Below are 117,500 nucleotides of genomic sequence, written 5' to 3' on the forward strand. Positions count from 1 at the left end.
TCCATGTTCGGCCCACAGACAACCGCCCTGTTGCAGCAGGCGCGTGACAGCCGCCGCTGTACAGAAGAAGTGTCTCATGGTGTCTCATGGCAGACATGCCAGTGGCGCTAGGTGCCCTAGGGCATTCGCGCCTCAGCCAACAACTACCGTGGGGCATCCAGCTTGAGAGCCGACTGATCTCAGGCAGTGGCTTCAGACGTCCCAGGGACGGGGTAACGTGCTAGTAGCTGTGGCCCCTCCAGATGCCATCATCGTTCCTGACAATCTCCGAGCCAGCCAGCCTTGGCTCTCAGCCTGATGCAGGAAGGCTTGGCTGGCCTTAGGAGCGGACCCATGGGTGCTCTCCACCATGACCCATGGGTACCGCCTGCAGTTCAGGACCAGACCCCGTGGTACGAGGGTACCTGCATTTACCATGGCCGCCTTCCTGGGTATGGTCCTGGACTCAAGGCCACTGTACCTCTCTCACCGGAGACAGCAGTCTCTCGCCACATGTCTGTCGCTTCACGTTGCATGCCCAGGTGGAGTGGAGACTCTGCCTTTGCCTCTTGGCGGCAATGGTGCATGTAGTCCCCCTTGCCCTCCTTCACATGCGCCCGGTCCAGAGGTGCCTGTTGAGCCTAGGCCTGTGCCCCCAGGGCCCCTCCCAGGCCAAAGTGACTGTGTCCTGCAGGCTTCACAGAGCCCTATGCTGGTGGAAAGATCCAGCCAACACAAAGAGGGGGAGTGCCATGGGATTCATTGAAGGATTCATTGCCGGGTCGTATTTACCGACGCATCCCCAGTAGGCTGGGGTGCTGTTCTCGAAGGTCAGAGCATCAATGGTCTCTGGACAGACCCTTGGCTATCCCAGCACATCAATGTCCTGGAGCTGAGAGCCGCTCTCCTTGCCATCGGCAGAAAGATTTTTGTTTGTTTGTCTCAAGTCCTGTTGGTGTATTGCGTGTGCAACCCACGGCTCATGCACCGAGTGTGACTCCCCGCCGACCGGCGCAAGCACCGGTCGGCCGAGGTGGGTGACCTCCATTTCAGCTAGATAACTCATCTCATCTCTCAGATTGCCCAGCTTCGTGCCGGTGACTGGGAATTGCAACTGGCTCCCAACGTTGCGGTACTCTCGTGGTCACGGCTGATTAGTTCCAGTGTGACGCGCAGGGGCGCAACTACCCATTTTTGAGGGGTATGCAACAACAATATTGGTGCCCCCCCCCCCAAAAAAAAAAAAACACAAACAACTAAAGCAAAACAAAAGGCCAATTAATTTACACTATTACTGTGCATTAGTGTCTATTGAATATGTTTTTAAAGAAATGCTGCCAATTTGATGTTTAACTTGATGTTACACTTGATAAGTATTGATAAATGGTGCATTGCCACTCTAAGAGAGTCTAAACGGTTCTCATAACGTCCTTTTGCCAGCTATTGCTCACAATGGATAAGGCTGATAGGCACTCTAGCCTTGTTTGTTTGCACCACATTGACAACACAATATTAAGTTATTACAAGGAGCCTTCATTGTTAGGATATAGAAACATGTAATGAGTTGCTGCTAGCATGACATTTCTGTTTGCAGTTGGCCATTAAAAGTGCAGTATGAGCATGGTAGCCACCTAGCTATCTGAATGGAATAGGCTATGTTTCAATCGGCATTATGCTTAACAAACGCTAGTTAGTCTGTTAACATTCATATTTGCAAGCCTCCAAGTAGACGTCATCACTTTAAATCCTACCTGTTGCCTTTCACCGTCCACTTATTTAACTGCTGTTGCATCCCTTGACATGCCATCTCCTTTTCCCTCTTTCTTTTTCTATTTTTAGTCGTCAACAGCTTCTTTTGCTGTATCCATCTTTTTCCATAGACGGCAACTCACTACTCGTAGGCCTATCTGCTCGCCCAGCGCTCACGGCGCCCCCACTCCATCTTCTATGTCAAAATTCTATGATGGAATCTTATGAGATAGGCTAGAGTAGGCGCCCTGTTAGTCCTCTAAAATGTTATAGAACATTGAGAAAATGTTGAAATGATTCAGAAACGGACAGCAGTAGCTACATATAGAAAATACCAAATATATTATTTAATTTTTTTTACCATCGCTTTGGAGCTGCGCGCCTGGTGACGCGTGTCTATGGACAAGGGGGCTTTTGCAGCCTGGCGATGGACCTGTGGCTATGGGCTCACCCCCTGTTCAGCTCTCTCAGAGCAGTTCATGTGTCAGGGGCCTTGAATGCTGCAGCCGACATCTTGTCAAGAGGGGGCCCACATCCCGGGACCCCACTACGCGTTCATTGAATGATTCATATTTTGGGCAAACGTGAACTGAACAGACTGTATTACTGCCTGATGAACGTTACTGTGAACTCGTTCTTTCTGGTGTCTGTGAACGGCACGCTCTCTCAGTTTAACTTCGTTCAATAGGGTGCCAGATTTCTATAAAGCCTAATTTGATGGGGGGTGGGAGGGGGGTTCATCTAGGTGGGCCCTATGACCCCAAAGTATGCCTTGACTGGGTCTCAGGTCAAAGAAGTTTGAGAAAGGCTAATGTAGGCGACAACGCAGCAAGGAGGCGTCGTATGATCATTTAAACGAGTGTTATGACAAGGTCAGTGAGGATCGGAAAGATCTTACACTTCTGTGCAAACTTTGCCCGCCGGCTTTCAAAAACAAAATCCACACTTCCACAGCAAACCTGAAACAGCACATTGAACTGAAGCACCAAGGTATGTGCAATACAATAAAAAAAAATCAAGACAGTCAAGACAGATCCTCGACCCAAATCCCATTAACTGCGTTCTAAATGGGCTGTGGCAATAATGAATGAATTTAGTTCAAAATTTTAAATTATGAACTATTACTTCTGCACTTTATATCCACTCCATGTGTTCTTAAGAATGATTGATTAAATTTCAGCGTGTTGCGAACTTGTGTCTCAGCAAAACAGGAGACTCCAACTTGATCCTGACCTCACACTGGCCAAGGCTATACAAAGTGCAAGACAAAATGAAACAGTAAAAAAAACATCAGACTGGGCTACATGCAGAGGCGGACAGAGTACACAGCTTCGTTACTTGAGTAAAAGTACAGATACCCTTTGCTAAATTTTACTCAAGTACAAGTAAAAGTACAACAGCCAGATGTCTACTTAAGTAAAAGTACTGAAGTACTTCTTTTTAAAAGTACTTGAGTATCAAGAGTACAAGAGTAGCCTACATTTTCTAAATATTGCATTACTACTGCCACAGTGCTTACATTTATGTACAGAAACGTCCTACATGGAGTTATGAAAGAGTCATTTTCATATTTTTACCATGTTGCCAGGGATGGGCAGTATTTCTAATACATGTATTAAATACTATTTTGTAATTGAAACACTTGAAGCGAAAACTATAATTAACTATAATTGTTCAGAAAATTGAAATAGTCTGGCGAGGTGGGGCCATAGGTTGGCACATTCCCGGGATGGACCTGCTGCGTCTTCATCCATTGCTTCGTCCATAGTTTCGTCTCTTATCTAAATCTGACCATGGAGTTGACTTTGGCGGAAAGCTGAAGGTGATTGCTGATTGGCTGTCCCAATCAGTGGCGCCTGCACAATCCAATCACGTTTGAGAGGGAAACAACAAATTGAGGGTTTCCGAGATTTTTCTTTTTTCCTTTTTTTTAGAAGTAGTAATGGGTACTCACGGTTATGGATAGAAATGTAGTGAAGTAAAAAGTACAATATTTGCCTATCAAATGTACTTGAGTAAAGTCATGAGTACTCCCCAAAAATGATACTCGAGTAAAGTACAGATCCCTCAAAATTGTACTCAAGTACTGTACTCAAGTAACTGTACTCCGTTACTGTCCGGCTCTGGCTACACGGAGGAATAGAAAATAAGCAGATAATGTTGATACTGTAGTATAAGATCAAAAACCACACAAAATAGAGAAAAAAAGAACTGCCAAAAAGGGTGATAAAACAACTAGAGCATCAACAGAACTTAAGGAGTATGGCATATGTGGTGCAAGAAAGTGAAACTAATGGAAAGAGTGTCCAGCCAGGAGTGCAGAATGTTGGCGTTACCACAAAAAAGGTAATTTTGCAACAGCCTGCCACAGTGCACCAACTATTGATAATGTCATGCAGTTTACCATTATACTGGTAATCGTTACATCCCTACCTAAATGGTACGAAACTTCTACAGAAGTACAACTATGACCTTTAGTCCAATAACGAGGCATTAGAAAGTTGGTAAGTGCACCAAAAGTTTTAAGGAGTTTATTTAAATAACACTTGCCTCTGCATCTGCTGCTATACCGCTGCGTCGACGTTTCTTCCGTGATTTGGGAAAAGCCCGTAAAAGTCCTGGCAGGAAGTGATTACAGTACTACTGTAGAAGTTTCGTACCATTCAGGGCATTATTAGTGGGGTAATTTACGAGATAAAAGTTGGTTCCATTACGACTGCAGAACGTTAATAGTTTCTGACAGTGCTACTTGACCAGGGTTCGACCAAGGGAAAAAAGGTTCTGGGAGGGTGTTTGGCTCAGGGTCATGGTGCAAGTCTTGCCAGTCAAGACGTGAGTTGTCTAAAACCTTTCTTTTTATATAATCACAAAATGACCAAACCTAAATATATACAGTTTATCAGCTTAACTCTCAAAAAGAATTTCAAGTTTTTGCCTGAAATTGCACTGTGCCTATTTACAAGGGCATTGTACCCACCTCTTCTGGGGCCTACAATCACATGTTGGACCTCTATAGAAAGCTGAGAACCTCTAGCTTTCGTAGGAAACAGTCAAAATAAATATGTGATGTACTCACAAAGAGCTACAGAGGCTAGAATATAGTTTTTTCTTTCTGCCGGATTACAAGCATCTCTGAACTGACCACATTTCAGCCCGCTAGGTCTCTTGATATCCCTTAGAAACACAACTGAGCCCTAGCACCATGTCTTGTGAAGTTGTGTGCAAAAGTAGATCAATATAGAATGAAAATATGAGTGCTTTAGACTATTATTTGCCAAGGTATGCCCATGCGTTTTGTAATATGCCTATGGATACTCCCCATAGGACTTTTTGTTATCCAAAATGCATACTGACAATAAAAGGCTTACTGTGTGTCAACCGCTTGTGTAGAAGCATAATCCTGGTCTCAAATGAAAGGTAACACTCTGAGGTTTCTTGTAGACTAATTTGATTGTATGTCAGGGGTTCTGATATAGAATGACTACACAAAATATGGAATAATCACACAAAAGTCTCTTTTTTTGCATTTTCTTTGTTGCTTCAATGGGTGTGTATAAGATGGACCATACATCTGCACAACTAATACCGGATAAAACAACATGAATATTCCATTTCTTGGGATTCCTTCGAATATGTCAAGACCCAATATGTGGCATCTACTGATTGCACTGCAGCTAGAAAGTATAGGAAGCACCAAAAGCAGAGGAGGGCAGCATTTTTTTAAATCAAATTTAAGTGAGACATAGTTTGATTAATCTGACAATGTAAAGCACCATACAAATTGTACATGAAAAAGTTTGTCATATATGTATTCCCAAAAGTCCAATCTTTCAAATGGTATATAATATTACTATGCTACATAACAATATGGTGCATAAAATTGATTTAGAATGTTGGGGGGAGGTGGGGAGTTGTGCCGTGGAAGGCACACTGTTCCATAACTGGAAGCATAGTCTCATTAGACCTAGCTTCACACCTTGTTTAGTTAGTGCAGCAGTTTTGTAGTACAAATTCTTGCTCTCAGCAGAGGGATAGCAACAGAAAGACGAATGTTGGAATTTACCTGTATTTTGAGTGAGTAACCTGGGAAATCTCCCTTATTTTCAATGCTCAATGTTGACAGCTTTGGTCAGAAAACGAGAAGAGAATGAGACTGAGGATAGACAGCACAGGAGAGTCTGTGGGCTCAAGTTAAAGCGTACTACATACTCGACGTTCCCGACCGGTAGCGCGACAATGTGACGTCAAAATTATGTAGATCTCTCTGGTGCGCCAGGATTTTGGCCGGGTAGCGCACAGTAGCGCTGTCAGTACACGATCCGTACCGCCTGCCAGATCCGTTCTGCGCATGCGCATAATTACATAGAAGAAGACGTAACGATTCCTCTGTAATATCTGTACCACGCATGTCTTGAAACAGTTGACGGCCAAGAAGCGGCACATTTGACGAGACCAACTTCCTATGCCAACTTCGCAGAAAAATATATTTTGACTACGCCCGACGAATTATGTCCACAGATTGTGCAGGTAAGAGTACAGCGTTCAGATGTTCAATGTATCTTTGTCTTTAAAAATGTTGCTATTGTTGGTTAAACGTCGTAGGCAAGATGTTTGGACTTAATTTCTGGCCCGAGTCTGAAAATCTGCCACGACACATGTCATGCTTTTCTTCCAAAAGGGTAATGAAATGTTTAGGTCAACTTTACAGTTGAATATAGGGAATTGCCCAAAGGATATCTCCAGGCACCCAGCCTATTCTTAAAACCAGATTCACCAAGATTCTGGCTTTTGGCTTTATGATAAGCATTGCCTATTGTCATGGTTATAGCGGGTAGTATATTTAATTGAGTGATTGCATTTTGGCTTATTTGAGAAGTATTTAAGTAGTTGAAATACTCAAATACAATCCCTCAAAGTATTTTGTTACAAACTACGTTTGAGTTTTTCCAATCCTGCAAAATACAAATTACAAAATACGCTAAAGTAATTAAATACGTATTTTAAATGCATATAATTGAAATACTGCCCATGTCTGCCTATACATCTGTATTCAACATTACCTTTCTCACCTTCCCTCCTTCTCTTTGTTTGCTGAACTTCTGCTGGCTTTCCAAACGTTAACTTTGTTGCAGCCTTTGTTCAAGTCAGGCATGGCCGCTGTCACCAGTATTGCCTGGCAATACTAGTTTTCATACATGAGGTTACACTAATAAACGTCACAAACTGCTGCTGAGCTGCGCTTATCATCTAAGTGTTTTTCACGATGCATTGCTACATAACTGTCAGTGTCTGACGCGAGAGAAGTGGGTTCTGTGTTGCGTTCATTTCAGTGACTGACGCGAGAGGGGTCTGTGTTGTTGTGTTGTGGTAATTTATGGTCATTGGGTGTGCCCTGCCGTGCCGTCCACATCTCTTCAGCACAGCAGCAGCAATGGCAACTCATCTTCGTTGAAGTTTGAGGTGTTCAATGGTGTTGAAGTGAGTAATAGGCCTAAATCAACATTGAATTAGTTATTGGATGATATTAAAAAGAAGCGGAATTATTTGTGGTTGACCTGGAAATGTCAACTTGGTGATCAAAAAGTTATGAATTTCATGTTGGCTGCGAATTCAGAGCATTAAGTTACGTTGTGTCAGTGTAACGTTAGCTAGCCTAGTCTATTTGTCTATAACGTTGTTGCCATACAAATCTAAACCGCAGTAGGCTCATGTTAATCTAATGGGCTTTGAGACATCTTTTTTGTCTTGTGACAAAGTCTCCTGGTTCAGTTGTTTCCAGTTTCATTTATTGTTTATAATGCTAAAGACGAAAAATAAAACATCTGGTTTGCAGGGACCACAAACTAGTTATGTCATGAATATCTAACATATTAAAGACTGTTACAAAAAAAATCTCAAAACAATTCAACTGATCCTAAAAATAAGGTATGACCACTAGAAGCAATAGAGGGTCTCCGCGGATCCTTAAAAAGTATTAAAACGTCTTAAATAAAATATACATTTTTTAAGGTCTTAAAATGTATTAAATTTAGCTAATTTTCTCATCTGGGTGGAATGTAAGAAATATGTCTGGAGAGACTATTTTCCATGCTAACGTTATTTCACCAGTGCACGTCCCTGTCTAACAAGACAGTGCCAGGAGTGATTTCAGTGAAGCAGAGAAAAGCTGTGAGTTGATAAAATAGGCTGTATGTGCTCTGAGCAAAAGCTCACTTGTAGTCGGCAAACCAGTTTCCTGTTCTTTGACATGGCTGTCAACAAGCACCTGAAAATGAGTGCTTTAGTTCTACTAAAACGTAAAAATTAGAATGTACCGCCTAGAACAAGGTAGCGATGGAGTTTCTCAGACATTCGTCGTGACAGATTTACGGAGTGTCGTAAATCATATACTCTGAGGCTGTAGGGGGAGCTCTGTAGAGAAACCTGCCAGCAAAAAGTGAGAAAACAGCAAAGAAATGGCCAAAACTGCATAGTTTCTCTTTAATCACAGATGCATCAGAGTATTTATTGGATTATGACCTAAAGATTCTTAGCGTTTGCCCTTTTGTTTTTCTAATCAGTATTACAGTGTATGAATGATGATGATTATGATACTCTGTTTTAATGCTGTAGTAATATTATTCTAATAAATTATTTTGTCTGTCCTATTTCTCTCTCACACACACTCTCATTTAACAGTTCACACCACCAGAAGGTGCAGTGCAACCAAGTCCACCAAGACCCCCCAGTACACGTAAATCCCCCAAGCCCCCCCAGGACACATAAATCACTCAACAACATAGAATGACAAAATGTCACCCCAAATTGTCTGATGGCACAGTTCATGTTGTAAGTTCACCGTATGTTTTTTATGTATAATGTAACCCTTAGCTGAAAAAGTCCTTATAGGGTGACTTATTTCTCCTATTTTAGTCAGTGTCAAACCACTGCATAAAAACTTATAATACATTGGTGTAAATAAAGTGCATTAAAAATGGTCAACTCCAGGTGATTCTCTTTCACAGAAAAGCCCAAGGACTCGGAACATGAAGCCAAAGAAGTAGATGATGACTCGGCCCAGTGACACCAAATGGAAAAGCCCATCGCAGTAGTCAACCCTACTGGAGATGAATGCATCAATAAGTTATCTAAATCATGTTTTGACATTAGACATCTAAGTTTGGCCATGTTTTTGAGGCTTATGACTCTGCCACTGCACATGGTTTGTAGAGAGAGGCATGCACACTCTATTCTGTGAGATGAAAATGTTTGCATGGCTCTGATTGGAAATTGCCAGAAGGGATAGGTCAAGCAGGAGCAGTGTGAAAGGCGTCCTAATTGCTTGAGTGGGAGGGGAAATGTCTAATGGCCACCTTACACCAAACAAGTTTGACAAGATTTGGGAAAGATTCTTAAAAGATTGTAGTATTTTAACTAATGCCCCCATTCAAGCTTTACTCAAAAGACTCCAATCTTTGAAGAATCTTTCCCAAATCTTGTCAAAGTTGTTTGGTGTAAGGAGGCCATTAGTGTAATAGCCTTGCACCAAACCACCAAAGTACTCATGACTGTCAGGTAGGGGTGTGACGGTATTTTAACACTATTTCAAAAAATGTCCAGTGATGACATATTACAGCAAAAACCTTTTATAGACTTTTTCTTTGTACAGTGTACTCATACAATGGGCAGCAATGCTTAATGTTATAGTTGTGAAAACATTAGAAAATGTTATGGGCTTGAAATTGCATACAATACCTGATGTATTTTTTCATGTTACATGAATTAAAATGAAGTGTTATTTATATAAGATTGTGTAGTTAAAAAAAAATATTGAAAGGTGAATAGTCTCTTGTAGCCTATTAGTGTGTTAAGTCAGAAGTTGCAGAGCATCTTCAAAAGGTCATCTCATATGCTCTATGGCCTTGAAGGATTTGTTATTTATGCATGCAATAAAATGATATTGATAAACGGTCATTGAGTCCATGTTCTTGTCTCAACACAGCAAGTTAGTTTACTTGTTGCCCTCCCCCCCCCTCTCCTCCTATAGGGCTCATTCTCTCAATGCATTTATTCATGGTTGTAATAGCATACATCTAAATGTAGGTGACCATACTCATCTTTGCAATTCTGTCTTTGATTCAGTCGAGTTATTTACACAGGCAAATACGTAGGCTAGCAAGTTCACAGTAAAGGAATGACTGATTTGATGATCATTCCATGTGTGAATTTTAATGTGTGCTCTCGTTTTGATGCAGTGTTGCCTCCTGAAACGATTACGCAGGTGTCGTGCGTGCATGCATGCAAACGTTATGGGCCACTAAATGAAAGTATCCAGTTCCCAGATCAGTTCATATTTCATTATTAAAGTATAACAATGTTATATGTGAAAACAAAGACTTAACAGTTAGCGTGAGGAGATGGCATGTAGGCTAATGAGAGCTGTCAATTGTGTAACCTAGCTTAAGTGTAAACTAGAAAGCTGTTTCGTACATCTCATCCAGGGTTTTGGTCTGTAGAAGTTACAAATATTTTTTTTTACGTTCTTCACGTTTTCATGCCGTTGATTCATCGTTGAATTTCGGTCGTCTGACAAACCGTTTCCCTAATAGTTGCTAACCTGTTAGTTGGTTGGCAATGCGGAAATTACATTGCAACCAGCTAAGTTGCTAACTTAGTTAGCAGCTAGGAAACGCAACCCTGACCAATCAACGTTGATTCGACCTTCTTTGCTATCTGGGTAGCCTCCATACATTTCCGTTGGTTCCTTAAAACATGTACATTTAACTATTAGAACTTTATTACTGCTACAAACAATGTTAACTTGACTTATACATTCTCGTTCTCTGGATAGGTAATACTGACAATCGCGCAATCGTAGAACCGATCATGTAGTGTCGTAAACCATCGTAAAAGACGTTGAACTTCTGCGCATGCGCAAGATTATGCACATGCGCAGAACGGATCTGGCAGGCGGTACGGATCGTGTACTGACCATAGACAGTAAAAGAAATGGACGAACAGACTCCGTCGTTTTCAATGGGAGGGCACTGAGTCAAATAGAACGATTTTTCAGTTGGTCCCCCCAGTACTGCGCAGACTCACACATAACTTCGTGACGTTAGCCATCGAACTGAATCTTGTAACTCATATGATAGATACACAGAAATTTCTTCTCACACTTCCTTCGCCTTCAAAGTCATCAAAGTTAAACATTTATTTATGTATTATCATCCTCACCAAGTCGAGTTAATGTTGAAGCTACCACACATGATCATCTTCAAAAACAGTCATGCTAAAACAAAACAAAGTTATAGCCTTGAAGCTAATCTTCTTTCCACTTTTCCGACCTACGGTCAATCCATCGAAAACCTCTGAAATGATTAGTGCCCTTTTTAAAAAAAATTAGGTTTACTTTTTTTATTATTATTAGGTTCCCTCTGTGTAATGCTTTACCTTAACATACGGTCGTGTATGCTAGGTTTTGCTTTTGAGTTACCGTCAGACAGTAAGGTGGACTGAGCTTCTTATCCAAACAATATGGTTATCTCCCTACGGCGCGAAAGAGATATTACGTCAAAGCTAGCTTCCCTCCAACCGAACAAGCTAACCGTTCTTCTTACGGGTAACCAACGTTACGGACGAGGTAGTGGAGTCTGTTTTGCCTTTGTAGTGTTTATGTGGATTACACAGAAGCTACAATACCGGCACAGGATATATGTTATATGAAGTTATGGTATTTCAAAAAAATCCTACAATGAATGGACTTCTATGGGAATTAGCAGAGAGGTGGTCCCTCCAGCCTACGTCGATTCTTCTACTTCCGGGAATTCGCCTGCCCCCTTGGTACTGACAAGCGCACCACTCTATTTTTTTCAGCTGAGCGCATCAAACCGGAAACCGGAAGATGGACTAGTTCGAGGGCAAGCGAGAGTTGCAGTTCGGATGACCGTTTTGTTACAGTCGTGAATTTTTTATTTAGTTTGCTGGATAAGTTAACAAAGTTACCAGTGAGAGTCGCAACACATGGAATTAAGAGGAAAGAATAGAAAATATGTATTTTCAACCAAAGGATATCTACTAAGAACAAAATCTCTTTCCACTTTAGGAAATTACACAAACTCAGCTGGCTGCTAGCTAGCTAGCCAGCTAACTAAAATGTTTAAAGTATTAAAATGTCCCTCGGGATGACTAAAGTATCTATCTATATATCCATCTATCTATTTATCCATCTATCTGCACACACCTTGGAAACTAGATGGTAATGATGATGGTAGTTGTGAATAGCAGCAACCAAAGTCTGAAGTACCATCACAGAGGCTACAGTAGCTAGTGTTTTTTACTGCCTTGATGCCAATGCTTCTGACAGTTTCTTCTACTGTGTATTGTAGGTAGCATAAGTCTTTTCACAACAGCGACACCTCTGTTCAGGAGAATATTGCAACTAGTGTCGCGACCACCACGTGCGAGTATAAATGGTTACGACGCTCCCGTGACATCACATTGTCGCGCTACAGGTCGGGAATGGCGAATATGTAGAAGCCTTAGGGCTCTATCTTCCGTCCCGGCGCAATTGACTTTGTATACTCGCGCGTTTGTCTTTCCTATTTTGCAGTCAGCGCATATTGGAATTTTCCCTCCACAGGTACATGCCTGTAAATTAGGGAATTCGATTGCGCCCACGGGGGCGGTTCAGCGAAAAGACGGGGCGTGTTCCGGCGCAAACGTTCACTGTTGATATTTTGCAGTTTCAGAAAACAATTCCGCCACAGACCAGGAACTCCCTGGTCTAAAGTCTGTGGCGAAAATGCAGATGCTATTTTAAGGGCGCATGCATGACCACAGGCCTGCATGAATGAATGCGTTGCACACCAATCTACAGACACCCCCGTGCACAGACGGAAACATTCAAAGCCTTGATAATATTTGTCCATTTCCCGGTTTTGTTCGTGCATTGGTGACCTAAATATTTAGTAGCCTATAAAGTACAACATCTACATGCAATATCTTTACAACAACGCCTAATTACGACCTATTAATCTGGACAACTTTATACAGTAGGCTACAGCCCTATAAAGGCTAAAAGTTACTTTTAGTTTTGTTCCAATTTAGCGTTGTGTAAGGTTTTAAGCACCATAATTTTGCCTACCTTGTTGTAGCCCATCTGAAATAACTCCAAGCTTTGCTATATTCCCTCCATCCTTTCGTTATTTTCAAAAAACGTTTTATATCCATGATGGCCTTGAAGTCTTGAGTTAGTGAATTAGCTTAAATCAGCTTTTCATGTGCTGTTAACCAGCAACAGATAGTACAAGAAAGCAGCAAGTATGGTTACAATTTCTGTACAATTTCTGTAGTTGCTGCATCCATTCATTGTTATTCTCTCTCCTGCTCAAATAAATGTTGTGCGTGAATTAAGTTGATGATAATGTGTTTACAAACTCTGCTTTACAGAAAATATTGTAAATAGTCTACTGTCACGCAGTTAATGGGATACTGTGCAGAGTTGAAAGTTAGGTCAACTTAAACGAAGCCCTTGCTTGGCCGCCTGTGCTGCGCAACGCACACTTAGCTCCTCTCATCTATACAATGTAGTTCCCATTTCTGTAAACCATACATAATTTCAAAGAAAAATATTACCACTCGAGGGAAATCAGTGTGGTGTCCATGTGAAAAAATAGGCATAAATCTAGCGTACACATTTTCAAGAATCACTGATGTGTTGATGACATAAATTAGGAAATGTTAAAGGACTTAAGGAGACGTGATGTTGAACTGCATGCCGATGCCATTTAACCCAAATGCCCCAGCGGCAGCACGGGAGAGAAGAGATTAACTGACGGAAGATATGCATTGTCTAGAGAGGTAATGTTAGATTACATTGTACATTGCAAATATATCACCATGCATTCATAACCTCGTGATTCAGTGAGAATGATCCCAAAACATCGGAAAGTATGTCTTTGTGACAATTCTGTATTACATTTTGTCAAGATGAAAAATCAATAGCTAACTGTTCCCAACTGAACAGTGATTATAGCGCTGTGAACGCTCCTGGCTGCGCCTGGCAAATACGCCACCATAATAGCAATCAGCTATGGAACAAGCGTGCCTGTTGTTAAAGGGAATGTGAGATGACGCTCTGATTGGTTTATTGCACGTTACGCCCAAACCACACCCATGATTAATGTAGCTACTTCAGACCACCCCATTTTAGATTTGCGTCGGGCGCAACAGTCAATATCCCGCCGGTAAAATAGCATCAGCGCCCAAGATCCGCCCACAAAGTCACTTGCGTTTTGCGCGAAGACACTTCCGTTTCAGACCATTAAAATAGGGCCCTTAAAGTGTAAGTTCAAGCTCACATGCAGCCCATAGGAAAAAGAATGAGTCATTTTGGGACAACATAGGCCAAGTTATGGACAGGCAGCTTAAAGGAGAATTCCGGTGTGATATTGACCTAAAGTGTGTTGAAACATGATACCCAGTGTGACCGTATGTCTCATAGCTCATCTTGGCTTGTCCCCTGCACCCAGAAATCTGGCGCTAGTTAGCCAATGCTACCAACAGTTTTTCGATGGCGGTGCCTCAGGCATCGGCATAGCCATGCAAATAAATCACTGTTTTATGCATGGATTCCATGGATTATGCATGGATTCCAGTTGCTGCTACTGGAAGCAACCGGAATCGATGCATTTCCACAGAATTATGTTTGGAATCTGATCCCTTATCACAGTGTTTCCCAAAGTCTGGGTCGCGACCCACGGGTGGGTCGCAGGAGAATTTATTTGGGTCGCCAGCCCAGCACAATTTATGTTGTGTTATAGGTCTAACTGATACCATATGTCATTTGATACCAGGAAAGTTAACAGTTTTCTATTAGGATGTAGTTTGTTAACTACCACAGTTGCGGTTTTGTCATAAAAGCTCATGAAACTGGCGCATGAAACTGGGGGACGAACGCATCGCAGAGGGGAAACCAGAGCATGGATATCTACCTCTCAAAATGAAACCGTTCTGTGGGGCGCCTGCCATGACCTGTACCTCGCAGTTGCAAACTGCAAGGGACATGAATCCGCCTATTTGCACGAACATTAACAGATACAGTTCCTCAACTTTACTGATTAAAATCTAGTGACCGTGCTGTCAACTAAAGCAGACATCCATAGACCGGATAAGGATATTCAATTGCATGCAGATAGTTTCGATTGTAGAGGCAATCTTTAAAGTTAATAGCAACCTCCTCACATTCTTATTTCTGATTTAAAATGCACAACAGTGCATTATATTAGGCTACAATTTAAATAGACATTTTAAACACTATTTCTCTCGTTTTCTATCTCGCGAACTCCAAAGTAAAGGCGCATTATTCCGGCTATTGCCCAAAAGCCTCTTGTTCTGATATAACGACTATATAATATAATACAACAATACAATATAACGACTTGAGTTATTTGCTGTTTACATCGGAAATGACGTCCACGGTGTTATGGACCCATTTGTCTGCAACGCAACGTAGCCTACAACATGTTTTTTTAGAAATACAGAAACAGCTTTACTATGCTGACGAATGCGCAACATGCAAGAATTTCCCCAAACTCGGTTGCGCATTAAAACGTATCTTTTCAGTAGTCATTTCCAACTTTTCACGCTGATGGTGCTCAAAATGCAACACTACCGTGTTCAAAGCAGGATCTATTTATTTAGATCCTATAGCAATGTATGGTTGGGGGAGGCATAGAAAAGTTGGAGAACCTGTGACCTAAAACAATGTTGGTGGTTGCAGGGTAGATTTGAAGTGAAATGGGTCGCGATGGTCTGTCATTTTTAAAAAGTGGGTCGCCAGAAAAAAAGTTTGGGAAACACTGCCTTATCATACCTGTTCATTCGTACTCGTCGCTCGACTTTTATCGTGACTAAATTCAAGATGGCGGTGAACGGTAAACTTCATGAAGGTACTGTCTGTATAAATCGTCTTGTAAATAAACTACCAGTGCTTTTTCAAAGTTCTCAATGTCTCGTTTTAAATGTCAAGGCCCTCGGAAGTCTAGCAATGAAGTATGGAGCTACTTTGAGCCTCGTAAATGGTGTAAAACAGTGATTTATTTGCTTGGCTAGGCCGATGCCCGAGGCACCCCCATCGAAAACCTGTTGGTAGCATCGGCTAACTAGCGCCAGATTTCTAAGTGCAGGGGCCAAGCCGAGATGAGCTATGAGACATACGCAGTAGTCTGATGTAGTAGCCTACCATAGATTACCTTTGGACATTTTGTATTTGCATAGATAGCATTGCTAGGTAGGCAACGTTAGGTTTTACAGTAGCCTAGGTTAATATATTTATTGGTGGTGTGCCCTTCTCAGCTCGTTTTAGGCTATGCACGGCAAGTGGCAAATAGTAGGAACAAACTCTGCCTCAGATCCAGACCAAAGTTGCAGTTCCTCCTGTAGAAGTTATCAGACAGGAATGATCACTGGCTAACCCACTTTAAACTACTTAAGCAAAGTCCTTGGCTGCAGGTTGTGAGCAACAGGCAAACGCAAGATACAGTTGCGGTCCAATGATATGCTGCTTTATTCTCAAAGATCATGGCAATGTTAGACGATGTCATTGGTGGAACAAATATAAGAAGTTCGCCGATTAACTCAAGCAACTTGAACTTCAGCTCCTGCGACGTGTGCCGATGTATGAACAAAGCAGTTAGGCTATAAATAGGCTATAAATATCGGGGTAAGTTACAGCTGACAATAATGACGGATCTTTACTTAATGCTATTGAGATATGGGTCCACAACGATTAAATTAATCTTCTTTTGATATTGACAAGATGGAGCTGTTACTGTGGCTACTGTGCTCTGCTCAGCTCAAATCTACGCGCTGCAGGCGACTGTCACATAGACTGTAGCCTATAGAACTGGAATGTCATATCAACAATATGGTTGTGGTGTTTGCGGACAAGCCCAATTGAAAACATTTTGAAAAAATGAAAAGCTATAGCAACCTGGTCCATTACAAGACCTACGTTAGATATGTCACTACTGGATTGTTTGGGATGGTTGAGCCCACTGGAATCTTAAAATTCAAATTTCTGATTGAGTTTATAATAATGGCCATTCATCTTAGAGAATGTCTGTAGAGAAACACATACAATTAGAATCAACAATGAAAACTGGATTTGACAATGGCCAAATAGCACACAGAAAAGAGGAAAAACCCATACTAATTTGTAAATGGAATAGGGGACTGCTTTTATGTACAACATTACAATGTGGCAAAGTGGTGTCTGAGTTCAAAGCACTAAATGCAGTATGGCTACTTCAGTTTGAACTGGACATACATTACATTAAACAACTTTATATCTGCTTTGACTAAGGGCAAACAGTATGGGAGATACAGAATTGAGGATGTTTGCGAGTACAAAGTCCAGACATTTTATACCTCACTAGTTGACCATTAATACTTGAAATAAGCAACATTTCAAACCGTTATTTCAACATCATATTTACTCATAATAAACAAATGAGAAGTCATAAAACGTTCCTGGTGGCTCCTGGTGGTTGTGGGAAGAGCTTCTGTCATTAACATATTTGACAAACTTCAGAGTATCTGTGTCCCTGTAGACCAATGCCAGAGAGTTGTCCTCCGGAATCACTGTCAAGAGCTAAAGATACAAACACACATTAATAATGGTTATGGTTATGGTAATAGTATATCTGCAAGGAGCGATGAGAGGCCAAGCAGCTCATCAGAACAGAGTTGATGCTATTACATCAGACACATCGCTACAAGCACCCACAGCATCTTGTACAGTACCCTACAGAATTATTGGCACCTTTGGTAAAGTTGACTAAAAACAGGTATTTAAAATAATCTTTTGGTGATTTATTGTTCTCTCACAATGAAAACAATGAGGAATGATTAGCACACAGAAGGGAAGCAAATTTATTCTGAGAAAAAGGGACATGTCATAAAGAAATAAATATGTTTAATGAAAACACGTTGCTCACAATTATTGGCACCCCTAGAAAAATCTTATATACAAAACCCAACAGAAGCATTTTCCTATCTGTCAACTTATTTAAGTTAAACAGAGTTTCTGTGAACTTTCAGAAGTAGTTCATGACTTTCTTTTTTACTAAGGTATGAAAATAAAGGGGGACTATACTGAAAAGAACCCCATGCCTAATGAGAATTATGGTGGAGGGGCTGTGCTATTGTGAGACTGTTTTTATTCCCAAAGGCCTTGGGAACCTAATTAAGGTGCATGATATCATGAACACAAAGAAAAACTTCAAAGGAAATCTGTCACTCTCTACCAAGACACTAAAAGTGGGTCATGATTGGATCATTCATCAGGTCAATATACCAAAACAAATGCCCAGATCAAAACAAATATGGTTTACTGAACACAAAATCGAGCTTCGGCCATTGCCATCTGGGTCCCCTGATCTAAACACCATAGAAAAACAGTGGGGTGAGTCAAAGAGGATAATGCACAAGTGTGGACCTAGGAGTCTGGACGATCTGGGGAAATTTTGTAAAGATGAATGGTCTTAAATCCCTTGTAATCTCAGACTTTATGAGGTGTCATAGGAGAATATTACAAGCTGTTTTATTGGCAAAGGGAGGCTTACGAAGGTATTACAAGTAGGGGTGCCAATAATAGTGAGCGACGTGTTTTTATTTTAAATATTTATTTCCTTATACAATTTTCCTTTTTCTCAAAATTATTTTTGCTTCCCTTCAAAAAGATGGATTTTTACTCATGTAAAGGTAAAAATCTGTTTCTGTTTTCACTGTTTTCATTGTGAGATTACAATAAATCACCAACAAATTATTTTTATACTGGTTTTTAGTCAACTTTAATAATAATTAAATTAAACCAATACTTCTGGGGGGTACTGTATTCCCTACTGATGCAGAGTAATTGAAAATGAATATCAGGCAAGCTCTTCAGTAGTCTAATGGCCAAAACTGAGACACTCAGTTCCTCCAGGCCTTTAGGCTCTTCAATATGGACATGCCTGCCACAATAATGCTTTAGGCAGGGTGTGATTTGTGAAAAAGAATGATTTTGAATAAGTTAGTATATAGTTAGTATAAAGCCTAGTAATTCATGGCTCATAATAGCCTACATTAATTTGAACATTTGCCACCTTTGAACATTTACCTTTAGTTTAGTTTTAGTTTACTGTTGACTTTAAACAGCGAGTTATCTTGTTATCTTGTTCTTGCCTGAAATGACTCCTCTACCTTTGCTGCCTGCAGTTTTTGTTGTGTAATAAAACGTTGTATATGATGGAATTGATGTCTTGAGTTAGTGAATTGGCTACCATTCTTTGTTGGTAACCAAATAGCCTACACATTTTGTAATCGCTGCGTAAGCTATGTACTGTACTACGTGCATTCTCTCTCCTGCAGATTTGCGTTCCGTAGCCAAGTGTGTAATATTGCAAAAGTTGAAAAAATAAATCTGTTTATTGTACAGAAAATAAATAGCCTACTGTAATGCTGTCAATTAATTGCCTACAGTACAGTGAAGAGTTTGGAGAGTAAAGTTATGATGGGGGAACTTGGAGTTTTATGAAAATAATTTACGAACCATGGGCCATGACCATGAAGCCTCTATTTCTTGCAGCTCTTAAAACACCCGCTAGATAGTTTAAATAGCCACCAACATTCGTTTTGGCAGTACAGATTATTTTTGAAAGTTATTTGTCTACTAGGCCTATCTATCAAACGTGGTTTCTTGTTCGTCCTCCACAAACTACAGGTTGTTCGTTAGAGAGCCATTAAATAAGCGATGCCAAGCCATTTCTAATATGTAACACTTTTTGTGACATTCAGCAAATATCTCCTCACATGTAAGTTGCTTCGGACAATATGTTCTACTCTATGTAGAGTTGTCCTCCATCTCAGTTGCATTCAGTTATCTGATTTTGAAGGTTCTAAAATATGACGATATGCTGCTCTGAATCCTTCTCGTTTTCTTTCATTTGTCCAGCTAACGTTTTCATTGAAATTAGCCATTTATGATTGGTTACACAGTCGACATTCTGAAATGTCCTGCACGATCAAGGCCAAATTAACCAGTCATCACGCAGCTACTGTGTCAGCAGCACGAGCGCTGACAGTGACAGTGTGTTTCTGATGTCAGATTATTATGTACTAGAGCCTCTCACATTGCAGCGCTTTAAATATGAAGTAGCATTAATCAATATGAGGGGCAGAGGGAGATAAATGTCCCCCCCAATGATTATAATAATTAAGGAGAGGGGAGGATATCAAGACCCCCCCCCCCCAAACAAATCGCACCCTGGCTTTAGGTCATAAATGATGCATTTGTTCCAATTTGTTATTCTTAGTATGCCTATTATTAATATTATCTGTACAATTTATACTTCTGAATATAGATATCTGGATTTCAGTACATATTGTCAGTATTATTCATGTTACTTTATAATTTTTAATTTGAGCCTTTTCTTTCTTTCTATTTTATTATGCATTTTGTAGTTATGGAGTCGACAAAGTTTACATTTCACTGTGTAAAGGACCACTTTGGAGTTTTAATGTATGCTGTTGATTTAATGAAATAAGTATAGGTTGGGTTATTGGTAACATATGTGTAAATGTTTGTAATTTATTTGAAATGAATTCTATATTTTGTATGTGCTTTAATGTTATTTGTATGTGATTGACTGGAAATTCTGAGCACCTGTAATGTTTGTCCCTTTGGTGGCACCGTAGTTTGCACATGGGAAGATGAGCTTTTAAAAGGTATCTGACGGCCGTGAGTGGTACACAGCTGTGTTTGGGCCTACAGGATTTTATCTGAGGTTTTGTGTTTCATTCATGAACTTAAAGAATTGACGCCCGTTTCATGACGGAAGAAAGGACTATCGTATATTGTTTTGCATTCCTTGGTGAGCGCAGCGAGGTATGATACGTTTTCATTCATAGTTGTTCAGAAATTGTTTGCACATATGTATGGTGTGTTTTGCTGTGTAATTAATGTTTGTCACCCTAAATGTTTGTTCACGTATTGATGTTTGTATCCATGAAAACAAGTGTGTGAAATGTTAGTATGTATGTTTTCAATACAGTTTTCACGGTGCTAAGGTGATGATGGATTAAAAAGTTGAACGTCATGCTGGTTTGGCGAACTGAAAAAAGGACACCTTATGCATCAGTCGAGACTCTCTCTTTTTGGATCCAAGGGCTGCTACACACTGCTAGTTGTATACAGTGTAGTGTAATAACAAGAAATGCGACAAATAAATCTCTGGAATCTTGAAAATGCATTTCTAGCTTTATATTGCCTTAAATTATTATTTTATATGTCAATAGATTTATGGCGGGGAAAAGGTTTAAAAGTTCAACAACATCAATACAAATATTATGTTTGTAGCATTAAGTATTGAAATGTTGATAAACTAACAAATAATTAAATAATGAGGATATACTGCTATAGTGACATGTTTATGAACTGCATTTTAAGACAATAGTAGCATGAGGCATGTGATATCTGCACATGTGCACTCTACAGCCAGAACTGTTAAGGGCAAGAACACTTACCTCCTCATCTTCTCCATGAGCAATGTAGGAAGTGAAACCCCCCGAATCCTGCTGCCAGCCTAAGCACATGTGCAAGTCAACACTGTCAAAGATACATATGCAGACAAATCAAAATCCTGTAATAATATTCAGAAAATATACAAAGTGCAATGTTACCAAAGCATCCAAGGGTGAGAAGCAGGTCCAGCCCAAACTCCCTGCTACTCTCAGAGTCATGAAGTAGGGTGTATGATCCATGTCTCCATCTCCTTACTTCACCTACACAGGCTGCCGAGGTTCCATCTGTTATACAGGTGCACACACACACACACACATATATATGTGTAAACAGGCTGGGAATTTTACCATTTTAGGGGCAAGGCCAGTTGGCCTTCAGTTGGGCATATTTGGTGGGGGGCACAAAGGCCACATATCAGGGTATCAAGGCCAAAGTTAACTATACAGTAGTAGGCTATAGAAATGATCAAAGTTGTATTTAGCCTATTCACAGCAGTAGACCTGCATCACTGTATGAAACATTACAAAAACAGGAGGTGCAGTCATTAGTGTAGAGGGAGAAGAGCAGAGGGGAAAGGACACAACCCTGTGGGGCGCCTGTACTGATGGACCGGGTTTTGGATGAGATGCTCCCCAGTCTGACCTGCTGCTGCCTGTCAGTCAGAAAGCTGATGATCCACTGACAGGTAGAGGCAGGCACTGAGAACTGGGTGAGCTTCTGATATAGGAGTTCAGGCATAATGGTGTTGAACGCCAAGCTGAAGTCCACAAACAGGATTCTGGCATACATCCCTGGGGAATCAAGGTGTTGCAGGATGAATTGCAGTCCCATATTGACGCCATCATCCGCCGACCTGTTTGCCCTGTAGGCAAACTGCAGGGGGTCCAGCAGGGGTCCTGTTATGTCCATCAGATGGCTCAACACCAGTCTTTCAAAGGATTTCATGACCACAGACGTCAGGGCAACGGGTGTGTAGTCATTTAATCCTGTGATGGAGGTTTTTTTGGGGACTGGGATGATGGTGAAGCGTTTGAAGCAGGAGGGCACTTCACACAGCTCCAGGGACTGGTTAAAGATCTGCATGAAGATTGGCGCCAGCTGTTCAGGTACTTTTCAAACCTGCAATAAAAGTCATGCAGGTCATCAGCCAGTCTGGGATTTTCTGCAGGATGGGGGCATGGTCTGTTGTAACCTGTTGCAAGCCAAACTTTTGCCGGGTCATTAGCAGAGAGGCAGTTTTTTAGCTTCTCACTGTAGCTTCTTTTGGCTACCCTAATCTCCTTAGCTTGTTCCTGGCCTGCTTATATAGGTCCTGGTCCCCACTCCTGTAGGTCTCCTCTTTGGCTTGGCGTAGCTTCCTAAGATTAGGAGTGAACCAAGGTTTGCTGTTATTATTTGTGTAGAAGGTATTGGTTTGCACACAGATGTTCTCGCAAAAACTGATACAAGATGTTACAGTATCAGTGAGGTCATTGAGGTCTGTAACTGCAGCTTCAAAAATGCTCCAGTTGGTGCAGTCAAATCAAGCCTCCAGCTTTGATTCTCTTGTCCATTTTTTAGACTTTTCCACAGGTTTACCAGTTTTTAGTTTCTGCCTGTACGTTGGGATGAGGTGAAGCAAGCAGTGGTCTGAGAGTCCTATAGCTGCCTGGGAAACGGCGCGATAGGCATCTTTTAAAACTGTGTAACAGTGGTCCAATGTGTTTTTGTCCCTGGTGGGAATCTTGATATGCTGTCTGTATTTAGGGAGTTCCTGATTGAGGTTGGTGCTGTTAAAATCCCCAACAATAATGGCGAGAGAGTCCGGGTGTTTTTTCTCAATGTCTGTTATCTGGTCAGCTAGCTGTTGTAGCGCGTCTACTACGCAGACCTGTGGCGGAATGTAGACACTGGCCATAACAAACGAAGAGAATTCCCACAGAGAATAGAAGGGCTAACAGTTCATGAAGAGAGTCTATAAGTGTGGGCTGCACGTCTTTTCCAGCACTGTAACATCTGTACACCAACCTTCATTTACGTAGAAGCAGATTCCTCCACCTTTTGTTTTCCCTGAACTGTGTTGCGGTCCGCTTGGATGAGTTGGAAACTAGGCAGCTGAAAAGCGTTGTCCGGAATGCTTTCACTGAGCCATGTTTTAGTGAAACACAGGGCGGCTGATCTGTAAAAGTCCGAGTTGGTTTGGTTTAGAAGCAGCAGCTCATCCATCTTGTTTGCTAGTGACCGGACGTTTGCAAGGTGAATAGCTGGAAGCGAGGTGCGTAGTCCTCGCTTCCTTAATTTTTACCAGCGCTCCTGCCCGTTTCCCACGTCTGGGTCTCCGGAAGATTGCATGGAGAACTGCAGCGCCTCCAACAAGGATTTCGGCAAAGGTTGCTGGATCAGTAAAAACTGGAGAAAAAATTCCTAAAGAGGTTTGCCTGATGTGAGTTCTTCCCTTGTAAAAGTTGCTGGTGAAATATTGCAGAAAATGTAATAAACACACAAAAACAAACGGTAACACTTTATTTTAATGTGTCGCTGTTACAGTGTACCTACCTAATTAGGTACTGTGCTACAACCTGTGTAACAACATGTACTATCAGGTACTATCATTTTACTTGCATTATGTATTTGTGGGTACCTACATATAGTTGTTACATTGTAATACTGAGTGCTTTTACAAAACTTTGCTAATTTGTCTAAATTTTCATCAGAGGCAAAGAGCCGACCTGAGACCTGCTGGATGGGGTAAATCTGGTCATGATAGATTTGATATACAAACCATTCTTAGCTCCAGTCAAGGCCTCAATGTCTTCAGTGTACATGTAACAGCTGTGCTGCTACAACCTTGTTACTCTTTGATACAGTGGAATAAACCTATTAAGTGTACCAGTTAATTACTTACATGTACATATGACATGTATGTTGTGTCTTCAATGTCTTGGAACAGGTCTACTAATTCACATGTACTGTGTGGTGTAATTTATTTTGTCAGAAATTATGCCCCAAATGGATAGGTTATGAGTGTAAATCCCCCAATAGTGTGTTTGAGGGCAGCCGTGGTCTATTGGTTAGCACTTCGGACTTGTAACCGGAGGGTTGCCGGTTCGAAGCCCAACCAGTAGGCACGGCTGAAGTGCCCTTGAGCAAGGCACCTAACCCCTCACTGCTCCCCGAGCGCCGCTGTTGTTGCAGGCAGCTCACTGTGCTGGGATTAGTGTGTGCTTCACCTCACTGTGTGTTCACTGTGTGCTGAGTGTGTTTCACTAATTCACGGATTGGGATAAATGCAGAGACCAAATTTCCTTCACGGGATCAAAAGAGTATAGTTAAACTATTTACCACCAGAATTGAAAGATTTGTTCGCCCATGCCGACTCTTATCCGCATGTGTCTTTGGCTAAGACAAAGGGTGAATGGAGTGATATTGGGCCGTGGGTGAAAGAGTGTGTGAATGAGAATAATTGGGCACGGTGCATCACACCCCACACTTATTTCATTCAGCTACACAAAACATATACTTCTTACAAAAACATGGCTCCTTAACAGTGAAGCCAGCATAAAGACCTATTTTTGTACAACCTGAGCCAATACAACAAAGGAAGATGGTAACTCTGTCTCCTCAGGAAAGGGAAAGTATTTACTCAGCTGTTCCGGTGGGAATGGTCAGCTACTGCAGAGCCTGGATCCTAAACTACGCGGAGAGAGCCAAGCCGTTACAGGCTTGCGCAAATGCATGCAAAAATCTGACTGACAAACTGACATTGACTGACAAATGCAAAAATGCTTTTGTGGATTTGAAAAACGAATTGGCATCAGCCTCTGCGATGGGACTGCCAAATTATGATTTGGCATTCCATTTATTTGTATGCGAGAAATCGGGCTACATCTCCGTAGTGTTACAGTACTGTGGCATACGTATCAAAGCAATTGGATCCAGTGGCAAGAGGGTTTATCCCAAGTCAAGTCAAGTGAACTTTATTTCTATAGCACATTTAAAAACAACTGAGTTGAACCAAAGTGCTTACAAACAAACATAAAACAATGACAATGGCACAACAACAATAATAATATAACATGGGGGGAAAATAAGAAAATAAATAATTAAAATAATAAACAAATTAGTCAAAAATAACATAAAGAGTGTGTGTGTGTGTGTGTGTGTGGGGGGTATTAAGGTAGATTAAAAGCTTGGGAGAAAATGAAAGTCTTTAAGTTCGACTTAAAGCAGTCAATGGTTGGAGAGGCTATTCCAGAGTTGGGGGGCAACAACAGAGAAGGCTCTATCACCCTTGGTTTTAAGGTGTGAATTAACTCTGTGTTCCACAGGTAACCAGGAGTTTCTTAGAGGCACTTAATAATCTAGCTGCTGCATTTTGAACTAGCTGAAGTCTGTTGAGAGTGGAGTGGGTCAGGCCTGCATATAATGAATTACAATAATCTAGTCTAGATGTTATGAAAGCATGTATAAGAGTTTCAAGATCGGAGAAGGACAGAAAGGGCTTCAGTTTTGCAATGGTTCTTAACTGGAAAAAGCTGCCTTTGACCACACTATTTACTTGCTTATTAAAATTAGGAAAGAGGAGTCAAAGAAAACCCAGAGATTCTTGACTTCACTGTGGCAGTTTGCAGAGAGAGGTCCTAGTGCATTTTTCAAGATAGAAACATCACTTGGAGGGCCAAAAATAATTATATCAGTTTTACTTTCGTTCAGTTGAAGAAAATGTCTTGCCAACCAGCGTTTGACGTCACTGAAACCGTTAAAAATATTCTCCAATGAACAAATGCCATCAGTGTTAACAGGCAGGTAAAACTGAGTGTCATCTGCATGGCAGTGATACTGAATGTTATACTTATTAAAAATTGAGCCAGGGGGTAGCATATAAAGAGAAAATAAAAGAGGGCCCAAAATGGAACCCTGAGGAACACCACACTTTATAGGGGCAGAGGAAGAAGAGAAATTGCCTAAACTAACTGAAAATGATCTATCACTAAGATAAGAAGAGAACCATTGCAAAACAGAACCCTGTCTCCTGTCCTATCAGCATGTTCTTTTGACTTTATCTCATGTTAATCTTGTACGGTGCACTACGCTCAACCCGGCAACAATGTTGCCAACGGCTAAGGATGGTGACAGTCATGAACTGACATTTCTGAAACACCTCTAACTAACCCAGATCTAATATTGTATTTTTATGGTTCGTCAATGTGTGCTGGGAATGGAGAGGTGTGGAGCGGTTACGCTGTGGTGAATTCAATATGACACAATTGAACTAATCCTAGCCTGGGAAACGCTAGAGCTGACGCGGCTGCTAAGATGGCCGCGGAGAGTGCGGAGATCAATACCAGCAGAGTTCCTAGAACTTTCCCATACGCTGCACAGCTTTCCAAATTTGCAGATACCCGAAGAAGTAACATCCGAAAACGCTTTAAAAGAATCCCAATTGGCAACAGATAACAAAGAAAGAAGAAGGTGGAAAGATTGCAAACCAAATGCAGATAGCTTATGGGTGCAAAATCCAACGGGAAAGCCAGTGCTCCCAAAATCTTGTTTCCACATTATTGCAAAATTGTCACACGGTGTAGATCACGCAAACGCGAACGCTATGATTCAGACAGTAGGCAAGCTTTATTTTGCACCAAGCTAGAACAACGCTACAAGTTTGTTATTTTCTGTTTTTGTTTTATTTTAGCAGTTTCCTGGGGCGGATTCATTCCGTAACAGAAGCGCTGCCGAAGACTAAGGACTAGGTTTTTATTTTGGTTTTCTATAACTGAGCAACAATGCTGACACTCGCCATAGTGATTTTGTGCTCTACAAATGCATCATCTGCCCCGGGCGAAGAAATCTGTGGAACAAACAGAAAGTACCAGATAGCGTTCTGCGCTGGAGCAGCGCTCACGGGAAACAACGAGACATGCTGGGTGTGCCAGGAGAAATCTTTTCAACTGTGTGTGTTCCCATGCAAGACCGCAAAGTACTCTGTGCATAGCATCAGGACTGTGTACCACTAGCAAATGTTTTGCGGACATTCATGTCGGAAATCTACAGAAGTTTCTATATGGTTCATCTTTGCATGTTATGTTGACTGTGATGGATTCTGTTTGATCAAACGAAACAGATGATTTATTACTATTTTTTTTCTTATCGTTATGCCTCATGTAACCTGTGTTTGATTTTTGTCAAGTTTGTGAAAGTGGTGTATGGGAGGTGATGTAGTGAGAAATTCCAGAATGTATATATTTTAACATTTATTTCAATCACCACCCAAAGCCTTCGATTAACCTTTAGTCATCATTTATTTTATTCACCACCCAAAGCCTTTGATTGACCTTTAGTCAATCATGTGCATGCGCGTCCTTTTGTCATGCCACATGATGGCGGTGATCAATCATTGTTGACAAGTTCTTCTCGACACAATCATTGATGAGAGCTACTTGCTTTCAAATAATGCCGGCGCCTCACGAGACAAGATACGGCCGGAGAGAGGGCTCACGTAAGGCGATGAAAGGAGGATCACTAGAAATGTATTTAAGCAAGACAATTTGTATTTTGTCTTTGAGTTTGTACGGCGGTGGTGCTAGTGTATGCACTGCATCAACTCCCGGATTCGTTACAATAAACCTCGAGTTTTTGTCTTTGCTACTGCTCGGTTTGGATTGTCTCCACTTTGTTGTGTAGTCTTTATTTTTTAAACTACAACACAAAGCGTATTCCTATCGTACACTCTGATTTTTCGCCATGCGCGTCGCTTTTATTGAAAAATGCGCTCGGATGTGGCAATTAACGACCTAAGGTGTGATCTTGGCCCATTATCTAAAAATCGCTGTCTTACACTATCTAAAAAGCATAGCATTTTACTCAACTTCACAGCTGAAGACGCACTGTCACGAGATGTAAGCAGCAACTCCTCTGCAGGATAAAAGTCCTTAGGTTTTATACTCTTTTTTTTATATTATTGCTGTGTGTTGCTTTTTTCATGCTATGTTTTCGATGGTAACACATTGTCAGTCAATAGTGAAAGTAATTAACTGTGTATAACTGTTTTGTCGTTGACTATGACACCACGGAGAAGTTAGTTTCACTTTGCCAATGACTTCAAATAATAGACGAGTGCAGATGCGTGTAGGCTATACTCTGCTAGGTTTAAGTAAAGCATGGTTTAGTGCAGGGGTTTTCAACTGGTTCTGTGCCAGGGACAACCATCCTGACTAACAAGTAATCCACGGACCACTATTGTGTGTGTGTGTGGGGGGGTATTTTATACAGTCTATGTTCCAGCCTTGCCCTTAAATTTAGATATGCCAGTGTGGAAAAACTGCTCTCACAGAGGTATAGTTGGAAAGGGTAAAACACACCTCACAGCACTCTTTCTCATTTTCTCATGAGCGGCTGTCTGTGACATCACGCAAAATCTGTATAGGCTACTCAAGAAACTGTAATGTGTGTCTCCATATGACACGAGTTTCGGCGGTTTCATGGCCTCAACGTTAAACATACGAAACAGTGATACCTCCTCTCCAGTTTTGTCAATCGTTACTTTAAATCCATATTTAACATTTAATCGTCACTGTATTTTCTTTCTCGTTTCCACTATGTTTCCTCCAAAGTTGTAGCTTTGTCTGAAGAGCATGAAGAATCCTGTCCATCTGTCCTGACATCTGTTACTTTCCTTAGGCTACTAAAATAGCGATCCATGCTGGTACTGACTAGCTAACTTCACCTTAGTTAGAAACGTTAGTTAACAGCTCCACTCTCCAAATTTCACGAAACTATTAAGCTTCTTTTCAACGAAACATAACGTGAACTCCGTCCGAGCTGGTCTATATTGCGCAGACTGTAGCCTACCTTATGAATGTGCGTGTGTGACGTTGGGGACGCAAAACACAGCATTAGCAAAGCACAGGATAGACTGTTACGTAGGCCTACAAAGCTAACATATCCTGTGTCAGTTTGAATCTCATCTCCTCTATAGTATTTTAGATATTTTCAATAAGTTCAGTATTCACACCAATGCGCAACAATTCTGGAAATGGTTTGGAAAAATTAATGATGGAAAAAAGTTATTAATTGTGAAACTAGAAATGCAATTCCAAGGAATTACCAGTGCATGAAAATGCTAAAGTTGTGATGTAAAATATCATGTATAGTTAAAATACATAATACAGAGATGGTTACTACGGTGATGCTAGGATAGACATGGTGGTTGCATAGCTTAATAAAAGTTGATAGTTTAAAAGTAGACTGTTTAAAAGCTCAATGTAGATAGTTTAAAAGTTGTTGATAGACAGTAGATAGTTTAAAAGTTGTTGATAGACAGCTAGTTTAATAGATAGTTTAATGATAGTTTAAAAGTAGACCGTTTAAAAGTTGAAGGTAAATAGTTTAAAAGTTTTTGACAGACTGGAAGTTTAATGAATGTTGATATTCAAATAGTTTAATGGTGTATAGGTATATATTTGACGATAACTGAAAGTTGGAATGGCTCTAATGTTTGCTAGCAGTTATGCTAAAAAACTATGCTAACCATGCTACTTAGCTAACTTAGATAATGTTTTCTAACAGTTTTGCTAAACATGCTAACTATGTTAGCAATTTTAACTATGCTAACCATGCTACTTAGCTAACTTAACTAATGTTTTCTAGCAGTTTTGCTAAACATGCTATGCTAGCAATGCTAACATGCTAACTATATTAACCATGTGACTTAGCTAACCTAGCTTATCATTTTTAATAGTTATGCTAACTATGCTACCTAGCTTGATAACTATGCTAAAAAACATGCTAACTATGCTAACCATGTGACTTAGCTAACCTAGCTAATCATTTTTAACAGTTTTGTTAAAAATGCTAACAATAGCATTAGTGCTAGCTATAGTGGGTAGGATTCATAGTTGATGACAAGTATTGACAAAGTTGATGACAAGTTAACAGTTGTTGATAGACAGCTAGTTTAATAGATAGTTTAATAATAGTTTAAAAGTAGACTGTTTAAAAGTTGAATGTAAATAGTTTAAAAGTTTAAAAGTTGAATGTAGATAGTTTAAAAGTTGTTGATAGACAGCTAGTTTAACCCTCTATACCCCAGTGGAATTCTACAACAATGCCCCAGATTCCTGGGAATTCTAAGAAAAAAGGGCAATTTGAGAAACATTTCAAATAACCAAGAATAACTAAAAATCTAATGAAAAGTGTCAATTGTAAGTTTCTTTCAGTTTAAAGATTAGAAATTGCTCTTTCAAATGATATATGATCCATTAAGAATTATATATTCATGTGTCCCATAGACGGCCATAGGCCTACTCACTTACAGTCTCAAAGTCTTTCACTAACAAAAAGTTATAAATATGGTTCACATATTTCTGTATTAGAAGCTGGGAAACAAGATACTATATGAGTACTGATTTCATTGAAATAGACTGGCATATCTTGCACTTATTTGGGATTTAGCTGGACAGTAAGCCTTAGGCTACAGCTAAAAAATGATGAGGATATGAACTAACGTAGGCCAGAAGCATAGCGCATGAAATCGTGACTCATTTGATAAGCATGTCACCAAGAACAGGGACTGTTAAACCTGACATGGATTTACGTTTTGTTTTACATGCACATCATGTTATATAATTTATCTAAACTTGATCAGTTGATGATAATGAACCTGTTGCACTCGTTCACTAACCTTCAACCTATCCTGTGCTAACGTTAACATTACGAGTCTCAGACTAACGTTACATCAGTGACGGTAGCCAATTAGCAGGCTTTTTTGTAATCACAAAGATGACGAGACATTGTATACAAATACATTTTCCTAACATCCATAAGCAGAAAACACAACGGTGGTTCCCGCTTTGGTTATTAGTCAACATAAAAACTCATTGAGAGAGACATACATAATAGTAGCCTAGTTTGCAATAACTATCTGTAAGTGGGATTTGATAATGTTATCTTTACTGAACATGCCAGAAAGGGGTAATGTTAATGTTATGTGTTAAGATATAACTGCAAATAAACCTGGCATGGGTTTATCATAAACTTTATTGTTAATTAGGCCATGACCCATCACTGAATTATGCCTATATTTTGCTGGTGCTAGCTAAACTCAAACTCAAACTTTCACAGTGACAGCCATACGATTTTTTTTTATGCCAGAGGCAGCTAAGTCAGTCATGACAAACGGGAGGATGGTAACGTTAAATATATTACACTTTCATGTTTTTATTTTGTCATTTTCTTACATCAATATGATCGTCACTTACATCAAAACATGGTGGATGCACATCAATACTATCTCATCTAATGAGAAAAAAGACGCGGACGCTTGTTAGAAGCCATAACTCCAGAGGCACCGTAAGTCCTCAGCCGGTCAGTCAACAGGCTAAACTCAAAAATACTGGAGAAATGTCAATAGCGACCTAGCCATTTAAGTGTGTCAAAATAAAAGTCTGGTGTTTATGTACCAACTAACGCTGTATTATTTCATGTATGAAGGTTCTACTGTAGCAGATGTCTCTTTAAGAATTGCGGCCGGCCGCGGCCGTTACAGGAGAATACAGAACGGCCGTCGACGGCCGTTACGGGGTATAGAGGGTTAATAGATAGATAGTTTAATGACAGTTTAAAAGTAGACCGTTTAACCCTTTGCAGACCGCGCCGAACATTCAATTTTTTCATACTCGATGGCCTTATGGCACAAAAAGGCTTATTGTGTGATTATGCTACATGACAGAGATATAATTTACCCAGCTTTATAATCAGGAGAAATAGCCCTTTCAAATGGTATAAAATATAATTAATAATTTTGAGGAGAACACACATATTATTTTAAAAATATCTTTAAAATTCAACCCCAAAAAACACAAAACTATCAGTTTGTCAAGATTAATCTCATTTTTCCCCCAATTTCTGTTGTAGATAGAGAAAAACTTAGAGTGTGTTTGAGATTCACAATTTTGTCCTCTACTCAGTGATGAAAACAGAATTAATGTATCACCTTTTGTTCAAAAGTTATGATAAATTTATTAGACCTTTGCAGATGGCATGAAACATTCCGTTTTTTCATACTTGATGCCCTTGTGAGACAAAAAGGCTTATTGTGTGGCCATGCTACATGGCAGAGATAAGATATACCCACCATTGTAATCAGGAGAACTAGCCCTTTAAAATGGCACATATCATAGTTAATAAGTTTGAGGGTAACACACATTGTTTTTAAACAATACCTTCAAAATTCAACATCAAAAAACACGAAAATATAAATTTGTCAAGATGAATCTTACTTTTCACATAATGTCTATTGTAGATATAGTGTGTGAAAGATAGACAGTGTTGTGTTCTCCTCAGTGAAAGAAACAGAATCAATTTATCACCTTTGGTTCAGAAGTTATGATTAATTTACTCATAACTGCAAGTCGCAGTAACAAGTAGAATTTTTAAAGAGTAGGATGTTTTCCTTTCCTGGTTTGACATCTGACCAAAAATACACAGATATAATGGTCATGTAACAAATATAAGATGTTTTACCATAAAAACAAGATGCATAGCTAAATATAGGATGTCTTACTGTACTCTGAAGAGGCAAAATCAATTGTGGGGAGGAAAGATAAAGGCTGAAATAAAGACTAGGCAGATGGTAACTGCTTCTCCGTGTGCTTCATTCTACTATGAAAACAAGAATAAGAGACACTGGCACATGTGTTAGGTTTACGAAAGAGGAAATAAATCATTTTATTTAGATAAGTCTTTAACAATTTCATTAAATAATCAGGAACAACAACTTCAGGTAAATAACATAAACATATGTTTACAAACAAGCAGTAACTATTAGAACTACAAGAATGACAAGACAACAGTATAACTAACATGATGAACAAAGCATCAATTCATATTATAGCATAACAAAGCATCAATTTACATTCACACATATAAACAATTAAAACATTAAAGGAGAAATTCAATACATTTAACAACCATACAGCATATAATTCGATACAATATATAATTATCGATATAATTTGCCCTACACATAAGGTGATACACTAACGCCGCATTCACACCAGATCCGTGGTGTGTGTGTTGTCACAGCTGTGGCGTGTGTGTGTGTGTGTGTGTGTGTGTCCATCTAAGCCTAGCAGACGATGAGGTGTAAATGCTACTGGAGTTGGTGTCCCTGTCTGTGTTAGAAGGATAGGCAAAGTGTATGCTTTCTACCTGACATGGGACTTGACCAAGCTCAAAATAAAGAAATTGTCAGATAAGAAAATTATAAATTGAATTACAAATCTAAGCAAACTTCCTGAATTTCCCCTTGGGGATCAATAAAGTATCTATCTATCTATCTATCTATCTATCTATCTATCTAAACTATTATCACTATAATCCCTGTCATTATTGTTATAAGCAACACTCTTATCACAACCAGAAATGTGCATACGCCCAGTTGGGCGAACACACACACACATACAAACATGCTTACCCAGCTGAGGATGACGGGAGATTACTCTCCTCCTCTAGCAAATCATTGTCTTCCTCTTCATCCAGAAACTACCCATCCATGTCCCATGTCCATGCCATCGTGGTCCTTGGGGTCATGTTTGCCATCAGCAGTCGGCTGCTTTCACCTCAGTTGCACGTACTTCTCTCACTCCATCTAAAATAACAAAAAATCACAGGTCTGATAGTGAATAGGTTGTTTAGTTTTATTTTACATTACTTCCACATAATCTTAATCACCACCAACCATGACTCTTTTCACTAAAAGTATTTTTGTCACTGGAGGACTCCAATATTGCTTGGAGAGGTAACATTAGTCTCAGAGCTCACTATAAGTGTTATTGCCTTGGCTAAACCATACATAGCATACCAGCTTACAAGCAAACATTGATTCATGAACATGAGTCAGGAGATATGACAGAAAACATCTAAACAGCGTATGCATACACATACACACCGTGCATAGGCTACTGCAGTTGCGTAAAGACAAAACACCCCCAGAAAATTATGTGTCGACGAGTAGGCTTGGGTGTATGAGCTCCCATCATAGTTAGCCACCCAAAAACCTCATAATCGTAGCAGCCAACCTTACAGCCTAAAAGTTAAACAATACTAAGACACATTTCTAACAAATTTTCAGTCATGTATTGATGAAAACAGCAGTCAATGAATAAAATCCTTACACCATCGGTGATCAACACAGTCTTCACGTCGGTAACATAACATTAACGTTGTCCTTCATGTCAGATGTTTCTATCTAAGTAAGCTAAGCAACTTGGCTACAAACAACTGTAAATTGTGTTATACATATTACGAAGCAATGAAAGGTTTATTTGACAATAAAATACCGATTAGGTGTACTTGACATAAAGTTGCCAGTCATGAAGCACGGGAGTGAACTTTATCGCGACTACGCGTCAGGACATGTTGCAGCCTCTCCTGATGCTAACGTTACCTAACTTAGCTAGTTTTCTGTATCATCAGATGACAAGCAAGCAACATCGTTCAAAATAGAACAAATCGTTAAAGTTTCAGTCCTAGTAGGTCTGTAATCTTGGTTGACATATAGTAACCCCCCAAAAATGATTGAAAATAATGAGTTTACTAAAGATTACGGTGTGCTAAAATACAAGCTGTCATATCAGCTGAAGTGAACACACACACGCATTATGTTACGGCCATGCATACAAGGTGTAATTACCAGCAAAAATAACTTTTAAAAACGATTTTGAAGTAATAACATGGATAACAAGTAGTAATAACATAAAAAGACTTGTTTTTACCTCAGATGATCCAGTAGTTTCTCCTTTAGACGACGTGAAGATCAACGATGCATAGTGCTTCCTGCTGTTTTTCCTCTAGTGGAGGGAGACGTCAACTCTTGATTTTTCCTTCACATAGTAAAAGTAATTCGCGTCACAAATCCCTTAACCAATCATATCGCCAGAAAGCCTATGATGTGACGTTTTTGAGGAAGTTTTCATTGATAAAATTGGTTGGGGTATGGCAGAGTTATTAGACTGAATGTCATCGGTACTGGGGTACCGAAATTAGAACGTGCGGTCTGCAAAGGGTTAAAAGTTGAATGTAAAAAGTTCAGTAGTTTAATGGGTTACATTGTTTAACAATGGATTATTGTAGTGAGGACTTTTATTTTGAAACAGTTTTGGGCAGAGGAAACAGTTGAATAGGATGTGTAGTCTTAATTGACCCAGATTGTATGCTTAAAGCCTGAGGCTCCAGGTGGCCTGAACACCTGCCATAGGATTCTAATTGCTTAATGGCCGTATTATGATGTCATAATCAGCAATGTTAAGTCTCAAAGTTTCAAAGTTGAAAAGACATAGCAACCCGATCTGTTTGAAGACCTACGTTACAAAGTTTGAATGAAGTTTCTAAGTTAAACTGTTCAAGAGAAATTGCGTATGGAAAAAGTGGTAAGCGGAATAATAATAATTAGAAAAAAATAAGTTGTTCCCTAGGAAGAACAGTACAGTGCATTTTCATGCACTGTAATAAGAACTAGAAATGCAATTCCAAGGAATTACCAGTGCATGAAAATGGTAAAGTTGTGATGTAAAATATCATGTATAGTTAAAACAGATAATACAGAGATGGTTACTACGGTGATGCTAGGATATACATGGTGGTTACATTGCTTAACTTGATAGTTTAAAAGTAGACTGTTTAAAAGCTGAATGTCGATAGTTTAAAAGTTGTTGATAGACAGCTAGTTTAATAGATAGTTTAATGATAGTTTAAAAGTAGACAGTTTAAAAGTTGAAGGTAAATAGTTTAAAAGTTGTTGACAGACTAGAAGTTTAATAAATGTTGATATTCAAATAATGCTAGCAGTTATGCTAAGATTTTTAACTATGCTAACCATGTTACTTTGCTAATGTTTTATAGCAGTGCTAGCAATGCTAACATGCTAACCATGCTACTTAGCTAACTTAACTAACATTTTCTAGTAGTTTTGCTAAACATGCTAACTATGCTAACCATGTGACTTAGCTAACCTAGCTAATAATTTTTAATTGTTATGCTAACTATGCTAACTATCATGATAACTATGCTAACATGCTAACTATGCTAACCATGTGACTTAGCTAACCTAGCTAATCATTTTTAATAGTTATGCTAACTATGCTAACTAGCATGCTGCAGGCATGATGTCATAATCGGCAATGTTAAGTCTATGGGGATTTTTAAAAGGTTTTTCTTTAATAATTTAAAAAGTATAAAAGTTTCAAAGTTGAAAAGACATAGCAACCCAATCTGTTTGAAGACCTACGTTTGTATATTTCTGTGGAGCCAACTAACCCAGATGGCCTTTGCTCCCTCACTGCATGCCTAACCTCCATTAATCAGTGGATGAGCAAAAATTTTCTGAAACTAAATGATGACAAAACAGAGGTACTTTTGGTGGGACCAAAACTAAAGCGAGATATTGTTCTTAGTAATCTGGGGAACTTGGCACACCAGGTCAAACCAAAAGTAACAAGCCTCGGTGTCATCTTAGATGCAGAGTTAAGTTTTAAGCCCCATATCAGTAAAGTTACTCAAACAGCCTATTTCCACTTGAGAAACATTGCCAAAGTGCGGCCCTTTTTAACTCAACAAGATGCAGAAAAACTAATTCACGCCTTTATCACTAGCAGGTTAGACTACTGCAATGCACTTTTCACTGGTCTTCCCAAAAAACATCTAAAGAAATTGGCACTCATACAGAACTCTGCGGCTAGACTTTTAACTAAGACTAAGAAGAGAGAACACATCACCCCTGTGTTGGCTGAACTGCACTGGCTCCCTATTTCCTATAGAATTGATTTTAAGGTTATGTTAATTACTTACAAAGCTCTGAATGGCACAGCACCTTCATATATCTCTGAGCTTTTAATATCTTATCAACCACAAAGGAAACTTAGATCATCCAATTCTAATCTTTTAATCGTACCCAAAGTGCTCCACAAACAAAGTGGAGAAGCTGCTTTTATCCATTATGCCCCCAAACTATGGAACACCCTGCCTCTGTACATCAAGCAGGCGAGTTCAGTAAATATTTTTAAAAAAGATCTGAAAACATACCTGTACAGGAAAGCTTTTAGTTAACTCGTCTTATCCTGTAGACTACTTTTTCAGATTATTCTACATCTGCTGCTATTGGAGGGCGCAGCCAGCCAGAAGCAGATGGGCTCCCCCTATTAAGTCAGGTTCTGCTCAAGGTTTCTTCCTGGAATATGGGAGTTTTTCCTTGCCACAGTTGCCATATGGCGTGCTTGTGGGGGGTAAGAGGGTTAAGGCTGCCAGTCTTATGACATGTCATTTTCTATATTTTTGATATGTTGCTGAGTGGATCATAAACGGCCCCAGCAATGAAGAAATGTGATTGATAATGACTGACTGACTATTATTTTGTTACATGCTTCAAATGTAAAGCACTTTGAGCTGCATTCTGTGTATGAAAGGTGCTATACAAATAAAGCTTATTATTATTATTATTATTATTACGTTACAAAGTTTGAATGAAGTTTCTAAGTTAAACTGTTCAAGAGAAATTGCGTATGGAAAAAGTGGTAAGCGGAATAATAATAATAAGAAAAACTAGAAATGCAATTCCAAGGAATTACCAGTGCATGAAAATGCTAAAGTTGTGATGTAAAATATCATGTATAGTTAAAACAGATAATACAGAGATGGTTACTACGGTGATGCTAGGATAGACATGGTGGTTGCATAACTTAATAAAAGTTGATAGTTTAAAAGTAGACTGTTTAAAAGCTGAATGTAGATAGTTTAAAAGTTGTTGATAGACAGCTAGTTTAATAGATAGTTTAATGATAGTTTAAAAGTAGACCGTTTAAAAGTTGAAGGTAAATAGTTTAAAAGTTGTTGACAGACTGGAAGTTGAATGAATGTTGATATTCAAATAGTTTAATGGCTGTGTATAGGTAGATATTTGACGATAACTGAAAGTTGGAATGGCTCTGATGTTTGCTAGCAGTTATGCTAAGATTTTTAATTCTGCTAACCATGCTACTTAGCTAATGTTTTATAGCAGTGCTAGCAATGCCAACATGCTAACCATGCTACTTAGCTAACTTTACTAACATTTTCTAGCAGTTTTGCTAAATATGCTATGTTAACCATGTGACTTAGCTAACCAAACGTATCATTTTTAACAGTTATGCTAACTAGCATGCTAACTATGCTAACCATGTTACTTAGCTAACCTAGCTAATCATTTTTAGCAGTTTTGCTAAAAATGCTAACTAGCATGCTAGCATGCTAACTATGCTAACCATGTTACTTAGCTAACTTAGCTAATCATTTTTAACAGCTTTGCTAAAAATGCTAACTAGCATGTTAACATGCTAGCATGCTAACCATGTGACTTAGTTAACCTAGCTAATCATTTTTAGCAGTTTTGCTTAAAATGCTAACAATGTTAGCAATGCTAACATGCTAACTTTGTTAACCATGCTAACTAGCTACAGTGGGTAGGAGTCATAGTTGACATAGTTGATAACAAGTTAAAAGTTGTTGATAGACAGCTAGTGAATGTATATAGTTTAAAAGTTTAAAAGTTGAATGTAGATAGTTTAATGATAGTTTAAAAATATACCGTTTAAAAGTTGAATGTAAAAAGTTCAGCAGTTTAATGGGTTACATTGTTTAACAGTGGGTTATTGTAGTGAAGACTTTTATTTTGAAACAGTTTTGGGCAGAGGAAACAGTTGAATAGGATGTGTAGTCTTAATTGACCCAGATTGTATGCTTAAAGCCTGAGGCTGCAGGTGGCCTGAACACCTGCCATAGGATTCTAATTACTTAATGGCCGTATTATGATGTCATAATCAGCAATGTTAAGTCTATAGGGATTTTTAAAAAGTTTTTCTTTATAATAGTTTAAAAAGTATAAAAGTTTCAAAGTTGAAAAGACATAGCAGCTTGGTCCGTTTGAATACCTACGTTACAAAGTTTGAATGAAGTTTCTAAGTTAAACTGTTCAAGAGAAATTGCGTACGGAAAAAGTGATAAGCGGAATAATAATAAGGAGTTGCCTAGGAAGAACAGTACAGTGCATTTTCATGCACTGTAATAATAAGAAGTTGCCTAGGAAGAACAGTACAGTGCATTTTCATGCAATGTAAGAAGAAGAAGTTGCCTAGGAAGAACAGTACAGTGCATTTTCATGCACTGTAATAAGTTGTTGCCTAGGAAGAACAATACAGTTCATTTTCATGCACTGTAAAAATAAGTTGTTGTTGCCTAGGAAGAACAGTACAGTGCATTTTCATGCACTGTAATTACGCATGCTGGAATGCATGTCACGGACCACCTGCAATGTAACTGGTTGAAAACCCCTGGTTTAGTGGAATACCTGTTTCATTCGGTCTTGTGTTCAAGCAGATTCCTTCAAAACACCGCTGACTATCAAAATACCGATGCGCCGTTTGAAGTTGCACTGCTTGCTATTAACTCATTGAGTGCCAAAAACGTAATATTACTGAGAGCTTAAAGTCTAACCTTTTAAACAAGCCATTGTATGTGTTCATAGCTATAACACAGAATATGCTGTGGCTGTACAAAAATCATCAACAATGGTCTAGATTGGCATGGGTGTTATTTCAGTTAGCCTATTAGCTGGTTTGATTTGCATTGAGCTCAATGAGCATCAAACCAGCTAATAGGCTAACTGAAATAACACCCATGCCAATCTCTAGGTATGGTGAAGGGTATGTGATGATGTGGGGCTATTTTAATTCCAAAGGCCAAGGTAACTTTATCAGGATGCACAGTATTCTGGATCCATGAAATAACTGGCCTTTAAAAAAAAAAATCTGCCTGTCTCTATGGGAATTTAACATAGGGGTGTCAATACTTATGACCCCTGTATTTTAAGGAAGAACATTTATTTATTTATGATACATTATTCATTCACTAAGAAAATTGGTGTCCTTAAAGGTTAGATATTTCCTCATTTTTCACTTAAGGCATTAAGATCAATTTCCAAAAGATGATTTTATATTCCTCTTTTCAGTCAACTTTAGCATGGGTGCCAACACTTTTGGCCATCACTGTATAAGCATATTGGATGTAGAGTGCAAATTCAATGTGTATATATGACATGTGGATAACAAGACTTTTGAACCTGGCTTTATCCAATAATAGTAATGTAAGTATAAGTTCATTCTAAAACGTAGCTTTTGCATTATGTATTCTGAATTGCATAGCATCAATAGTTTCAGTCAGTTTACTCTCAACCTAAATAAACACACAAACCTGTACTCCTCTTTAGTCCTTTCTTGTCCTCACAATCTTGTCTTCCCGCAGTTCCTTCCTCATCATCTTCTGAATCATCACTACTGTCATTGTCTTTGGCCAGTGGATGTAGTTTTAATCCACTGAGGTTAGACAGCAGCAGGTAGAAATCCTCAGAAGAGAACAGCTTCCAACACTCTTGTACACACTGAGGCAGTGAGCACAATTCAGCATATTCATAGTGCCTGAGGAGATATATTCATTTCAACCACAAGCTCATTTAAAAATCAGGGCTCAAACTATTCTGTTTGATTATTTTAGCACATATTTATAATATTAAACTGGTGCATGCAGAGTGTATCAAAAGGATCTTTCGGAAACCGATAATAATTTGCCCTGTACATACATTTCCCACCAGAATTATGCATCCAAACAAATCAACCCCTTTATCGGCATGCTTTAATATATATTTTTTGCCTCCTGCATATTGAGCTGCATTTCAAAGGCAGGATCTCTTCTCAAAAGATGGCTTCGGCAATCTCCTCAGGAAAAAGGACGTCATTTAAAATTCATTCACATATGAGTATTGTTAATTTCAGTGCAGAACTGTGGGTGTGGGCACTTCCAGTTGAGCATGTAAGCAAGACAGATATTTTTTACAGGGTTCCTACTCTAAGTCAAATGTAAAATTCCATGACTTTTCCTGAAAAAAAGAAAAAGAATTTCCATGACTTACTATACTATACTTATTAACGCATAGCATTCAAGAATATTTTACTTTTTTTAGAGTGGTAGATGAATAAATGGGCCTTAGGGCTGCAGCTATCGATTCTTTTTGGAATCGAGTATTCTAGCGATTATTTAATCGAGTAATCGGATAAAAAAAAATATTATTAAAGTTATTAAGTGCAATTTATTAATATGCACAACAAATGTCATGCTGTAAACTAGTCCTAGTCACTTCAAAGTAAATTAATATATCTGTTTTATTTAGATTTGTGCATCTGCAGCATTTACCAATACTACCAAATAACCTCCAAATACTAATACTACAAATACTACAAAATAGAGCAGTACTTTATATTTTCCAAAATACTGCATTTTTGCAGTAAAGTACAGTAGTAGTCCGGTGGACAGAAAGGTGAACCCGGAAATGTTGAGTACACCAAAGTTTTATGATAGAAATATATAGTATGGGTCCCCAGCATGCAGAAACTGCCGGATGCTAATTTGCATATGTTAGGCAATTTGTGTAATTCAGCTAATTAGCATAAATTAGCATAATCACCTATATTGATCATATTATAGGAGCTGCTTGGGCAAAATGGACAATGTTAGTATGTTTTTAGAGGTTACTGGAGATGCTGAGTCCATACCTGACATTTTCAAGATTCAAAATCACTATTTAAACATGGTTTAATCACGTTCTTACTCTCATTAAGCTGATTTTGCTGAGTTTTTGGGGCCGATTTAGACAGATTTTTGGATGATAAAAATGTTCAGTGTTCAGGAATAATTTGGATCCTCAAGTTATTTCTGAATTCCACAATAATTTTGAAAATAGCTATTCACTGGCCCTCTGCTGTGACTCACAATTGAGTAACAAAGTGAAGAACTAGCCTCTACTACTCCTCTCTGTCCTCATCCGTTGTCCTGTCGTCATCTTCTCCAGATTCTTCATCACTGTCCTTCTGCTCTTTTTGCTGTGTTAATATATTGCAATATGTAACATCACTGCCTTTGCAGAAACAATAATTAGTACAGGCCAGGCCTGCAGTTGCACTTTCCAGATACATGTATACATAGTTTTAACCCAGCTGTGCAGTTACAGCTGATAGCATCTAACAAATCAGGAGGAGCAACAGGACTTGAATCGAGGGTGGGCGAGTTCTTCTCCTTTCTTCATACCTGTCTTCTTACTCCATCCAAACGCGGTAATATCCACAGCCGGTGGATCAGGACGGTCTGGTGCTTTCCAAAGCAGCACCTGTAGATGGGCACGTTTTCCATAGAGGAGCAAGTTGCGTTCTGTAGGAGACAGTGTCTTCAGTGCTGGAGGAGCCGGGAGTGGGAGACCTCTCCCCCAGGGATGGATCACTGCACGGGCCTACCGGGCCCAGGGGCCCAAGGGGTCAGGGGGCCCTGAAGCCCAAGCCTTTGCATGAAATCATTGCCTCAATATCAACACATTATCAGGATGTAGGCTATGAATCTGATTGAATTTAGTATTGGCCATCCCCAAAATGCACCAGAATACAGGAAATCACATCAAACAAATTAAAACATTTCTGAGGGAGGACCCCCAAACCCCCCTTCCACATATGCAACAATTAGTGGGGGGCCCGAAAGTTCATAATCCGTCCATGCTCACCGCTAGGTGGAGGCCCAAGCAAAAGGATCCAAAAAGAGCCCTTGCAAGGGGTACTAAAAAGCTTACAGAGGCCTTCAGTAGAGACCAGCAGTCACCTGGGCCTGGCTACGGGAGGAGTGCCTGCCTGAAGAGGGTCTCGATGCAGTGGCCATGGCAGAGAAAGACTTCACGCGACCGGGAGAGCAGCCTGAGGAAGCAGCCTTGGAAGATGAGGTGGTGACGCCGGCCTGGGCGCTGACTTCACCGCGAGAAGACCTGGAGCCCCTGCCCCCGCCGGGCGGCTTTAGGCTGGAGTTGCCAGTGGCCCTGGCTGCGGAGCAGAGCAGAAGTGGAGCGGCAAGGAGGTGGAGCCGTTTGAGGCACGACGGTTGGGCAGCCTCGGTGGAAGGGCCCTCTGAAAAACTGAACTGTAAGTCTTTGGGTGCGTGTGGGAGGCACCATGCTGTGCGGGTGCCTGTTTGAGTTGGCCTGTTCGCTGGCGCTCTTTAGAAAAATAAGGGGAAAAAAAGTTTGTTGTGTGAAATCCGATGCCACGAGCCAGAGAGAAGGTCTAGGCCTTGGCGCGACCGTGGCGGAGTGGAGTTCGGCAGGAGCAGCGGAGGACAGCTCTGCGACAAGGCAGCAGAGGAGGGACACCAACGTCGGTAGCTGTAGCCTGATTGCGCAGCGTGGTCCGGCTGCGATGGAGCTGGAGTCTGCTGCCCCAACTGGCAAGACGACGGAGAGGAGCGTCGGAGGTGTGGTGCCGGTTACGGTGCTCAGTGCCGGGGGGTCTGTGGCAGTGGAGGCTAGGCCCCGCCAGGTGTTGGAGGACCTTTGCTGTGGTGCACACTGCGAAAGTGCGACCTGAGGGCGTTCGCTGGGGACGAGCGGCGACGGCCAGGTGACTGCCAGCACGCCCGCATTGGGCCGCTGGTGGTCGTGGTTCCTCGGGGTGAGTAGGGCTCTTGTGGTGTGTGCACCCCACCTGCTGTGTGGCAGTGCCAGAGACTTTGCTGGACTGAATGTGGGAACGCCCACGCCGAGGACGGCAATGGCTTGTTGCGGGGAACTGTGTAGCGTGCTGGACTGTGCTTGAAATTCCCACAATGTTTTGCGCTGGGGATTCTGGGAGAACTTTGGGGTTGTTAATATGTGTGCTTGTGCCTTTATGGTGTGGCGTCCAACCCTATGTGTGTAAGGTGCGAGTGTTCTTGACTTCCCTAGCGTGTGCTATGTTCTGTGCCTATGTGCCTGCTCCCGACCTTTAATAAAGCTTTTGATTAGACAACGCTGTCTCATCAATCGTTACACTATTAGATCGGCTTAGCATCATTAGCATGCTGCACATATATGTTAAAGCTCTTGCATTCAAGTTGAATGATCATCTCAATACCAATGTTTCCCAAAAGGGCATGTCCCAAGGAGAACAATATTACCTTAAACACACATGAGGAAACTGAACAGTCCAATCAGTAGACTATGATAAGCTAGCCAACTATGCTACTTTGTTTACAATATTTCCAGGCTTCAACCAGACAGCTGAATGTGGTAGAGTTATAATAGAAATAGTAGGCCTAGGCTATAGGCTAATCTGCATAAAGTGTGCTGTCATAAATATCAGACATTCAGTATTCTCTTTTTTTATATCAGGATATAAAATAATACAGATATATTATATTGTAGTCTAGCCACCCCCCCCCCCCCTCCAAAAAAAGAGGTTTGTATCAAACCGTGGGTCAAAAATCACGATACGAATCGAATTGTTAAGTTGGTGTTATTGTTACAGCCCTACTGTATATCGCTACAGCCCTATCCTCCAAAAATCTGTCTAAATTGGACCAAAAAACTCAGCAAAATCAGCTTAATGAGAGTAAAAACGTGACCAAACCAAGTTTAAATAGTGATTCTGATTTGAAAATGTCAGATATGGACTCAACATCTCCAGTAACCCCTAAAAACATACTAACATTGTCCATTTTGGCCAAGCAGCTCTTATAATATGATCAATATAGGCGATTATGCTAATTTATGCTACTTGGCTCAATTACACAAATTGCCCAACATATGCAAATTAGCATCCGGCAGTTTCTACATGCTGGGAACCCATACTATATATTTCCATCATAAAACTTTGGTGTACTCAACATTTCCGGGTCCACAATGGGGCTCTATGGGCTGTCCACCGGACTATAGGCTACTATGTAGTACAATACAGTTTCCAGTGTCCAGTTTTCAGTGTTCAAATTAGTGTATTTCCTGCATAAGAACTGCAATTATTTCCTTAAAAATGGCAAAACTGTTCTGATACTCAAAAAAAAATGCAGTTTTGACACTTGAAGTAATGCAGTTATTTTGGGCTATAATAATTATGTCTGGTGAAGTAGCCTAACCTAACACCGGGAGTGTGTGGGTGCGTGTGCATGAGAGAGAGGGGGAGAGAAAGACGAGATGAGTGTGTGTGATGAGTTTTTTGGTGTATTGCTCACTTGCAATTTTACATAAATTAGTTAACTACTTAAAATTTCCACAACTTAACATCATATCGACTCACAACATTAGGCTACAGCTGCTACAAATACCGTACGTTATAACTAGCTAATACATTAAATCAACTAACATCAGTGTTTACGTTGCCTTGTGTCGGGAAAGTTGGGATACTCAAGGAAGCAGTAAAGCTAATAATCAGATATACACCAGTTCTGCATGGAAATATTTGTATTAATATATTTTGGCAAGTAAGTTTTAAACTGAATCACAAATCAATTAATGCAATTCTTTGCACGTTTTGCATTACTATGTTTTAAGGCACATATAGAGACGTTATGGCTTACCTCTTGTTAGCTGGACCTTTTGTCAGCCACTGAATCTCAGTTAACTGCAGAGCAGCTCTTACTTCTTGAAACTTCTCCTTCTGAAAATGGATTGAAAGGTGAACCAAAAAGAATGTATTAGTCCACACACCAAGTTTGCCTTAGATACATGAAAGTGTTTCTGAGATATAACCTCTGAGTTTTTTTTCTTTCACTCACACATACATTTGTGTGGAATCATGCACGTACCCCCCCAGCCCCCCCCCCCCCCCCACACACACACACACACGTACATACACAAACACATACAGCGGGGAAAATAAGTATTGAACACGTCAACATTTTTTTCAGTAAGTATACTTCCAATGAGGCTATTTGCATGAAATTTTCACCTGACATTAGCATTAACTCAGATAATCCACCCATATAAAAAAATCCAAACATTAAAGTCCATAGGTAGAGTTATGTGCAATAAAGTGGAATGACACAGGAAAAAAGTATTGAACACGCCTGCTGAAATTTCTTAAATACTTTGTGGAAAAGCCTTTATTCGTAATGACAGCTTTAAGGCATTTCCTGTATGATGAAACTAATCAGTCACAGTATTCTGGTGTGAGTTTGGCCCATTCTTTTAAACAGATAGTCCTTTAATATTGAAGATTTCAGGGGTCCCTGTTGTGAATCCTGATCTTTAGTTAACTTTCAAAACTGTTCAATTGAATTAAAGTCAGGGCCTTGATTTCCTTTCTCTGAAACCAATTGAGAGTTTCCTTTGCTGAGTGGTTTGGATCATTGTCCTGCTGGAAGGTCTAGCTATGTCTCATCCTCATCATCCTGGTGGATGTAAAGATTCTTCCAGAACAAAATGACTCCATTCATCATTCCTTCAACTGTATGAAGTCTGCTAGTACCATGAGATGAAAAACAGCCCACACCATGATGCCACCACCTCCAAACCTCACTGAAAAGTTGCATTTTTAACCAGAATACATTCTCTCAGTATTTCAGAGGATTGTTCAAATGTTGTGTAGCAAACTTTCAACGAGCTTTGACATGATTTTCTTCAGCAATAGAGTCATGCGGGATGAGCGTGCATAGAGGCCATGGCGGTGGAGTGCATTACCTATGATTTTCTCTGTAACAATTGTACCTACTGCCTCCAAATCTTTCTGGAGCTTTCTCAGAGTGGTCCTTGGCTCTTAGGCTAGGATACGTTCAGACTTAGCGTCTTTTTCTGACAAAAGAAGTTATGCAGACCGCTTTTTCAGTTTGAAAAAAAAATCTGCCAGTGTTCTTGTTCCAAAAAGCAGCCGGAAGCGTCTTTTTGCAATATGTGCAAAACGTTACGAGTGGGTACAAAATGTCGCGGAAGAGAAAACTCACGTTGGCTATTGCTTTTGGTATGTTATGGTCAAGTTGTGAAGTCATGTCAAACAATTCCCTATGCTCAGACACTAAAACGAGTCTCTCGACCGGTGTTCTGTCACCTTCTCCATTTTTTACTTGGTTGTCATGGGAAACCACAGGTCTCGGTAATCTGCTTGTGATTGGTCATCTGTAAAAAAGACAGCATGACGTATGGCGTTTTTCCGCTAGAAGTTTAACATTTCTCAACCTCTGAGCTGCAGAAAAAGACGGTTGCAGTCGCGTTTTAAAAGAAGCCGACGACCTTTTTGAAAACACGGTCTACTCCATAGGGTTATAATGTAAAACGGACGCCGGCAGCTGAGAAAAAGACGCTTAGTCTGAACGTACCCTTAGGCTACTCTTCTGACTATCCTTCTGACTTCCTGATCAGAAATCTTGCAAGGAGATCCTGTGCATGGCCAGTTGATGATGTAGTGATGTTCCTTCCACTTGCAAATAATGGCTCCAATACTGCTTGCTGGATGATTCTGAAGTTTTGAAGTGCATCTGTAACCAGTTCCATTAATATGTTTTGCAACAATAGGGTTGCAAAGATCTTGGGAGGGCTCTTTGCTTTTACCCATCAGGAAATGTTTCTTGTGTGACACCTTGATAACAAAAAACCTTTTTATAGCCCACCAGTATGTACTAACCCAGCTTATATCAATTTGTACAGATAGGAGGGATCATTTCTCTAACTACTTATAGATTCCAGTTTGTTCCTTGCCATTCTTTGCGTTTGTGTACTGCTTTTTCTTAGCGTGTTCAATACTTTTTCCCTGTGCCATTCCACTTTTTTACTCATAACACTACTTTTAGACATTAATGTTTGGATTTTTATATATGTGTGGATTACCTAAGTTAATACTAATGTCCGGTGAAAATTTCATGCGAATAGGCTCACTGGAAGAATACTTACTGAAAAAAATGTTGACATGTTCAATACTTATTTTCCCCGCTGTAGATGCACATTCACACCCACAAACACACCACAGTTACACAAATTTACATGTACAAGCACACACACACACACACTCAAATACATACACACACACACAAATGTCAATATCACAAATGTGTTTGTCCTGGTGAAAGCTCTATTTTAGGGCGCTTTCACACCTGGCTCTTTGAATCAGAACATGGACATTTTCCCCAAAGATCAGTTCAATTGGGTATATGTGAAAGCAGCAATCACACTCTGTTTCGAAAAAAAAACAACAAATGGACCGAGACCGCTTGGAGGAGGTGGTCTCAGCTCGTTTTGCTACAGCTGTATGTGTTCCCTGTGTTTTAGTGCAACAGATTAATGGCATATTTCAAGAGAATTGTTCAAATTGGTATATAAGTAGGAAATTTGGCACAGATACAGGGTCACTTTTTGGGAAAAGTGAAAAGAAAGTGATAAATGCAGAGACCAAATTTCCCTCATGGGATCAAAAGAGTATATATACTTATACTTATACTAAATTATGCTCAAACAGTGTTATAACAGCATGACCAAGCGGAGACAGAAGATGTACTAACGATTGTAAGCAGAATGGGAGCTGCTTACAATGAACAGGAGAGGTGCATCCACAAGATGGCACAAGCTATGGACCAGCTGAATACCTCCGTTCAGACCCTCTTTCAAGCGATGGCCGGGATCAACACCAACACCCCCTTACCTGCTCCAGTAACTCCATCGCCGCCAGCTCCTACAGCTCCAAGCCCTTGTTCTGATGTTCACATTCCATCGCCCCAGCCATTCAGGGGAAAACCAGAGGCATGTTGTGGATTTTTAACCCAATGTGCTTTGTCTTTCCAGTTACGACCTAATCACTTTCCCACGGAGGAATCGAAGGTGGCTTCAACACACTGTTGTCTGGAAAAGCTATGGAGTGGGCCACGGCAGTCTGGGAGAAGGACTTAAACATCTACCATGACGCCTCAGACTTCATGACTCAGCTCCAAGCCATTTTTGGGCATCCCACCTGCCAACGTGAGTCGGCCAAGCGCCTTCTTCAACTGAGGCAAGGAGATCGGCCTGTGGCAGAGTATGCTATAGAGTTCTGCACCTTGGCCACAGAGTCTGGCTGGGAGGGAGATTGCCTGATGACCACCTTCAACCGAGAGTGGGGATGTAGCCTGGAGGAGCTAATAACCCTCACATCTGACGTGGATCGTCGAGTTCGTGAGGGCCGACGTGAGCGCTCTACTAGGCCTCGGTTTACTGTGTCCTCTCCCCAGATCCCGGTAGTCAGTCAACTCCCGACCAGACTGGCAGAGGAACCCATGCAGCTTGGGCGAATCCGGCTTTCCAAGGAAGAGAAGGATCGCCGAAGACGTGAAAACTGCTGCTACTACTGTGGAGAGTCTGACCACGTCCTTGATAAATGTGTTGAACTTTCAGGGAAAAGGCAACACTCGCTAGGGCAGAGGGGACCTCCAGTGAGCAGGGCAGCAAGATCTTCTCACCCATCACAACTACAGATTTCAGTCACATTGGAGTGGGAGGGGAGTTCCAATGGTAATCAGCAACTTCTGGCATTGGTAGACTCTGGGGCAGAGTAGAACCTTATGGACATCACCCTGGCCAAGCAACTCAACGTACCCTATGAGTGGATCCCTTCTTGGTCGACCCTTAGTAAGATTGAGTTTGTCACTAAGCCTCTACGAATGCATGTTGGAACAAAGCATGTTGAGTGGTGTAAATTTTTCCTTATTGAGTCTCCTAAGTACCCTTGGCTCAAAGCACATTCTCCCCAGTTCAACTGGAAGAAGGGGACTTTGGTGGCTTGGGGCCCAGACTGTGCCAAGACCTGCAGTGTCAAATTGCCTAGAGATCACCAAGTGCACAGAGCCACCATTCAGAGACCACCCAAGCCTGTCACAGAGGTTCCAGATGTAGATCTCACACTGTTACCGCAGCAGTACCATGATCTGAAAGTTTTTTCTAAATCTAAGGCTTGTACTCTTCCTCCACATAGGCCCTATGACATGGCTATTGACTTCCTTCCATGAACTATGCCTCCTTGAAGACTATACCCACTATCTGTACCTGAGACCAGAGCTATGAAGGAGTACATCTAGGAGGCCCTTGAAAATGGTCTGATCCAGCATCCACTTCCCCAGCATCAGCAGCCTTTTTCTTCGTGTCCAAGAAAGACAGGACTCTTCGACCCTGCATTGATTACCGAGGTTTGAACAAGATAACTGTAAAGAACAAATACCCTCTTCCCTTGATGTCCACAGCCTTTGACCTGCTTAGAGGTGCCAAGATTTTTTTCAAAGCTGGAGATGAGTGGAAGACGGCCTTCAGCCCTCCCAGTGGCCACTACGAATACAAAATCATGCCATTTGGCTTTTCTAATTGCCCTTCCTTTTTTCAGGCCCTGGTAAATGATGTGTTACGGGAAATGATAAGTGTCTTTGTGTATCTGGATGATATTTAGATTTTCAATTTTTTTTTAGGACCTTCAATTGCATGTGCAACAGGTTCGACGAGTCCTCAAGCTTTTTCTGGAAAACCAACTTGAAGACTTGGTTAAGTCAGAAAAGTGTCAGTTTCATGTGTCCGAGGCATCCTTTCTGGGATTCCAGATCTCACTAGAGGGATTATCCATGGATCCTGGGAAGGTTCAAGCTGTTGTTGACTGGCAGGAACCGACATCTCTAAAAGCAAGTACTGAGTTTCCTTGGTTTTGCTCATAATTATCAGCGCTTCATTCGCAATTTCAGTTCCATTGCAGATTCCACTACTGTCCTCAACCGTGGTCGATCCTCCAAGATACAATGGTCCGCAAAAGCCCAGGCAGCTTCTGAGTCTATGAAGAGGCACTTCACCACTGCTCCCATCCTATGGCACCCTTATCCAGCTCTTCCCTTCGTGGTGGAGGAAGACGCCTCCAACACCGGTGTTGGAGCAATCCTAAGGTCACCTCATTATCGCAAGGTTCATCCATGCGCCTACTATTCAAAGAAACTGACGCCTACTGAACAAAGGCATGATGCAGGGGACAAAGAGTTGTTGGCGATTAAGCTTGCATTGGAGGAATGGAGACACTGGCTTGAAGGAGCCAATCACCCATTCCAAGTGCTTACTGACCATAAGAACTTGCAGTATTTTTGAAGAAGGCTAAGGGACTTAACCCCCACCAGGTGTGGTGGGTCTTGTTTTTCAATCATTTTGATTTAATACTCACCTACAGGCCAGGGTCGAAGAACACCAAAGCGGATGCTCTTTCACGTCAGCACGACTCCTCTGAGCAGGATTCTCCTCCTGAGAACATAATTTCCCCTATGCCGCGTGATTGGAAAAGTGCGCCTTTCCCTGGAAGACTCCATCTGCCAGGCTCAGCAGTTGGAACCAGACCCAGGAGGAGGTCCATCTGGGTGCCTCTTCGTTCCCACAACAGTGCGCCCTGATGTTCTCAAATGGAGCATGATGAGCACTGGGTAGGACATCCTGGTGAGCAGCGAACCTTGGAATTCCTTCGCAGGTGGCCGCCTATGTTAAAGCCTGTACTGTGTGTGCCACCCAAAAGTATTCGCACCAAGCTCCAGCTGGGCTGCTTCGTCCACTTCCCATCACCTGTCGGCCTTGGTCCCATCTATCTATGGCAGGGATGCCACGGTGAAATTGGACAGGGGGCCAGATTTTTTTCAAGTGAGACCTCGGGGGCCGGATTACACTTTCGGACTGAAAATGCCAAACACATGGATAGGTAGGCTATTTGAAATTATTCATGAAGGCCTACACATCAAAAAGAAATTCCATTGGCACCAAAATAGCCTCACAATGAGCCCTACAATTACATAACCTAAAGCAGGAGACAGTTACCCTCTAAAAACGTTTTCCTATCCATGCAAGTAGCCTACATTTATAAATTAGAAATGCTACAAAATAGACTAGGTGCCAACAAAACACATTTCCTATAAATAACACAAGTGTTACTTTTAATATATTTATTGAAGGCTTGCACATGAAAACACCTCAATGCATAATTAGGCCAATTAAAAGAAGGCCTGGCCAAGTAGGCCTAAATGAGTCACAGAAAGTAAGCGCCAGAATAAAGTAGTCCAACAATAGGCCATGTGATCCAGTAGGAATTAGTAAAACAAAAAGACACCTTTTAACTTTCACCAGCTTGTCCATATCGGGGGGGAGTTTCTGGGCAGTGGCTATTTAGCCTACATAACATCATTCAGATGTCCGTGCGTCAGGCGATTTCGCACTTTTGATTTATTCATATTCATCACCGAAAAGGCCTGCTCACATAAATATGTTGTCCCAAACATACATCTACACAAGTATTTTACCTTCAAAGGCCGTGAGCATTGGGTACTGTGGTGGCAAGGATTGATCAAATGATTCGATTGCAACAGATACATAGTAGGCTAATCCTTTGACGGTGCACAACACTGCAGTTTTATCAGTTCCATTTGGATCGCCACTGGGACCTCGGAAGCGTCAATCGTGAATGGAGAGCAAAAAAGTCCTTTTCCAGTTCAGCAAAAAACGTGAATCGATTGTCAAACTCATGCCTGAGTCCGGAAAGCAAGTTTGCGTAGCCTACTTGTCCATACTCGATTAACAGGATGAGATTTTAGACCAGGGAAGTGGGCCGTAACCCTGGCATCACTGGTCTATGGACTTAATTTCTGGACTCCCAGTGTCTGAAGGCAACACAGTAATCCTTGTGATTGTTGATCATTTTTACAGTCAGACGCCTCCTGGACTCTCGCAGAGTAGGCCGGAGAATGCAGTACCTGGTTGATTGGCAGGGCTACGGGCCAGAGGAACCTCATTGTGGACAAGACCCTCATCCGTGACATCCAGAGAGATCGTCAAGAAGTCTGGGGACAGTCGTAAGGAGGGGGGCACTGTCATGCCAACCTGCTATGTCTTGGCCTGCCAGGAGATGCCACCAAGCCCCAGGGAATCAGCCTGGGGAACCCCAGTCAACCAGAGCATGCCAAGCCCATGCTAAACACACTGGGATACCCCGTGGCAGGTAATTAGTACCATCACCTGTGGACAATTATTGTGTACTGCTTTTTTAAGTCCCTTGTGTCAGTGCTTCTGTGCTCGGTCATGATGGATTCTACCTGATGAACAGTGACAATCCTGTTTTCCTGTTGCCGTGCCTTGCCTATGCCACCCTGCTCCTGTGAACTCTTGCTCCTGTGGAAAGCTGTCTTTGTTGCCCGCAGCACATGGTCTGTAAGGACTCTCCTTTGTTCTTGGTTTTGGATGTTAATGGACTTTTGAGTTACTTACCTGAAGATACTGTTTAAGTTACTCACCAGTGGGGTATACTACGAATCTCGATTAGAGGGTTAGAGAGGTATGTTGCGCAAAAAAGCCAGGGTATGCTGTGACACGAAAGTGGATCTGTTTAAGCTTCGCTATATATCACCATAGTATTTTATCGCAACTAAATCTGATCGGGAGGAGGTTATATGCTAAATTATAGCTCAAATCGTGTAATCTACCGCCCACTGACAAATCAATTGTCTTGAAGTTCTCACGTGTAGAATTCTGTCATATATCTTACAGGTGGAGCTCCGCCTCTACAAACATTTTGGATCTCAAATGCTATTTAAAGGGACACCAGGCAACGTAGACATGTTTTTTTTTTTTAAAAACGGCGACGAAATTGTGAATTTCTAGAGCGTGTTACTCCACACTCAGCAATCGACTCCTACGGACTTTCCCCTGAAGATGGCAGCAAAGATGGCAACATTTCCGGAAAGGTACTAGCTTGATGAAACTCATTCTGGACCAAGGCCGTAGCCATGATTTCAACATTGGGGGGGACCAAATCTGTGGTGCGGTGTGAATTTCAATAAGAGAATTTCAATACATTTCCTGCCATGCAAAAATATTATTAAAATCACAAACAAGTCATTAGTTAAGTCAGTCAATTAGGATATAGGCCTACCAAACTTTTGACGGACATAGGCACGGATGGATTATGAACCCCTGGGCATAGAAGCAAAAAAACCCTCTCCTGAGGGAGGCACAGGGGCATACTTCCCCGGAAGACTTAAAAAAAAAAAAGACTCTTTATATTATGACGACTTGTGAGTTTTGTGGAAATAGAAGAGAAGGGCGGAGAAGCAACTTAACACAGTCTTCGGCTTCAGGGCCCCCTGAGCTCTTGGGCCCAGTAGGTCCATTCAATAATCCATCCCTGGATATAGACCTGTGGTATGACTCCATTTGTCTCCAAAATGTATATTTTAAAAGAAAATACAATCTTTATCTTTGCTAACCTCTATATTACACTGAATGCTTACTCATAGGTTTGGACCTATAGCCCAATCATATTTTGTATTTTGATTTTATTATTCTGGTGGCTAATCACACAATTTTAAGGTAGCCTAGTTTGAAAGGGATGGGATTCAAGATAGGCTACTAAGACAGGTCCCTCTTCTGTCTGACTCACCTCAAGTTACCCTATGCATTATAGGCTGGTTTCTGACAGAAATGTTTTGTGTTAACATGTAGAAACACAGCCTTTATTTGGTGAATGGAGGTGGAAATTCCTTTCTTTGGTTATTGTCCGCGATTCACATTAACTGTAGGCTATCACCGCCATTGTAAACGTTTTTTTCAACTTTTGTGCCGTCGCCACAATTGAGTGGTACGTTTTGCCTGCATGGATGCACGATTGAGTGCGCATCTAAATGTAAAATGCAAGATGCAACAACCATTTCTAAGAGGCTTATAAACCGGTTAATTTCTGACATTACTACTAGCATATGAATGCATTATTTATATTATGTGTAAGACATGTGAAAGAAATGAATGACACAGACACGCACAAATTCAAATAAAAGGACACTATGTTTCACTTTCGCTATCATTGCGAGAAAATAGGCTACAATATGGAAAATGCTTCAAAGTTCCCTTTGAGCCTGATCAGCTTCAAAAATGAATGGGGTATCCTTAGACAGTGCTACACCTTTCCAACAAGTTTTGTGAGAATTGTACCGGTATCTTTTGCGATATTGTTGACAGGCCGCACCGCAGTAGGGTACGTGCAGGAAGCTTTTGATAGCGCACGCCTCAAACGATAAACGCAAAACCTCCAGGCAAAACCACTCACAGTGTAGGCTACTCTCTCTGAAACCATCAATAGGTCACTAATTTTTGCGTTATTTATGTTTGATTGCATTTCAGATGGTGGGACTTGTTGGTTAATTAATTTTTCTATGTTTGAATATTGGGGGGGACATTTTGGTCACATCTGAATATTGGGGGGGACATGTCCCCCCCAAAGTCTATGGTGACTACGGCCCTGTTCTGGACTCTCTATCCGACCACATAAAGACCTCGGGATACTTCGGTTTGGCATTAGGGACCCTCTACTCACTACCACGTAAGTGTAATGTTGTTTGGAACTGTATAAAAAGGTAAGAGGTATAAAAATAGCGTTTTGTAGCGGCGAAATGACATGCCCGCGAGATATTCGGTTGCTAAGATCAGCAAACAAGACAGTGAGTAACTGCTGCGTGACTGTTATCACTGAATCATGGCTCAACGATAACATCCCCGACTCTGCTATACACCTGGAGCAGCTAACGTGCTATCGAGCTGACCGAGCCCTAGCAGACAAAAAACGTGGTGGAGGAGTTTGTGTTTACACACATGATGCTTGGTGCCGAGACGCTACGGTAGTACACAGACACTGCTCTCCACTGGCGGAGTTTATGATCATTAAGTGCCGACCCTTCTACCTCCCCAGGGAATTCACCGCGATTCTGCTGGTCGCGGTGTACATCCCCCCCAGCAATAAAAACAGTGACAGGAGCATGGCACTGAATGAGCTGTATCGGGCCGTCAGTGAACAACAAAGTGAACACCCGGATGCCTTCACAATCATCGCTGGAGACTTCAATCACGCCAATCTCAAAACTGCACTACCAAAATTTCACCAACATGTAAACTTCCCAACAAGAGGACAAAACACCCTGGACCTTGTTTACACCCCACAGAAAGAAGCATACAAAGCCAAACCCCTCCCCCACATCGGGCAATCAGACCACATTAGCATCCTGCTGCTGCCCCGATACAGACAAAGAGCAAAAGTCACCAAACCAGTTCTGAAGGAGGTGAGAATGTGGCCGGAGGGGGCCGTCTCACAACTTCAGGACTGCTTTGAAACAACAGACTGGGATATCTTCAAAACAGCTGCCACCCACAACAACCACATTGACATTGAGGAATACACAGACACTGCATCGATGATGTTACAGAAATAAAACACATCACCACTCGGGCCAACCAGAAGCCATGGCTGACAGGAGACGTCCACAGACTGCTGAGGGCCAGAGACAAAGCCTTCAGAGCTGGAGATGTAGCTGGCCTAAGAACAGCGAGGGCTAACCTGTCCCAGGGCATCAGGAAGGCAAAAAAGGATTACACAGACAAAATAACAACACACTTCAAAGACAGCAGAGATGCACAGAGCCTATGGCAGGGCATACAGGCCATCACTGACTACAAGCCTGCGCCACGGAGCTGTGAGAACAACACCTCTCTGCTAAATGACCTGAACAGTTTTTTCACCCGTTTTGAAGCACAAAATGACACTCACCCACAGAAAACTCCACCCCCCCCACGACCAACCCCTGTACCTGTCCTCTGCCAGCGTGAAGAAGACACTAGCCACCATTAACCCACGCAAAGCAGCAGGCCCAGACAACATACCAGGACGAGTGTTGAAGGACTGTGCAGAAGAGCTGAAGGATGTTTTTACAGACATTTTCAACACCTCTCTGGAGCAAGCAGTCATCCCATCACTTTACAAAACTGCCACCATCATACCCGTGGCAAAGAAATCATCACCATCATGCTTCAATGACTACCGTCCTGTAGCACTCACGCCCATAATCATGAAGTGCTTCGAACGGCTAGTCATGTCACACATCAAAGCCACCCTACCCCCCACCCTGGACCCCTTCCAGTTTGCATACCGAGCCAAACGATCCCCGGAGGATGCAATCTGCTCTGCCCTCCATCCAGCCCTTAACCACTTGGACAATAAAGACTCATATGTGAGAATGCTGTTCATAGACTTCAGTTCAGCATTCAATACCATAATACCACAACTCATCAGCAAACTGGACAAGCTAGGATTCAGTACCTCCCTCTGCAACTGGCTGCTGGACTTCCTGTTGCAGAGACCACAAGCAGTACGTGTCGGGAACAACACCTCAAGCACTCTGACACTGAGCACGGGGGCCCCTCAAGGGTGTGTGCTCAGCCCCCTGCTCTTCACACTGCTAACACATGACTGTACAACCACTCACAGCTCCAACCATCTGGTGAAGTTTGCGGACGACACAACACTGGTGGGCCTCATCACTAAGGGCGATGAGGCTCACTACAGAGAATAAGTAGACCTGCTGGCTAAATGGTGCAAAGACAACAACCTCCTGCTGAATGTCAGCAAGACCAAGGAGATTGTTGTCAACTTTCAGAGAGGCCACAAACAACTACCACCACTGTCCATCGACGGAAATGCTGTGGAGAGAGTGAGCAGCACAACATTTCTGGGGGTGCACATCAGCGACGACCTCTCCTGGACCACCAACACAGCATCACTGGCGAAGAAAGCCCAGCAGCGCCTCTACTTCTTGTGCAAATTGAAGAAGGCAAGTGCCACGCCTCCCATCATGACTACATTCTACAGAGGGACCATCGAGAGCATCGTGTCCAGCAGCATCACAGTGTGGGGCGGAAGCTGCACAGATCAGAACAGGAAGACCCTCCAGCGCATTGTTAACACAGCTAAGAGGATCATTGGAGCACCACTCCCCTCCCTGCAGGACATTTACACCACCCGCCTCACCCGCAAAGCACTAATGATTGTCAAGGACACAACCCACCCCGCACACGAACTGTTCAGCCTCCTGCCCTCTGGAAAGAGGTACAGGAGCCTCCGCTCCCGCACCACCAGACTTGCAAGTAGCTTCATCAACCAAGCAATCAGGATGCTGAACACTCTACCCACTCTCCCATCACTGACAGCCCCCCCACCCACCAGCCAGCCAGGAACCTAGGATCCTGTCTACCCTAACCCCCCCCCCCCCCCCCCCAACACCGCCCTGTGGAACTGCACTGTGACTGCGCAGCCTAACGTGTTGCTGCTTCACATCAAGCCTGATATACTTGAAATTACTGCATATCAATGTAAATATACAGGTCACACAAGCACAAGTTTAAACTTCATGTAACTGTTAAGACTATGTAAATATACAACACAACTACCTCTATTTTTTTTGATATATGTCCTATATTTCTATTTTTGATACATGTTCTATATTTCAGTCTCGCACTTTAATTTAATGTTTATTTGTCTATGGCTATGTCTATGTCTAAAGTATGTCTATGTCTGTATTTAAAGTATGTCTATGTCTGCATGGGAAAGTAAGAAACGAAATTTCAATTCTTTGTATGACCAGTGCATGTAAAGAAATTGACAATAAAAGCCGACTTGACTTGACTTCCAGGCTAACGAGTTTTGACTAAAAACGGTAACATCGAACTTTCTCAAAACACATCCGAATGACATGATTTGGGTGTCAACTCAACGTATGTACTCCCAATCATCCGTAAATTGATCTAAAGTGCATTTTACTCCGGATAATTCCTTTAACCCTTAGAACCCCCGTGCTGCTGATGCACCCTTGGGAAATGACTAACAGACTTACACTTGGTGTCCAGAGGTTCCGCTGGTGTCTATCGAAAGGGGAGGTTTATGGGATCACACTAAGCTAAGTGGTTTTGTAAATTTGTTTGTCATGTCTTGGTGTCAGGGTAATTTTTTTACTACTTTTTACATTCATGTAAACTGCTTGGAATGGAAGCGTTAGCAACATACCTGTAAAAAGTTTGATAAACAAATCTCTGAGTTCTCCTGAAATTCCTGCTGGACTTGAATCTGGTAACGATCTTTCATGTATTCCTGATTGATCCACTTATGCAGCATTTTCTCCTACAGACACACACACATAATTACAACAGCCTGGCAAAATTCCAAAGCACAAACACAAAACATCACAAAGCCTCAAAGTGGTACAGATTAGACAATAGATTTTTGTCACATACATCACCCGGGGTATATTTGTGACGAAGGGCAGGAGGTTCAATGTACTGAGGAAATCTTGGAAGAGAGGGTCCATGAAACCAGCCACTCAAGGACATACGGCACTTTTCGGATGACAAGACTTCTGAAACCTTGGACATATAAATTAGAAAGGAACAGAAGTGAACTGCCGAACTAGATAACTGGGGGAAGGAAAGGCACAATAACTTTAAATGATTCAGAATAGCACAAGGTTCTGAACAGCAACCCGTATGTACAATATTAAGACTCAAGGAGATCCAAGTGCTTGTTCTCAAATTTAGCACACTACTCAAAAGTTTGTAATTCATGTAACATTTCCTTGTATTTTAAGTTTTATTTAAGAAATCCATTAATATAGCGAATGTATAGCATTAGCTGAGACAAGCTTGTGACATCGATAGATACATCCAGATGCTCTCACAAATACATTGATCAGGAATTACTTCCTACTTCGCCTATCCTTTACCAACTGATAATAAACCGTATCAGCTGAGCACCTGGAAGTGTAAAACGTGCGTCACTGTGAACGCCACCTAAGTATATTTTTCTTGCATGTCCAGATAAACAGGCTTATTTAACATTGATCTGAGGGGTATTTCACAAAATCTAGAAAAGAGATTAAGCTGGAATTGTTTGGTTATCCTGGATGAATTTAGCCTTGACTCGATTTCACAAAAGAGATAGCACATAAATTACCATGGGGATTTATTCTCGGCACCTAGTCTGGTCCCGACCAGGCTAACAGCCAAGCTTAGTTAATTCTAATGGTAATTGGGGGCCAAGCAGCGAAGCTGCGAAGGCAACCATTGTGTTTCTATCTTTTCCTATTATTAGGTGTGCTTGCAAAGCAGCACACTTATTGTTCTTCTTAAGTTTTCTTCTTATTATTATTCCTGTAAGCCCGATTTTGGGCCAGCTCCTGCTCCTAGACCTTTTGAGATATCACCACCGATCCAACTCTGGGACGTCCGGCCGGAATCGGTGTAGTGTGGAAATTGAAAATGACGTCACTGACCCTTGTCATTCTTCCGCCATATTGGACTGAATAAAGTTACTAAAGTTTCACAGGTCACAAATTTGGTCCGAACTTCACGAAACTTGACGTACATGATCCTTGGACCAAGCCTCACAAAAGTTACCGGAAGGATTTTTGATTTTCGAAAGCGTTTGCCCGTCACAGCCAAACGAAATCGGCGGCGAAGCTCCGAAACAGGAAGTCGTCCATATCTCAGGAACACTGTCACATATTGATACCAAATTTTGTATATAAACTGGGGACTCCAGTGTGAGGGTGCATAAGCTAAAAAAAAAAAGAAATATTCCAAAAGTTTCCATCATTTTCCAAACCACCCATCCATTTTTGGTAACTATCACCTTTCACATTTGCAGTTGTACTGCTATCACAATGCCTTCCAAGTATGCACAATCTCTCTGGGGAGCCACAATGTCTTTAGGCAGCCTTGCCCAATCATGAAATCCTTGCTCTGCCATGGGATAGTATGGACTTACGAACTGAAATAGCAAGGAGAACAGTAGCTATATATAGCTTACATAATAGAGTTGTTTTCACATTGACGGTATTCAAATTAAATTTTTCCTTATTGTTAAATGTCCTGATGGGAGAGTATTATTAAATACTCTGTGGGGCAGAAGACGCTTGGTGGCCGTCCACAACGTTATAAACTTAACCTAAATAGTCGGCTGCTGTAAGCTACAATCGGATTTTATTGTATACCCCTGTTGTGTCAATGATAATAACATCTCATTTCCGACTATATTTCAAAGTGTGCCGTTCATTTGCATTATTAACATAACATCGTATTTTGTCATTTTTGGCGAAGACATGCATTCCGTTAGGGATATTGAACATATTTAACATTCTCTAACAATCGTGACTTCGAATTGGTGCAGTTGTCAGCACAAAAACTCATTTTATTCTTTTGCTCTTTTGCATTGCTCTGTGCTGTTCTATGGTGTTTTCTGCCTCTTGGTTGCGCACAGCATGTTTTCGTGACGTTTCATAAAAATCCATGTATAATGAGCGCATAAAACGACTTGTTTTGGGACATTAATCTAGGCTACGTTAAGCTTTAAGGATTGTATGTCCTTAATTTATTTATATAGGCCTATTTAGGCTAGGCTACTTGCGCAAACCCTGGATAGACTTTTATTGCCACACAACAATATTGGTGGTATTTGTTACATTAGCTTCAAAAGGCACCGCTTCAGAAAGCTGCACTGCTTGTGAAAGAAGGGGGTGGGGGAGGGGAGCTTGCAGCCAAGTGTCGGAAAAATGCATAGCCTACAACACAGAACCCGCTTCTCGCATTAGTCACTGACAGTAGACACGCTTCCAGCCTAATGACTTTCACACATTTTGAATGATTTACAGTATGCCTAGACACATTAGCGCTCCACGTGTAGAAACTGTGCAGAATACAATGTGTGAATGATGGTCAATGATTTGCCAATAGCCTATAATAGTCTTCTGCTGGGTTGCATGTACTGTAGGCTATAGCCTACAGTTTTACTGTAGGCTACATGTTTTCAGCCTTTATTGGTTAAATGACCATTTTTATTACGAAAATATTTCTTAACTTCAAAAACTCAGTGTCTAAAACTCGGTGTCATTCAGACTCAACCCTCTTGACGTTTGGTGATTAATTGACAGCTGTTTTGGGACACGTTAAACTTTCTTTATAATGAGCGCATAAAACGACTTGTTCACACATTTTGAATGATTTACAGTAGGCCTAGACACATTAGCGCTCCACGTGTAGAGACTGTGCAGAATACAATGTGTGAATGATGCTCAATGATTTTAGTGTCATTCAGACTCAACCCTCTTGACGTTTGGTGATTAATTGATAGCTGTTTTGGGACACGTTAAACTTTCTTTATAGTAGGCCTACAATATCCCAATATTGTATTGTGTTTGGCTCAACTTTTGGCATTTTTGGCATTCTGAAATGAAAAGGCATTTTTTTTTGCGAAAAAAGTTTTTTATTTGGATTTCGATTCAAATCAACGAGTTGGCTGGTTGCAAATGACATGTCAAGTCCATTTCAAGTCAATGTAAAATGGAAGCAGGAGCAGTAGGGGATCCCATAGCCCTGGGAAGATCACATTCCAGTTGGTCCTCCATTTAAGGCTATGACCTGCTCAATGACTTTATCCAGGTGATCTATGTAGTTATTGCAGACTTTTGTGGTGAGTTTGTACCTCCAAAATGACTCTATTGCTGAGATCAGTTCGTCTCTGCTCGTGGGTTTGGCCTCACAGCGAATATCTCGTTTCATCGAAGCCCAGACTAACTCTATGGGGTTCAGATCCGGCGACTCTGCCGGTGTTGGCACCCAGTTGATCCCCTCACTCTGAATGCAGGCTCTGACACTGGTAGCGGTGTGTTTTGGATCATTGTCTTGGAAGAATCTGTGTAGACATGAGGAAACGCTCTCTCAAGTATGGACCGGCAACTTTTTTGATGATCTCTTCCGCGTAAAACTGTTGATCCATAATACCATCAAAAATGAGGAGTGGGCCCGGGCCACAACGCGAAATTCCACCCCAGACGTGCAGTTTGACTGGGTGCTTAACTCTAGGTTTTGCCATGCCCCTAAAGTTTGTCTTTCTCCAGCACTGCAATGCAAAACTTTCCAATGCCACTGTTGACTCATCGGTGAAGAGAACATCATCAAACTTTTCACCAGCAGTCTTCCATTCTTGCGCTTGACGTAGATGCAATTCTATGTTTTTTTCCCGGGTCATTGGGATAAATCTGGGCTTCCCAAAGTGCCAGCCAAGAGCCCGGACTGCCTTTCTCACTGTTTAAACCCATCGTTATGTTGTGCCGCCTTTGGAGAAGCGCTCTCACTTTTCTTGCCGGTAACTCGTCATCTGTTTTCAGGATGGAGTCTATTATTTCCATCACCTGACTGTTCAGTTTTCGTGTCCTTCGTTTATGCTTCAACACAACAGCATGTCGGCAATGACGCCGAATAGTGCCCATGGAAGGTTTAATTCCACTCATCTCCAGATGTTTGGCAATAGACCGAGTCGTCCAGCCTTTCTTCCGCAGACTCTTGATGACCTCACTGACTTCCGTGTTGATCACAGCCATCTCTAACAATGGCAGTGAAACACTGCTATTTATCTTGACCAGTGGGTGTGGATTAGTTACGCCCCTTCGCAGCTCCTCCCCCGCTCGTGATATAAATATATGTTCAGCTGACAGTAAAAGTTATTCTGCTGTAGCTATCTACAAAATAGAATCTACAAGCCACTGTGATGGAGACCAGAAGTTTCTACGGCGGGAAAGAAGTAAGAGGACCCCCTTCCAAAGTGGTGAAGACTCTCTTCCCACCAAAGGAGAACTCATCTCCTGGAGATGCGGGCGTGCAAAAAAGTTTTACATCAAGTAGCCTAAATGTTGTTGTTTGGAGAATCAGAAGTTACTTTGCTATTACTGCAGTATATTAAAATATCTGTTCATATATTATATATATTATCTACAGGCTCTAATTTTTTGTAATGTTTCTGTGTTACAGGTGACTGCAGTGAAACGTCCGCCATCATCTTTGCCGAAAGCAAAACGTCAGAAGCGTTTCGTCCAAAAAAAGGCGGTAAGTGTTATTGTGTAGTCTAGGCCTACAAGGGAATAATAGGTTGCTGTGCAGTAGCCTACTGTACCTCTACGTAAGGTCAGCACCCTTGCTTAACTAACCCATGACTTGTGACTTATCTCTAATACAGGCAGCTGTTACAAAGCTGGTTCTGGACCATCATGAAGACAGGGTGACACATCTGGAAAGCAGCCTGGCTGACAGAACAGCGCAGCTTGCAGCAGAGAAAGCTCGAGTAGCCGAGAGAGACGCCGAGAATGATCGGTTGAAATCGGAGGTCAACAACCTCAAACGAGAGCTTCAACAACTCCGAGAGACCAGCCACTTGGAGAGCCACAGAGACATTTTACAGGAGATGAGAGCTGGAATCGGAGAACTTCAGGCGACGCTACGTGAGCAGAGAAGTTATTCGACGCCTGAGAGACCAATCCCCAGGTGCACCTCGACACCAGCTCCAGAAACGTCCTCCTTGCAGATGTCTCCATTGGCCCTCTCCGTCACACTCAACGACAGCATCCAAGTTCCTAGTCAACACGCAGACGTGACCTTGCGTGATGTTGGTCCCGAAGACCACGCTAAGATTCACCAACAGAGCTACGGCAAAGTGGGCAGATACGGATGCCTGCTCTTCAGGTCCATCGTCACAGAGGAACACTATAAAGCCTGGAGCAAAACCACCAACTGGGATGGAGCGAAGGGCAAGCGAGCATTGCCGCAGAATGTGAAAAACTTTGTGGTCTCAACACTGCAACGAAAGTTCCCTGCTATGGGGAGGAGTGAACTGAAGGACTGCATCAATAAGATCAACGAATTCCTCCGCACAACACGCAGATCTTCCCAGGGATTCAACGTGCTTTAAATTTAGACTGTAGAATGTAGAATGTTCATTATTTCAATAAATACGTTTTCTCTGAAGCACTTTCCCGACTTCATCTTTCTATAGACTAAACATATCATGGAGATAGAGTAGAAAACTGGATTTAACTAAACAAATGTAACTAAGTAAACTGATTGTTTACTCTACAGTAGGCTATGTTCCCCCTCTGAGGCTGTACAGTAAGCCTATTGAAAGTAGGCTAATGAGCTCAATAGACACGTTAGCGCTTCCATTAGGAAACTTTCGTTGCAGACTTTCACAACAGATTGTTTAGCCTACTGTAGGCCTACTCTACAGTAGCCTAGGCTATAGGTTATGTCCCCCTCTCAGGCTGTACAGTAGGCCTATTGAAAGTAGACTAATGAGCTTAGACACATTAGCGCTTCCAGCCTAATGACTTTCACACATGAATGATTTACAGTAGACACATTAGCGCTCCACGCAGTGGCGTAACTATAGTAGGTGCAGCAAGTGCAGTCGCACCAGGGCCTGTGACCTCCCGGGGCCCGTCGCTACCCCCGCAATGCAATTGTTGGAAAATTCTATACCGGTCCTTTCTGACTACCTGCGTGCCTTTGACCAGGCCAAGGCTACAGCGCGGACACTCGCAAATAAATGGGGGTTCAGAGTACATTTGAAAATGTTAGAGCACGGAGAGTGAAGCGTCACTGTGACGAACTATCGGAAGATGAACGCTTAACCGATGCAGAGAGATACTTCAAAGTGCAGGTATTTAATGCAACTCTGGACATCATAATCAGTCAGCTCTCCCAAAGATGTGCAAGCATGCGGGAAACTTGTTATGTGTTTGAGTCTTTACGTCCTATGATCGATCCTTCAACTCGCAGGTGATGATGAACTGCTTGAAAAGGCAGTACGTTTGTCAGACCATTATAGCATGGACATTGCACCGACATTCCCAACACAACTCCACTCATTTAGGTCTTGCTTTAAAGCAGAGATTTCACAGAAGTCATCTATTTTTCAACTTGCCAAAATGCTGGTGGTAGATTATGACAGTGTAACATCCACATTCGGGCAAGTGTGTACTGCTCTCATGTTGTTTCTGACATTGCCTGTGACTGTGGCAACAGCTGAGCGATCTTTTTCCAAATGTTCAACAATTGCTGGTGTACAGGCTATAAAATAATTAGCTAAATCATTTGTCCAGCTGTTTAAAAAATGTTTCGTGTTACATTCAAACGCAAAAGGTGCTTTGATATCTTTTTTGTTTAAACGTCGGCAAGCAGGCATGCTGCGGTTGCAATGAATGAGGATAATTGGTTTTATCTGCGGTGTTATTTTTTGCATTTTGAATATGACTCGCTCCAGTCTCAACAGCACGTCTACTTTTTTGCACGGTGCTTTCTTAAAGGAGCTGCACCATCTTACAACAATTGCATCTACATTTTCATATTAGAATGTTTTGTCAAGTGTAAGCTTAAACTACCGTGATCAATTTAAGTTTCCGTGCCCCCGCTGAAAGTCTCTTATGCTCTTATGTGCTTATCGTTACACTATCAAATCTATAAGTAATCGTGACAAATAGGGTATAAGATATATAAACTCACGCTATTGTATTATCATATATGTTTGGTAATGGCTCAGCTTTCTCTGATTGTTCTACTGACTTGGAAACTGCATCATGGAAGCAGTAAGTCAAGTCGCATCAAAAATAGTAGTGACACCTTGTGGTTGTTTGTGTCAACTGCAGTTTGTGCCATTTCTGCCGAGAAAATGGGGATCGTGATTCCTGAAGGAACCCGTCCAAACTTAACAGGGACCCACTGTATGCCCGATTGACAACGGCAGATATAGAACTGGCCTTTGGCCATAGCAACCATCCATTTAGAACGACTTGCCTTCATAGCAACCAAAGATCTGAGCTGTGTTGCAATGTGAGGCAAAGTATAGAAAAGTGATGAAACATATAGAGACACGTCAAGAAATACAGTGCAATGTAGACAGTAGTATACAGTTGATTTACAGACGGTGGTTTAGAGTAATATGAAGTATTCCTTTATTCTGAGATAGGCTACATCAATAGGCTCTCAAAACAACCCCAGGCTCACAAAACAATCCCAAACAGACATAAGGTCTTTATAGAGCAAATCCATATAGATTATTTGTCAAATAAACCAGTAAAACATAATTTGTTGGATGGAATATATAACATTCACACTCATAGCTCATATTTTTTTAAAATAAATCAGTGGAAAAGTATCCTGACAAACAAGCAGCTTTTTAATGGCTTGGTCATATTTCATAATTTCAATTCCTCTGTAGGTCACCTGATAGCCCAATTTGAGAGGCGCAAGACGCGTGAAATTATTTATTTTTGCAGCCAATCACTGCTGTCATTTTATTTTATTGATTTGATCTCAGTCATAGAAGCTAAATTCGAAGGCAGGCCACAGGTAAAATCCAACGAATGGCATTCACCCCGCAAGGCAATAGTTGAATAGAGCTTTTGAGGTATTGCCACTGCTCCAACACTGAAAGGCACTGTTACAATGCCTGGATCAAGCCAGGTTCAGCATAGCGTATGCCACTGTCTGCTCACGTTGCTGACCGGACCAGGGCAAGCACACTTTCGCAGTTCCCGCCGGAAATGCAGTCTAGTTATTATTATTATTATTATTTTTCCCGTCTCCCTAATTTTTTGTCAGCTCTAGCGCCTAGGCCCTTTGAGACAGAGACACCGTTCCAACTTTAAAACGTCCGGTCAGTACCGGTGTAAGTTGGTCGCGAAGATGACGTCAGGTGGGTGTGCCGTTTGTCCGCCATATTGGATTGAACAGAAAGCGAAACTAAATTTTCACAGGTCACAAATTTGATCCGAACGCCACGAAACTTGACGTACATTATCCTTGGACCAAGCCTCACAAAAGTTACCGGAAGGATTTTTGATTTTCGAAAGCGTTTGCCCGTCACAGCCAAATGAAATCGGCGGCGAAGCTCCGAAACAGGAAGTCGTCCATATCTCAGGAACACTGTCACATATCGATACCAAATTTTGTATACGAACTGGGGACTCCAATGTGAGGGTGCATAAGCTAAAAAAAAAAAGAAATATTCCAAAAGTTTCCATCATTTTGCATACCACCCACAGGTATTTGGTAACTCTCACCATTCACCTTTGCACCATTCACCTTCTATCACAATGCCTTCCAAGTAAGCTCAATGCCTCTGGGCAGCCACAATGTCTCCGGGCAACCTTGCCCACTCATGAAATCCTTGCTCTGCCATGGGATAGTATGGACTTACGAACTGAAATAGCAAGGAGAACAGTAGCTATATATAGCTTACATAATAGAGTTGTTTTCACATTGACGGTATTAAATTAAATTTTTCATTATTGTTAAATATAATGATGGGAGAGTATTATTAAAAATGTTACAAGTATGCAAATGCATATGTTTACGGGCATTTAGGTTTTACTGTGTTGTTTTGTTATAAAGACATGCAAGGCATTCTGGGCCGTAATGAACAGTGGTCGGCAGCACTCCATAGGCTACGTATTAATATGAATAGGTGTTTCTGTAAACCTAGGGACAATAAACAGCTATCTCTGTTAAAAAAATGAGCTGGTAATCGCTCATTGAAAAGGGAACTATGATAAAAAGATTGTTTTCCTAAAAGCTTGGAGTTGACGAAAGAATAAGCAAGCAATGTCACATTAATGTTAAATAGCCTAACGCTAGGTGGCAACGTTGTATTACATTTCACTGAATACGTGTGAGCTTCACAAGTAAGGAAGGTGCAAATATTATGAGCAGAGCAAAGATTCTAGAACAGAGCTTCAGAGAGACACGTTTTGAGTTCGTGGCCAAGTACCTAAAATATCGATTTCCATGTGTATGTGCTGGATGGCGTGCTTCCTTTATGAAAGTAAGTGTTTTGTAGAGTTACAGACATAATGAGTCATGTTGTAGTGGTCAACATAAATGTGCCCCTTCTGTTATTAGAATGCTAAGGGGAGATTTAAAATCATTCATTTCTTGTGTGGCTAGAAGCTAGCTAGCTATGTCAGGGAGGAGATGTTGTTGTAACGTTATGGGATTTATGTTGCTTAGCGTAATGCCATGGTCATTTGATATGAGATGCTTGTACTCGTAACTTCGCCACTCGTAACTTTAGGACTCCTATTTTTTTTTTTACTAAGAGTAATTCATGAAGCATTTTAGACCTAAAAGTAGCGCCTGAGTCTGTGACAGCTTAAGCGAGGACTCCTAATAAGACCGATTCACAAACAACGTTTTGTGGTGGCATTTCACGTCGCGATGTTTTGAAATGCGTCTAACAATCACAAGGGAACAATTTTGTATTGTAGGCATAACTAAGGGATGCAGTAACACCACCAACAACAACCAAAACTAGCCTACTCATTGTTTACATGTACATTAAATGTAACGTTTCATTGTGAATCAAATTAAAAGATTCTCCTCTTTGCAAACGTTGGCATAGGCATATGGTGACAGATTCATTTAATAATGTTGCTGCGTGAATCACGGTAAGCGCGAATGAAGTGGCCACTTCTTAATGGGACTCACTGTATGGAAGTAGGCTAAGTAAAATAGAGATGTTTAAATTAAGATAAAGTTAGGATATGCCCGCTTGACAACGGCAGAGATAACTGGCCTTTGGCCATAGCAACCATCCATTTAGAACCACTGGCCTTCATAGCAACCAAGGATCTTAGCTGTGATTCATGTAGCTACAGTATGCATGCAATGTGATGCAAAGTATAGAAAGGTGATGAAATATACAGAGACAGGTCAAGAAATATAGTGCAATGTAGACAGTAGTATACAGTTGATTTACAGAAGGTGGTTTAGAGTAATATGAATTAAATATAAATATGTGCAGTGTATTAGCAGTTATCTCATACAATAAGTAGAATAATGTATGTAGATGTAGCAGTAACATTATAATAGTAGAAATAATAAGATAGATATATGCAGTGTATTAACAGAATATAATAAAACAGAATAAATATGGATATTCAATATGACAAATATATAACAGATATGTACATAACATACAGCTATGTGCAGTGTGGAAACAGTGTCATTGTAGTGCAGAAACAACATTATAAGAGTAGTAAGAATAAGTCTATGTGCAGGATGAATAGTATAAAGATCAGTAGAATAACTATGTATACATGCAATTACAGTAGGTCTATGTACATTTGTAAATAAATAGAAAACTATGGGTGAGAGGGATACATTAATTTTATTTAATCGTAAAAGTAAATTGCATTCAATTAAATTGCAATTAAAAATCTTTCCAGTAGGCTTTAATGTCACGCAAAAAGTACAACCAAAGCTGAGCTTGATCACCTAGAACGTCTAAAGAACCAGAACTTGAGTGTAGTTTTTTGCTGGGTCCCAGGCCATGTTGGTCTGAGGGGAAATGAGAAAGCGGACAGTGCTGCTAAGCAAGCCCTCAATGAAGAAGTCACAGAATGTCAAATCCCTGCCCCAGACCTTACATCTCAGATAAGTGGCAATCTGAATGGGATTAACGTACCAACAACAAGCAAGGAATGTGAATTTTGGCACATTTTCATGATCCACTGGGTCGTTATGGGCCACACAAAATACGGTGTTGCTAAAATTACTCCTATTGTGGCTATTAGAGACATGCGTTCATGAGTATCCAGCTACATTCAATGAGTTAAGTAAAATACATTCACACACACACACAAAACATCACTAATGTTGTGGACATTCCTTTATTCTGAGATACATCAATAGGCTCTCAAAACAATCCCAAACAGACATAAGGTCTTTATAGAGCAAATCCATATAGATTATTTGTCAAATAAACCAGTAAAACAGAATTAGGGGATGGAATATATAACATTCACACTCATAGCTCATATTTTTAAAATAAATCAGTGAAAAAGTATCCTGACAAACAAGCAGCATTTTAATGCCTTAGTCATATTTCATAATTTTTCTCTAGGTTACCTGATAGCCCAGTTTGAGAGGTGCAAGACGCGTGACATTATTTATTTTTGCAGCCAATCACTGCTGTTGTTTTATTTTATTGATTTGATTTTAGTCATAGAAGCTAAATTCGAAGGCAGGCCACAGGTAAAATCCAACAAACCGCATTCACCCCGCAAGGCAATAGATGAATAGAGCTTTTGAGGTATTGCCACTGCTCCAACACTGAAAGGCACTGTTAGAATGCTTGGATCAAGCCAGGTTCAGCATAGCGTATGTCACTGTCTTCTCACGTTGGTGACCGGACCAGGGCAAGCACACTTTCGCAGTACCCGCCGGAAATGCAGTCTAGTTATTACACATCTTTCCTCTGCCATTGAAGTCTATGGCAGCCCATAGAACTGTTGTGAAATTTGGCACTGTAATTAGGCAGAGTCCCATTATTAATTTCACCAAGTTTCAAGTCCGCACCATGAGCGCTCTAGCGCCACCAACAGGCCAAAATTGGACATGCGTTCACGCATGTAACTTTTAAGTTAAGATTTTAAAAATTGAGGTACCATTGGAATCCCTGGACCAGGCCGAGTTCAACGCACCCTAGGACGCTATTTTCCGCCATGATGGATTTTCCGCCATATTGGATTTTATTGAAAGTGAAACAAATTTTTCACAGGTCACAAATTGTGTCCGATCGTCACCAAACTTGACATACATGATCTCAGACCAAGCCTAACAAAAGTTGTGGTGTTTTGTCTTCGGAACTTAAACCGTTCACCCGTAATATCCAATCGAAATTTGCGGCGAAGCCGCCAAACACGAAGTAAGCTCATATCTCAGCAACCCATTCATCTATCATAACCAGTTATGCTAACTAAGTACATGGACTCAGGACCCAATCAGGGGGACGCTCAAAAAATCTGGTGACCTTTGACCTCTAGGAGGCGCTGTAATTTAGGAACATGCCTTTTGGCCTGTAGCTGCTGTTGTGCTTAGAATTAAAATGCACTAGTGGTGTCTGGTAATACTGTTGGAGGTCCTTAGGCCGACCCAAGCCAACTTGTGATGTCATCGTAATTGATTCGGCCGCCATATTGGATTTAATCAAAAACACGTACAAGTTTTCGCAGGTCACAAATTTCAGCGGATCCTCACCAAAATTGGCAGAGACCATCTTCAGACCATGCCTTATCAGTGCATTGCTTTCTGGAACAATTGACAAAAGCATTGGTCTGTAACAGCCTATCGAAATTTGCGGCGAAGTCGTCAAACAGGAAGTGAGCTCATATCTCAGCAACGTTTTCATGTATCAAAACCAACCTTAGTACATGTATCTGAGACCCCATCGGGAGGACGCTCAATAAATTTGGTGACCTTTGACCTCCGGGGGGCTCTGTAATTGGCAAAAATGCATTTTGGCCAGTATTTGCTGATGTGCATTATTCTGCAATGGAAGTCAATGGCAGCCCATAGAACCGTCTGGTAAAAAATTATACAATTTGGCACACTGATTCGGGACAGTCAAATAATTAATTTCACCAAGTTTCATGGCAGCACCCTAAAGAGCTCTAGCGCCACCAACAGGCCAAACTTGGACGTGTCTTCACGGACTTAACTTTTGACCAGTTGACCAGAATGTCAAAATGAGGTATCATTGGAATCCTTGGGTCAAGCAGAGTTCAACACACCCTATGACGTCAATCTTTGACCTCTATGTTTAAATCACAGTAAGTGTGATCATCTCAGTCGATCTTTTATTTTTGATGTGAAACTGATTACAGCAAGTTCTATCGAGTTCATTCTAATGCGTGCGTGCAAGAGTGGGGCGGAGTGGGATGGGCAGGGGTGGTTGCGGCGGTGGGCTGGCTGGGGGAGGGGGCGCCGACACAGCCCTGGTTCAGCCCCACAAAATCAGCTATGTTTTGATGTGAAACTTGAACTTGTAACTCAGCCAATCTTGGGTTGTTTGGCATTGAACTTGCTTGCTGTGACTGCTTAATGCTATATGTCTGATGCAATTGAGTTACATGGCAAATCTGGCCTGCTGATCTGCCTGCTTGGCACCCTCATTGCTGCTTGCAGCTATATTTATGTTGTCTTATTGGTTTAGCTAGCGGTCATTCAAATCAGACCTCTGTGTGAATTTTGAAGGAGCTTTATTCCATTTATACACTATTTGCTAAATGTAGTCTATTTGCTCGCAAAACAAAACAGATTGTCTGCCTAACTGTGATAGCCTTATAATTATTAACATACTCGTTGTTTGCTTCTTTTGTTGATAGATGTTTAATGAATAGCCTGCTGTACTAGTTGATTGGAAATGGAGGGGCAATTTTTCAAAGGCGTTTTCAACTAATTCAGTTATAAAGCCAATATGAAGGCATACAGAGCCGTACTATGTGCATCTTTGCAGTGGCAAATGCTTTCTTAATGACGTCGCGTGCCGAGATAATGAAGCACTCAGTTCCAACAGTAGGCTTTTTGAAGCAGAAACGAGAACACATACACATCCTGAATTACTTACACCTGGCTTGACACTTGCTCCTACTCATCCTGGATTGGCATTAATGAAACGTGTTGAGCTAGGATGACCAGACAACACTATGTCAAGCCTCACTTTATCACTTATCTTGGATTTCTTAATTCTGCCTTTGTGAAATACCCCTCAGGCCGTATTGGAAGAAATAATAATTTGATCCTAAACATAAGATAGACATACATTTTAACATTAATACTATAACACCTGAATAGGCCTACACATCAACCACAAAATATTCTTATTTCTCAACTCCCCACTTCTACCATATCAATGCTGGTGTACAAAAGTTCCCGGACTTTTATCTTGCTTAGTTCAGGATTTGTCATTGACGGGATAAATGTATTGTTCCAGTTGTTATCCAGTGTCTTTTACTTTGATTTAGAGTAGCGCCTACGTCATTGCCATTGGACAAATGTGAGAACGCACATTGTTTATTTAAGTGATAAGTTCACATATGGCTGTTCATGACTGTACTGCGGTATAAGTAACCAACGACAGAATTACAGTTTGTGAAGTTGTGCGTTGATGAACCAAAACCACACATACACATTCATGTCCAAAACCACACATACACATTCATGTCCAATTTGAATACAAGTGACATCATCCCTCAGCCTCCTGTCTCCGTCTCAACATTTCAACATACTTCAACATACATCCTGGCCTTAAGCAGTGCTCTGGCCGGCACCACGATTGAGCGTGGTGAACACCCAAACAACATCATACAGTCCTTTCCAATTTATCTTTACCTCACCTACATTAATGGTCCATCGAGCCGGACATACATCGCACTCAACCTAGATCGAGATGGATGTTCAAGATTTTGAAGCCTATGGTGCGTGACCCCGGCAGGGATGCTGCCCTCCACCACAGACGTCTGCTACATCTATCTATAAAGCAAGAAGCGTCTGTGTGTCTGTGTGTGTGTCTGTGGCACGCATATCTCGCTGACCGTTTGTCAGACTGATTACAAACTTGGCAGGTGTCGTGCTAAGGGGATGAGTAAGAGCACTGCCGAATTTGACGTTGTTTGAATAAGAAATGCAAAAGATATCGTTAAATAGCCTATATCGGTAAAAGAAGCACGCATTGGCTTTCGCCGCTAGCCACTCCCCCTCCCACACAGCACTGTAGGACTGTAAGCTACCAGTGAGGATAGAAGCAGGGCTTTGGCAGAATTGGATCAGTGTAGGTTACACGGGTAAAAACTTAAGCGAGTGCAAGATAATTCCACGGATTTTGCAACAACACGCCACCATGCCAACACACACAGGTAGGCTATATGCAGTGGCTCTTCAAAATGACGTAAAAAATGATGTGCAATAAGCGGACACTTCGAATAGCCCAGGCTACTTTGGACTGTCTTTAGACTTTGAATAAGCACACGACAATTCAAACTGCAAGGTCCTAAATTGAAACGAGCGATAATGGTCCCGAATCAAAGAACGTCCCAGAATGCCACACATGCAAAGCATAACCAGCGACAAGCAACGAGTGGCAGACAGTGTGATGTCACTTATGAATAGCCCAGGTTACTTTGGACTGTCTTTAGACTTTAAATAAACAAACGACAATTCCAACTGCAAGGTCCTAAATTGAAACGAGCGATAATGGTCCCGAATTAAAGAACGTCTCAGAATGCCACACATGCAAAGCATAACCAGGCAGCGACAAGCAATGAGTGGCAGACAGAGCGTGATGTTTCTTATAGGCCACCAGAGACTGTTTTTGAGTCACACCGTTGCAAATTCCATATGATGCATCATTCCACAAAATGGTTTGTTTTCTCTATCATCAAGTTATTCAATAGGCTAAGCATATAGCCTTGACTCAAAACAGCTGTTAGGATTATGTCATTTTGATTTGTAAAAAATGTCACATGCAGCCATGCTTAAATTCTGCTCACTTCACATTGATTATATTATTATATTATCTGTAGGCCTATTCATTATTGAATGCTTACCTGGAATTATGTTTTTCCCTATCATCCTATTTTTAAAGCAGACCTACCTGCAGGCATGTAATTGGGCTACAGGAATAGCATGTTTGAACGAGCACTGCACTAGTGATGAAGAGGCGCAGCTATCCCACCAGCTACATCAAGATGGAGAACAGTTACGTAATTATCTTACTCCTTGTCATGCACCGCATAATGCAACTCCCCAAGCCACAGTCTTCAGAACAGAGTTAGAGGAGATTCAGCATGAGCAGCTCCTGCTGCAGCAGTCCTACCAGCGCTTGTCAGCAGACCTAGAAGACTTAAGAGCAACATGCGCCGACTTGCTACAGTCGCAGCTACTGCAGCAGGTGAACACTGTGTGTGGTCAGCCAACAGAAGAGGTGCACGCCCATCATTTAGATCCAGCCAGCGAGGAAGATGATGATGAGGGAAATAACTGGCTGCCACCACGTTTTGGGAGAGGTGATTAATCACCCTCAAACAATCAACCTGTCCTTGAGCGCCTCAACAGGCTAATGAGTGAACTTAAAGTCTTGAAGGATGAGACTTTAGCAGCCAATCGGAATCAGTCGTCACCAGGCCAACCGCTACCAGCAGACCCAGCCCATGGGCCCTTTATAGCTAACTATCATAAAGGTACCTGTGCTCCTGCTATTTCACTGCCGCAGCGGCCTGCCTGGTCAGGTTTGGCTCCGTCTCCACCAAAGTTTACCTCCACACCCTATGCAGTGCCTTCAAACCCTTATGCTTTCTGCTCTCGGCCAGCCCAGCGTCCGCCACCTCCTCAGTGCCCCCTCTACGCGTCAAGGCAGTCACCAGTGTACTCTAGGCCATCCTATCAGAGCACCAGCTTGGACACAGCCTACCGTGGGCCCCGTCCAACCATCCCTAACCTCTCTCATCGAGACCCTGGTGAGTTTGCTCATCTCAAGATTGCCCTAGAGAACTTGTTTCCCCTTGACAGCACTGAACTGTTTAAGTACCAAGTCTTAATAGACCACCTAAAGTTGGAGGAGGCCAAAATGACAGCTGATGCCTATATCCACTCCCAGACACCCTTTACAGACACCATGATGGCCCTGAATGAGAGGTTTGGACAGCCACATCAGTTAGTCCTCAAGAGAATCACCACAGTAATGGATTCACCTGACATACGACGTGGGGATGTGGCCGCCTTTGATAAATTCTCACTTCAGATTCAGTCATTGGTGGGGATGTTGAAGACGCTGGGGCCCGATGGAGAGGTGGAGCTACAGTGCGGTTTCCACATCGCTCGCCAGCTCAGCAAGTTACCTCCAAAGCAACAAGCCGACTTCCGCAGGTGCATGTTCAATCAGTCTGGGAACAGATACACCCTTAACCACCTAGCCATCTGGCTGAAGTATGAGTCTTGGTGCCAAGACTTTGACAGCCAGCTATCTTCCAGTGGGCCGAGAGACAATCAGAACAGCCTAAAGCCTGACACGCTCTCTGGAAAACGCTCCACACAGTCACAGTGCTGCATGGATCCGATAACATACCTGAGGAAGTGGAACCTCCAAGTAACCCCCCATCCAAGGTCAAGCCATCGCCTTACTGTGCCTTTTGTGATAACCGAGAGCACCACCTAAGCCAATGTGCGGCCATCAGCAAGCTCAACAAAGACCAGTTAGCTAAGTGGATAAAGGCCAATAAAAGGTGCTGGCGCTGTGCCCGCTCACACTACGCAGCACAGTGCAACTTGTAGAAGCTGTGTAACCTGTGCCAAGGTCTTCACAATGTTAACACAGGGCAACAGAGAAGACCAACACGATCAGTGGTGTGTCAGGATGCCGGTGAGAATGCGACAGGGGTGTTATACCTCGACCGATCAACAGAAGGCAGCAGGGTCCTATTAAAAGTTGTCCCTGTGTTCCTCTACCATGGTGACCGCACCCTTGATACATATGTGGTGCTAGATGACGGCTCTGAGAGAGCGATGTTGCTGCCGGCCGCCACTCAAAAATTAGGTCTCCAAGGCACTCCTGAAACCCTGCCTTTACACACCATCAGACAGGATGTGCAAACGCTCCATGGCACCCGTGTATCCTTTGCCATCTCACCCAGGGGTAGGCCAAAGACTCGGTATCACAATTACCAATGCCTTCACATCAACTCGCACTGATCTTGCTGATCACACCTACCCAATAGAATCACTCTAGAAGAAGTATAAGCATCTGCCTGGATTCGAACACTGCTGCTTATAGGCAGCGACCACCCACACCTCATCACACCCACTGAGCCTGTACGCCTGGGGCCCACAGGTGGTCCGACTGCTATCCACACCAGGTTAGGCTGGAGGCTACAAGGTCCCTCAAGTGTCATCTGCCAGTTGACCAGCCCACAGCAGTGCTTGGTAACATCTGTCCCACCGCAGGTGAGCGAGCTGATGAAACACGTTGAGAAACTCTGGTAGTCCAACATCATACCCCTCAGTAGCAGCAAAGTAGTGACACGCTCCAAGCAAGATAACTTAGCACTCAGCCTGCTAGAAGACAAGATCACCTGTGTGGATGTGGATGGCATATTGCGCTATGCTACCCCTTTGCTACACCACAATGATATGCCATGTCTTCAAGCCACCCCTGATGCGGGCATGTCTTGTCTGCGGGCAGTAGAGAGAAGACTCCAGAGGCCAAAGGCCAAAATATACTGTGCGGAGATCGAGAAGCTTATACAGGCTGGGTCGGTCACTAAGCTGGACCCATCAGAGTTGAATAGAGGAGATGAGGCGTGGTACATTCCCCACCACCTAGTTAGCCATAATGGCAAACACCGCCTGGTATTCAACTGCTCGTACCAGCATGAGTACCTCCTACCTGGGCCTACCCTGGGGGCATCTCTACTGGGAGTCCTCCTCAGATTCCGCGAGCATGAGGTAGCTGTGAGTGGAGACATAAAGAGCATGTTCCACCAAGTTCTCTTGCTCCCTGAAGACCGTCCTCTCCTGCGCTTTGTGTGGCGTGATCTGTGCCAAGATGAGCCCGCCGCAGTATATGAATGGCAGGTACTCCCCTTCGGTACCATGTGTAGCCCATGCTGTGCTACATTTGCCTTGCAGCACCACACCAGGAAGAACAGCCAGCCAGAAGATGAGGTGAGAACTTCGGTTGAGAGATGTTTTTATGTCGATAATTGCCTTCAGTCTCCCAACCACCACCTGGTGGACAAGCTAATAGCCCTCCTGTTTTCAGCTGGATTCGTGCTCCGCCAGTGGGCTAGTAATGAACCTGATGTCATTAGCACCACTGCTCAGGAAGGTTGGAGACCTCACCCTGGTCATCGACGGCTGTCCCACCTCCCCATCTCCCAAAGTGCGGAACCTGGACGTCATTCTGGACTCCACACTCTCATTCAGTTTCCACATCCAGAGCATCACCAAATCTGCCTTCTTTCACCTCCGTAACATTTCAAGACTCCGGCCGTCACTCACCAACTCAGTCACCGAAACTCTCATTCATGCATTTGTCACCTCCCGTCTGGACTACTGCAATGGTGTCCTGTCTGGGCTGCCCAACAAAGCCCTAGACAGATTGCAGTATGTCCAGAACTCAGCTGCCAGGGTGTTAACCCACACCAAGCCCTGGCAGCACATCACCCCCATCCTCAAGAAACTCCACTGGCTGCCAACAAACCTACAAATCACCTTCACTCACTGGCACCCAAGTACATCACTGACCTCCTCCACCCGTACACACAGTCACGGTCCCTGCGCTCCACCAGCAAGGACTTACTCTCCACTCCCTGCACCAGACTCAAGACCTTTGGTGACAGGGCTTTCTGTGCAATTGCCCCTACCCTTTGGAACACCCTGCCCCCTCCTATCCGTTCCGCCACTTCTCTGACACAGTTCCAAAAGCACCTCAAAACACACCTCTTCTCTCTTGCCTACCCTCCCTAAACCCCCACCCTGCCCCTACCCCCCTACTCCCACTCTTGTAAAGCGACCTTGGGTATCTTGAAAGGCGCTATATAAATTGAAGTTATTATTATTATTATTATTATTAGCCACCTCCCTGAAGATCTCAGGTCCAACAGTGCTGAACTCTGGCTTGCACAAGACAAGACAGACAGTCCTGAGTCAACAGACACGTTAGGATACAAATGTCGCCCAGTGCACTATGGTGAACTTACTATGCGTAACATCTACAAAGTGCTTGCCAGCGAATACGACCCCCTTGGCTTCATCCTGCCTTACACCACAAGGGTAAATATGTTGGTGAGATGCCTGTGGGACAAGCACAGAGGTTGGGATGATCCCCAGCTGCAGCCAGGTCTCATTCAGCTGTGGAGAGACTGGAAAGAAGAGCTGCAGTTCCTCCCTCAAGTCAGTGTCCCTCGACCATACTTACCTAAGAATGTAGCCGCCTCAGAGAAGAGAGGAAGAGAGCTTCACATATTTTGTGATGCCTCTGAGCAGGGCTATGGGACGGTGGCATAGTCAGAACGGTGGGAAACGATGGCAGAGTGCATTTGGCATTTGTAATGGCTCGATCTAGAGTCGCACCAAGACGTTTGAACTCTATGCCTCGGCTGGAGCTGTGTGGCGCATTTACAGGAGCTCAGCTCTCTAAGCTTCTTGGTGATGAGCTTACTGTAGAGATTGAGAAGATAGTCATGTGGACTGACTACAACAGTACTGACCTGGCTGCGATCAGAACCTTGTCGTCTCAAAGTCTTCGTCGGCACTCGTATAGCCGAGATTCAAGAACTAACCCCACACCACATATGGCGATATGTCGACTCTGCCCAGAACTCCGATGATATAACTCGTGGCAAAACACTGCAAGAACTCACAAGACCTAACCGATGGACTCAAGGGCCCCCTTTTTTGCTTATGGATCCTACCCGCAGATCCTACCAATGCAGGGGGAGATCTTCCAGACCCTACTGAGCTTCGCCAGACAGCCTTCTGTGGGGTGACCTCGACGGCTGAAAGTCAAGCAGCCCCGGATCTGCACCATTATAACACCTGGAGAGAACTGCTGCAGGCTACTGCCCAGGAGCTGCATGGGGACGGCTGGAGAGGATTGCTGCGTAAATGCAGAGGATTATTGCCATGGCCGAGGCACTTATCCTAAAGGAGGGCCCAGCACGACAGTTTCTCTGATGAATTCCGTCTCCTTAAGACAGGGAAGCCATTCCAGCGCAGTAGCCGTCTCCTAAACCTGTCCCCAGAGCTTGACGAGACTGGAGAGCTCATCAGGGTTGGCGGTCGTCTTCGCCGATCTGAAGATCTAGCCTACACCAGCCTGAACTTGTTGGTACTAGACCCCTCACATCCAGTAACCCGTCTGCTCATACAGGACTTCGACAGCCGCCTGAGACACCCAGGTCCGGAACGCGTCTTCATCGAGATCCGGCGCACCTATTGGATTCTGCGAGGTAGAGAGGCAGTACGTCCAAAGATCCTGTGCTGAATGCCGCCGTTGGAAAGCTAAGCCTGCCGTACCCAGAATGGCAGACTTACCTGTGGCTCGTCTTCAAGCCCATCTTTTACTCTACAGGCATCGACTGCTTTGGGCCATTTGAAGTCAAGGTAGGAAGGCGCATAGAGAAGAGGTGGGGAATAATATTTAAATGTCTCACCTTCAGGGCTGTGCACCTAGACGTCTTGACTTCGATCAATGCCGACTCCTTCCTAATGGCCCTTTGTAGGTTTATTTCCAGGACGGGAACACCTGCTGAGCTTAATTCAGATCAGGGGACCAACTTTAAAGGTGGTGAAAGGGGAGCTGTGTTAGGCGTTTGCAGCGATGTCCACCGAACTTCAGCTGCTCCTGGCCCCACATAAAATCAAGTTCCACTTCAATCCTCCTGCCGCTCCTCACTTCGGAGGCGTGTGGGAGCATGAGATCAGATCCGTGAAGACTGCACAGTTGGAGCTCAGCCCCTTCAGGAAGAGGTTCTTCGCACGGTGCTCATCGAAGTGGAAGGGATCCTTAACTTCAAACCGTTGGGCTACGTGCCATCAGATGTCAGCGATCCAGACCCCGTGACTCCCAACTGCCTGTTGATGGGGCGGCGGGATGGATCCCTGCCGCAAGTCGTCTACCCTAAGGAGGAGCTCCTCAGCTGCCACCGGTGGAAGCATGCACAAGTGCTTGCCGATCACTTTTGGGCTCGCTTTATTCGACTCTACTTACCTGGATTGCAGTCCCGGCAGAAGTGGCAGTCATCTCCAGCTAATTCCACGGAAGGCTCTGTGGCAATGATCATGGACCCCCAGCTCCCTAGGGCCCTGTGGCCTATTGGGAGCATCATCAAGGCCTTAAGCAGTGCTCTGGCCGGCACTCTAGATTGAGCGTAGTGAACACCCAAACAACATCATACAGTCCTTTCCAATTTACCTTTACCTCACCTACAGCTGGCACCTACCCAGGTCTCATTTACTTGTATAGCTCAGGTTTTCATAACATCCGAGATTGATACTCTCTTTGTTGTAAAATGGCAGGCACATTATCATGAGCAACATTAACATAGAATACCATTTTAAGCTTGCTTGTTAATGTTAATAGTCAGGAGCTGAATTCCAACAGAGATGTCTTTACTCAGCACTTTGATTATGTATTGCAGGGATCACCAAATGGCGGACCGCGGTCCGAGTCCGGACCGTGACGTGATCCTATACGGACCCAGACCATAATAGCCTAATTTAGATTTTCACGTAAGATTTCAAATCTGCGCTAAATGTTTCGTTGGTTAGGATAACAGCATTCACTTCAGGAGCTTGCTGAACCATCATTTCGCTTGCTGCTACTCAGCCAGTGAAATCTGTGAATTCTGATAAAGTCGAGTCAGTGAGTAAAGTAGCCTACTATGGGGAAGAGACTGATAGCCTGGAACGAGCGAGGAGAGGAGACGGGACGAGAAACAATCAGATGGATATCTAAGTTAACGATAAGTTATAGGCTATCATCGATTGCTCAAAGAGGAGGAAGCTAGACAGCGAGAACAGAGCTTTATATAACGATACGGGGGCAATACCACACAAAACTGTCACGTCCGTAACACCAACTAGGCTAAATATGGATGTGACAGTTCTGCGCAGAATTGCCCTGGACCTCTTCTATTCTGAGACAGGCGATTTTTAAAAGCGCCAATTTGAAGCACCTTAACTAGACAAAGCATATTGAGCAAGCATAGGGTAGGCTAGGCCCATTCAACAGTGAACTGAGACCACAGAATATTTTACGATTTAAGAAGGCAATATGATTGATCCACCACAATCTTAAGCCGACATGTATTCACTGCCCAACGTGATGTTCCTGGGTTTCCAGGATTTCGGGTCAACATAAAAAAAACTAAAAAAATTAAAATAAACTTGCTGATGAATGGGTTCAAGGAACCAGCCTTGTCTCAGCTCAAATGTTATTTTAAGTTCACGTTAAGATTTTAAAAATAGCCAAGGCTACTCAGTTTTTCTCCCCAATCACTCTTATCTTGCCATATTTCTCCTCATTTCGAATGTTGCCTTTTAGGCTATACTTATTTTATTTCACATTAAACATTAGGCCTAGGCCTACAATCTTCTTGAATTTCCCCTTGGGGATCAATAAAGTATCTATCTATCTATCTATCTATCTATCTATCTATCTATCTACAACTAGCTCCATGTTACTGTAAATGAAGATATACAAAATATACTCATCCAAGACATTTCCCCCACTCTATGGCCATCTATTTTTGTAGCTGTTACAATAATCTGACCTGCTTTTTTGTCTATTTGTTTATTTTCTCAAGAAACTTGAGGTTGGTATGAAGGAGTGTATTGTGTATGTGAGCAATTTCATCTTCCTGAATCTCAATATTATGATCACAACAAGTCTGGGCAAATTATTAAATACATTTTCACATGGTGCAACTTCTTGCAGGGCAACCACATAACCTGTTCCATGTGTTTGAATTGGATGACTTCCATGTGTTTGAATTGGATGACTAAAGTTCTCAAGAAACTTATCTGCCTGAATCTCAATATTCTGATCACAACAACTCTGGGCAAATTACAAGTCAGCACCAGTGCTGCATTCATTGTTTTGCACTTTTATAATCACATCACCAAAAGTTGGTTTTACCAAAACAATTTGCCACTATTTTTAAACTACAAACCTATAAAGTATTTTGATACAAAATATGCCATTTTTTCCAACTAAATAAAATAAAAATTACAACATACTATTTTGTATTTTACATACATGTATCAGACATACTGCCTATCCCTGGCTGTTGGCTGCAGCAACTCAAGCTAGGTAGTACTGATTGTTTTGTGTTTGTTTTGTGTTTATGTTAGTTTTGATCCAATTTGACAGCTTTGCTATGTTGCCCACCCAAAATTTCTACCAGCCCACCCAAATATAGTAGCCTAGCCTAGGTTAGAACCAGCCCTGCCCTGCATGGAGACATATTTTACGATAATAATGGAGAAAATGTTAGCAAAACTTTAGGTTTTTGTTAACGGAATCTCCCGACCCTCATTCATCTATTTGCGCAACAGCCCACATTCTGCCTTCAATCCAGCGAGACAAGTGAAATAAATGTTGTTGTTTTTTTAAAGCTGTCATCGTCATAGGCACGATATTTAGGCTACCTCTGTTAAGCCTACACAAAGTTGTGTATTAAGGAGTATTTCCTGATCGGGGAAACCTTTCGTTCCGCAGTTCAATTGTGCCGCAGGCCAATAAAGGCAAGTGTGTTTGCCACTTACATTTCTGACGTCTGACACTTCACACCGCTGCTAGTGCATCAAGAAAGGTCCCGCTTTACACCATGTTAATGGCCAATCGTAGACTAGGATTTGGGGTGGCACCTGGGGTGGCCAATCGAATCTCAAGGGTGGCCTGTGCCACCTGGAGCCACCCCTCTGGCTCCGCCCCTGTATATATATTATACATGCATACATATACATAGCCTAAACATTATGATGCTCCGGACCTTTGCTTGAGGAAATTTTCCGTAACTGGACCTCGCTGAAGATTAATTGAATATCCCTGATGTATTGGGTGCAAGGTATTGTGTTACAATTACGTGGTATTGTGGTTTTTCATTGATCTCTCATGTTTCTTTATATTTATTAATCGTTTGTCCACATGAAATAAAAACAATTTTTAAAATGTGGTCACAGTCTGGAGCCTGCATCCATCTTTTTTTCTACATCCAGTCATCCATCTCCAAGTCCATCCAGCCATGTATCCATCTATTGTCCATAAGTCTACCCATATCCATCCATGTATCTACATCCAACCAATTATCTGTCTATCTATCTACATCCATTAATCTGTCTGTCTATCTACATCCATCAATCTATCAATCTATCTATTTATCTACCTACCTATATCAACCAACTAACTATATACATCCATGTATCTACTACATACAACCATTTATTTGTCCACCTATCCACATCCATCAAGCTATCCATCCAGAAACAAAAACTGCCAGCCAAAATATTTTTCTACCGGCCACAAAACTAAATATTTTTTAACACAAACACATTATTAGATATAGACCTAATCTAAATCCATATTGTTGTTCTGTGTTGGTTTTGAGATGCATGGGCTACTTGAAGTAAGTCCCTCGTTTCTCTGATTGATTTCTTCCATATGCTGTGACAGCCTGCTGACTGTCAGATAACACAAATCATAATGTCCAAAGCATGTGTAACTAACAGGATAAAAGTGAAGAATTTCCCAAAATATCAGACGTAGCCTAATTGCACACACTTGAAATTAAGGCTGAAACTATTACTCGAGTAAGTCGAATAATTCATGAAAAGGAAAGCAAATCCAGGCACTCCAGGAAAGGTGACTGAGGAAGGTATATTTAAAAAGCCTTTATTTGTTACTGGCTAATCCATAGTTTAAAACGCCAACATGTTTCGACCACACTTGGTCTTCATCAGGGCATGTACAAGTGATTGAGGACTTAGGCCTCACCTATATAGGGTCAAGCGGTCATATGACCAGAAAAGACATTCTACAACAAGTCGAATAATTTGTTTACAAAAAACGATGAGGAAAATTCTCTGCCTAGAAGCTACGCTTAATTCCTATCATGCGTTATGTGGCCTGCTCAGATCAGGGATTATTGTTTCACAGAGACTGTTATTACTGACGCTCACACAACTTTCAGAATTAAAGTTGGCATGGTGACGAGCAAAGAAAGGCAGAGAATGTCCAAAGTTTTGGGATCATTTCAAACTTAGAAAAGAATACAAGGTGCAATGTGTCAGCAGAACTGGCATAACTAGGCCTGTCACGATAACAAATTTTGCTTGACGATAAATTGTCTCAGAAATTATTGCGATAAGCGATAATATTGTCGTTCTGAGAATTTTCCTCGGGAAGAGGAAGACGGCCCACTTGTTTTTTTTTCCCCAACTGGGAAAACTGCAGCGGATGATTGTGTTTTAGATGCATATGCATGTTTGTTGTGTTGCCGCTTTTAATTGCGACTGTTTTCCAACAAATGCGACACACCGACTCGCAGACGTTCAGTGGTTCACCACGGGCATTCGGTTTAAATCCGAAATGCTCCCACACTGCAGCTAGAAACCAATTCCATCTTTTTTGAGCCTATTCGAACTCGCAACTAGCTTTCTCTCTGCCTAGTGCCTACCGGTATACTTCTCACGCGGCTCTTTAGCTGCACTCTGTGGTAGGTTACGCCAGTAGTTCCGCCTCCCCACACACCATGCGACTGACAAGTGACTGACATGAGGGTTCACTCATGGTTACTCTAAGGACCCGAGAGAGAGAGGGAGAGAGAGACGAAGAAAACAAACAAGCATGCAAATGGCATTTATCGTGGCCAGAAAAATCGAGCTAATTTTAATTATCATGCGATTAATTGATTTATTGAATATCGCGACAGGCCTAGGCATAACACAACAGCACGTCAACGATGATTCAACATCTGAGCCGAAAGCAGTTGTTAACACTAGCTCAGTGTAGCCGACACAAGGCAACGTAAACATTAATGTTAGCAGATTTAATGTATTAGCTAGTTAGAACGCATGGTATTTGTAGCAGCTGTAGCCTAATGTCGTGAGTCGATATGATGATGAAGTACTGCACTGTATTGTAGCATAACTTCACTGTAAAAAATGCAGTTATTTGTTGTAAGAGAGGTTATTTAGAAGTAATGGTAAATGCTGCAGATGCACAAATCTACATAAAACAGATATATTCATTTACTTTGAAGTGACTAGGGCTAGTTTACAGCATGACATTTGTTGTGCATAATAAATTGCAGGGCACATTTTGAGTATTTTGTCTTACATTGCACATCATCTACTTAAATGGGCACTGCTCCCACATACTTTGGCCCATCATCAAGTGCCTCTTTGGAAAGCTGAGACCCAGTACTCAGAAACAGACTGTGTGACTGTGATGTGCTGGCAACGAGTTACAGAGGCTTCAATGTTGTTTTGTCTTTGAGCCAGTAACATACATCTCTGGAACTGCCAACATTTGGGCACTCTAGGTCACTTGAAGTGGCCTTGAAAAACAATTGAGGCCTGAAACCAGGTCTTGTGAAGCTGTAAATCAAAGTAGATGACTATTAGGGGTGTAACGGTTCATGTATTCGTATTGAACCGAAACGGTACGGGCGTCACAGTTCGGTGCATGAATTTCAACGGAGAATACACGGTATCAAAATACATAAAACTCGTGTGCGGATTAATTAATGTCATGCGCAATTACTGTTAAGTAGCGAGAGTTACGGGAGTTCTTTAGCGACACCTAACGCTAATCTGTAGCCTCGCCTTAGCTCTGAAGCTCTGATTGGCGCCTATGTTCTTTTTTTGTCAGGTCGTCGGTCAAGTCAGTCAGAGATAGCAGCACTAAGCAAGTGGTGGCAACCGACCCACAAGAGTTAGAGGATCCGCCTGGTCTCTTTAAGATCGCAAGTTTGAGAACTTCAGTACAGTAACGTTAGTAGCTACAGGCGAAAGACTGGTGGATAAGATGAAACTGTGTCGGCGTTGTTCAGCAGTTGTTGGGTATGTGAGTGGAAAACATGCTACACATATTAGAAGCCATCACCCAGATGATGTAGGCTACCAATCACTGAAACGAGGGGTAAAAAACTTCCCCTGCGCTTCAGCAGCCTTTGGATACATACAAATAGTGCCAAAACCTATGGTTTAAATAAAACGATTTCGTAATGACAGAAAGCTATGTAAATCGCGTGGTAACTTGTAACTTCTCACATGAGGAGCTGGTAGTGTTAAGTGACAGTAAAGTGACAACGCTAACCAGGCTAATAAACAAACCATGCTACGGTGAGTTAACGTCAAAGGGCAAAGTCACGTGACTTCTAGTTGTAGTCTCTTTATGAAATGAAAGGAGCAATTTCGTTTTTAAAAAAAAGGCAAAATAGTGTGATATTTTCACAGTTAGTAGGCTAGATTATTACTTTACACACAATGAAAAATATTGAGTCAAATTGTAGACCCTTCCATATACAACTAAACACAGATGTTAAAGGTCTTGCTTAAGTGGATTTTTAAAAATATTTTTTCTATGTAATTTGCACTTTCAGAAATAAGAGATGCTGTAGGCCTATTTTCAGTTTTATAGCTGATTGTTTTATTTTGTTTACAAGTTACAGATGGAGTCTGGGTACTTATTGTACTGTTTAGCCTACATCTTACACACTTCAGGCTGTTGCAGATAGCTCAGGAAAGAGACTGTATGACACTAGGTGGTACAGCCTGAGAAATGTACAAAAAAAAAATGCTTTCTGCATTTTTGTTTTGCTTTTCCCTCCATTGTACCGAACTCGTACCGAACCGTGATGTCCGAACCGAGGTATGAACCGAACCGTGACTTCTGTGTACCGTTACACCCCTAATGACTATATAGTAAAATATGGATTTTTCACACATTTTCCTGTTATGTTTTCGCTAACTCAATCCTCTCTATTATGTCAGGGAGTTTTGCACAAAATTAACGTTATCCACTTTTTTAATATACTTTCAGCTCTCTTTGCAGTGACAAATCCATAATGAAATGACCTACCTGATGAAATGACACGGGAGATACTTCAAAGAATACCAGTGTATTCCGGCTGGGGACAAGAGATTTCACTACACATTGTGGCTGCCCATGTTCTGCAACATATACACATAACAGAATTATAGACAAAACCTGTTCTACATAATTGCTATGGATTCAGGAACACAGATCAAGAATTCATCTGACATCATTCTAGACAATATTGTTCTATTGTTCAATATTGTTCTATTGATTTAAATCTGTCGCGATGTGATTAAGGACCAACACATAACACTTTTTTTTTTTTTTTAAAGCGCATTAATCCCGTGCCGCCAAATTTTTATTTTTTTATTTTACACCATCACTTGTTCTGTCATCAACAATCCCCTTTGGCTGCTGCTATTTTGACCATTTAATGCACCGTTTCTTATCCTCAAACTGCCACAGACACTTCCTGGTAAACTAGGCTTCTGCCTAGCCCTCCTTCTCCTGTAGACATGGAGATAATAAACAGCAACGCAGTTCTGAACTCCTGGTTGGCTTGAGGGCCTGTGTCCACCAATCGCGCCCTCAACCTCATTTTCAGAGCACTTCGGTCAAGCGTTTTTTGTTGCTATGTTACCAAAACCGTCTGCCAGCCCGTCTTTTTGGAATGTTGTCTAATGCTAACTAGCTAACTAACTAGCTAACTGAAATGGCACCAAACGTTCAGGACTCAGCTCGCTAAATAGGACTTTGATCGACAAAAGGAGTTAATTTGGCATTACAATAGAATAGGTCACCCCTCTAGGCTTTGTAATTTGCGTTCAGTTTGCAGATATGGTTAAATAGTAATTAATTATTAATATTAGTCACGATAGGACTTGGCTGATTGAGTTTTCCTCTGCCACTGCCAACATTGTTGACAGTACAGGTCCCGCTGCTTCCTTGATTTCAATGGGCTACTTGCACAATCAGTCACAATCGCTTCCAGGTTCTACTTTGTACTGCTCAGCTGTTTCCGGTGCTACGATGGCGACAGCTGTGTTTTACACCCGGTCTCTTCAAGAACTCCCAAAATTGAGTATGACAGACGTCCACCGCATCTGCAACATGTCGAAGGTCCCATCATTTAAAAATGGACAAGGGTTTTAGGTTGTATGTGGGCACGTACATACACAACTATGAAGGTAAGAACATAATTTAACCTAACTGACTAACGTTAGTAAATGTTAGCGCTAGCTAGCTTACTTCATACGTTGATAGATAGTCTAGTTAGAAGCTATAGCAATCGTTATCGTTTGTTTTTTTTCGGTGTGGGTGTCATGATGAGTATGCTATGTGAGTAGCAATGTAGTAAACACGGTGTGCTTTATCTAGGTTTAATTCACATTAGCTAATAGTGAGGTTAACTTTGACAGTGTTGTCTGTGAACCGTAATGTTATGTCTAACTAACGTTAAGTCGCGTGAGGTAGTATCAAACGGCACACTATTCACAACTTGAAATACCAGTGGTACCCCCTGTTCATAGCTGCACAGAGTCAGAACAGCAATGGCACAAGCCAAGAACTATGGTAATTTTAAGGAGATTGAAGTTTTTTTTCATTGATCATTGCTTTGATTTGAAGTGATCCCACTCTCATTAATTGTATTTGTTTGATAGGGTGTGAAGCCTGGACCCATCAACGCCATGGTCTTCACCAAGCCAGTACCAAAGCAGACATTCGGCCAATTATGCTTATTGGTCCAATTCTTCATCAATGCGCTCATTAACTCCTTACCAATTTTCTGTGTGGTAAAGGGTAGTCTTTCTTAAGTTTTCATCAACAACACCTTTATTGTCTGAAAACAGTGTAGAATGTAATTTGATAAAGGAAGTTGTTGCCATTTTTTTCATTCGCTGTATTCCTCCCTTATTAACACAATGCATCTATATATTTTTTAGGAGTGGATTCTACAGAGGCCTGATCGGTCCATTACCTGATCCCTGCATGTTCCGAATATCAGAAGCATACAGTCTTGTGACCGATGCTTGTGACCACCATGAACATGAGGTCTGACCAGCCCCTTGTGGAAATTGGCATCGGGTTAGTGCAAAAGGGAAGTGTATTGTCCTATCAACAGCCTGCACAGAAGACCCGGTACATCACACATATTCATGACACGCCACCAACACCACACTTGCCGCTGGATGGACATGATTGCACACCATCAGATTGTGCATTTGTATGTACCAAGGAGCAGCAGCTTCACCTAAACAGTTTGTCCGTGTCCATGGAAATGGCAAACAAAATTGAAATAGCTACACGAGAACAAAGTTGTTGCCCTGAATGGTTTGAGCTCCGAAAGCCGCGGGTGACCGCCTCTAGGTTTCGGGAGATCTGCCATGTCAAAGGCCAGAGCTCTGTTGAGTCGCTTGCAGACCGAATATTTAAGGGAACAAGACAAACAGCAGACATGAAGAGGGGGGCTGAGATGGAGTCAGAAGTGGCAGCTGAATATAGTAAGTTAGTCCATGTCAACTATGCACCCAGTGGTCTAGTTATTCATCCAACCACTCCCTGGCTTGCTGCTTCTCCAGATGGTGTTGTTTATGATCCAAACGCAAACCCCCAATTCGGCCTTGTTGAATTCAAATGCCCTAATGTCAAACTTTGTAGACTGCAAATACGTAAAAATGGAAAATGGTTCCCCAAAACTTAAAAAAAGCCACGCCTATTACTGGCAAGTACAAGGGCAACTGCTCCTCACAGGGATACAGTGGTGCGATTTTGTTGTGTGGGCACAGGAGGACTATCTTGTGCAATGGATTTACATAGACGCTGAGGTGCAAAAATCAATCAGAGAGAAAGCTGATTATTTCTTTTTCTATGTCTACATGCCACGATACCTACAAATGAAAAATGAGCTCTAAAAACATGATCAAAATATAACTTATTCAATCCAATACAAATCATCATCATAAAAAAAAAAAATAGACCAATATATTGTAATAGTTTTCATTTTTACAAATCCAATGTATTATAACTGTTCATTTTTACAAATCTATCCAAAGGGGCTTAATGATTGTTGTTCATTTTTACAAATCTATACAAAGGGATTTAATGACTGTTCATTTTTACAAATCTATACAAAGGAGCGCATGACCGCTTACTGTATCCAGCTGCCACTTCTGACTCCATCTGCCACTTCTGAGTTGTTCATTTTTACAAATCTATACAAAGGACCCTATTGATTGTTGTAATGTACTGACACTGCCTCTGTATAATCCACTCCTAAAAAATAACACTAATTATTGAGTCAAAGACATGATGGACAAAAATATGGTTCAAATGTGTTATAGATTTTATTTGTAAACAATAAATAATGTATATATTAATAATGCTATTGTAGGTAGTTTTTGCAATTTGAGAGAATTTTTTTATTTTATTTATGTGATATTCATGCGTAGAGTACCCACTGTTTTACTTTTGAACTAATGTATGTTATACTATTGTGATGTATCTAATTTTACATTAAAATGTATGTACAAGTAATATTATTTCTGTGTTGACATGATATTTAGTTATTTATTTAATCCAGGCCTTCACTAATGCCTTGTTCTGATAATTGGATAACAGACATGCCACTGTGAACATTTGGCTGATATTTACAATCTGAGTTAGTGGAATGATGCCATCGAAGAACTTGTTTTCTTTGATCCTCCTGATTACTCTTTCCACGTGTACTCTGAGACGTGCTATGGCTTGTGTTGCAATTACATGATGTGCAGGCATCTGACTCTTCCTGGACAAAAATGGTGGACAGTACACCTTGCAATTCACACAGTCGCTAATTAAGAAACCCTTGTCCACCATCACTGCCATCTCCTCTGTAAGTAGCTCTGCTAGCCCTGATCTTTTGAACAACTCTTTATCACTCACTGACCCTGCATATAATGAGGAGTCAAAAGTCACTGCACCATGTGGAGCAATGCCAATCAGGCCTTTCATGGTGCAGTGACTTTTGTAGCGTGAGTACATTTCACTCTGCAGCAACAGTGAGGACAGAGTCTGGCATTTAAATTCAGTGCAATCTATGATCACTTGTGTGTCAGGGAAGTCGCTGAAAACTGCTGGGAGATTTGCCTTAACTTCCTCAGGTGACAGCCAAATGCATACAGACCCAAGGAAGGTGTAGAGGTAGTTTGTCCATGATGACACTACTCCGCTGACTGTCGAGGAATGAATTCCAAAGCGATGTCCTAAGTCTCCTCCTTCAGACCAACAGAAAGATGGACAAGGAATAGGAAGAACTCATCTATTAGCTGTAGTACCTGCCTCTGTGGATTTGATAGACATATTGTAAATTTGTCTCATTCCACAAACCTAAATGGCTGACTTAACATAATAATAATAATAATAATAATAATAATAATAATAATAATAATAATAATAATACACAGCAGGCTTGGAATTTCAGCATTCTGGGGGCAAGGCCACTTGGCCTTCAGTTGGGCATATTTGGTGGGGGGCACAAAGGCCACATGTCAGGGCACCAAGGCCAAAGTTAACTATACAGTAGTAGGCTATAAAAATGATCAAAGTTGTATTTAGCCTATTCACTGCAGTAGACCTGCATCACTGTATGAAACATTACAAAAACATGAAACATGACATATTACATATAACTGTAAATCATCTGATCATCTAATAAAAACAGATATCTAGGCTATATATAAAATTTATTTTATATTTGGTCTGCTATAAAATCATGTATTGAACAATTTAAATTTAAGCACAGCTCAGCTTTATGAAACTCAAATAGCCAGATGCATGCTTAGCATTTTGTGATCATTAAGGCTACTTTCACAAACTCTTAGTCAGCTGTCCTCTGATTTACCAATATCTAGGCGATATTTGTAACATTTATTTTGTATTTGGCCCGTTATGAAATCATGTGGAACAATTTAAACACATTGTAAAACTTAAAGGGACACCAGGCAAGCCTGATGCTTTTTCTCTACGAAACTCCCCCTCGCTCGGTCTGAAGCTCTTTTCCTTTTCTTTGCGTCTTCCGTCAAGGGTTTTCGCTGCTTCTTCGCCGGCTCTGCCATTAGACACACGTTTGCAACAATCTCTAGCATTTCGTTAGCCTGCCTCTGTGCTGTAAACTGATCCTGCTTCGGTCAGCGGGTAGGATACACCGAACTTGCAAGTGGGATATTCTTCCTACAGGCAGTAGGGGCGGGCGAGAGAGCCTTCATTCGCCCCGTAATGAGTCATTTAACCATATACCGATTTACGAAGATGATTAATTAACACGAAAACGTTGCCTGGTGTCCCTTTAAAGCCCAAATTTGGAGACATCCATGCATGTCGAAATTTACTGCAAATTCAAAACTGGATTACTCTGGAACGGCTAACTATACAGGGGACTGCTTTACACCTTTGTGTTCGGTAAGGTCTGCTGTTTATTCTGATATGTGGTTTGTCATGTGTTAAAAGAAGGGTTCGTGAAGTATTCCACCAAGATGAATGGGTAGGGAGATCATGGACGCAAAACCTTCAGTAGAATGTATGATTAAATTGAATTATATTATTTACTTTTCTCGCGAACCGTTCAACACAGCAATTATCGGCTAACATCGTTTAAAAGCTGAGAAAAAGCTCTTTCATGTGATACTTGTGATGTCTGTGTGATGAATAGGCTACTTCGCGAGTAGTTCAACTGAGAAGAATGGGTGAATTTGGACGCACTTTCTTTCTTGCGCTGTCACTTTCTCCACAGCGTAAAAGACTAAATTAATTTGCGCTGTGAATGCTAAGATTATTTTGACAGGCCACAGGCTAAATAAAAATCGCTATTAGGACACAAAGCAGAATATTGAAAGAAGGGGGCACCAAGGCCACCGTGGCCTGTAAACCTATGATTTTCAAAGGGGCGTCACGGTCAGCGCAAGGGGCTACGACGGCCATGGCCACGTCGTGCCCGCCGTGAAATTCCTACCCTGCTACACAGTGTTTATAGCCTAGCTATTAAAGCTAACTCTGACACCTACCCCTGACACACATGAACGGGTTACCTCTTCATTTTTCTTAGCTGCTGCTCTGGCTCTTGTGATTCTAACCATTTTGTGGACTGATGGCTCAATGAGCCACCAGAAGACCATTAAATGATCATAACTTGGGAATCTAGTGGAGCAGAAATACATTTGATTGATTTTACATGTAAATATGTACTTCAGGGGTCGGCAATTACGTTTGGACCCGGGCCAATTTTTTTTCAGACAATGGCATCGCGGGCCATAGCTTTTGTAATGGGGGGGGGGGGGGGGGGTTATAGGCCTACTATTTAAATTATTAATTATTATATTATATTAAAATAAACATCATCTAACTTTTAAAATGCATTTAATTTAATTCCATTAAAAACGTTTATTTGCTTATGTGCGCTGTTTTTATGCCGCCTGCTGCATCTCCTGTCGTCTCTCATGAAACAGGCGACTTGCCTAGCAACTTGCCGTAACTAATGTGTAGGCTACAAATATTATTCTTTTGGATGACGTGTAAATGATTAGCTGAACATTGCTATATGCTAGTTATCGATGCAAAATGTCGTTGTCAAAAGCCTTGAAAAGAAAAATTGATTCAGAATGCAGGACCTACAAAGAAGAATGGAAGCAGAGGTATGTGTTGAGCCTGCCTGCATTTCTTAATGCCAAGCCTATTAATTTAACGTAACATAGGCTATTTTTGACCTTGCCCACTGGAAGAGGGAGACAGGACACTGTTGTTGTTTTTTTGCACAAGATTACGCGCACTCGCGTGCCAATACCGTTCCGACCTGTGCGTCATGGATAACTGCAAGGATGTTCCACCTGTTTTGTCACTTTAGTAGGACTATCATCTATACCTCAATAAATGTTTTGAAATTGATGGGATTGCTGTAGGCCTTTTTTTCTTTTTAAAAACATGGGGTTAAAAAAAAAATTCATTCAACAGCAAATTAACGTCATCTCGCGGGCCAGATAGAATAGATGGCGGGCCAAAATTGGCCCGCGGGCCACTATTTGCCGACCCCTGATGTACTTTATCATTTTTATAGACGAATAAACTAATTAGGCCTAGTGTATGTTTATCCTCTGTTGAGGTTTTTGTAGGGTGGGGGTAAAGGAAAGGAGGACGTTGTTACACCAGAAGACTGAAAATATTTGCAATCTGCATAGCTTCTAGCCTACCTAGTGTAAAACCGTATATCCTCATCGGATCCTGCAAACCGCTGCAGTCCGAAATTTCGCTGCAGCCGTAATTCTTGCAGCTGCTTTTTTAACTCCTCCACTTCACATGCCAAATCCTCGTTTGCCGCACAGCTCAAATCTAAAGACGACGGCTCTGGAATAGCACAGTAATCATGATCGGCTGACACTTCGGTGTCTGACTCTAAAGGAAGAGATAACTCCGGTTCCTCTGGCCTTTCTCTCCTCTCCCACACACTGGGTCGTGTTGTGAGCCTGTAGGCATTCCACTCAAAGAGCATAGGTATTGCTCCTTTAGCCAGACGTCTTCGACCTCCTTCTTTTGGCTCAACTAGGTCGCTTTCCATGAAGTGTCTGCTGCAGAGCTTAGCGTGGGATGTTATATTAAAATTATCCCGACGAATGTTTGCCACCCAACTTCGTCGCAGATCGGGCTGGGTTGGGAAACTATGGAAGCTTAAGACACCGTTAAATTTCGCCGAAGCATTACATAACTGAACACAGCAATGTTCCGAGTACTTTCTAGCCTGTTTGAGTAGGTGGTGGGTCTTCATTACTTTGCGACGAACACTCATTTTGTTGTAATAGTTTGAAATAGTACCGGAAGCGTCCGGGCAGCACTAGTTTTAAACGGAAATACGTAACAAAGCCCAGTGCAAGTAGCGAATTGGCTAGCAAGAGAGAAGTGACATTGACTTTCAGCGCATCGCGGAAAAAAAGGTCAGCGCCGAGGGCTTTTTTCCGCCGAGGGCGCTGAGCTCTGTGAACACTGAACTTCATAGGATTTGTATAGAAAATAGCTGCCACCGGCACAAACGACATTCAATTAGCCTACATTAGATTCTGTTGTTCTCAATACAACTCCACACATCAGCATCACACTTTGCCGCCGCCGCGTAAATTACAATTCAGTTCTATTTGGCTCCATAAAATCCATTGTTCATGCAGTGTTTGCCAGTTAAAAACTTCGGCGCTGATAAGCGTGGCAAGTGACAGTGCACTCATCTCGTCACGGCTCAGTTGACATGGAATTAAAATATCACCGAAGCACTTCAAGTTTAAACTATAATATACGAGCTAAACATTGTTTACACTCTTACACTGTTACACGTGAACTGAACATAGTTAATGGACTAGGCTATTTTTGTTAGCACTTCATTGAAATGTGCTGTAGGCCTAGCCTACGCTACATTTGGCACATGCACTTTTGCATATTTCTCAATATGAAAATGTCCTTATTTCAACTGAACTCTAAAGATAATGAATATAGGCTATGTGGAGTATTTTTTTTGTTTGTTATGCTCTTTATGTGTGCACATTTTGTGCATGCATTTCTGCTGTAGCATTTACTTCAGTTTATATCAGCTATATTTCTGAAGAATAGCCTACAATGTGTTGCCTCAGGCCCGCTGCACATCTTTTGAAATTTTATTTGAAATAATCAAATATGTCTTAAAGTTAAGTTCATTAAGTAACTTTCTTTGCTTTCATTTGATTCCCAATCAAGATACACTGGTAAAAATGGCTTTACATTGTTAATATGGACTTCTAGAAAGTTTAGAAATGTAAAATAATATAATTTTAATCATGTGATAAAATATGTGATTAATCGCGATTAACAATAGAAATGTAGTGATTCATTGCGATTAAAAAAATGTATAATTTGACAGCCCTAAAATAAATAAAACATAATAATAATAATAATAATAATAATATATACACACACATAAAGTGGGGAAAATAAGTATTGAATGCAGTATTGAGTATGAAGTGCTGCGGCTATTCACATGAAATTAGAGTGTAGTTAGTGTCTGCTTGGGGTGGAATGTAGACAGCGGTCCCAAGCAGGCCTAAATAGCTTATTTTTACGCACACAAACAGCAAGGGTTATGTTAATATTACCTTTGAACTCACATGGACAGACCATAAGATATACACATCATACACCAATACAAACCATCAGTGCAGAACAGATCTAATGTTCCACCATCACAAAGTTCCCATGGTGGTACCAAGTATAGAATAAAGGCCACTCTTCTGCCTTCTAACTCGTCATCATGACACAATAGTACATCTACAAAGAGAGAGAATGTCAGATATGACTGAGTGAGGGGAGGAATGGACAGTAAGTGGAATACAGTGAGAAATGCAAAAGAGTTTGGTGCAACAACGCAAATTAAAAGCAACTCTTCAGAATGCTGCACAAAGTTCCATCAAATTGAATGGCTCATCCGAACATCGGGTCAAAAGTGAATGACTGCTGCCCCTGACAAGGGTTTTGAGCTTCTGAGTTACATGTTTCATATCATTGAAGTAATCCATTTACTTTTTGCTATAGAATATTATATATTCACTGTAACTGAGAGGCATAAAATAAATACATTGCTAAGCAACACCTCAAACTTTAAGGTTTCATTTGAATGAAGAACTTTTTCTTAAAGGAAGCCACAAAATAGCAATAGACTGTCAGTACTAACTGGCAGACAATATACATTATTCCTTTGAAAATGAAGGAATGGAAGGTACAGTTGGTAAAAAAGTAGAATGAAAGAAATGTAAGAATACAGAAAGAAAAGGTAATTGTGGGTTTATTGACCTGTGTGTTGATATTTGGCACAAAAAATGTCCACAGTTGGCTCTAGCTCCACATCCAACAACTCACTTAACCAGGTGCGGAATTGGCCTAACAACACCAACCTAATAATGCATACAAAAGGTTGAAAACAGGAAACATAACAATAAGAACATAATACCGGTAGAGGCAAAATTATTTAAATGTGTTAACACACCTCAACTCTGTGATACACGGCTCCATCCTGTTGTTTAAATCAGCAGACTAAAGAGAACAGAAAAAAACACTTTTAAAAATAATGTAGTATATTTTCTGTATCAACAAATGCATTTTTATTGAATATTGATGGCTACCATAATCGCACAGTAATACTTAACACATAACTAATAGGGGAGTGCAATACTACGAAGAAGTGTCACAATCAGGAAATGTCAGGAATTTAGGAAACATTACATAGCAGCGGTGTAGTGGTCATAAGATGCAAGGGAACATGGATGTTTCCTCCTCGTTTGGCTGGTGCAGGTTCGGTTGCAGACACATGGACAACATGTTTCTGGAGGTCACTGAGAAGTACTGTCCAGGAAGCTACAGTGCATCTTTAAAATCATGAAAAGGGGGCTCATTAACATGCCATGAGTGTACCACTGTAGCCACCTGGCAGCTCTAGCTGTTGGCTGCAGCAACTCAAGCTAGGTAGAACGGATTGTTTTCATTTTTTTTTCGTACCGGCAGTCCTTGGTGACCTTGAGAAACCAAGGAATTTTCTTTTAAGTGATGTTCTCTCATTGATGTTCCAAAATAGCCTCCATGGTCACCAAATTTGTCTGATGTCTCTTATGTTGTACTGTAAGCACCATCTCCCCTAAAAAATGTGTACCTTTGAGAAACTAAGATTCTTTTTTAATCAACAGCTTGAGTATCTTTGAGTGATTTTTGACCTCCAGAGTGTGTGTGCCTGTGCAACTTACAGTGTAGTAATTATTATTAGTAGTAATGATTATACCTGTGTGAATTTGTAGAGATCATTACTCTTGCTGTGGAAGTTTAGCTGAGATAGCTCCTTCTCCAGGTTGAACACAAAATCTTCAGTGGAGAGGAACTGATTAATCACACAGTGAGGGAATGGATTGCAGTCCAACTCAACATACCCTGAATGCACACAAAACAATACAGTCAGGAGTACAAGTACAGTGTTGGAAGTATCAAATTAATTTTGCATTAAGCCAAGGAGGATCTGAACAAGAAATATGCGATCTTGTGGTCTCTTGGAATTGTATTGTTTTATTTGATTTGAAATTTTTTCAGGTTTTTTTATCATTGCTGTTTCTTTCCTTATGTCAGTGTTGTCTTTTGAGTGCTGCCTTCTTGGCTAGGGTTGGGCACCGAAATCCGGTTCCAATATGGCACCGGAGCCTACATCAACAGTAGTAATGAAATCGAATCACAAAGCAAATTTCAGTCATTTCGGTGCCATTTAAATCCATAACCATGTTTAATCCATATTTATTTCTGCCCTCTGGTGTCCCAGCGTCGCATTACATGCTGCTGTAACACACTATTTGACACCTCCACTCAGCAAGATGCCTAAAACTGAGCGTTTGGCTTCATTTTTCTACAAAGGATGCAATGTCTGTGACATGTAACAAATGCAGGAAAGGTATTTCGTGCAAAGGTGGAAACACATACAATTTGATGAAACACCTGGTGACACATGGCATCAATTTAAAAGCCAAAGGGAAACTTGAAAGACAACCGTTTATCCCACCCCTCATTATTGAGCACTGCCAATGGTGAGTTCCCAGACCCTACATCTTGACGTGGGTCTGGCTCGTCAGGCTACATTTGGACTGGAAAAAAACAGTGACTGATCAGTGATTTTTTGAGCTAAGTGCTAGTATATTTATCATCCGTATACAACCGTATACTATTATAGTCAAACTATTCATCAAAGGTGACGAGCTTATAACTGTTTCAGATACCAACGACCATATCAGTAAGTAAGGGTGTAGATGACAGTTGTATCATATTAAATGTTCAAAATAATTTAACAGTATTCATATTTTTTTTATCTCTGGCCTTCCAGCAGTAACCTGACTCTCACCAGATGAATTTCGTTCCACCTAGCTCCTCATCCATCTGGGATCGATCCATTGGAGTGGTGCTTCAGAAGGCTGGGCCTTATTAAAAAATCCTTGCATAAGATTGGATAAGCCACTTGTCCTTCATCTATTGACATGGTACTTCAACCACTCACATCGAAGCCAACCCGTGACGCTGAGAACAGTCTCACAGTCGCTTCCACGCTATGTCACATCTATGAAACTCCCGCCCTGCGTCCTGATTGGCTCTACCATACAATCTTGTGCTGAAATCACTCTCAATGGAACCGATCCCAGATGGATGTGAGTGGAGCTAGGCGGAGCTAAGCGGAACGAAATTCATCTGGTGAGAGTCAGGTTATTCCAGCAGTGCCAGTGAATCCTTTCACCCTGGCAAAGAATTAACCTGACTCTCGCCAGATGAATTTCGTTCCGCTTAGCTCCGCTGAAGCGGTCCACCACTGGCAAACTTAATCAATGTAGAGTGTAATTAAAAATGTGAATTTGTGGTTTAGATTAGCCAAAACATAATGTCATTCTAGACGTCAGGACACGTTGGAACTCTTCCAGGCAGCATGTCTTGAAAAACAGCGATTTTGATGAAAACTGGCCACTGTTTAGCTTGGGATTTCTCAGGAACAGAGGCGTGTAGAAATACACAGTTTGCACCCACCGAGAGTGCACCTTTTAAACGAGCCATTGTATGTGTTCATAGCTATAACACAGAATATGCTGTGGCTGTACAAAAATCATCAACAATGGTCTAGATTGCTGGCACTCTAGGACAAAGCTCCCGAAAACAGCTTGGCATTCAATGAGTTAAGTAACAATTTCATATCATAATTTATATTTTATCAATCTTAATTGTCACCCAGACTTAAAATGTTTCGGGTCTTTCAAACATTATACACTCTCACCTAGCCGACCCAGCTGGGGTTGATCAGGCTTGTGTCCAGGTAGCGCTACCACACCCATGGTTCTCCTTATCCACAGCCACCTTAAGGCAACTTCTGCTGCCTCCGTGACCTCCTTGATGGCCCTTCGCTTACAGGCCCCTGTGATGCCCAAGATGTTGTAGGCTCTGCAGAGAGACTGGCCAGCGTACCCTCTGCATCCCACCTCAATGGGCTCACACTGCACTCGCCACCCATTGTTCCAGCACTCCTCCACTAGTTCAGAGTATTTTGCCCTTTTCCTTTTATTGGCCTCCTCGCTACGGTCCCAGGGTACGGTGAGTTCCAGGAGAACGATCTGCTTGGAGGTCTCTGAGATAAGTAGCATGTCAGGCCGCACTGTTGTGGTGGTGACAGTTTCTGGAAATTTCAGTTGCTTCCCCAGGTCAACTTTCAACTCCCAGTCTTGTGCTGTTGCTAGCAGGCCAGATGAGGCAGCCCTAGCAGCTGATGGTGGCTTCTCTCCAGAACAAACGGAAGCAAGGGTGTTCTTCACTGGGCGGAGGTGCTTGCATTGGCTAATTCCACAGCTGATGGTGTTCGCTATGGCCTTCAGGACTTGGGCATGGCGCCAGCGATGGCCCCCCCCTCGTCCAGGGCCTTCGAATAGCAGCTGAGGATGTGGTCCCCCTTGTGGTCTTTAGGCAGAGGTTTGCAGGCTGTTAACTCCACCAATCCCCAGCTGAACAGGTTGTACGGGCTTGGTAGTACATCGTAGACAGCCTGGATCAGGAACCATATGTGATGGGGCTCTGCCTTCCACAGCTCTGCCCATGAGACTCTGCGGTCAACTGCATGCTCCCATCTTGTCCAGTCTCCCTGCTGTTGCATGCCAACAATCCTGCTGGCCCACTCCTCCTCTACTGATGCCTGCACCTCTTGCTGCACCAGTGATCTCCTGTCCTTCCCCTGTGCCTTGTTGTAGCGAGATGTTGTGCCGCTACCCAGGCCAGCTCTTTCATGAGTCACTGCTCCCACCAGTGCCCTGTGCCGTAGCTGCGACTCAGCCACATCCACAGCTGCCCTCCACCTCCGCCCTGTCCTCACCTCGATCCCAGCCTGGGAGACCTTCGGGTCCTGTAACTCTCTGTATTGCAGTGCCTCCCTGGCACCTCCTCCTCCTCATTCAGGCTGCTGATGGGGAGCTTCAGCTTGTTGTTCTGGCCATACAGGGCAATGCTGCTCAGGCTTCGAGGCAGACCCAGCCACTTCCCCAGAAATCTGCGGACTCTCCTCTCAAAGCCCTCGATGGTGGAGATTGGAACCTCATAGGCCAGGAGGGGCCAGAGGATCCGTGGGAGGATGCCGTGTTGGTAAATCCAGGCTTTGAACTTGCCAGGTAGGCCTGACTTGTCCACTGTGGCTAGCCAGGCTTCCAGTTCAAGGTTGGTTTCCCGGATGGCTGCAGTGTCTTTCAGGCTGCAGTCGAACACCTTTCCCAGGCTCTTCACTGGTTTATCAGAGCAGAACTTGTTGGTAACCTTCCCTTTCCTATTATTATTCTTAACATTGCATACATTTATACAGTATATGCTAATGCACTTTTTAACTTTTAACCCCTTCATGGATGGGTTGGTTGTAAACCGAATTGCCCCTCGGGGACTAATAAAGATAACTGAACTGAACATCAGGGATCTGGACTTTGCTGGCTTGAAGCACATGTTGAGTCCACGTGGTCAGCTCTTCCAGGCCCTTCAGGATCCACCTGCTCCCTGTGACGTGTGGTGTTGTCACCGTCAGGTCATCCATGAAAGCCCTAATGGACACCAGACTTGGTCAGGGGACCTCTGCACTGGTCCTTCACCAGCATGTTCATGGCAAGTGCAAATAATATCACTGAAATTGTGCATCCAGTGATGATACCCTTCTCAAGCTTATGCCAGTCTGATGTTGTAGACCCAGCAGAGACTCTCAGACTGAAACTGTCATAGTAGTCCAGAATGAGATGTCTAAACTTGTCTGGGATGTGGTGCCGGCGCAGGGCCTCCTCTACCAGTTTGTGGGGTATGGACCCATAAGCGTTTGTGAGGTCCAACCACAGCACCACCAGGTCCCCATTGTTCTCCCGGGCTTCCCTGATCAGCTGTGTGACCACGCCTGTGTGTTCCAGACACCTCGGCACCTTCGGGATTCTTCCTTTCTGGACCGAGGTGTCAATGTACGAGTTCCTCAGGAGGTAGTCGGTCAGCCCACACACAGAAATACCCTCCAAACCTTCCCAGACAGAACACCCTTCAGCACACATGAGTAAAATAGCCGCAGCGTAATAGCAAAAAAAATGCCTAGTGCATAGGTGCACAGAATGCAATATTGTCTAGAGGTGTTAGTGGTTGATCATGGCAAGGGAGGGGAAGATTGGGGTGGGGGGTGGGGTTGGGAAGCCACAGTTTGCAGAGGGTTCTTTTTTTGGTTTAGTGCACGTATGGCCCAGGGGAAGAAACTGTTGGTTAGTCTGGCGGTGCCTGCATTTATTGACCTGAAACGCCTGCCGGAGGGAAGCAGGTTGAACAGGTGGTGGGCAGGGTGGGCAGAGTCCTTGAAAATGGATCTGGACCTGTTTAGGCAGCGGGAGTCGGCGAGCTCTTCCAGGGAGGGCAGAGGGCAGCCTATGATCTTTTGGTCTGTGCCTATGACCCTCTGCAGAGCCTTCCTGTCTGCCGCCGAGCAACCCGCATACCAAGCTGTGCTGCAATAGGTGAGTATGCTTTCAATGATAGACCGGTAGAAGGACACCAGCAGCTTCTGTTCGAGATGGTTTTTCCTGAGAATTCTCAGGAAGTGTAGTCGCTGTTGGGCCTTCTTAGTTATTGCTTTGGTGTTGAAGGAGCAGGTGAGATCTTCGGAGATGTCTAGGAATTTGAATGAGGACACCCTTTCCACGCAGTCGCCGTTCAGAGTGGGGCAAGTGCAGTGCGGTTGCGTCTGAAGTCTATGATGATCTCCTTAGTTTTTGAAGTGTTGAGAAGTAGCTTGTTGGATGAGAACCAAGCTGAGAGTTTCTGGACCTCAGCTGTGTGCTCAGACTCATCGCCGCCTGAAATGAAACCGACCACAGTGGTGTCGTCGGCAAATTTTATGATGTGGTTGGAGGGGTGGGAAGGAGAGCAGTCCGATGTGTAAAGAGTATACAGGAGTGGGCTCAACACACAGCCTTGGGGGGAGCCAGTGCTGAGTGTGAGTGGGGGGGGGATTGGGAGAGATGGTGGCCGAGTCTCACTTGTTGTGGTCTGTTGGAGAGGAAGTATTTAATCCAAGCGCAGGTGGAGGGAGGGAGGTGTAGGTCCAGGAGTTTTTTTAATCAGAATGTCCGGGATTATTGTGTTGAAGGCTGAGGTGAAATCTATGAAGAGTTGTCTTGCATATTTGCCAGGGCGATCGAGGTGGCTCAGCGTTGAGTGGAGGGTGATTGCAATGGCATCCTCAGTGGAACGGTTTGCCCTATAGGCAAACTGGTGGGAGTCAAATTATGGAGGGAGGAAGGCCTTGATGTGCTGGGCGACCAGCCTTTCCAGGCACTTCATCGCCTCAGATGTGAATGCAATGGGCCTAAAGTCATTCAGGCTTTTGCAGGCAGATGTTAGTGGCGGATTACCAGCAGGATGGGACGATGGCTAGGGACAGGGAGATGTTAGAAGATCTTAGTGAGAATCCCAGAGAGTCGGTCTGCACAGGCCTTGAGTACTTTGCCTGATACTCCGTTGGGTCCAGCAGCTTTCCTTGGGTTCACTTCCCTCAGTACCTTCCTCACCTGATGTTCCTGGAGGGATAACGAAGTGTTGGTGAAGGCTGGGAGGGGGGGTGCTGGTTGTCCATTCACCTCAAACCGGGCCAAGAAGCTGTTTAATTCCTCCGCCATTGTAGCATCAGTGGAGGAAGGTGTGATTGTTGTGGCCCTTGTAGTTGGTGATGTTCTGTAATCCATGCCACACTTGACAGGTTGCTATCTGTGATGTATCCCTTGATTTTCTTTTTGTATGCTACTTTAGCAGCTCTAATGCCCTTCTTCAGGTTAGCTCTGGCTAAGCTGTAGAGTGCCCTGTCTACTGTCCTAAATGCTGAGTTGCGATCCCTGACAAGGTGCTGCACTGCACTTGTCATCCAGGGTTTTTGGTTGGGGAATACCCTGAAGCGTTTGGTGATGGTGGCATTTTCAACACAGAATGATATGTAAGATAGGACAGTCTCAGCATATTCCTCAAGATCCAGGCTTTTAAAAAGACTCCACTCTGTGGTAGTGTTGCACGGTGTATCGATACTAAAAAGGTATCGCAATGCCTTCACGCAAAAAACGATACGATTTCAGACGTTTTTAGAATCGATACTTTATTAAAATAATAACGTTCTGTGTCTGTGTGAACTGCTGTTCTCACTGCTCCTTTCACGCATCTAGGCAAGTGGGCGTGTCAAGCAGGCAGCTCTGAGTGAGTGAGTGCGCAGCCAACGTCATAGTTCTTTGCCGACAGTTCTAGGCCTTGTGGATAAAACAAAAGGTGCAGTGAAATCTGCAACTATTTCGGATACATCGCGAATTAAGGCAAGCCATCAGGTACACAAAGTCATTTAAAAGCAGTAGGCTACGCATGGAACTTGGCAAAACACCTCGCAGACATATCCCAACATTTTTAAAGAGTTCAAAGAACGACAGGTTAACGAATATGCTATAGAAAACACGACTACATGGTTAGTGCCAAGTTCTTCTCTTATGTTTTAGTCTAGCCTAAGTGAAACGAGTATGGTTCTCTGGGATAAAGCGAACCTTCCTTCATCAATGAATTTTGACGAGACATAACGAGCTGTAATCATTTTGACGAGACATAACGAGCTGTAATCATAGGGTGCTAACGTGATGAAAGCGCAATGTTCACGCCAGAATAACATTACCATAACTTGTAAACGATCTATTTCATGTTCGGTCAGTAGCCTACTACTGGTAATATTTGTCATGGCATGTAGACTGCAATTTGTTCAATAATTATTGCCCAGATGTAGGATAGGCTACCCGAAATGCGCTAATTAAAGCCCACAGCATAATACCACCAAAGCGTGTTGAGTCCTAATAATAATAGCGGCGTATTGTTACAGTACGTGCTAGCAAATCATGTTATCAAAGAAATAGACGTAATGTAGTAATGCACACAGATATATTGCAACAGGTAATGGTGTAGGCCTATCTGACGAAGACCTGAGTGGTTGGAACGTCGTACTTGTACACTGGGCGCAAAGAAGACTATCCTCACATTTTCCCCTTTGCAACTGTCAAAGAAATCCCATGAACACGGGAAGGCCTAGGGTAGCCTATACTGTACATCAGATGGCCTAAAGATTAGGCCCCTCTGCATAGTATTCAGTGATTTGCATGCAGTAATTTGAACACTGACCTTGATCTAGCCTAGTTTGGCTATTTAAAGCTACTTTATTGCCAAAACACAACACAATGTAAATGAACTATAACAAACAATAAAGGACTTAATCACAGAAAGTAGGCCTACTATTTTACTGACTATAAAAAAATAATCATTATGTAGGAAGTTTAGAAGTTTAGAACCCAGAATTGACCTACACACTACAAAAGTGCACCAAATTTAACACAAATGACTCAATACACTTGGAGGAGGTATGAGTCCTTTCTTCTCCAGATATCTTAGGATTTCGCCGTAGTATCGTTTTAGTATCGAGCATCGTGATATTTATGGCAGGTATCGTATCGAAGTCATAATTTTGGTATCGTGACAACACTACTCTGTGGTTGAGAAGCAGTCTTGGAGCTGGGAGAGGGCGTCCTCAGGCAAGGTGTTGATCTTCCTAATGGAGGGCTTGCTTTTCCTGATGTGAGGGGTATAGGCTGGTATAAGGTGCAGTGAGAGGTGGTCAGACTGGCCAATGTGAGGGTGTGGCTCAGATCTGTATGCATGCTTTATATTGCAGTAAACATGGTCAAGGGTGTTTTTCTTTCTGGTGGCACATTTCACAGTGTTTTTCTTTCTGGTGGCACATTTCACATTGGGTGAACTTAGGGAGGACAGTCTTTAAGCGTGCTTGATTAAAGGATAAGTTCGGTATTTTACACTTAAAGCCCTGTTTTCAGATTGTTTCTGATGAAATAGAACGGTTAAGATTGAAATTTGGACATATGCTGCTGATCTGAGAGTTTTCGGTTTCTGTCGTAGCGCCCCCCCACCTCCACAATGGCTGCATAGGTGCACTGGAACAATCCTTCCTAAAACGCATTAAACTTTCATTTACAAAGACGTGAAACTCACTGAGCGGTCAGGGGTGTTCACTAATATGCTCACAGAAAAATCGCTGCAAAATATGCTTTCCAACAGGTTTTATCGTAGTTTTTGTGCAACTCCATTGACTTGTATTGGATGTGCTGTGAGGTACGGTATTACTCCGTCGCCGAAAACGGAAATGGGGTTGTTTGTATTCTTTCTGTAGTCTTATGCAGTCGCGGTATCGTAGGCTACGCTATCAGGGGTTTGTGTGGATTCTTCTTTAGCCTCGTTAGCAGGCTGGCTCGACAACTCGCTTGTTTCCTGTCCCTCCTCCGTCTCCGTTGCTGTCTGTGGGAGCCGATAACAGTCCATGGAGACCCCGGTGTCCTCGATATCTCGGGCGGTATGTTGTTAGCTTGTTGAAAATAGTCTGTGACTGGAACACTGCTTTGGAAACCCGATGCTAATCAGGTTTGCATGACCATATACACATTGTGCTTGGCAGAGTTCGCCATACATTTGCCACGTAAAACTAGCTAAACATACTAAAAAGCACCTAACAAGAGAGCACCAAGCCGCTGCACTCACGCGCGCCGCCATCTTGCCTCTCTTTTTACAAAATATCCAATAAAAATCGATGTTGATCCATGCGTCATTTCCAGCGTTGGAACTTGGCACATGGTCAGAGCAATAGATATTAGAATGCTAAATACTGCATTGTCCGTCGAGTTCTATTAGGTGGCATCGTAAACGCAGCCGCCATATTGCTGGGGGCAAACACCTTTACTGTCTATGGGCAACACTTACCGGCAATCAGACACCTGTCTGATTTCCAGTCAGTCACATGCTCTTCCATTGGCCTCCAGTTATTGTTGCCCCCACCAAGATGGCGTCGCTATTTACGTAAATTTTGAAGCCCAATGCGGTATCTAGCTTTCTAATATCTATGGTCAGAGCCGACTGGCCCTGGATCCGAGCCCCAGTGTTCAATATGGCGTTGACTATGAATTGGCTGGAATTACTAGCCTAGCCTCCGCCATTCATTTGAATGGGGGGCGGGACTTAATCACTCTCTCCAGTTACATATAATACCTCCATGGCAGTATCCGACTCATATCAGAGCATAGCCGTGGGAACCGTGGGAAACGTGCGGCAGCACCCCCTGCAGGAAAGCACGCGTATTTATATGTCATACCACTCACGATCAGAAAAAAAAGAAGCTCTCCGTCCCCCTGTCTATTATTCTATTATGCACTAAAAAATGTTACATTAGACCTGGGAGATCTAAACAAAAACTAAACAAATTAACAAAACAAACCTGATGGAGATATCCTATGACGCTAGCTTTATGGTACGACAATATGCCATATTAAGTAGCTGAATATTACCGTGAGTTTCCCAAGGAGCTGAACACGGGCCGCCTCAATCTTCAGCTTAAAATTATGCATAGTGTTATCGGGGAGTCTCGGTGCACCACGGTGAAAGGTGGCATGGATATTGAGTAAGCTCCATCCACAAACAAGAGCTCTCTTCAGCGAGGTAGATGAATTTATTCATCTGTGTCTTTGCGTGTCTGTTTCAGTGGCCTCCTCAGAGCGTTCTTTCTCTTCTTTTTGAAAGTGTAGGTTAAAGGCTACACTGTGCGTTTATGATGTCAGCATTTGTTGTAGGCTATATTTGTGATATGTGGATCAATTTAATGTAGGCTAGCCTATGGCGCCTATAGCGTTGTGTAGGCCTATGTTATGCATATGTTTTGAGTCAATGTGTTATGTCTAATATGCTGTGCGATAGGGTCTTTAGCCTGTTTTGACACCCATGTCAGAAGCGTCAAATGTTGGTGTTCAACAGTTTTATATTTCACGTGTTCACCGTCCATTTCGGTGCAAGGCTACAGCAACTTTGTTACCTTACTAGTGTAGCGTCAGATAGCAGACGGTTACTTTGTTTGCGTTAGTATTAGAGCCCGACCGATTTATCGGCGGGCCGATATTATCGGCCGATATTAGGCATTTTCCAAACTATCGGTATCGGCATTTATAATGGCCGATAAATGAATATTTTTAAAATAAAATAAAAACGGACGAAACACCCTTCAACCATGTCATGAGTGTTGGCGTTGTATAGTTTGTCCACCAGAGGGCACTCTACACCGTCCCTGCTGGCAACACTCGTGTATAACGCGCCACACATCCTGCAACCTGCTGATCCAGCCAGAGTCGGGCAGAGAGAACCAGTTATCCGCGAGTGAGATCATAAGTGAAGTGTGTTCATTGTGATTTGGTCACGAGACATACATTGCTTGAATAACAATTAAAAGAACATCCCCATCAGTTCTCTTAACTCAAATAAGCATGACAAAATTTGTGAAAACAATGTCCAGTTTTGCTGCTGTTAAATTAGTCGAGAGTGAAGTGGAATTAGCTAGTAATTACGTTACGTTGTTACAGTGTAGTTGACTGTCTGTCCTTTTAACTTTTGACAATGTGACTGAAGATGTATTTCTTTAATAGCGTGACAGTTATAGCAGTGAGACGTATCATCTCTCCCCGGCCTGTTATTTTGAAAGCATATGTTTTACAATTTGCAGTATGACGTTATCCATTGCTAAATTATGGCTCATCATAGACTAGCTAACCACAAAGCTAGCTAATGCCATGAATATCAGTGGAAGACCGCTAACGTTAACATTAATGAGCTTGGAAACCACAACAAACTTATTCTGCCTAAATAAAGTAATGATTACTGTATTTATAACTAGTATAACTGTAGTTACAGTCCCTGCATTGTAAAATGTAAGTTAGACGTGCGTGGAGTGAACATTTAGACATAGAGAAAAAGTATCAAACGTAGCTTGTGCAAAACGTAGCTTGTGCATAAAAGTTAGCTTTTCTTTTACACGTGTGTGAAATCCAATGACGCCAAGTGTGCGTTTCAGACTGTCGTTCAGCCGCAGCATTAACGAGTTACATAATGGATTTAGATCACTAAATAGTAGGTTTTAGAAGGCAGGCAGCAACTGATGATTGAAAATGGTTTGATGTAGCTTGATGGAAATAATTTTAAAAGTGCAGGTAAAGGGATAAGCAAGCTGACATTGTAATTATAAGGTAGCTTATAAGGCAATAGGGACTAATTATTACACGTACACTCAAACATTTAGGAGTGACCTTTATCTTGTTTAATGATAATACAAATGATGATGATAGTAATAATGTCATCATTATTTTTTGTAATTATTGAGTTTTAGTTTAAAGTTATATTTGTGAAGCTTACCAAGTCTTTTAATACTGGTAACTTTGATTTGGTTGTTGTTATTGTGTTTTTGTTCAAAAGACTAAGTTTCATATCTTAAGTTTCTTTTTTTATATATTTTATTTATCAGAACTTTAATATATTTAGATGTTCCTCTGTTCCACTGTGTATAATAACAATATTATTTAAAATTAACAAGTTTGTTTTTAAAATGCATTATCATATTATTTTAGTCAATACTCATAAATAACTACAAATAACTAATGTTAGGGAAATGTTGTTGCGTGTTTCTGAAAAAAATATATATATCGGCCGATATATCGGAATATCGGATTTTTAAATCAATAAATATTTGTATCGTATCGGCCTTCAAAATCCTTTATCGGTCGGGCTCTAGTTAGTATCAATCTGTGGTTTGCGACATTTTGTCGCATTTTTTCTGTAGTGTAGCCATAATGTTATTGACATGTATGCCTATGTGTGTCATGCAATGCCAGTATGCTGTTGTCCATTAGCAGAGAAAGGCGTTTAAATAAAATACAATAACTTTTTTTGCCTCCCCTTTCGAATACAATATTCAAATTACTTGAAAAAAAATATATCCCGAGAAAAGTGGATTTTGAGAGGTAACAGCTCCATAGACCTCCATTCATTCTGCACTCGTGAACGAGCGCCCTCATGTGGAACCACAGAAGGAACTGCAACCAGATCAGAAACCGGAAGTTTTCCGAGAGTGGAAGTTCTCCCCTTATTAGACATTCTCTGCTCATATTCTGACTAGAATTTGAGTATACCTCAGGCTATTGTATAATTTTCATAAATTCTTCGGAACTAGTGAAAAGGTAAATCAATGCTTGGTGACACTGTCGGAAAAAAGTTTGGACTTGAGTTGTAGGCTACGAGAACATGAAAGCAGGTCGACGGAACCTCGGAACCTGGGACTCGTTTTCCGACTGATGTTTTTTTGGAACACAGCTTGCTTGAAAGTTAACCTGATATGGACCATTAGTTCTGTGGCATAAATTCCGATAGTTAACAAGCTTCACGTTAACCACACTAATGGAACGGAATTTAACTCTCACAAAAATTAGCGAGACTTTAGCGAGGTTGATGGAATACCGCTCTGGGGTTAGCAGCTACTGACCGTGTCTGCAACTCGTGCGTTCCTTCCACGCTTTCTGCAATGCAGTCTTGGTTGAGGCGTCCAGAAGAGAGTTGTTGATATCAACATGCCAATGTTTCTCCTTTTTAACATCGCTAGGTGATGTTCTGTCATTTTGTTTGCGTTTGCAACTCATTCCAAAGAATGACACTTCTGAAAGGTAACCTTAGAAGCTAGTTCTCAAATATGAGTTGTGAGAGCAGCGTGTTAGGACTGTATAGCGAGTTGCAACACCTTCAATATGGCTGTCTTTACACAAACTGTCAAAATAAAAGTCCTCATGTCAATTGACCTCTCCAGAATAAGTCCCGCCTCCGTAACTTCCGTATCCATCCAACTTCCGGGCGTGGATTGTCTATGAGAAATAACATGGCGTTTCGAAATATCATACCGGTAAAACATCTGTAGGTAGCGAAGTTGAAAAAGCTGGTGGGCAGATTGGCCTACACACTTCTGCCATATAGTTTCCACTGGGTTTTTTGATTGTCGGTGCCGTTTAAGTAGTATACTATAGACTATACTACTTAAACGGCACCGAAAATCAAAAAATCCAGTGGAAACTAGATGGCAGAAGTGTGTAGGTCAATCTGCCCAGCAGCTTTTTTTAATTTGTCACCTACAGAGTTTGACAGGTACGATCTTTCAAAACGCCATGTTATTTCCCATAGACAATCCACGCCCGGAAGTTGGATGGATACGGAAGTTAGGAGGCGGGATATATTCTGGAGAAGTCTATAAGCCCATTCGACTTGATGCAGATCTGCGCAGATCTGACAGTCTGACATAGTTAATCCTTTCGTGCCAGTGCCGAACATTCAATTTTTGGTGCTGGACGATCTCGCACAAAAAACCTTACCTTACCAATGAGATATACAGGGCTCGAATTATCTTTTTGTCTTTAAGGGGGTCTCTCTATCTCATAAAAAGTTGGCACACCCCGTGCATTGCCTAACAAGGCGATGAAATAGGCGTACAATATATGCGCACGGTAGGCCTAGGCTTTACCTTGACACACGCACACAACAGTCATAGATTTTTCATAGAAATTGACTGCTTTTAATTAATTTCAACATATTATTGATTGTAATATTCCATATTTCATTTCAATTTCACAATACAAAGAAATAGACTAAACGATTTAGTCTGTGCCATTCTCAATTTCACAACGTGACTCATTTGAACCAGACCACCGTCTCAGGCTATCCTCAGTGTCAAACACAATAATGCATGTAGTATAACTTATACACAGGGAAAAAGCACTAACTGGAAGAAATTATAAACCATTGCAGCCAAACTATGTTCTAGTATTGTTGAACCGTGAAAAATTAATAGACAAACAATTTTGGAGTTTGCACTGAGATGTTGTCGGGTAGCCATTGAATATTCCGACATCAGAGATTAACAGGTGTTTCAAAATATCTGGGAACTTTCTGGAGCTCTGAATGGCAGAGGATAGCTACAGATCATCAGACAACACAATTATTGTAGGCTGCATTATGGGCCATAATTTATGGCTTTGTCAATCAACATAGAAGAGGTGAAGCGCAAGTTCAACAGCAAATAGGACTTTTCAGCACATATCAAACCATATAGGCTAGCCCAATTAACACCTATGTAAATAGACAAAACACTCGCATCAAAGCAGGGTGACTTCTTCAGATTTGCGAGTGCTGTCAAAACGATCATATACAGTTTGCTCATATAGTCTAGTGGTGTGGTGGTGAAGTGTCATGCTGCGTTCAAGAGCGTGGGGTAGGCTAGGTCTACGTCCCGTAGTAGCCTATATTTTAATTTAACGTCTTTAATGGTAAGAGATCGCACAGGGATGGATAATGAAGTAATGTAAAACACATATGGTAATGTTGATATAGTAATGAACAGTCTTTGAAAATCCTTTCTAATGTATATCCAAAATTGTCCTCAAGAAAAATATAGAATGTTCAGCAAGTTGTGGGCTAGGCCTATTTAACAAAAAAGTGAAAACTGAATTGGAATATCCTTAACCTTTCAAAAGTTATGATAAATTTAGTGAGTGATCAGTGTAAAAAAATGCAGGAAACAGGATTTAGAATGTTGACAGAATTCACATTTTTACCAACAACATAAAAGTATGCATAAAAACTAATAATGAAGTCAGACACAATGGTTTAGATTTCTTTGGTCTATAAGAATAAACCATTTATTTGTATATGTGACCCTGCAAGGTGAAACCAGTCGCCTTTGAGAAAATCCACGATAACCAAACGTACAGGTTAAAATGTCGAATTTCAGGTTTTCGCATAATTCGACAGTAGTCTACACTTTCATATTGTGAACAAATTTCACGGATAAACATATGTTTTGACTGTTAAACCCTTACTTTATTTAGGTGAAGATTCAACACATTAGCAGTCATTCCCTTTGTCCACGCCGTGATAAGGTTTTACGGTAGCTAGGCTATAGCTAAAATTTACTCATTAGGCTACTCATTACTCGTTACTCAATCTGTCAGCTCTATATCGTTCTTGGCAGATGTAACCGAATATGAATGTGAAAGACTTGCCTTTCAGGGCACAAACGGTCAAAAGCACAAACTTTTAGAAATATCCTGGTGTCATTTTTGTGACCAGAAGAAGTTTTCCATTGACGTAGCACATTTTAAAAGTATACACACAATCTGTGTACACAGAACTTCCTCTCCCCTTACTTCCCCAGAAATACATTAATTATATTCTATAGTGACACCTTATGACCGTCCCAGGTATTAACTAGGGAGCAGAAAAGACACTGCAGGGTTGATGAAACTGCACAGTCAGTCATTCGCTTCAAAGTCACGCTACCGTAAGGCTAATAATAGCTGTGCCCTCACACTATCGCACGTGACAATTTACTTAAAAAGGTGATTTTCTCCTCTTCTGGCATATCGTGACAGGAGAACCATGCCAACTTTGGATGCGGTTATCTTAGCGATACTTTTTGCAATACCCTCGATATACATATTGTTGGAAAGCTTAGTGTATGGCCATTCATGTGAGCACAATGTAAATTTTACTAAAGCGACTGGTTTCGCCTTGCAGGGTCACATATAAGCAAATGCTACAGTAAATAAGAATGACATAAAAAAAACACACTTTACCAGTAATACAGGAAGTAAATACACTGTTCAGTTCAGTTCAGTTAACTTTATTGCCCCAAAGGGAAACTTGTCTCGCAGTCAGGTACACATATAAATAGCATAAGATACATAAAGACACAAGATGGGGTAAAAGACACAGGTTAATATCAGTTAAGAAGGTTCAGAAGAAAATAAGAAAGAAAGAAACTGTCTTATCAATCTACGTTCCTGACAGATGCTCATCAGAATCGTTTCTGTGCAATAAAGCAAAATTGTGCAAATTTAGCAGGCGTATTGCACTAGGAATAAAAGAGTTTTTTGTCCTATTGGACTTATAAAATGGGACTCTTAGTCTCCGGCCTGAGGGAAGAGCTTCAAATGAACAGTAAAGGGGATGATTTTTACAGTCCAGTATAGAACTTGCCTTCTGGATGACCTGCTTCTCATAAATGGTCAGCAAGGACAACTGTGGACAGCCAATCAACTTCCCAGCCACCTTCACAATGTGGCTAAGATTGTTTTTGTCCCTAAGACTGATGCCTCCATACCAGGCAATAAAAGAAAAAGTGAGAACAGATTCTATAAAAGATTTGTAAAATAAAGACAGCATAACCTTATCCACATTAAACAAATTGAGCTTCCTAAGGAAGTACAACCGTTGTTGTCCCTTCTTGCAAATAGCCTCGGTATTTATATCAAATTTGAGCTTGTTGTCTAACATTGTCCAGAGATATTTATACTGGTCAACCATCTCTATGCAGCTTCCATTTATATAAGTCAGTGGTGGAGAACAGGATTGGTTTCTTCTAAAATCAATGACCATATCTTTTGTCTTTGAGATGTTTAACTGAAGAAAAGACTTGTCACACCAACTGACAAACTCATCAACCACTGGCCCATGCTGGGATTCATGTTTATGCAGTAAACTCACAATGACTGTGTCATCAGCAAATTTCAGGATATGCCTATTTATATGCTGACTTCTACAGTCATTTGTGTAGAGGATGTACAGCAGAGGGGAAAGTACACAACCCTGAGGAGAGCCAGTGGAAGAGATGCGCCTTTCTGAAAGACAACCATTGACCTTTACTCTCTGTGATCTGTTGGTTAAAAAATCCATAATCCAACCCACAAGATTATTCTCAAGATTAAATTCTGATACTAGTTTTCTAACTAAAACATGTGGCTGGATAGTATTAAAAGCAGAAGAAAAGTCCAGAAACAAGAGCCTGGCATGTGTGCCAGGACCTTCCAGATGACTGTACAGGAGGTTAAGTAGTGTAATTTGGGCATCCTCTACCCCCCTATTAGCCCTATATGCAAACTGCATAGGATCCAAGGCCTCACCCACCCTTAACAACAACAACCATTTCACTATCTTTTCAAATGACTTCATGACCAGTGAGGTCAGTGCCACTGGTCTGAAGTCATTTAAAGTCTTTATAGTGTTGCCTTTTGGCACTGGGACTATAGTAGATTCCTTCCATATCTTTGGAACCCTTCTCTGTTTTAAAAACAGCCCTGTAATTGGGAAACAGACTCATCATTCCAGACCTTGATCTCTCTGGTTTTCACTTTCTCCCTCTTAGCACAGGTCTATACCTAGGAGTGAGATGGATAGCATTGTGATCGGAGAAACCGAGAGGGGGCCGAGGGGAGGCCTTGTAAGCCTCCTTAATTGAGCCATAGCACAGATCTAGAGTCTTATTTTTCCTAGTTGGGCATGTGACATATTGATAGAGGTTGAGACTTTTGCTCAGTTTGCAGTTATTGAAATCTCCCATAAGGAGAAACGGGGCATCCGGAGAAAGAGATTGAAGTCTTTGAATCACCGTATGGATAGTATCAGCAGAAGTTTGTGTATTGGCTTTGGGGTGTATGTATACTACAGTCACAAATATTTGGGGGAACTCCCTTGGGAGATAGAATGGGCGAACAGAGACAGACAACAGTTCGATGTCAGCTGTGCATATTAATTCCCTGACAGTGATGTTGTTACACCACCTTTGGTTTATATACACACACACACCGCCACCTTGAGATTTTCCCGTAGATGTAGCGTCCCTGTCCAACCTGAAAGGCCCCAAAGCCGCTGATTGATAAGTCCGCAGCGGTATCTCTAGATGACAGCCACGTCTCACTGAAGGCCATAATACAGGCGTTCCTGTATTCGTGTAAGTAATTCGAGTTAGCGTGCAGCTCATCGATTTTGTTTCTGAGCGACTGAACGTTCGCAAGTATTATGGATGGGAGCGGAATGCGCCGCAATGTTTGGCGTTTTAGCCTGAGTCGGACGCCACCCCTCCTTCCTCGTTTCCTCGCGTTGCGAAAGTTTTTACCACAGTTTCCAAAAGACTTGTTCCTAGAGATCTCGGTCAGAATGTCCTCAGTCACAAGTGGGTCCAAATATAAATCCCCTCTGCTCGGATTGTCCCAACGCATTAAACATTCCCGAGAGTATATCCTTACCGGCTCTTGTAGCTGATCCCGTGCGCCTTGGACATGATAGATCCATAAAGTCCATAAAATCCATAGAATGACTGGTTGAATGAGCAATCACATTTAGTCCGAAGATTTGGATAAGACAGGATACAACTTCTAGAACAAACAAGACGCGGACAGACAAACACACCTGCTGCTGGTCGCTACAAGAGTGAAGACCATTTCGGAATAGAGACATAAAATACATTTGATTCAACAGATACAACTTCCTTATATAAATCAGTATAATATGAAAACTATATATAAAATGTATTATTATTTATGAAAAGC

The 117,500-nt window shown here is 41.9% G+C and overlaps 2 protein-coding genes across 2 annotated transcripts; one reads left to right on the top strand and one right to left on the bottom strand.

Moving 5' to 3' along the window:
* Positions 1-16,921: 16,921 nt before the first annotated feature.
* Positions 16,922-111,860, bottom strand: ogfod1 (2-oxoglutarate and iron-dependent oxygenase domain containing 1). The gene is made up of 13 exons (XM_076287939.1): positions 111,617-111,860; positions 98,954-99,099; positions 98,168-98,214; positions 97,975-98,075; positions 97,336-97,452; positions 88,186-88,277; positions 59,178-59,306; positions 58,951-59,064; positions 45,692-45,771; positions 40,529-40,752; positions 21,433-21,558; positions 21,277-21,335; positions 16,922-17,362 (listed from the first exon to the last, which is right to left on the bottom strand). Exons 1-13 carry the CDS (start codon positions 111,768-111,770, stop codon positions 17,204-17,206), a joined length of 1,548 nt encoding a protein of 515 aa, XP_076144054.1. The 5' UTR covers positions 111,771-111,860; the 3' UTR covers positions 16,922-17,203.
* On the top strand, positions 63,662-64,695 carry LOC143126353 (protein Pat-like). The gene is made up of 2 exons (XM_076288249.1): positions 63,662-63,818; positions 63,949-64,695. Exon 2 carries the CDS (start codon positions 64,174-64,176, stop codon positions 64,675-64,677), a length of 504 nt encoding a protein of 167 aa, XP_076144364.1. The 5' UTR covers positions 63,662-63,818; positions 63,949-64,173; the 3' UTR covers positions 64,678-64,695.
* Positions 111,861-117,500: the final 5,640 nt, after the last annotated feature.

Source organism: Alosa pseudoharengus, unplaced genomic scaffold, assembly GCF_046254945.1.
Source record: "Alosa pseudoharengus isolate Yale_2024_CS ecotype anadromous, Long Island Sound unplaced genomic scaffold, YU_APseudo_1.1 YU_APseudo_1.1_scf_16, whole genome shotgun sequence".
Classification (NCBI taxonomy): Eukaryota; Metazoa; Chordata; class Actinopteri; order Clupeiformes; family Clupeidae; genus Alosa; species Alosa pseudoharengus.

Coding starts and splice junctions, on each gene's coding strand:
- ogfod1 (XM_076287939.1), bottom strand. CDS start 111,770: ATGAGTTGCAAACGCAAACAAAATGACAGAACATCACCTAGCGATGTT. Junction 99,100..111,616: donor ACGCACGAGTTGCAGACACG/GTCAGTAGCTGC, acceptor GTGTGCATTCAG/GGTATGTTGAGTTGGACTGC. Junction 40,753..45,691: donor AAAGGTCCAGCTAACAAGAG/GTAAGCCATAAC, acceptor ATATCTCCTCAG/GCACTATGAATATGCTGAAT.
- LOC143126353 (XM_076288249.1), top strand. CDS start 64,174: ATGAGAGCTGGAATCGGAGAACTTCAGGCGACGCTACGTGAGCAGAGA.